Source organism: Amblyomma maculatum, chromosome 10 (genome assembly GCF_055883805.1).
Source record: "Amblyomma maculatum isolate TAMU_Amacu chromosome 10, ASM5588380v1, whole genome shotgun sequence".
Classification (NCBI taxonomy): Eukaryota; Metazoa; Arthropoda; class Arachnida; order Ixodida; family Ixodidae; genus Amblyomma; species Amblyomma maculatum.
Genome location: NC_139353.1, coordinates 176354247 through 176498425, shown reverse-complemented (window position 1 = coordinate 176498425; position 144179 = coordinate 176354247). Strand labels below are relative to the sequence as shown.

The window sequence follows — 144179 nt, the reverse complement described above, 5'->3', positions numbered from 1 at the left end:
TATGCTATCCCAAATATGATTTGGAGCACTGATCTTCGAAAGCAGCTTGAAGTGCTTAAAATGTATTTTCAAAGTCTATCCATTTTGATAATTCATGTATATTTAGGCATACTGCTTTCATATTTACAAAAGTACATTTTAAATTTATTTTCTAGATGCTGCCCGAAAAACGATTTTAAGCATAACTATTCTGAGACAGCTTGAAGACTACTGGAAATATATATTCAAGGGCTACCCTTTTGCTATACCTGAAGTGTACTTTCGACAAATTTATTTCATATTTGTAAAAGTACATATTTTATTCATTGTAAGTATGGTAAAAATGCATACGTATGTTTTCATCTATTGGAACTATACTCAAAGTATACTTTCAATATGGTCCTTTTGACACACTTTAAAAATACATTTTGAATATTCACTAAGGAATTTGATCAATAAATTTCCAACATATTTTGAGCGCATTCGTGAATATGAATTACATATAAAATGCATTAAAAATGCGCCATTGTGTATACCAAACGTATTTCTTTTTGCTAAGAGTAGATTCTTATCTCTGTTCCTTACAGCTAAAGCGCACAAACCAGACATACCTTTCAGAACAACTGTCAGTGAATCTGGGTGCTGGCAGCATTGTGTAAGCCAATTCTTGCAGGAGAAACTGAAAATGCATGTGGTGAATGACCCATCAAGGCCAAAGGAAGAGGTCTGGTATGTTTTGCCATTGACATCGAAGATTTATTCAACTCAGTGCCGCAGAGTGAACTTTTGAATTCTGTCAAAATATGCAATAAAGGAAATGGTGCAATGCAATTCCAGAATCCTGGAGGTCTTTCTGTGAGGATCCTTTTAAATCTTTCAGAATACTGCCTCAAGTCACTTTTATTGTTTTAATGACCACTCGTTTTTACAATGGAATGGCACTTGCATTTGGTCTTGTGTTACTCCTGTACTCTTTGATATAGTTTAGCTTTTGTTGACCGGACCTTAGACAACGTTTTTAAAGCAAGAAGAGTCGAAAACGTGTTTAGCTACGTTGACGACTTTTTAGTGGTTTTAAAATCCTACTCTTCCTATCAGGATACGATTAATGGGGTTTTAAATGATTTAAGGCAACACGGATAATGTCTGCAATTTACCCACGAGTTACCCCACACTAATGTTTTAAAGTTCGTAGACCTTAAGCCTCAAGTCTTTGAACCCCATGTTTGTTGGGAATACCAACCACGCGCACAGAAACAACTTCCGTTCAAGTGTGCTCATTCGAAAATAGTAAAAAAGGGGAATAGCGACTTCCTGCATGGAATCGGCTCTCAGAAAATTGTGTATGCATAAAATGTGGACATGTTTTGACAATCAGGTGCGCTGGCGTTTGGCAGCAGGCTTCCTTTTGTCGCTCATAACAGCTGTTGCCGAGGCCTTGATTAAAAGGCGAAAGACCGGAACGCCAATTCAGAGGTCGCAGGCCGAACGTGAATCGTTCAGGCCGGTGGTGGTGCCTTATATCCTTAAGGTGTCACACCATCTGAAGAAGATACCAAAGAGGCATTCGATGCCTCTGGCGGTTTCTGCACCGCACAAGCTATCTAAGCTCTGCTCCCGCGCGTGCGGTGATGGACGGCTTGGCTGCCAAATCAGGCACGGAACTACTCACGTTGCATGAACTATTGGAGTGTTGTATTCCATCCCATTTTCCTGCGGGAAGAAAGAAAGATGACAAAGGCGCTTATCTGGTGTCCCGTATTCTTGCTTGCAAATGTCCATCGCGAATTGTAAGATGTAGATTCTTCCCCGAAGCAAAAAGGAAAAGGTGAGGTTGGCACTTGAAGTCTTTCATATAAAGAAAAAAAAAAGGTGAAAACTGCATTAGCGACCTGTTTGTACAAAGCTGAGTATAAGTTCCTCTGCTAGCGACGTTATTAACTTTGACCAAATTACATGTCGGATTCTTGTATTCTTGTAAAGGGTGACTGTATACGCGTTGTTGCCATGAAGAATAAAGTACTAGTTGTTAGCGCCTCTTTGTCTTCTCTGTGGAGTGTCTACTATTTGCGCTCTTCAGTGCCGTAGAAAATCTCTTTTTCGTCTTATGCATCATCGCCTCCTGCTCCATCACGTGTGGAAAGGTCTTCAACCACTCCAAAGAGCACGAACCTTTTTAAGAAAATTGCTACGCCTGATGAGCGCAATGTGAAAGTATGGCTCACTTTTTACAGACAGGTTAGTCTACACAGCAAAGGACGCGAGACACACGGAAAAATGTCACAAGTCCTGTTTTAAGGCGAAAGCCTCGAAGTCTCATTATTGTCAGCCAGGAGCTGTCGGCAGAGGCTGCCACAGTTGCGAGGGAGAGTTAAAGTTATTAAATAATCCTTGTCTTCACGTGAATGGAAACTCCATTCCCTGGATCCCCATCTTAGGGCTTTACCAACTGCGCCACGCCTCGGATCGTGAAACGTTCATCATAATTTCCTTGTCTACCTTTAGGATAGCGGGATCCCGCGAGTGACAGATACTGCACCTTTAATTTCCTGTAAACGAATTATAGAACGCCGGTGGACTTTCATGCATTCAATAGAACGCTGGTTGTGTTCGACAAGGGGCGCGCCATGTACCGTCACAACTGGCCATGACATCACCAGGTGATCCATGCATAGACGAAGCTGACCCCACCGGCACGGCCGCTCGATGGAAGCGCACTAGGTGCGGCCTGCTACGTCGCCCGAAACCGGCGGGAGGCGCCTACTTCCAGTCGCCACCGCCGCGGCGCCACCGTTCAGGGACAGCCGCGTGCGGAGAGCTGCGCCTGGCTGCGCTTTGAGGGAGGCGTCGGCGTGGTAGAAGCGCTTTATTTTAAGGATATAAGAGCTCCGCTTCATACAATTTGGCAACAAGAATTAGTATATACTGTCATGTCTAGTACGACCATGTCAGCACTTAGCGCTTGCTCGGCAAGGATGTATACTGGAGTGTACCCCGAAAAACTTATAGTCACGGTGGTTCAAGGTCACTCGAATGGAGAGCTCGCATTACCGTGATGTTGCATCGGATCCAGTTGTTCGTCGCATTAAAAAGTGACCCGGCTGTGAACAATTCGAAGCTATTCAGCTGTCATGGTAGCCTAATGCATAACCACTTAACTATGTCGCGAATTCCGTGTGTCATTTTCATACCATTTACTCATTCCTGCATACAGCTTTTATACACAAATACAGCTTTTATACACAAGCTGACAGCGCTATCCAATAAAAAAATGTCCTACTATGAGCAACCTATGTGAAAATGCGACATGTAACCAACCTTTCTATCTCATTGTGATAAGTTTTACGGTGGAAATATTAAGATGTCTATTAGGTTATATCTAGATGATAACCTGGGATCTTTTACTCAGTTGGAGACCTTAAACTTTGTACGCCAGAACGCTATCCGTCATGGCTTCCCGCATTTTGCATGACCGGACAAAGTAAGCGCGCTTGATAGAGCTGTCTGCCTCAAGGTGCTACGTATATGCGACGAAAGTTTTTATTACAATTTTTATTGGCTGCTCGCAAATCCATACAATTTTGCTGGTTCGTAATTTTCAATGGAAGAACGCGCATCGAGTGTTGCTGTTGTGAAACTCTTAGCTGTGACCACAAGATCGTTCACGCGTCAGAGCGCAACTGCAGCCGAGTACGCTTATTTAATGGCCACACAAAAAAAGGGAGAAAATTACCAGTCGCAGACGGAAAACTTTTCTTGAGAGAGGTGTATGCCATAGCCATACAGATCGCTCCACTGTTGAGTGATTTCCAGCCCAGCTCGCTATCAGTGGGTGCAGCAACTTAACGATATCTTGCATAGCGCCTTAGCATGGGCACGATCATTGTTCTTATAGATTAGCTGCAGGTACTGTGTACAGTGAGAAAACAATGATTAAACCAAAAGTTTACACAGCTTGCTACTTCACCGGACCTCTTCAGACTTCATCATCCTGTTAATGAAGGTGCTCGTAAGCTGACAAAGCTTGATTACTTCCTTTGCGGGGTACATCAAGCCTCCACTGTCCTTGGTTTTCAGTAACCTGTAACTGGTCCAGTTGACTATATTTCCTGCAACAGGCTCTTGCTCGACTGACCTGTCGCCTCAAAACCATTACCAAATATTGCATAAATTAAGCAACAACCTGGTAGCGATAAACAAAACTTGGGGTTCTTAAGTCTCTTTGTGGAGCCTCGTTAGAGTGCCCGCACTTTGCTACGTGCTTATTCACCGTATCCCGTAATTGCTGCCTCTGTCGCATATCATTAGAATGCAGCCTTAAGCCACCGCATTATATGAAATAGCACCCTACACATAGCTATATAAAGCCCCTCTTTACCGAAGCCTTACAAACGTGTGTGCCTGACTTGGGATCTAAGGGTCCCGCTTTCAATAATTCCCATTTCACCCTTACATCTTATTGACTCTCTCTGGTTTGGCAGCTCCTGCTACATTTAACATGTCATGTGTTCTCATTGCGACAAAGGCGTCTGGCCATATCACCAACTAAAGTGCCTTTTACCAGAGAGGTTTTTTTTTCCGACTGTCCGCCGACAGAGCGGGCGCCGGATTTTCTGTGGAACGTGGCTTTTCTTTTTATCGCATCGGCTCAAACAGTCTCAACAGTATAAACAAATGTTGTATGCACAGGCTCCTTTACTTGCAAGGCCACTCAGACTAGCGTGGCAAAATGTAGAACAAATTGCATGCTTATATATAAAAAACCCTTCGTAGCTTTTTCTGATATGTCATCGCAACATAACCGGCGAGAAACGCTTCTGGTGCTACCTCATCGTGTTCATTTGCGTCACAACACATCGTTGAAAATCCTAGTTCGCTGGCCAGCTCCCTGGTAACTAAATAGGTTAAACAACGTGGCGGGAACACAGGAAAAGAGGACGACACAACTAGCGCGGTTGGGCCGTCTTCTTCTCCTTTGTTCCCGTCCCGTTGTTTGCACAGTTAACCTATAATTCATCACCAACAAGTTCAACCTGCTGTCCCTTGTAGCAAATTCAATGGCAGCTCATAGGGCATTATGCTTGAAGCATCTGCACTTTTTAACCTCAGCGCCGCTTTCATTTCAGAGGAAGCGAGTGCATTTCTACTACTCGCTGCTGTCTTTGCCTGGAGCGAGCTCAGCAGATAAAATTAGAGGGTCTTTTAGATATATCTTAAGCGCACGACTGCGAAAGCCTACCCTTCTATCATTTGCCTCTCATCGTTTGCCACAGTTCTTCATTTCAAGTCGTAGTTTGATATATTGGTCGTTTTTCAGTCATGATGAGTCTGTCTGCGTAGTCATCGTAGCCCCTATCACTCATAACTAAGCAGGTTACTCATTTAGAATCAGCAGTGGCCATTACATGTCCTTTCACATATTGGTCATTTCGTAGTCATTAACAGTAATGATGAGTCATGCCTAGCTATTATAGTCATTACCACATATCGCTAAGCACTTTTACTAATTTCTAATTATATGCGGTCATTACATGTCGTAATTTGATATACTGGTCCTTACAAATAATTTTAGACATTATTAACCATTATTAGTCATTAGCATTAGTCATTACCTCTATCAATGTCTATAACTTTTATTGATTAGCTATCACCATCAATCATTTTCATTCTTAATCTCCCTCCTTGCACGTCCGCTTTTGCGACTGGCACACCAGTGCACAGATGCGACGCACAGATAACAGGCACAGCTTCTGCACATAGATTTTCGCTCCATGAACCTAGAACGGCTTTCGCCTTAAAAAACAAACGCATCCAGTCTCAACGTTAACGGGCTTGCACACGCGCACACAAAAAAGTTTGCGTTTACCACGCAGACGCGAGGCGAACGCGCTCAGAACGGAAGAAAACCGCGCGCTCAGAGCCGGCGACCTCGGCGGCGACGTGTCCCCGAACAGTGGCGCCCTCAGCAGAAATAGCGGGCGCAACTGTAAACTCCCCAAGGACGCGCTTGCCCATTGACGGCGGCGCGACGCAGCAGGCCGCACCCAGTGCGCTTCCATCGAGCGGCTGTGCCACCGGCGTCTGATCCAGGCGTCCGTGCGGCGCCTTTCATTTGGCTCTTCCTCGAACGCCGCACCACGCTGAAAACAGAAGCAGACCCAGATGTCTAGGAGGCGTTAGTACAGCAGACATCAGCGGCCTTTCAAATTGATTTGCAGGATAGAAAGGGGGCGGAATCTGTAACAATTCTACTGCGGACACATCTATCACGCCATAAAGGCAGGGAGGATGATAGGAGGATGTCCTAGTTTCCATTGGACTTCGTCAAAACATTTTTAATCTCTTGCCGTCGCGTCTAAACTGTGTTATCAAACCACGTTACGTCCGAACTTAGTCCGCCTTCATGGTGAATGCAACAAGCCATTCACCGTACAAAGCACATTCCGCGTTTCTGTTGACCCTGCAGTGGGTGGCTTTTTTAGGGATTTCTATTTTCAAGACATTGGGTGACAACCTCGTGTATTTTCTGCTCGTGGTACTGAAGTGCGCGATGAATGAATGAACTTATGGAATACTTTACACACAAAGACAGGTGCTGCAATAAGGCGGATAACATGTAATCTGTAGACTTTATGAATGCAGAGTTAATAATATGGTAATAATCAACTTTTTTTTCACTTAGAGGACCTATGTCGCGAAGTTGAAGGCCGTGAGCATCAAAAATGGATCCTCTCATAAAATGTGTTTAGCGGTAGCGTGACATAAAATGTCCGAAACCAAATTTAAACATTTGAAAGCTCGCTGAGCTGACTTTCACGCATTACTTATTTTTAATATGCCGTCGCTGCGGGCTCTACCAGGTATATTTTTTAATCTGCACTGTTACACCAGTATAGTAAAACTCAATTTTTTTCACTTGTGGTTTGCTACACCGCTGTAGCTGGTGTAGCTTAAGAAATCACCCTACTGCCACCAAATGATGTTATACACTTCTAGATCATCAAGTATGCGTTTGCATTTAATATGTATATATTGCGAGTGATGCCATTTTATAAATTTGCACACCATGCAAGCTAACATAATAAGCTTGAAATGCATGTTTTTTACTGTCGAATATTTAAAGCCTCATTATGTGTTGGTTTAGAAAAGATTAAATGTTGGTCCCCTTTAGTTTTGGTGGCCTTCATTTGCATTATGTCTTCATTTACAAACCAACTGAACATACCACATCTGTGTATATTTATCAGATTTTAAAGTAAAATTTTGTAAACTGTACAACCAGCTCTGTCCCTCTTGAATTTTGAACTTACCAATGCCCAAATGTCCACTTATGTCCCCGCTTATCGTTCTTGGTATCGAAGAGCGCTGCGATATGGTCCAATATAATTTGGTAGGACCACTTCCACCTTGATAGGACAACATGTTCTTATCAAAGCGCATGGACAGATAGAGCCCGTAGGACGAAAACAACAGGCTTGCTGACAATCCTGCTTTTATCTTTGTCTACACAGAGCTGCACTCACTACTGCCTCAAACATCTGTTAGAGGCATCTGTTTTTTTTTATTATTCCTTGTCTTTTCTTTCTTTTATATCTTTGCCAGACAGGCTAATTTACTACTATTACACATATTTCTTTCCTTTCCCTACATGCGCTCCGCTTTCCTTAGGTTAGACAAGAAGAATTAAGGACAAGTTCGCAATAAGGCGTCGTAGAGTACTTGCTATTGTGCTGTACTGGGACACGGAAGGGTGGTGGTTCAAGGTTGGGAATGGGCACGATTTTTTATTAATAATGATTAATGGGATAATGTAGGCCTACCCTGTAACACATTCATTCATAGCTCGTTGTGATAAGACCTGTTGACGAGACTCGTGAGGAAAGAAACACTTGCGTAATAACATACCATATACCTTTATTCGCAAATAACAAACTGCTATGGCCTAATCCAGCCTAGTCAGGTCATATGGAGCGAACCCTCGGTTAAGCAGGATCTAGCTTCTGAAGCGCACGGGTGACGCCAGTATGCTGAACAGATACACTCGGTTGGTAGAGGACACCCAACGCAAAGTGTGCGGCCCCTTTGGGTTGTCAGCCCCGTACGAGCAACCACCCTCCCCTTCTGTCCGTTTCCGGTTGTCTAGGAGGTGAGAGCTGCCCTTTAAACGAACAAGAGCAAATCATTTGTCGAAGCTCGGGCCACAACAAGCAAGAGCGAGTAGTTGGAGAGGTTGCGGACTCGAATGCGCGCACACACCTGTGGCGTAGGCTAGTCTAGTTATATGACACGGGTCACATGTGGGTAGAGGGAACGGTCGTTGCAACGGTCGGTGCAGTGCGCAGGTGACTGCCAAGCGAAGGATCACTAATGGACCTGTGGTTGGGTAAAAAAATGAACGTGACATGAACTTTGTTTAAGGGGGATTTTAGATGTTCCGTGAGAGTTGTGATTTCTCTTTTAGGTTGACAGTCTCTCTTGATAACAGGTTGATGGAATGACTGCTGACACACGTGTCCATCTAAAAACCTAATATAAAAAAACTGCATATCTGAAAACACGTAATACCGTCCCTACTTCAACACTTTCTAACAATTTTAGATAAAGTAATAGCCATGATTTTTTTACCTCACCACGTGATCATTATACCTGCATCTTGCTTTAATTTTCTCATGCCCCTACGACGCGCACAGCTACCGTGGCGGAGTGTCTTCTGTTCGAGGTCATTTCCAAACATGACTGGACCTTCAGCTCTGCGTGCTATAAGTGGAGCTTCGCTCCTAACGATTTAGTGGTACCTTCTCAGAAGGCACACAGGTTGCAGTTAATTATTTTCGTCTGCCTCTGCTCCATTGACATGCTATGTTCGTTTGACGCATCTTCTTACGTGTACCACACAGTGCCGGAGAGTAATCTTAGAAACCGCCACTTCAGGATCAGCCGACATGACGCCAGTACTGCTGTTGCTTTTGCGTCGCTAAGTATTTTCGTGTTTTCTCCCACGATATTAAGGCGAAAGCTTTATAGTCTTATGAGTGTACGTCCGTCTGCACAAAGTGTCACACTCAACTTTCCAATAAAATGATGGTGAGGTTCTGTTTAGCCTTTAAGAAAAACTCCTCCTCCATCGGGAATCAAACTTCAATCAAACTCCGACTCTTTCGAGCACCAGACGAGCGCGTTAACCTACTAAGACATTGCCAGCCACGTGTGACACATATTTCATCCCTAGTCCAGCGTTTCTGCAGTCTCCAGCTGCTCCCCTCGAATCCAGCACGGGAGAAGCACTGTGTGATCGTGGGGTTATGACAAATAAACACTACAGTAGAATCTGTCCCAAAGGCGTTCACCTTATTGCTCTTAAGCAATCTGAAGGGCCTTAATAATTTTTGTCAATTGCTGCTAAATTGTGAATGGCAGATAGTGGAGGGGAATAATTGTAGGTGAACACAGTTGTGTTCATTTCCGAATTTGGAAAAATTGCACCGAAGTTTACTCTTGCGTAAGGGGCGTGAAAATGCAATCTTTTAATAGTGTTGTTTATTGCCTCAGGGCATAATGGAATGTGCAAACAAATTTTTAAAGGGGTCATAAATGAAAGAAACAAGGTTGACTGTTCTAATAAAGTTCAAGAGAGAGAGCGATGATAAGGCCCTCGCGTCTATGCAATGTACGAAGATGTGTTTTTCGGCATAAGGCCCACAGCCATTAGGTGCGGAATTCTCGTCGGCTTCGGTGCCGGGCAAACCCACAACAAGTGGTGAATATCTGCCTTGTGATTTTGTGACTTGCAGACAAGACATCATGAACTTTGATATGAATATTGATATTGAGGTCATGTTCGTGTTACAGCAGGTGTGAGGGCAACGCCGATCGAGATCCTCCGTAGTGTAACCTCCTCTACGCGGGTAAGACCACTGGGAGGGTTACAGCGCATGGTGAGACAAGTGCACGTTTACGGCACCGGAGGTACTCCTTTCTTGTGAGAAGCAGAGTGGCATCATTCATAGTGAGGAGCGTGTCATTACTGAAGGTAGAGTCGCCTGGCGGGTAGTAGAATAAGGCTTTCGAACTGAGTAGGTCACGTGGGATCCACTCATTTCGAAAGGTTTGCGAGATGAGAGCCACCACACGATGCATATTCTGGCAGATTTCTGGGCTGCGACTGACGCGTCGGAGCAGACGAATTGCTTCTAGGGCGTTGGTGTGACTTTATTCCTTCCTGCCCATTCGCAGGTGTGTCAGCTGGGGTTGGAAGAAGTGAGACAAAGACAGCATGGGAGGTGACGGGGGAAATAACAGCGAGAAAGAAGTCTTTCTTTTTTCACTGAGAGGGAACGACAGAAACAGGCAGGAGCGAGTTGACACGGAAGAAACTATGACGCGCAGAATAAAAAAACAAAAAAAAAAAACATGAAGGACAAGCCTAAAAAATGCAGGGAGGCATTTTCCTAACTTTTAGGAACCCGTTTATGTCTTTGTCGCAAAATAACTTCTATATGATATGAACGAGCAGGCATTACAATTGCGAGATTTTGTTTCGCACGCAATTTGATTGCCTCTATGTTTTGTTATTTTTTAGACAATTGGGAACTACAGAAGCAGCAATTGATTGTTCACATGCGTGAGGAACAATATATTCACTCCAAAAATGGAACGTGTATTTAAACTCGTGCTTTGTTTTCCATTGTAATTTTGCTTTATTTAGAAGACTGGTACCCCTTAAGGTTACACACAAACAGGCTGAACCTACTCAACCATTTTCCAAATGTCGCACAAATAGCAACGTGTTCTCCCTAACACAACATCAAAGCCCTGAAATTATTTTCTTGTTTTGACATAGCAGCTTTGAAACTTATTTATATTTGACGAGGCTTCAAGAAACTGGCACAAAGTGAAAACAATAGCCAGCTCATATAAGCATACTTGTGGCACCAGCTGTTGCCTCAACTTTCTGCCTCTCTCTCGCAGGTAGCCATCGTTGCGCGTTGCTTTTTTCATGAGGTGGGTTTCCTCTCCTGCCACCATGTAGAGCTTTTATTTTCCTTCTTTTCTTGAATTCCTCCTGCTTTTGCGCATGAAGGTTCCGAAGCAAGTTAATGCTTCAGGGCCACAGGAACAATGCAAAGCAAACTGCCAGAACCGAGGTCGTTAGGCCGTCCGCTGGTACTGTGCGTTGGAACTTTACGTTTGGATGGCGTTGGACCACATTTTGAGCGAAACGCAGCGTTACAGCGTTGCTCTAAGATGGGTCTAGGTACGTGCATATTGATGAGTCAGCCAGAGTTCGGACCAGATGCACCTTTGTGTTTCATAATTGTAGTTCGCTGTCACCACCCTCTGGCATCAATCTCAGCTGAGGGTGCCAATTAGTCGGTGGTGCGTAGCAAGCTGCTTCTGATAAGTCAGCTTCGGCCGAGTGGCAACAGAAAGTGTTTCAAATGCGTCGAGATCTGTAGTCCGTGGTCATTGTACTGTTTCCGTTCTTCGGGCACTTGTTATTTGCTTTGTCACTACTGCCGGAGCCGTCGTAACAAGTGAGCTGAGAGAACCATCAAACATTGCTCAGAAGTTACTATGCGAGAGATTTTGCCGTTTTTAAAGGTATTGTAGCGGATACGCTTATAGGTCTTCAATGATCCGCATTTATTGTCATGGTAATGCAATTGTTACGGTTGTTTTATGAAGTGACAGATATAACTCTTTGCAAGCGAAAAATATTTTTTTTCTCGCCGCCCCACTTGGCAGATTAAGAGGCGCAAACAAGAAAAAGGGAGAGAAAAGGAAGACAGCATACATTGATGGAATGCTTAAAAAGTCCGTGAAAAAGTGTTTGTGTAGTGATTTCTGCTGAAGTTCTCTCATATCGGCCTATGGCTGAGGAAAACTGTTTATCAGTTTGTCTGACATAAATGGGAACAAATTTGTTGCATTCAAAAATAGAGTTGTCTGGACGAACCAACTTGTTTTGTGTGACTTGGCATTGAAAATTTTAGGAAAATGCGAACCTTTATGATATGTGCAGTAGCAGAGATTACTGAATCTTAAAAATCTTACAGGAATGCTTTTTGTGACTTATGCCGCTAGAATAGAAAAAACTAACACTTGAAGGATTCTAAACTCTAAGAATAATTTCCTTCATAGAAAATATTATATAACCATAAGAAACTCGTGCTATCTATGCGCGCTGTGTTCCAATGTTGCGAACTGAGCTCCAGGTATCCTTAATAAAATGGACGAGCTTACTTAGGCTCATGAAACAAATAAAGTGAAAATGCCGAAGTGCTCAGCTACAGAGAGGCATTTTCAGGAGCCAGTCGGGTGTTAGATCAACATTAGTGAATTCTGTGCACCGAAATGCTAGATTCGGAGTTCAAGATCAACACTAACATTGCCACACACACACAAAAAAAAACATATATCTTTACCCGCTTCACAAATGTAGATGCCCTGCACAATATCTGACAGAGCCGAAGGTGGAGGTAGACCGGAATGTTGACACAGTCACCACAGCCACAATATTAATTATGTAAAACTTGAAAATTTTGTCAAGTTTTGTTATTTAAAGAGCGCCAGAGGACTATATCGTTGTCATCATTTGCTCGCAAACAAGCTGTGGCATCTACCCCGAGGAAGCGTCTCGTATATCGCGCATAACACCCAAAATAGGACTAAAATTTTCCAGAAAAGTGACCTCCCCTTAAAAACTAGGTCTGTGCCTTACCCAGACAGTTGCCACTTTGATGCAACAACCTTCAGCCTGAATATTCAGGCGCCAGTGGAAGGCCATCCGTTCAGAAAGAATGTGAAAGCCAACCAACTCACCTACTATCCTGTACTCCGACACTGCCGAAGAAGCAGGAGGATCTAAGCACCACTTCACAAATATCGTAAGAAATCAATGCCTGTGGCGCCAAATACTGTCTTATAACTTATGACAAAATTCATCTATATTCTGCGCTAGCGAAAATAATTATCTTTATGAAAAGCAGTTCACCCCTACTCACAATTGACGCATTTAATCCTTCGTTATTTTACAGCAGAAAATAAGAAGGGGCCACTTAGAACACTTAAATCCTCAACAGTACACAATTGAAATAATGCAGTGTATCCCACTCACAAATTACAACAGTCGTTTACATGCTGCCATTATTAAATTAGACTCCAACCTAGTTGCAGTCTGTTCTACTGCACCTGGCTCCGTTGTTTCCGACATTGTATCCGCCACAATCCACCGTTGTTGAACGAACCGAGATTATGCCAACGTAATCGGCTCTTAGTCCTGCGGAGTGCATCAGCAGCAGCTAATTGCTACCCCTATGCTAACACCATACCCGCCGCGCACATGTCCGTTGACTAATCCTTGGTAATTTCGCTATGAGTACCGATGCTGAGTATAAAAGGCCTATTTAGTGTGACTAGGCGAAAGTACCAGCGTGCCAAATTAGGCGAGCTGGCACTTTGGTTCTGAATATGGCGGCACTTTCTGGTCGTACATACCAATGAGCGCACCGCTGTAATCTAATAATACGTGAACGTCTGCGAACCAAGCCGAACGAGTGAGCGTGCATGGCCCAGAAGTAATGTGCCTGGCCAAAGATCTCAATTTGGGTTCAAAGCAGGAAGTGCTGACCAAGTTTCCAGCTCCTGCCAACGTCACGGCTTTGGACAAACAGAAAGGCATTGTCAAAATTGGTAAAATGGGACAGTTCCTCCATGTTCGAGCACGCTCTGAAAGGTGCTGCTAAAGTTAGCAACGATTTCAGAGAGACGAAAATATTTATCTCACAGTCAAAAATTTGGAATAGGGGCCCTAGTACACCCGCCAAAGTGGTTTCGGGGTTAAGACACTGGGTACTGACCGGGGAACACGGGTAAGGGCCCTAACCATGACAACCGCGTTTATATGAAGGTGAAACTCAGAAGGCGTCAGTGTCAGTGCACTTTCAAAATCCCCACATTGTGGAAATCATACTGGTATCCTCCACTACTGCGCAAATATTTTTTGTCACTCCAAGCTTTGTATAACTCGCTGTTCAGGTGTCCAAGATGAAGTGTGCGCCTTTATATTTGGTTTTCTGAAAACAAATTTCACATTGCGATCGTAATAAAATGTTACCCTATAAGCAGCCTACACCCGTAACTCGAGAGACGAAATATGCGCGCTTGCAGAGTAGCGGGCATCCTGTACTCGCCTCCAGCGGCCAGATTCACTTCTCCTCCTCGGCTTCCGGTGTTTAGGTGACACGTTTTCTCGCGTGCTTCGATCGCTATTGGGCTGTGTCGAATTAACAAAACCAGGTGTGTGTGTGCGCGTGCGAGCGACATGAACAATTGAATATAGGAAATCTCTAGGCACGAAGTTTTCACATTCTATTTTATCGAGTCCTTTGTCAGCGCACAGGTATTGTGTGCACTTGAAGGATTATGCAGCAAATTCCTAGCGCAATTACACTTTAGGAGTATGTTTGCCAGTGTATGATTTAGATCTGCCGAAACTGTGTGCAAAATGCCCATCAATTACTTTTCACATTGAAAAAAAAGCTTTACTCAATAACTGATTGAGCTCGCATAATCTGGACGACTACAACGAAATAAGTATTACAGAAACCTTTCATAAAAGTTGCATCGTGCGAATACCGTCCACTACCGTTATCTTGAACATGGCGACTAAATATTTTCTTTCTTACTTTGCCCTTGGAAAAGAGCTTTAATCTGTTAATTGACAAGAATCGATAGCAGAAAGCCTTTATTTGTTCAGCAAAGAGTTTGCGAACCAGCACGTATAAGGTTTTATTCAAGAATTCGCCCGCATTCGCCCCCCGCATTTTTCAAAGGCGTTATAGCAGTGAGGTAGCAGTTTGGCGAAAACCTCATCTTCACATGTACAGCACACTTAATTTTCAAAGCCTGTTCCACCGTAGCGTAGATTTTAAAGAAAACCTCCATTCGCAAATAAATTTGTCTTAAAACAGCAAATTCGAATTTTGCCAGAAAGGTATTTCGATTTAAAAACGTGGGAAGGATGTTTAAAATAATTGCCACAAATGATTCCGGTTTTTATGCGAAATAATTGCTGTAATAAATTCAGGCTGAACGTCCTTTGCGTTAAGCAAAATGTCCTCATTGAAACATATTTTACATGTTGGTGCAATTCTCGCTCCACCCGTACCTGCCTAACAGGAACCTTGGTCCTATATATCAAATTTTCTCCAATTTGCCAATGAGTAATTGCTTTACAGGGTTCCAATATAAGATATTACGTGATTGGTTAAACACGGGAGAGAAACAAATTTCCTTAAAGCTTGGTTGCTAGAATGGTATTTTTACTGATTGAAATTCAGCGCCCTGCAGCATTGGCAACCATGCAATCCACATGTGTGCTGCATGAGCCGTCAATTATTCGAGTGTCTATCCCTGGGTGCGCAAAGTACTTCTAAATGCGGTACGGATCTTGTATTTTATCTGTTTATGTGGAAAACGAAGTGAGCACGCTTTTCAGGAGTTAGACAAGACAGGACAAGACAGGAGTTTGATAAGTTTGAAGTTGAACATCAGCAAGGGATATGGAAGGACATTTCCGGCAGGACAATTGCAGTAAAATAACGTTACCGGGGAACGTGTGGACGACGAAGTGGTGTGGTCGCAGGCGACGACAGCGACCACCGAGCAACGCGTGAAAGATGAAAGGCTGTTCGAGAAGACACCGACGCAGACAATGGGAAGGCTCAACGGCTCTTGAAATCTATGCCCCGAGTTCTGCCCCTCGCAGCGCAATTTCTACCTAATACATCCCCGTAACAATATGAGCACACGCAAATATAAATGTCTTTCACACGCACTGGAAAGGAACAGACGGCGGAAATGGTAGTGAACTACCACGGGTGAATTTCTTTCTGAGCTGATGGGGCCTCAGTTATATAAGACAACATGAATGGTTAAAGCAGTTTTATTGTTTCCCACATAAAGATACGGCAGTTTTGGATTCACTTTGCGCCAAGAGAGAAGGCTGCGTACATTATTTTTATCACCCCTGCACATCAGAAACATCAGGTAGCTTTAAACGTAGAGGGCAACACAGTCTGGTTGGTTCTTCCAGTGATACCAATGGGGCGCTCACAGCTTCAGCAGCATTAATCCATTGGTTATCGCGAATCTAAAACGGAGCAATAATAATAAAGGTATCAATAAGATCTAAAGAGCCTACTACTAAAAGATGACTTTGTCGAGCAGCGTTGCCGCATAAATACGAGTAAATCTAGGGTGACACGCTTTCATGTCAGATTTATATTTTTTACTTGATTACATGCAACTCGTCTGCATAAGCATGACAGTACGGCGGTGAACAAAACAGAAATTCAAGGGCACTGCAAACAAACTGTGAACACAATCGAGTAGGAAAATTAGTACTTCGGAATGGGGCACAGTACGTTTGAAAAGGAGGCAATATGCGCATTTTTCTTCTGTTGGTAAAAAAGGCAACGAAAGCAAACAAACACAAGAAAAATGGTACATGGTTTAATAGGCTTCAGCTTGTCCTCGGTAATGCGTTTTAAAAATAGATGAGAAGCCACTGTTATCTAGTGCAGCTATTTTGTTTGGGAGGGTGTTCTATTTGGATATCGTGCGAGAAAAAAAAAAGCTGATTTCAATACAGTTGTCCCACAGAGAATCTTTCTTATTTTACAGCTGGCTATAGTCTCTTCTTTTGGAAACATATGTGGGATTGGGTAAATAATTTTCATGGTTGATGCAGATATTTTAGATTTTTTTTAATAATGAAATCACTCCGCAGAATGGTTGACGCAGCTGTAGAGAATCCCAGCCTAGATGCTTTTTTATCAAGCTAGCACTGCTGCGATGATCATATGAGTTTAAAATATAACGTGCTGCTTTATTCTGTATAGCTTCAAGCTTCTCGATAAGGATTTGTGCAGACAGATCACACACTGACGTTCCATATCTTAGAAAAAAAATTTATAGAGATATAGGGTACTTCTTTGACTTCACTAGGTACTTTGTGGAAATTTATTTTAATAATGTTTGATAGACGACCAGAATTCAAGGCTACATAATACACATATTCGTTCCAGGTTAAACTTTCAGAAAAATAAACAAGAATCATTTACATACATGTAGGTGCCAATTTGGTGACTATTTATATGTAACTATTGAAAACCGCCACCATTCTTTTAGTAAAACGAATGTAGGAAATATTGGGGGGATTTATAGTCATGTTCCAATTACTGCACCAATTTATCATCTGGATGAGGTTTGTTTGCAGAGAAGGTGCATCATCCGCACTTTCTTAATCTCGCTTAAGTAGGCAATCGCCTGCATACCCTAGTGAAAAAAGCCGTATGAGTCACAATAACCTCATACAGATTTGTCACACTAAACTCATACAAATGTCATACAATCTCATATATTTCTCCTAGGTTGAATGAGATTTGTATGAGATGATATGAGATTTGTATGAGTTTAGTATGAGAATTTGTATGAGGTTATTGTGACTCCTAGGGTTTTTTCACTAGGGATAAAGTCGAATTTTTGATATTACAGCCAAACCAATATCGTTTATGAATATAAAAAAGGCCCCAGCAAGCTTCATGTAGAGAATAACACGTAGCATGATTTTTCTACATTGATGACGACTGTTTAAATACGGCCATGACGGTAGTCTAATCCTGTTTAGGACGTTATTCGAAAAACTGAGGCTGGAAAGCTTAAGCAACAGCAATGAATGGGAATCTGTATCGAATGCGTCCTGGAAGTCTAGAATGATGTAATCAGTTTTCTTACAACAGTCGTAAAATATGGAATTATCTTGTGAAAATTCAACGAGTAGGGTTGCACTGGACAAGCCAGCTCTGCAACCTCTAACAAAAATTTGATCATTCTGCAAATGACGAAATATCCATTATTAAAGAATATGTTTTAGTGATTTGCCCACGCAGTTGCTAGTGATGTCGGCCTCTAACGTTCAACAAGATAACTAACACCATTTTTATGCACTGGTAAAGCTTTCGCTAATTTCTATTCGTATAAAGGGTACTAACGAGCTAAACAAAAGACCTTAAATTTTTCAATAACTGGGCACGACGTTTAAGTACATGGCATGCAATGTTGCAAGGTCTGGTGTCTGGGTTAGTGATTAATTTTTCATGCAGTGTCAAAATAATTTCGTAAGAAATATTTATGTTTGACATAGTGTACAGGCGAGGTAAGATCGGCCCAACTTCCCTGCTTTCGGCAGGTACAGAAAACATGGTTTAAAATATTTGGCTAAAATGGTCAGCTTTTTTCTGTGTGTTCAGTAATTTGCCCACCAGCAGTTGGTACCTGAGGAATAAAGCTGCCTTCTTTGTGAGTGTATTTTACATATTTCCATATACTATTCGGACTATGTTTCAGTTTGGTATAAAAAGAGGGGTAGAAATCATCTTTTGCCTGTTTTATTATTAACTTGATCATTTTTTCTAACTGATCGAATTTTCTAAATGCCTCGTTATTCTTTGAGACGATGGATTGTTGGAATAGTTTGGTTGTGGAGTTTAACGTTCTAAAGCGATTCAGGCTATGAGAGACGCAATTGTCGGAAAAGATGCCCACTTTGAAACAGTAGGCGCTTTATATCTATTGTGAAGCATAGCTTGTTATGCCTTTGTTTACTGGACGATTCTTTAGATGGTATATGTTGTTCAATGAGATCAATTATTATGCTCCTAAATAACAACCACTGCTCATTCATATCTCATTATGAAGCGTATTCTAGAAACGTTTCCTAAGATTCGCCAGTGTGTAATTTCACCATAAATACCTTTTCCATAAACGTAAACCTTTGTGGAAAAGTTTTATACGGGGATAAACACTGCAGGAAATGCGTGCAAGGTAGTTCCATCGTCACTGACACCGGAAGTAGGTAAGGCAAACTTTAGCAAGCTATCAGATTTTGAGCTCAGGTCCAGAACAGAAATGCAATCGCCACTTCATCTCTTAGGGAAGGTTACAAACTGATAACGGCCATTAACACTGATAATCTCGCTAAATTCAAGCGACAGGGCATAGTAGAATGACACTGCGGGAAACTATATATCCAGTGGACAGGTAACGTATTAAAATCGCCACGAAGTAAATAATTTGTTGTCTTACTTTGAAGGACTCGAGACCGGGATATGAAACTGTCTGGACTGCAACAGCTAGGCCTACGGTAAAACGTTCCAAATCCAAGGCAGGCTGTCGTCTTTTGAAATGACTGCGCCACCACCGGGCCTGTAACGATTTCTCTTTTAAAGGATAAAAGCAGAAGCGATAATTTTAGTCTATAAAAGTTTCGTCAAACATAGATTCTTTGCCGTCTACACTGTGAGGCTTTGCAGAAATGATAAGACTGGCGAATACGTCGTTTTTGTTTTTAACACTGCGACAGTGAACCACCAGAACGCTTAGCTTTCTGTACAAAGGCGTAGCGCGATAAGGGCTGTAACGTGCGGTTATAATTTTGCGGACTTCCTCATTGCGACCGTATATCTAACTTTTATCTCCAGTGATTGTATCAGTGCAACAGTTATATATATAGCATTGCTCATCTGTAAGTTAATTAAGCGTACTTTAATTGGAAGTTTTTGATGTCTTGCAGAATTATCAAGTTTCCGACGAGCCTGAGGTACCGAGGCCGAAACATCTTCCCGGAAAACATACACATCAAATTTCAGATTAGAACGTGTGCCAATAGTAGCTTTCTTGTCCTTAAATCATCGGAACTTAACTATGATAGGGAGCGTCTTGCCAGCCTCAAATAAACTAAATTCTCTGCGCTCCTTATATAATAGCGCGATCAATTGTTAGACCCTAAGGTTCAGTGCATAACAAAATTGTAACTTTTCTGATTACGGTCAAGTTTCAAACAAGGATTCGGGCAATCCAAAGAACGAAATAATATTTATTCGTCTATTTTCCGCTTCATCAAAAGCAGCTCGAAGAGCTGAGATATCTTAATAAATACTGGTCATGCTAATGCTCTGTCATTGCGCTTGCGCAGTAGGTACATCTGGCAAGAGACTGGGTTAACTCTGCAAAGCATGCAAGTTTTTCTTCAACACCTTTTACTCCTGAATCAATGCTCACTGCCCATTTATAAATCTCCGCTAGTGCCTTTAGTAATAGAGTTAGTTACAGCTCGAGGCTCTTGATCGTTTCAAGCAGAGAATACCATTCGCAAGAATAACTATTTCGTCCTGGATTCATTTCTATACCGCAGTACAATAGAAAAGGAGGCGCACGAAAGGAAGGAAGCACGACAAATTAGAAGCAGGAATTTTACAAATATTTTCCGCACAAAATTTTGTCAAGGTGGGCGACACCGCCAACAAGTATCGTTTGAAATATTACAACGCGCGGAATTGTTTCAGTAACCCACCTGAGTTAAATACTACGGTGAGTGCATTGTCGGTACTTTGGTGCGCCCAAATCTGGTGACTGTAGGTAGGATATTAAGTAGGTTCTATGTTGGCAATCGTATATCGGTCTGGGCTTCAGATGTAGGGCTGAGTAGAGGAAAAAGATGGTTTCTTCGGGTGGATTGGTCTCGTTGCCTCGTAATCTCAATTTCGTGGTCATAGGCACTGTGACAGCAGCGGGGCATTTCGTCATGCCGTGTGACGGAGAAAGCGTGCATGTCGCAAATATTAACGGCGCTAAAAATAACGATGAGTACGTTGTCGGCACACTTTAACGTTTCCTTTTTTTTTTTTTGCCGAATGAATTTTCTGCTAATAGCCTACTCTGTCACAAAAGATGGCTGCACTAGCAGTGACCTTTTAAAGTTTGTCAACACGCTAAGAAGGTTTGGTTAGGTATGTGGGTGTAACGTCCAAGCAATCTAGGCTAAGGGAGATACCGAAAGAGGGGAGGGGGCCTGTCGAAAGTTCGACTACCCGGGGTTCTTGAATGTGCGCTGACATCGCACATCACACGTCCAGCATTTTCGCCTCCACCGTTGGATGCAGCACTCGAGCGCACTAACCACTGTACCACCTGGGTGGGGCGGCAGCAAAGAAGTATATCAACGCTCTGTAGCCTGGGTAGGGCCCTCAAAACTGCACCTGGCCCGCCAATTCTGCACTCCGCTGCGTAGTGTGCAATGCGTCGACTGCTAGTGCTACTACTTTGCGAAGTCAAAGAGGCTAGGTGGTAGCGTTGCAGGTTAGCCGATCGCGATGGCGCCAGGCGTAGAGAGTTACTTGATATTTAAAGTGTCCCCGTTGCTCGGAAAATTCGTCATCGGCTTTTCTAGCGGCGCCGTTGTGAGCTAAATATTCACAATTGAAAAGTTTTGTCCATCCGTGCAAGAAGAAATGGCTCAAGATACACAAGTGATAATTTTTGCATTAACCTTCCATGAGAAACTCCATCAAACGATTTTCAGTCAAGAGAGATTATGTCGTTGCTAAGTGTTTACCTAATTTAACGTGCAGATCATAAAGAAATCTACATAAACTCCACACGTTTTATATAAAGGCCTTTACGGGGTGCATGTTTTGCTGGCTGAATGAAACTTGGTGAATGTTTAATTAGGTTGTTTAAGATAGTGCAGTGAAGGGTAAATGAGGGGCTGGGAATTAATTGGTGTCTCGTAAATAAATAGGTTACTTTGTGATATAAAAATTGATAGCATCTCCAATCTGCCATTCACTAGATACAATGCTTGAATTATTGCCAGCATTAGAACTAATATTTCTTTTTTACCTCTGTAGTTTTTAATATCTTACCACTTATATCGATACCGAAAGGTGATGTCAGCCTTAAAATATTATTTATATAATTATACCAGTAGACGCCACTATTATTGGTATTATAGCTTTAGTGTTTTGCGGTTTAATTTAATCTGTGTTCGTGTATGAAGTTCGTGCAAAAAAATCGATTGAAATTTTGTGGAAATCCGGATTCTTTAACAGTTTGTCACAGCTATCAACTATGGTAACCGCATTGTTCTACGACCGATTTGTTGTCCAAAATTGTCAGGAATTTGTTGTGAGCATATGTGGTAATGTTTTGTAAAAAAGCAAATATTTGCTTTGCCTTGAATGCACACTTCGTGGATCCTTTAATAGCTCTCTTCTCTGCCTCCGGCCCGGTTTGGATTATTTTACAATTCCACCGCTCAGTAGAGATCTTTCTGTAAGCTTTTTTAATAAAGCAGCGTGAGTGGGGCTTTATGTTTAATAGTTGTTATAAGTACTAAATTCTTGGCGAGATCATTGGGTAAGTTTGATGATGGCAGCAGTTTTCAAATGCGATTTTTTAAGGCAAGTAAAACTCTCTAGCTCTCTGACTATCGCTTTGTGATCATCGCGGTGATCCACATTTATCTGTTTGTGTTGTTTCCCTAATTGCATATGAATGTAAGAGGAGTCAGGGTAACTTTATGGTAGCTTATAATTTGAGGCAATGAAGGGTTAGTTCGTTAGGAGGGGCTGACCTTAGTAGATGAGCCAGTATATTTGCGGTACCAGACGTTTCACTAGTGGGCTCAATAATCATCGGAATTAGCTAGGAGTATAATAGGCAGGAAACAAAATCAATTCATTCCTTAGAAATTGGGCATGAACTTTGTAAGCAATCTGTGTTACGGTAGCTAAATGTCAGAACAGACCGAATGTTGCAGTCAGATACTTGGTATATACGCAGTGCAGGCGTAGTTCAAGTGCTTATTTGCAATCTCAGTTGTTTCCTAGACGGCGGCACACTGATAGCAACGTAAGCCCGCAAAAGGTACTGAAGTTTACAGCAAACACGTCCAGGGTAGTATCAACGCGTACTTTATATTGGAAGATGTGTCAGAACTTTAGCAGCATTTCGCCAATTTGCGATGTTCGCATTATGTTAGCTTTTCCTGGACCTAGCTCTTTATACGTTCTACGGATGGCACCACGTAATAATGCTCCGCGTATTCTTTCATTCCGCGCTTTGCAGCAAACCTCATCTACTTCATCGCCGTGACCAGGCACTACAGCACTATGCTTTAGGCGCTGCCGATCACGCCTCGCGTAAAACTGCAAGTCTCAGTAGAGTTTAGCACGCTCTACTTTCACGCTCTGCAGTAAACATCGTCGTATTCATGAAGTTTCATCTGCGCCGCTCCTTCCTTATACCTTAATAAAAACGTAATTCGCATCCGCAATGTCGCTTAATAAAGAGACCTTAGACGTGCCAGGCAGTCTGCAGACACCATCGAACGACGAGACGCCCGACTAGGCCGTATCTGAGCTTACAAAGACTGAGAGCGATGCATGATCGAAGCGCCAGCAGCGCCTGCGACTACGGTTCAAGTCCAGCGCTCGTGAATCTTCGTTCAAGGACAGTTGAACCTCTACGTTTTTTTGTTGCGATCGAAACGTCACTGTCTCTGTTATGTAAAGCGTATAAGTGCTTGATAGTGAGGTTACCTAATGTTGAATAACGATGCCGCATTCAGGAGACGGGAGAATTTGGCTAACATATATATAGGTTAGCTTCGACAAAACGCTTCTAATGTTACTGCGAAAAAGCTTTGAATGTGAAATTAAGTGTCACCTCAGTGTTCGGCAGGGTGCCTTTTATTATGTTATTACTGACAGCGACATCGTAAAATACTATGACTTAATGATACGTGGTTGTATATGTCAATGATCGGAGACCACTTCAAAAAAGAAGTTGATGCCATTTCAGCCAAGTTGGGGAAATCCGAACTGTATGCTCAAGCAAGTTGTAGTTCAATCCGCTTGTGGCTTGAGGCTAGGCTTTCCAATACAGCCTACAGCAGATATACATGGAATTGGTAAACAGGCACCTTTGTGATACCATAGCCTAAACTTTTCAGACCGGTTAAAGCAATTTTATAAGGTAAATGCAATAGCACTATGCGGGATTTCGTTGGGCATGTATTCAGTTCATAAGGACGATCATACGCAGTGCAGAGCCTGCCACAGTAGCAACTAAACAGCTGCATCGGTATCATTGTGATCTCTCGTAGTTGCCTGGAAACCGAATCTGTTGGCACCTCCGCCGTACAGAAACCCACTATCGGCGCAACGCAGCCAAATTTATTCACTTCAGTCCTAGGTCAAAGTCCTTTCCTAACGTGCCGGCTGTTCTCTGCCTGAACGGCGCAGCTGGTTGGCAACTACACATGCACCCCGGCTTAGTGGTTCACTGCGGCCTCTAACGCTAAAGAGTGAAAGCAACTATTCCGCCGGCTGTTGAAATTCATCGAGTAGGGGGGGGGGGGTGGCATCGCGCCAATACAGGAGAAAGCAGTCGATGTGGTGCCTACGATAATATGATCGATACCGTGCAAGCAGGAACATTCGAAATAGTTCAAGGATGCAGGTTTGCCTGTTTAGGAGGTTTACTTTACAAAGAGACTCAGGCTATGGATACGTGATAGTGGCATCTCTCACAATCTGAGATACGCCAAGACACAGACTCGCGACATTTATTTGAAAAAAGACATTTAGAAAAAAGACACTTAGACACTTAGACACATAGCTAAAAGGCTTTATATTACATACTATGCGTAGTCCGAAACCTGCTTTCATGCTTACATACTGTGATGGATTGGGCACTTGAAAAAACTTACCTTCGTTCCTTATACAGAACGCTTCGCCTAACTCAGATGTTTCCTAGGTAAGGATCCTCCGCAAAAGTTTAGTATCTGCCAGAAAAAGCAGGCACGGCTTATTGCGTGTAGCATCCGGCAATGTGGGAGTGTGCAACAATGCTGAGGTACATTCCATCCGGCTCCTAATATGCAGCTGTGTTGTTTATTGGGTCCGCTTGAAATGCCTGTCCCTTTTCAGGGCAGAAGAGGAACAGATAGTTCCAAAGTATAAAAGAACACTGATCAATGGTTTAGGGGGGCTTCAGTTTGCATGCCGAGCCTACTTTAAGAGACGAGACTTGTCTTCGTCTGGCCAGTGGGATCACTGGCGGGGTATACCTATGCTTTTTCGGCCGAGGAAAAGCCAAGGACGGGTGGGGGGAGGGAGACGTGGAGTAAGAAATGAAATAATGTTTCCCTGGGTTTGAAACTACATTACCCTAAAAGGAGAGGGGGGTGGGGTCCCGTGACAAAAAATAAAATTAAAGAGGCAGCAGTCGAAAAGTGTAGAATATATTTGCAGGAAATGTAGAATAATGTAAAATGGTTTCCTTGACAGGGAACATACATTCGAAAGAGCCCTGATAAAGAATACAGGTACAAGTAAAGCAGTAATAAAAAAACATGTTTCAAAAAAATTAATACGCTAAGCTTACTATTGGGCCGGGTGGGGGGGGGGGGGGGGGGGCGTGGAATCTTCACGGGTTGCACTAAGTTCAGAATGGCTTGTTACGGGCTGGTTGGTTAAATTCGTTCATCTTAAAAATAGAGCGAATAAAGCAAGGACAGAGCAGCGACACTTAGCGTTGTGTATGGCGTGTCTCTGCTCTGTTTTTGCTAATCCGCAGTTTTGGAGATGAACAAATTTCACCAAATAGTGTCTCACGTGTCCCTGCTTTGTCCTTGTTTTATGCACAATTTTGTGAAGAGGAGATGTTGTGAATAAATTGTGCATGTAAAGCATCACGGGATTGTTTTTGTGACTAGTTGTTTCACAGAGGCAATATATTTGAGGAATTTTAACTTTTCTTTCTAGATGTTTTTCCTGTTGGCTGAAATCATATAAGTTAATGGATTAGATATGCCTCCTGAAAAAGGGTTTAATGGGTTGTTTGGAGGCATCTTCCTTGTACACGTACTCTTTATTTTCGGTCACTTTTAATCACCAACTGTCTTCTACACCTCATGTCACATCGGGGGTGCCGTAAGGCTAAGTACTAATGCCGCTATTATTCGTTAGATGCATGAATGACGTCACTCAAGTAACCAGAGTACACCAGTGAAAATACGCCTATATGCAGATGTCCCGGGAAAAGGCAAAGTAATCGGGAAGGGAAAGACCGGACAGGAAAGGGAGCCTGTGGAGGCCTATCATATTAGAATGCAAGGCAGTGCAATGTGAAATAGAGCACCTTCCCTATTACTCACCAATAATGAAGTTAGATCGTTAAGCAACACTGTGCGCATGTAGTGGTAAGTGCAATAAGTTAAGGTCTGCGTGCCTGTGTTGTCATCGTCCTTGAAATACTGTATTGAATCGAGACTTGATTTTCCTCTTGCGAGCGTTCGATACGGATATGTACTTTGGTTTATTTACCGATCTGTTCTTCCAGTAAACCTCAGTTGTTAGTCAGTCACTGTCCTATGTACTTCTCTTCAGTTAATGCGTATTTTGCTGGTTCAATATTTTATATCTTATTTGTGAGCATGTACACTACTGCCTGTTGGGTTTCGCGAAAAGATAAGGTAGGGCGTTCGTCCTCGTGATCGGAACAGCGCAGCAGACGTCGCCCAAACTTAGTGCGCGTGAGCAAACTCTGGCCGTGTTGCACGCTTATCGCCTTTTTAAGGCGCTGATCAGCAGTTTGGTCAACGCTCGCGCTATTATGTAAAAAATCAGGAAGGCTGTACACTCTATGAATTGTATGGCTTCCGCCGGAATGGAGATTCAAGGCTTTGAGGAACCACAGTAGTGGCGTAAGCCACCGAACGTATATTTGGTAGATGCTCTGATGTGAGACAGCACTCTGTGCAGGCCTGTTGAAGGTTCGCGAACGGAAGAACCCCGCTTTTGACGTGTAAGGTACTGGGGCGAACGCTGGAAGAGTGCCATGAGATTAAATTGATCGTTAGAGATTCGGCACTAGAGGAAAACGAGACTGTAAACACATTGGCCCATGCCCTAACCCTCGGGGCGGAGCAGCCATATCCTTCCAGTATCCTACCCCTGTCGTTTGCCTATAGCGAACGCCGACGCGCAGTGCGGCTGGACCGCAGTACCTCTGAGCACCGAATGGGAAGTTAACCGCAGAAGATGCAGCAGCATTTGAAGTAATGCCTTAGCTTTCCCAAATTTGTAGAAATGTAGTATAATTCACTCAGCAACATCTCGCAAACCTGTCACTGGTGCGGCGCCTGCTCAATACTCTTACAATTCGAAGGGAGGGGTGGCACGAAAACGTAGATATAAATAGCATACATCAGGTAAGTGTAGAGATGCCTACAGCTGACCGTCGATAGCGTAGGCAGTCAACATGCGCTCAAAATAACGGCTTGAGGGGCAAGTTGGTGCATCATCGTATTCAGATATGTGGCGCAAATAAACACAAACACAGGAAACACAGATCTTCTCCTGTGTTTGTGTTTATTTGCGCCACATATCTGAATACGAACATGCGCTCCTTCAGAAAGATGGGCAAGGTGCCATGGCAGCTTGCCCAGGCAGCCTGGAACTCGGAAGCCATCTGCCAGGCTGAAGACAGAAGATTTGCTATGGTGTGAAAAAAAACAAACTTCTTTTTTATTGCTAACACCCAAGCACCTCGTGGCTTTTCCAGCAATTGCTGAACTAAAGCATTAACGCTCCGGCGTTCAAAAATTACACACGTGTCTTAGAACACTGCAACACAGTGGTTCGCCAGAAACTGGGCCATCCGACTACAGATCTAAAACGTTTATGTTCGAGCCCAGCATTGGATTGTTGGTTTCAACGCGTTGAAATGGCGCATAAACATAAAGAGGCAATACAGAATGCGATGAATCTGCGGTTGAAAGAATCTCAGATTGCTGATGCTATTCGTAACCTTCGATTGTGTCATCCCTAGTTGCCTGCTTGATTTTCGAATGGCAAGCCTTATAAACCAACCTAGAATAATGTTTACTCAAGGTATAGAAAGTGCCCATTGAAATCAGTACTACCTACAATGAAATAATACCTGTGTAATGCTAGTCTCTGTAATTAATAAAGGTTGTGAACTCAGAGGCCCTGTACAAAACAGCGCCGCATACATGGCATTACATTCATTGAATTGGAGAAACTTGACTGCGCAGAGGAGGCACATTTTTTATTTGTACAATGCGGTGAAATGTACAGTGGTGACAGTGGGTAGAAGAGCAGAAATCTGGACACGGTAGGCTAGAAACGCAAAGTTGCTGTGCAAATAGCTTTCAGTTTGCCATATCTGAAATTCTCAAACAGGATAATTTTTATTTATTGTGATGTGGTCACGATTTTGTCGGATAAAATGATTTATTCGTTATATGCGTTCAGACGGAGAACGTGCAGTTGTTTTACGAGACTTTTTGTGTCTATCCGCATGGTATGCTTTTCCCCTGCCATTCCTGTGAGGGGAGTCGAGATGTTGATAGTATGACTGTTAAAGAGAAGATAAGTGTCCGCCTAATGAGCAGTTTTTCAACCGTGCATCGTCTGGGGAAATATAAGAGCAGGTATTCCAGCGTAAATGGGATGGATTTTTTCGGGAAAGTGCGTCATCATTTCTACTTTGTTCTGTTTTGAATCCACGCTGCGACGACAATTTAGGTGCTCTTTGCGCCACACCGCAGCCTGCAGGTGTTTTACAACAGCCTGTGTGTGTACATGCAAGTGTACCATTTTGCTTTGTGCATAATAGTGAGGCCTCGATGGTACAAATCTTGTAGAGAACATATGTGTCTGCCTGATGTAAAATGTAGGCTCTGCAGTGTTTAGCGGAATGTAAAAGAGTAACTTTTCCAACACAGGTGGGATGTTTTTTAATGGCTCCAGTGTAACACGGTTTTCTGTGTTGCTTCTTTGCTTTAACGCGGCGGATCGTCACTGTAGTTTATTCGCGGTGCCTTGTGTGGGTACTCACAGATTGATCTTTTAAGGCAAGTTCCTTTCTAGGCTTATGAGTGTGCACAAAAAGTGTGCGTTCGCTCGAAGTTTTAACGCATGCTAGCGCTTGAACGAATAAAGGTAGGCGAAAAGAATCGATTCTGCGAGATAGAGGAGAAAACAAATGAAACCCGAAGGCAGGTTTGACAACTGTAGAGTAATTAATTACAGCCACAAATGTCAAATCCCCGTCGAAATAGCGCCGGACGTCGATATAGTTAAAATACGTGAAAGCAACTCTTACATCAAAATAGTAAAAAAAAACGTCTTAATAGGGTTACAAACACCAAATTTGTGTGGAATGAGATTAAAAATATGTAATTAAGAGTAAATACACATCATTTCACCCAACGACCTACAATTATGAGCCATGATTGAACTATAATTATCAGCAGCAGCCTGAAATACCCACTGCAGTGCCAAGGCTTCTCTCACTTTCTTCCAAATAACCCGGTCCTGTGCTAGATGCACCCACATGATCCCTGCTAATTTTTAAATCTAATCCACACACCTAATATTCTGCTGTCCCATGATACGCTTACATTCCCTTGGAATATAATTGTTTACTCTTAAAGACCATCTGGAACGACGTATAATTTGGGTCAACAAACGAAGGAACTTGGATGATGATGTCATAATTGTCGGAAAGACGTCTACCCATTGCGCGGTCTCACAAATTGAATAAAAAACGCCGGATTTGTGTCGCAATACATAAAACCGTATAATTAATCGTAATATTAAGATCACCGGAAGGTGTATAATTGGGGTAAGTGGTAGTCACAAACTAAGAAACTTGGATGGCGACGTCACATCCTCCAAGCCACCCGCTTGGCCGAAGAAACCATAAAGAGTGAAGACCCCTTTGCCGGCTTCTGATCGCCGAGCGCTGGCCCCGTCCATTAGGCTTGCATACAGGAGATGGGAAATAAGTGGCCTCGTTATTTTTTTAATAATGTTTTTTGCCTCAGGGCATAATGGAATATGCAAAAATTAAAGGGGGTATTAAATGAGAAAAAAATGTTAGCTGTTCTAATAAAGTTTGAGAAAGCGATGATAAAGCCATTGAGTCCATGCAATGTATGAAGATAAGTTGTTCGGCCAAAGGCCCACTGCCGTCAGGTGCCAAATTCTCGTCGGCTTCAGTGCCGGACAAACCCACAAATGGTGAATATCTGCCTCGTGATCTAGTGACTTGCAGACAGGACACCCTGGACGTTGATATAAATATCGATATTGCGGCCATGTTCGTGTCACCGCAGGCGTGAGGGCAACCCCGACCCGGATCCTCAGTAGCGCAACCTCCTCAGCGCGTGAAAGACCGCTGGGGAGGGTTACCGCACACGGTGGGACAAGAGCACGTGTGCGGCGCCGAGAGGTTTTCCTTTCTTGTGAGAAACAGAATGGCATTATCCATAGTGAGGACGCGTGTCATTGATAAAGTTGGAGTCGCACTGGGGGGTTGCAGAATCTGCAGAGGTTTGCGACTGAGTAGGTCACGTGGGACCCACTCAATATGAATGGTTTGCGAAAGGCATGCCGCCAGACGATGTATATTCTGGCAGACTGCTGGGCTGCGACCGACGCGCCGGAGCAGACGTATTGCTTGTAGGGCGTCGGTGCGGATGACAATTTTGGCTGTAGGTAGGTCGTGACAGAGAGAGAGCGACGAGCCTCTTGGAGAGCAACCAGCTCAGCACAGAAAGAAGAAGGAAGTTCTGCAAATTGATATCTGGATGCGCTATTAAGCGCCGGCTTACAAGGAAAATGAATTGCAGTTGCCGGTTCACATTCGTCAATGTTGGCATCTACATACGCACTTATTGAGCCTTGGGGCAGTTTTGTGTCTTGCTCTGCGATCCTTTCACGAAGGGATGATGCCGCAAAAGATGTTGTTGGTCTATGAAGATCATTAGGTTTGGTTTCGCCCAGCTGAACAAAATTCCATGGGGGAAGAACTGGCGATGTCGGCGGCAATATGGTGTGCGATGTAGCATAGGCCCGGAGTGCTCGCGGTGAGTACAAAAGGGTCGCCTTAAGGCTACAAGCTTCACGGCGTTGCTGTACTAATTCATCTAATGTGTTGAGCTGAGCGTTCTCTTGTAGTGCCATGACCGGTGTGATGCGGGCGAGACAACTAATGGTTCTCATAGCCTCTCTATTTACTGCTTCTAGACGATCCGATTGAGCTCTTGTCAAGCGCTGAAACTGCGCTTGATAGATGAGGCGTGGCTGCAGAACCGCTGTCACCAAATGCCGCGCGACGTGGGAGCGAGCACCACCAGATCTAGGAGCAATGCGTCTTACAAGGCTCAAGGTCTGCATCACCTGTTTTGTAGCCTGAGAAAACCAGGCAGTTCTCTTTCCCGCCTGATGAATCGATAATCCCAAAATTGTCAATGTCTCACTTTCGTGAAGGGGGATTCCAGATAGTTGGAGACGGATCGGCATCGCTGCGAGTTTACGGCGACCCCAGCTGTTGGCGACCGACGTGAACATATATATAGTTTTGCTCGTTGAAAGCTTTAGGCCGACAGATTTAATAGAGTTGGCAGTAATATTTAAGGCTGACTGCAACGCTGCCACTTGAGTAAACATGTCATGGTGTGTACTCCACACTGTACCATCATCAGCATAGATCAAAACGCTGACCTCAGGGACATTATGTAAGCGCCAAGCAAGGGGAATGAAGGCAATAATAAACAGCGTTGGTGACAGTACTGAGCCCTGGGGCACACCGAGAACAGAGACAAATGATCCGATGGAATCGCCATTAAGCCATATTGCAAATGTTCTGTTTACAAGGAAGGATATTACGAAACTACGTACCCTAAGAGGGAAATGCAGCGTGTCAATACAATTCAAAATTGTGTCGTGGCTAAGATTATCATACGCCTTTTCGACATCCATCGCGAGAATAGTGCGCACATTGCGGCTGCGGGTTGACGACAGAACCTGCGAGGCCAAAACAGCCAGCCCATCTTCAGTGCCTATGGATGGACGGAAGCCAATTTGTGCGGGGTGGTAAAAACCGTGCTGCTCCAGCTACCAGGACAGTTGTGTAGCTAACATTTTTTCTGTCAGCTTGCACAGTGTTGATGTTAGAGAAATCGGCTGAACGTTGCCGAGATCCGTCGGTGGCTTTCCTTGTTTTGGAATTGGGATAACAATGGCTGATTTGGCGGTCTCGGGTACAGAGCCGTCTAGCCATACCTTGTTAATGGTGTCCAGAAGTTGAGGAAGTACAGCGTTACTCAGGTTCTTGTACACTTCATATGGAATGGCATTCGGCGCGGCTGATGTCTTCCGTTTGGCCTCGTCTATTGCCCCAAGCAATTCAGGCATGGAAAAGATCTGGCAGTACCATCGGTGTCGTCTTTTGTTGGAAGTCTCCCTATGTGTGCTGGAATTCCTACACTGTAAGAAATGGTAGTTCAGGGAGGCAACACATCATATTTTGGGGAAAACTTCCGTGCCGCTTCTCTGGAAAACTCGTCCGGATACAAGGTAGCTGCGAAGCATGCGGTAGTCGCTACGTCAGGACGACGGCGACCTTGTTCCATTGCCTGGAACGTTCGCCAGAGAGATGCGTTTGATGAATTGGTATTAAACTGCTCACACCAAGTACGCCACTGCCGTCGTGCTAGATCCCGCTCATACTTGCGAGCTTAGCTGCAATATGGTTCACCCTTGTTCGTGTCTGAGCTGATGTAGAGTTTCGTAAAGCTGCCAGCTTGGCTTGTCGGCGAGCAGCCCACAAGTTGAGCTGACTGATGTCCGGAACCAGTCGATCGAAATCTGTCCGTGTACTTGTTGTAGCCTTGTCTAACGCGCATTTTATGCGGTCAACAAGCAGTGGCGACGACTCCACAGGTAGATCTTGCCGATTAGTGCCGAAACTATCCCAGTTGAGCACGGTGCATTTACTGCGTAACTGGCGGGCCCGTGATGGATGAATACCAATGATGATTGGGTGATGGTCACTCCCCCAGCAATCAGGTTCAAAGCGCTATGAGGGAGTGTCAGGGCCAGACCACCACGTCAGATCAGGCGCATATGTGGCAGTGCTGCTGTTGCAAACAGTCCTCGTTGCTATGCCGGGATTTTTGAAAAGAGTAAATAACGCATCAGTGAAGGCATCCCGCACACTCCTACCACGAGGACTAGAAGTAGGATACCCCCAATCTTGGTGTGGAGCATTGAAATCGCCTTCCACCAGAATTGGGCAACTGGGATATTTCCTACGCACAGCCAACAACAAGCCCAGATTATTACGTGAGGGAAAGCCACCTGCTGTCCTGGCGTAAAAATACACTACCACAACAGTTGCCTTTGGCAATTTAACAGCAACTGCAACAACCTCCTGGTATGAGCTGCAAAAGTTTTCCAGAAAGAGGCACACGTGAGGGAAACGTGTCTCAACATACACCGCCGCCTTTCCTGGAGGGGAAGCAGTGTGCACACGACGGTCAATCATCGATGGGGACGCGTAACCGCAAAAGCCTGGAACTATTGGCAAGGAGTTGGTCTCCTGAAGTAACAGGACCCACATCGTAAGCTTGTGCAAACGATGACAGGTTGTGAGCTCCCTCACTTTAGTGGAGATGCCTCTGCAGTTCCCCTGGAGCACACCAGAAAAGCTTTTAGAAGCCATCCTTCGTTAGCAGTCCAAGCGTTGCAACAGGACAGATGTCATATTGGACAGCTGTGTCACCATGAAACGGAGCAAGGATGCTGTAAAATTATCTGAGATTGCAGAAGACACTCTGGGGGTAGCATTGAGTGATGCAGCTGGGCACGACATAGTCGGTAGTGATCCAGCATTTCCATTTGCGGTGCTAGATCCCTCAGCAAGCCTTCGGCGTGCAAGCAGTTCACGATGCTGTCGAAGCTTAGCAACCTCTTCCAAGAGGCGTGCAATCTGGTTATCCACTTCTGTCATGTCGTCGTTGGGAGGCTCCTACATGCTACGCTGTTTTTTAGGCTGCTGCGGCAGCTGGCGTCGGCGGTCCTTACGCACTTATATGTCTGCTGCTCAGCGATTTCATGCGGCTCTCCAAGTTCTGGCCACTCTTCATCATCCCATTGGAGAGCATCAAACCGGTTGTAAGTGTGCACAAGTGCCGTATTTACATTCTGAGACCATCGCTTAGAACTGGCACGCCGAATATCTTGTGTTGCATTCTGTTTTGTTGGGCAGGTTGGAGAAATTATATCATGGTCGTCAGCTTTGCATAAGCCCCATCGGAAGGCTGGTGCACCCCCGGGCGCTGCTTCTTGTTGAGATGGGAAAGGGAAGGATCTACGCATGTGGCCAGGGCGGAGGCAACTGTAGCAGTAGACTACACTGGGCTTGTATGGGCGAGGCCGTAAAATACAGCTGTATTAGTACAAGCAGGCGGGTAGCATTGGTGGGCCTTGCAGGGTGACAATGCAAGAGCGCCCCTTTCCGATGTAACGTGCTTGAATCACTCGGTGTGTGGAACTGCATACTTCACTGTGAAGGGCGGCCTGGTCTTTGTTAATGTCAACATTATAGATAACGCAACGTTGAAAGTCTGACCCCTTAACGAAGTACACCTGTACTGGCACCGATATCTCACTGGTATCTGTAATACATGGTAGCGTTTGCAGGCGTTCTACTGCAGCCAAAGTCGGGAGCAACACAGCAAGGGTGTTGGATTTCTTTCTGGCCGTAAAGCCGCAAAAGCCTTTCGTTCCAAAACATGCATCCAGATTCACTCGTACAAATCTGTTTGGTAAATCTGTGAGGCTCTAGGTTGCCAGAGATTTGATTGTTACTTTGTAGCTCGCTGAGTTTGAGGTAGCCAGATCAGCATGGTCTATCGTTAAGCAGGAACGCTTGCCTTGAGAGCCGCCGCTGGCAGAGCAGGAACCCGGTGCAGTGTCAGCCGAAGGGCACTTTTGAGATGCACAAACGCCCGGCGGCACGGATAGCGGAGCCGATGACAAGTCCATAGGAGTACCCGGCTCTTCCTGCAGTGCGGCTGGAGGTCGATCCAGGATTATAGACTGAGCAGGCATAGCCGCGTTCCGCCCAGAGGGCAAATCGCTCACTGCCTGGCGTACATGTGCGGAAGGCGGGACAGGCTCTTTAGGTGGTGAAGAGGTAGCACGAATCTGCACGTCTGGCTCATGCTCAGGAACTGCAGGTAGTGCCGTGTGAGGCCTGTGCCGTCGACGAATCTAGGTCCGCCAGCGTGTCACCGAAGGTGCTCCCAGTCGGAAAAAACTACAGAACGTTTGTCAAAAATACGAGAAAATATCCTGTAGTTCTGTCGTAACCGTCAGATTTTTCTGCTGTTCTGTAGTACTTTTCCGTAGTTTTTCTGTAGTACATTTCTGTTGTCTGTAGTTCTTCAGCACTTTTCTGTTGTAACTACAGAAATTTCTGATGTTACTACAGAATGTTCTGTTGTCACAACAGGTTTCCCGTCAAAAACCGCGCAGAAATTCTGTCGTAACATCAGCAGATTTTCTGTAGTTTTTTCCGACTGGGCTAGGCCTAGCCTCGGTGCACAGTTCAGCTGCAGGAATTACTGTGTGGCATTTGGTGTATGCCACGCGCCCAGATGGGGACTGGACGTCTGGAGCCTCCTCGGATGGCGTGAGTGAAGATCTGCTGCTTAAGCGAACGAATTTACGCGGCTGGCGAGATGTTTCACAAGAGCGATGAGAAGCCACCTTATCAAGGACACTTCGTCGTCTTTTTCCGTGGCCAGTAGAGTTGCAATAAGGTTGGTGGACAATACAGTTGGTATCAATCAGTAGAGACTGAGAAGCAACGTGAGTTCGCATTAGGAGGAATAAAATATTTTGGTAAACCTAATTACAACATAATTAGTAATGTCTGACTAACTATATATCGCACCTAAATGATCAGCAAGCTCATATATGCATTCCTAGCAAAAGATACCCGCGTATCAGTCCTCGTATAGCTCCGCCTAGCAACAGCTGCTGGTGCGTACCGCATGTGCACACCGTTACATGCGGCGCCGCTGTCTCCCGCCGAGCTCGAGTCAGCTGCTCATTATGGAAATGCTGCAAATGAGTACAAAGAGTAGCATGAGCGCTTTAGCCTTGCCGTTCTTGATAGTTATCTAAAAGCCCGCAAATAACGTTTTATTGCGGCAGAGGTAAAAGCATCTTTCTCCAAAACGCCAGGCTTCACCGTTGCCAGGAAGTTCACCGGAAAATAGGGGCCTCCTTTCGACATGTGTCGGCAGCTGAGACAGTTGGGCGATGATTTATCTTCTAGTGGTGGGATTCTACACCGCCCAATGGCATGAAATAGTTAGATGGGGCACCAGCACGGCCAAATTCCTGCAGACGGTAGGGCGAGGTCTCACCAATTCTGAGACACTTAGCTTCATTTTGGTTGATTCAGGAATCAGATCTTGCATTTCTACAAGGCGATGGAAGTTACAATAATGACAGTGGATAGAGGTGCAGAAATGTGAACGTAGTAAAATAGAAACACGAAGGTTTGTACAAAGCGTTATAAGTATCCGCTATCTCAGACACTCACAAAGGATATATGATTGTATTGTGGGGCGTTGTTAATCGTTTTTAATGTCTCGCAGACAGCGATTTCTCCGTTATTTGTGTTACTGCGGGCAAACTGCAGATGATTTATGAGACATTTGTGTCATACTTATGCAGGTAAGGAATAACTTTAAAGCATCACTGCAGTAGATGCGAAATGTGTTGGTCTAACGGACATTTTCGCAGCTCTGCACTGTTCTGCGGAATATAAAAGAGCAGTTATTGTAGGTAAATCAGATGCTGTTTATCGAGGAATGTTCACCGTCAGCTTCTATTTTTTTTTCTACAATGTTTTCAGAGTTATTTGGGCTACGGTGGAGGGTGTAGATATTGTACGAGAAGCTGTGTCCGCACACCTAGGTGTACTCTTTGTTCTGTGCTTACTGAAGAGGCAGGCTTTCGATACCATAACTATCGCGCAGGACAACTATTTTTGGTGTAATGTAAAATGTGTGCTGAAGAGTTTTTAGTGGATTATAAACGAGTAGGTATTACAAAGCCTGCCGGATATTTATTTCCTTGGTGCTATGCACCTAAAGTTTCTACTTTCCTTGTTGTACGCGCTTCGCGGATAATCATTTACCTCTAATGTTATAGTTGATTCAGGGTACCTCGTGTGCGTGCCTAAGGGTAAACGAGCTGTATCTTTGCCCCAAGTAAACGAAAACGCTCGGACGTTAGCTTTGTGTGGATTCCTTCGGTCACAGATCCGTGTCAGAAAGGGCCCGTGTGCGTGCTTACAGGCAGGTGGGTTTTATTGCGATAGTGTTAAAAGCACATTTCTCCAACAAAGTCACGCTTCGCAATAGTCAGCATGCTCAGAGGGAAATGCGGGTATGCTTTCAGCAGATGCCAGTTTGGCATGCAGGTGACATAGTCAGGCACTCAATGGCCGTTTGGATGTTATATTTTATAAAACATCACAACATGGTCTAGTTGGCAGGATCGCCATCTGCTGGATGGTCTAGGGTGAGATGAGAAACAATTCCTCAGATGCCTTTGGGTCCTTAGTCAGACGGTACCTTTATTCTACTAGCGGCACCAGGGTGATGGAGAACGGCGCGCGCGGGAAGCTGGAGGTGGTGTGTCATGCTTCTGTCCGATGCAGTGCAGGTGAAATATCCCACAAAGGTGCGTGCCATGGGTCGCCGGAATCAGGCAGGTAACGCGAACGACGAGAGAGCCAGGATTGTAACCCTGTTGCTCAGGGTAGTGCATGGAGTCGTAGCCGTAAAGGGATGCTTGACGGCGAGAACATGATCTTGAGAGGTGGCCAGGTTGGCCGACGCGATAGCAAACATAACAGGAGGTCACCGAAATGGTGGCGCAGGCAAGTAGTCGCCACTGTGAGCGTCACGTCGACTGTTTTCATACCGGTTATGTGTTGGCTGGTAGTAGCGGGACCGTTGCCTTGGTGGTGGTATCGGTATGTTGCTCTGCCGACGCTGCTGCGGTCCCCGGTATTCATCGAAGTCCGATGAATTAACGAAGTCCGCTGCATTAAAGGCGGTTGTAGGAGGCGGACACGGCGGATGCGACGGGGGCCGCGCTGAGGAACCCAAGCTAGTTCTAGGGACCGGCTCACTTCTTCGCGAACAATCTGTTGGATTGTGGAGGCCAGATCGCCAGACGATGTTACGCTAGCAGCGTCAACAGCGGCCACCGACGTAACGCCAGCCAAACGTCCAAAATTGGGTGTTATCCGACGCATTTTCAGTGTCTCGAACGTACGGCAATGCTGGATCATGTCAGCCATTGACTCAAGGCTTGATTCGCCGATAAGTAAATTATAAATATATATGGGAAACCCTTTAAGCAGATGACCAAATTTGTCCTCTTCAGTCATGCGAGCATCGACAGGCTTACATAGCTTCAAGACTTCCTCGATGTACTTGATGCACGTTTCTCCAGGAAGCTGAGCTCTTTGAGAGAGCACTTTGTCAGCTCGCTTCTTCGCGTCAGAACCTCCAAAGCACTTTTTTATTTCTTCCACAAAGCAGTCCCAGGGGATGAAAGTGTCCTCGTGGTTGTCGTACCACGTTACGGCTGTGCCGTTAAGCGCGAGGACTACGTTAGCTAGCTGGGCGGAAGATTTCCCCATATTTTAACGGCTCCCCCGCTGGTAGTAAGTGAGCCACTCATCCACGTCTTCGCTGGATGAGCCCGTGAACGAACTCGGCTCCCGGTGATGCTGCCATGAGCTCCTGGGCACGAACCTCGGAGCTTTGGTGTTAACAGGCATTGTTGGCTGAGATGGTGGCTGGCCAGCAAGGCGGCGACTTTGGCGCGGTTTAAGCTGGGAATCCGTCTTTGGGGTTTCTGGTGACCATGTACCCAGCACCTCTCACCAAGATGTCATATATATATATATATATATATTGTAAAACAGGCATTGTGCTCTGATATGTTCAGCGCCTATTCCTGAAGAGAAAGACGACAAGCCTGTTCAACGCGCGTGACGGGAAGGAAGAAAAACGACAACGAAGCTCGCTTCGACGCTCGTACGTGTGCTGACACGTCTCACGACTGATCGCAGAACGTTCTATTGACTGTTGACGACGTATCGCCCAGGTCAAGGTCTTCTACAACAAGTGGTGGAGGTGCCAGCAATCCCCTCAACCTGGAGCTTCGCAGCCGAGCTTTGCCTACCACTTCCGCGATGCCTGAGACCGCCAGCCAACTGCCAACCCCATCGCCTGTCATCTGTCCCGGTACAGCGCGTCAGCGCGACCCAGCCATCTTCAGCGGCACCGATGACACGGATGTAGAAGACTGGTAGGCGTCGTATGAACGCGTAAGTGCGTACAACAAGTGCGACGACACCGTGCAGCCCACAAACGTCATTTTCTATTTGAGCGAAGTTGCCAATCTATGGTTTCGCAACCATGAGAGTGACATTTCTACCTGGACGGCTCTCAAGACCAGCCTGACCGAAGTTTTTGGCCGTCCCGCTATACGTAAGCTTCGCGCCGAGCAACGCTTGCGAAGTCGGGCACAACAAACCGGCGAAAACTTCACCAGTTTCATAGAAGATGTCGTAGACCTCTGTAAGCGCGTAAACCCTACCATGAGCGACGCCGAGAAGATCGTACACATTATGGAAGGCATTGACGATGACGCCTTCCAGATGCCCGTCGCAAGTCTCACCATTTCGCCATCAGAGACGAGCTCCTCTACCGTAGGAATTACCTTCCAGATGATAGAAAGTGGCTGCTTGTAATTCCGACCCATCTACGCTCCGTGATTTGCTCCCATTGCCACGACGATCCCCAATGTGCCCACGCCGGCTTATTGAAAACCTTCACTCGCCTGCGACAGCGGTACTACTGGTGTGGGATGTACCGTTATGTTCGTCGGTTCGTCCAGTCCTGCCAAGAGTGTCAGCGCCGAAAACACCCACCTCGCCAACCCACCGCTCCTCTGCAGCCGCTGACCTGCCCAGCTCAGCCCTTTGAGCGTGTTGGAATAGACCTATACGGCCCGCTTCCTAGCACACCAACAGGCAATCGCTGTGTCATCGTTGCAGTCGATCATCTCACACTCTACGCCGAAACGGCGCCTTTGACATCTGCTACAGCCCAAGACATTGCCTCCTTCGTCCTCCATCACATAATTCTTCGCCACGGGGCTCCCAAAGAATTGCTGAGTGACAGAGGTCCCGCTTTCCTTTCTGAAGTTGTCGGAGCTGTTCTAAGAGAATGCAGAATCGTTCACCGCGCCACCTCCGCGCACCATCCGCAAACAAATGGAATGGTTGAGCGTTTTAACCGCACCATGGGCGACATGCTAGCAATGTATGTCGCTTCCGACCACTCCAACTGGGACCGCGTTCTTCCATTCGTCACATTCGCTAATATTTCTGCCACACAAGCAACCACCGGTTTCTCACCATACTTCCTCCTGTACGGTCGTGAGCCCTCTTGTACTATGGACACCATTCTCCCTTACCGACCGGATTCTTCCGAATTCACGACTGTTTCACAAGCTGCAACTTATGCCGAAGAATGCCGCCAGCTTGCCCGGTCCTTCACTTCTCACGCCCAGCAACAGCAGAAAACCACCCGAGATCAATCTGCACTTCTTCCTACTTACCGTAGACTCTTTGGTCTGGCTATGGGTGCCTTGCTCCAGTCCCGGCCTTTCATCCAAACTTTTGAGCAAGTATCAGGGCCCCTACCGTATTGTCAAGCAAAGATCCCCAGTCAACTACCTCATCGAACCCCTTACGCCATCCACTGACCACCGTCGCCGAAATCGTGAAATAGTACACAGCAACCGCCTGAAACCTTACTACGATCCGGCCATCGTCACGTCGCCATGAGCCGCCAGGATGGCGTCTTTTCGCCCGGGGGAAGTTGTAAAACAGGTATTGGGCTCTGATATGTTCAGCGCCTATTGCTGAAGAGAACGACGACAAGCATGTTCAACGCGCGTGACGGGAAGGAGGAAAAACGACAACGAAGCTCGCTTCGACGCTCGTACGTGTGCTGACACGTCTCACGACTGATCGCAGAACGTTCTATTGACTGTTGACGACGTATCGCCCAGGTCAAGGTCTTCTACAACAATATATATATATATATATATATATATATATATATATATATATATATATATATATATATATATATTTATATATATATATATATATATATGGCCCAAGATGGCGCCCGATGCGGACGCATGTGCGCGCTGCTCCCAGCCCATTCGTGGTAGCCAACAATTTTTGCCGTGCGCGTCTTGCAAGCAGCGTTTTCACTGCAAATGCATCAACATATAGGCCGAGGAATACAACATCCTAATGGAATCCGGGGCCAGCAAGTACAGATGTGTTCATTGCGTGAAGCGGCGTGATCCTTCGGCAGAGGGGCTTATCTGCGGAACTAGCAACACGGAAACGCCCCCTGAAGCGCAAAGCTCTTCCCTGGATTTTCAAGATTCAGATTCCGTCAGTGCTTCCTCGAGTGTTATTTTAATGCTACGGGAAATGGCTAGTCGAATGGATGCGTTGACGGATGAGGTGCGACGGCTTCGTGCTGAAAATGCCCTCCTGCGTGAATCTTTGAGTGGCCTGAGTGCATCTGTTCGTACCGCCAGCCAGTGTGAGTGTTCGAATTTTGACTGCTCGGAATCTCGCAACTACGCTTCAGCTGTGGCGGTAAATCTTCCCGCTGGAATGTCGGCCCCTCCTGCGAAGCCTCCTGCTCAGGACCGGAGTACTCATCTGCCACGCCCGTTGAAAGCGGTGAGCCAACCCTCTCGGCCTCGAGCAACATTTGGCACATCTAAGCAATCCATGCTTAAAGTAGCACCCAAACTACCGGCGAAGAAAAGCTTATTTGTTTCTCGCCTGGACCCGACAACAACGGCGTCGGACATACAGGAACTTTTGGCGAATACAATAGGTGACAAAGTTGTTACTTGCACGAAACTCAAAACGAAGTACGATACATATTGCTCATTTCGCGTTTCTCTGGATGAGCATTTATTTGAGCTTGTGAACAATCCGGAAGTGTGGCCTGATGGTTGTGTATTTCGCCCTATCTATGGAAAGCTGTGGTCCTCACGGCGCTTCGATGACCCTAACGGTGCTCTAACTACATCCGAAAATGGCACAGGAAATTAAGCTGTATTACCAGAACACGAGAGGGCTGCGAACTAAAACGGAAGCTCTCTTCGCGAATGCATACGAATGTGAGTATGACATTATATGCATGACAGAAACGTGGCTAAACTCATCATGTTCAAGTGCGTCTTATTTCACAGATGAGTATGCTGTCTTCAGGGCCGACAAGGTCTATTCAGACAAGATTAAATACGGGGGCGGAGTTCTGATAGCCTGCCGTTCTTTGCTAAATGCATTTAGGAGACCAGACCTGGAGACATACGAAGAATGTGTGTGGTTGGAAATTCCAAAGTGTGACAAATCGCACTATCTAGTTGGCTGTTACTACTTTCCACCAAATACTGTTCCTAACGTTTTTACCGATCATTTCTTAGATATTGGGGAAAAAATCTATTTTTCAAAATACAAGGTTCACATTTACGGAGACTTTAATCTTCCTAAGGTCGATTGGTCCACTGGTTTGGTCACTAGTGACTGCACAGCAACTCGAGAAAAGGCCGAATGTTTAATTGATTTTAGTAATTTCTATGGTTTACATCAATGCAATGCAATGAAGAACTGTGCTGGAAACATTTTAGACCTAATTCTATCTAATGTGCCTCTTTTCGGCGTGCAAGCGGTGCGCGATCCTCTTGTTCTGATAGACAAATATCATTGCCCGTTTACCTTGTTGTTCTTTTTGTCTTTTTGTCCAGTGCGTGAGATGGTGCCAGAAAAATTTAGATACGCCTATGGCAATTACCTGAAGCTGTACAATGATCTTCAGGCCTACGACTGGTCTGAATTGCTTGAGATTGATGATGTAAACACAGGCGTCGAGCTACTTACATCAGTTGTACAGGGTATAATGAAAACATGTATACCACGCCGTAATTCGAAGAAGTGTAGATTTCCTTGCTGGTTCTCGCGCGATTTGAGACATTACTTGAAGAAAAAACAGAAGTATCATAAACTCTACGTGAAATCAGAAAGTGAGTATTGGTACCAAAGATATTCATTGTGCAGAAAAATTGTGAAAAAACTGATTGCACGTGATGAAGCCGAGTACCACAAACTTCTTGAACAGAACTTCAAAAAGGAACCAAACAGTTTTTGGGATTTTGTGCGCAAGCAACGAAATGATAAGGTTAGTGCTGCTGTGATAAAGACGCGCGATGGTATCTGTTTTAAACCTCAAGGTGTGTGCCAAGCTTTTGCTGATCACTTCAGCTCTTGTTTTGTGCGCCATGATAACGCACCAGCTCTTATCACTTCTGAAGACAGCGCTGACTGTTTGGCTTATGATAATGTTACCGAGCATGAGGTTCTTTTGGCGACTCAGAAACTCAAGCCAAAACTTTCAACAGGAGTTGATGAAATTCCCAGCTTCGTAATCAAAGGATGCGCTGACATTTTTGGCCCTGTTTTAGCACATTTGTTCAACTTATCATTGCGAACTGGTGTTTTTTCGTGTCATTGGAAATTGTCAGTAGTTGTTCCTGTATTCAAGTCTGGCGATGCTTGTGATGTGAACAACTTTCGACCTGTGTCACTGATTTGTTCTTTTGCGAAAGTTTTCGAAATGGTTATGTACGAACACATGGGCTCATACTTCAAGCAGAAGATCTGAATTCTGCAGCGCGGGTTTTTAAAAGGTCGATCTGTGGAAACGAATTTATGCAGCATTCTTGATTATACTGGCCCACATGTATTTAATCGCGGTCAGGTAGACGCAGTCTACTTTGACATGACTAAAGCTTTCGATACGGTTTCCCATGAGGTATTTCTGATGAAGATGGAAAGATACGGACTTTGCCCCATGTACTGTAGGTGGCTCAAAAGCTACCTTGGCAGCCGCCGTAACATGGTCCGATTTTCCGGCTGTGTGTCCAACGAATTATTATCTTCGGGAGTGCCTCAAGGCTCCAACTTAGGACCTTTGTTGTTTTTAGTGTTTGTTAATGATTTGCCGTTACATGTCAAGGACTCGAGAATTTTGCTCTTCACTGATGATTTCAAATTATTCCGTAATATTGAAGATATTGAGGACTGCCGCCAATTGCAAGCTGACAATAACAACGTCGAGAAATGGTGTTTGTTGAATCGCTTAAAGTTGAGTATTAAGAAGACTTCCGTCTTGTCTCTAACTAGGAAACGCGACGCAGTTGTGTTTGATTATACACTTTTGGCGGATCATATTTCTCGTGTGGCCCATGTACGAGACATTGGTGTTGTTGTTGATTCAAGGCTTGATTTTAGATTGCATGTAAATTCAATTGTGTTACGTGCATTGAGACATATCGGTCTTATCTCTAGACTAACAAAAAAATTTCAACGGCACGAATGTCTACGCACTCTATACTGTGCCCTTGTGAGACCGCGTCTTGAGTTCGCGTCAGTGGCCTGGAATAACTTATCTGCCACCTATTGCGCAAAAATTGAAAATGTCCAGCGTAAGTTCATACGCATCTTTTATGACAGATATATTGGACGCCGCCGTTTCTACGACTACGATTCTCTCTTGGCAGACCTCAAAATGTGTACTCTTGGCGACAGGCGACTCATACGTGACATGCAGTTTTTGCAAAAAATTGTGCGTGGTTTCATTAACTGTGAGACCTTACTGATGTCACTGAATTTTCGTGTGCCGCATGCAAAGGCTGCAAAATGTTCTGACACATTTTATCCAGATTTGCACGCCAACTGTCCAATGACTCGTATACAAAGCCTGTATAACAAAACGTTTATTGACACGGACATATTTGCCTAATTGTTGTTTTCATGCCTGGTTTTAAATGTTAAGTGTTGTGATGTATCTGACCTATTGTGCGCTCCTTTAGGCCACTTGGCTGCTGAGGCACACTCAAATAAACATTATCTATCTATCTATCTATCTATCTATCTATCTATCTATCTATCTATCTATCTATCTATCTATCTATCTATCTATCTATCTATCTATCTATCTATCTATCTATCTATCTATCTATCTATCTATCTATCTATCTATCTATCTATCTATCTATCTATCTATCTATCTATCTATCTATCTATCTATCTATCTATCTATCTATCTATCTATCTATCTATCTATCTATCTATCTATCTATCTATCTATCTATCTATCTATCTATCTATCTATCTATCTATCTATCTATCTATCTATCTATCTATCTATCTATCTATCTATCTATCTATCTATCTATCTATCTATCTATCTATCTATCTATCTATCTATCTATCTATCTATCTATCTATCTATCTATCTATCTATCTATCTATCTATCTATCTATCTATCTATCTATCTATCTATCTATCTATCTATCTATCTGTCTGTCTGTCTGTCTGTCTATCTATCTGTCTGTCTGTCTGTCTGTCTGTCTGTCTGTCTGTCTGTCTGTCTGTCTGTCTGTCTGTCTGTCTGTCTGTCTGTCTGTCTGTCTGTCTGTCTGTCTGTCTGTCTGTCTGTCTGTCTGTCTGTCTGTCTGTCTGTCTGTCTGTCTGTCTGTCTGTCTGTCTGTCTGTCTGTCTGTCTGTCTGTCTGTCTGTCTGTCTGTCTGTCTGTCTGTCTGTCTGTCTGTCTGTCTGTCTGTCTGTCTGTCTGTCTGTCTGTCTGTCTGTCTGTCTGTCTGTCTGTCTGTCTGTCTGTCTGTCTGTCTGTCTGTCTGTCTGTCTGTCTGTCTGTCTGTCTGTCTGTCTGTCTGTCTGTCTGTCTGTCTGTCTGTCTGTCTGTCTGTCTGTCTGTCTGTCTGTCTGTCTGTCTGTCTGTCTGTCTGTCTGTCTGTCTGTCTGTCTGTCTGTCTGTCTGTCTGTCTGTCTGTCTGTCTGTCTGTCTGTCTGTCTGTCTGTCTGTCTGTCTGTCTGTCTGTCTGTCTGTCTGTCTGTCTGTCTGTCTGTCTGTCTGTCTGTCTGTCTGTCTGTCTGTCTGTCTGTCTGTCTGTCTGTCTGTCTGTCTGTCTGTCTGTCTGTCTGTCTGTCTGTCTGTCTGTCTGTCTGTCTGTCTGTCTGTCTGTCTGTCTGTCTGTCTGTCTGTCTGTCTGTCTGTCTGTCTGTCTGTCTGTCTGTCTGTCTGTCTGTCTGTCTGTCTGTCTGTCTGTCTGTCTGTCTGTCTGTCTGTCTGTCTGTCTGTCTGTCTGTCTGTCTGTCTGTCTGTCTGTCTGTCTGTCTGTCTGTCTGTCTGTCTGTCTGTCTGTCTGTCTGTCTGTCTGTCTGTCTGTCTGTCTGTCTGTCTGTCTGTCTGTCTGTCTGTCTGTCTGTCTGTCTGTCTGTCTGTCTGTCTGTCTGTCTGTCTGTCTGTCTGTCTGTCTGTCTGTCTGTCTGTCTGTCTGTCTGTCTGTCTGTCTGTCTGTCTGTCTGTCTGTCTGTCTGTCTGTCTGTCTGTCTGTCTGTCTGTCTGTCTGTCTGTCTGTCTGTCTGTCTGTCTGTCTGTCTGTCTGTCTGTCTGTCTGTCTGTCTGTCTGTCTGTCTGTCTGTCTGTCTGTCTGTCTGTCTGTCTGTCTGTCTGTCTGTCTGTCTGTCTGTCTGTCTGTCTGTCTGTCTGTCTGTCTATCTATCTATCTATCTATCTATCTATCTATCTATCTATCTATCTATCTATCTATCTATCTATCTATCTATCTATCTATCTATCTATCTATCTATCTATCTATCTATCTATCTATCTATCTATCTATCTATCTATCTATCTATCTATCTATCTATCTATCTATCTATCTATCTATCTATCTATATGTGGGTCTGTTATCTGTGGGTCTGAAGGACAGATCCTGGTCGAAGCATTACAATAAAGACAACAGGGTTTCTAACGTGCTAACTCGTTTATTTTAATATATGCAGATATAAAGTTTGCCCAATTCACGAAGCACCCAGTTAGGTAAATAGTAAATAAATGAAGTAAAAAAAATGCTGGAATAGTTTCTGTGCTATTAAAAATGGATCGGCTCAGCAATACATACCATCAGGAAGAAGTAACAAACGGTGAGCTCAACATAAAATCTTACTCAGGAGTGTAACAGAATGAACAGAAACACAGCCACAAAGGACACACAAGCGGTTGGAGATACGCACCCACCGCACCCACCACAATCAGTAAACAAATGCTATCTTCGCACATCAAAGAATGGCAACTCATTTTTGGCAGAATAATAGACGAGAAGCTACGCAGAGACGCCCTCTATGAGCCAACGCCTTTGCTTTGTCTCCTATTTGTTTTGCTTTAATTACTGCCAGCAATTTGGAACTGGTAAAGTAGAGTTTGCGAAAAGATTTGTGCTTGTATGGGCCGCCATAATGCGGCTAAAAGCTTGACTTGTTGGGTCTTACATTGTGTGGTGTTCGCACTGCCTATCATTAATGTATCGGCCTAACTAGCCGATGTACGTGTTTCATAAGGCAATGTTTTCTCATGCACAACACAGTGGTCAGGCGATAGAGTTTCTGATGCTTTATTGTACATCTAGGACTCGGAGTTTTCTTCAGGTCTGCAATATTACATAACAAGATATTTTTTTCTGATGCTGTAAAACCCACCTTTGTGTTAATATTCAGGGCGAGTCTCTAAATTTTATGTTACATGCGAATAAAAGGAAAACAAGTACTAAATCAACCGCGAAACCTGATATTGACTGAATGTTTACGACAGACTTCTACCTGTGTGTAAGACTATTATGCTTACTATTACTCGCAACTTGCTCTTCGACTAGAAAGAATTCATTCACCTTTGCACCGCCTATTGCACTTCCCTCTGCAAACAAAAGGGGAACAGAGTCAGTTAAAGCGGTTCGGCTGCGGCAAGGTGACGCACGTTTCGAGCCCACATCTGTTCTTGCGGTAGCTGAACCATTGAGCCGGCCTAGCTCGGCCTTGGGCAGTGCTTGCGTGTGACGTGCTACATAGAGCAAAAAAATAAAACACTTACGCAGGGTACGGCCGCTGCATTTTCAAGCGCTTTAGCGCGTTAGGACGGCATGTAAGAACACGGTAAGCGTACGCGTCCTCGACAGTTCTGGAACTGTTTGGTTGCACCACCATTTTTGTTCGCGCCCTTCGTGCGTTCTACACGCTGTGTTAAGGAAGTGAGTTGTTCAATTCTGCTACAACACTCTCGGCGCGGAGAAGGTTTGTAGTATTTAGCCATAGTGCCCTTTCTCGTTGCCTTTTACTCCTACGCGTATATATTGCGCAGTAAATGTATGAGTGAGGTTTATGAAACAAAGATCGATTACGCTATCTTTTAATACTATTATGAACTGGTTTACTTATTGCCACTTCTATATTGTCTTTTCAACTAAACCGCAAGGTCTTCACTGTACCACCTCCTATTTCAGAGCCACTACATATGGGTAATTGAAGATACGTTCGTAACCACGAAGCTCTGGAAATAATACTACGCAGATATGACACATTCTTTCTTCGTCGGTGTTTACGTTGCAGCATTGAGCACATTTGTAGTTGGCCCCACATCTGTTTCGGCCACAGGGGTTTGCAACTGACAGAATTCTTAGTTGTATTCGCTTTCACTCGTTTAAAAAACCTACACGGTTTTATTCGCAGCTTTACTGTTCCTCAAATAAAAGCTGATATGGAGTCCAGGTAAGCTTTTACGTCCTGAAATATTACTTTTCGCTTTTGCAACTGTTTGAAATGGCCCGAAGAAATTGCTCGTTCAGCTTCTCTGAATGCTTATAGAAAATCTGTCTCGCATATTTGACGCAGGTGTGGTTTCCCGACATTTAGGCAGCTTAACTGAGCATTTCATTTGGCGCATGTTTGCTCTGACTAATATTTGAACGCCGTGTAAATAATGAGACGTTCGAAGCGCCGTGCCATGCCGCCAATTAGAGAATGCTCGAAGGCAATCCGTCTGTCATTATCTTTATATTGTGCATTTTGTTCTGAAGGGCTAATGCGGGAGATCGCTGATTAGGGTGATCTGGATTATCAGTAGCACTTTGAAACAAGAATACAGAGCTGAAATATTCAGGCTTTCTGCCATTGCTGGTGTTCTCTGCAAAGACTGAGACAAACTGTGCCATGTAAGAAAACAATCTGTTTACACAGACTGGTGTTCAACATGCTCAAGTAGAGCGGAAAAGATGCTCATCAGGGCCTTGTTCTTTGACGCCCTTCGAAAATTTGCAGCCAACAATGGGTTCAAGAATTTTACCTGCGACTAAGCAACAAGTCTCTATGGAAATGAAATTAAAACTTCCTGTGCGCTGTTAGATGTAAGAGCATGTAAAAGAGCTTCAGATACCTAAATGTTACCAACATTTATTTAAACATACATAAACTTAGGCTAGGGTTTTCCTTCAGGATATACATAGAAAGCAATGAAAACCTTCCGCTGTGGCCAGCAGTTTTGGGCACTCGACTGCTGCTTGAAAGGACTTGGAGGTGGATCTTACCACTGGCTGCTGCTTTTTTATGGAAGGTAAAATTAAGGCTTCCACGTACTGTGTGATGTAACCAGACATCTTCCACTACATCATCTCCCACAGCCGGAGCTGCTTTTGCACGTTAGTCCAAGCTAAATGAATCTGAGCTGAACGTAGCGTTGACTGAAATCAAACAAAAAGAATAGATCAAGATAAAAATGGCGTTAAAAGCCTCTAAACCAAAGAAAACTACCCAAGAATATGCAAGCATGATTCTAGTAACTTTTTGCTTTTTCTCAACATGAACATTGTTTACTTATCTCCAGTCACTCGAGAGTGTCATGTAAATGGGGTTTGGTGAAGCAAAGAAATCTGAACGGCGGAAAAATTTGGGAGGCTCATAAACTGCAGGGAGCATACGGCTGTAGTATTTTCTATCATAGTTATCGGCATCGCAAAGCTGGGTAAATTACAATTGTCAGAGAGAACAGAGCATGAGCTCTTAACCATTTTTGGCGATTGCCTTGCTTTTATTATTTTTGAAGAAATATTTAAAACTGCCTTACCAAGGTTTCTTGCTGCTACAGACAAGTAAGTCTAGACAAACATGACCAAACTATTATCTGTTATATTCAAACCACCTGAATTGTGCTTACCTGGAGCGCCAATCCTCTTGAGAATAGACAGTAAGCATTTGCTTTGACTGGAGTAATTAATATTACCTAACAAGTGCTGATACCTAAAAATAAGTCCAGTGGTGTTAAAGTGCTTTCACAATTTTAGGCCTTGAGTAGCGCACAACTATTTTTCATCCCTGGAGGTGTCGTGTTCTTTATTTAAAAAAATTATTTGAATTGACAGAGCTAAAACATGGCAACCCTACACTTCATCTACCAACAACAAGGACAGCGCTGATTTAAAGGGTGGAACCCTGTCGGGCCGATAAACAGAGCACCGAACAAAATACAAAACATTAGGCTTGGCACATTACCAATAACATGGCAAGCCACAAATGGCAGAGCACGTACACTGTGCCCTACACAAAACAATTCCCATCGTTTTCGCGACGACACTTTCGAAAAAAGTCCGAGAGCACTGCTGAATCCGCACTGGATAAATGCGAAGGCCGGAGCGTTGTTGCTGAACACGGTGCATCAAGTTTGCTTTAATTCTTATTATCAAGTAAATGCACCCGTCATTGTTATCGAAACTGTCATTGTCGATATCACTAATTGCAGCGTCATTTTAACCCCTGCTATCATCCTTACGGTATACAAGGACAATTACTATGTGCGCTTCACAGTGCCTGGCGTGGAGCTCTTATTTCAAGTGCAAGGTTGAGGATCCTAGGGATGAAGTTTCGACCACCGGTGCGAGCAGGATTTTTATTTCAGGATTTTTTACGGTACATTAAGTTCGCTGTCATTATTATTAACTAAATGCACCGTCATTATCATTGTTGATGTCAACGTCGCCATCATTAGTATTCGCGGTGTCATTCTCGTCGCTATCATCCTAACGGTAAACAAGGAGAATTACGATGTGTGCGTCACAATCCTAGGCGGAGCGCCATCGGCTAAAGCACTCGTCTGGGGATCCGAGGGATTGAGGTTTGATTCCGGGTGTACACAGGATTTATATTGTGGGATTGTTTACTGTGTTGCGTTTGCTGTCATTATCACTGCCAACTAAACGCAAAGTCATTATTATTTCTACTGTCGTCGCTGCCATTATCACAAATTACAGCATCATTGTCACCGCTACTATCATCCTCATGGTAGACAAGGAGAAATACGATGTGAGTTTTATGATACCGGGCGTGGTGCAGTTGCCTAAAGCTCTCGGCTGGGGATCCGCGGGATGGAGGAGGTGCCATTCTCAGTGAAAACATGATTTTTATTTTTCTAATGACGTCATCATGATGATTGACGAGTGAATGCCGCTGAATCCCGCGGAATCTTGCACTTTGGGGTAAACGTTCGAAATTTCTACCTAACCCAATGTGGTGTCACATTAGCTATAGTGTGACGGAAGTGTGTGACAGAATAATGCCCGGCAGTATGAACAGTTAGACTTTCATCTTAAAACACGTGTGAGTGACTTTCAGAGCAGCAAGAGTTAGCGCACTGATCGTTGAGTACGGTCGCCGATCTGGCAAGGCGTTGTCGCATGGGAAAGGGGGCCACAGCCCCTGAGCCAATCGAAGCCTTCCACTCACGCCATTCCGAGGAACGGACTCACGCTATTCGTCAGCCGAAATCCTGCAACAGGCGACTAGCTCACTGATACAAGCGGCTGGTAGGCCGGATACATCGACATGTGAAAGGACGACGTCGAGCTCTGATGGGATCGCAGCTGCCACACGGTAAAAATGTAGAGCCTGTCCGCCAGCAGACCGAGGTTACACCCAGGTGCAAACACGTGCCTAGCAGCACTCAACCAATGAATGATGATGGCGCCACCAGGGTAGCACTCGTCTGTAAACAGCCTCTCTAACAGCCTCAAATCAAGCACTCTAGTCACTGTCAGCATGCAGGGCAGAGGCCCTCCCTGCATGTTGGAAGGTGTAGGGCTGGCGGTAAACAAACGCTGTCTCGCTGACCCAGAAAGAAGTTTGAACTTTTACTCGCAACACGTCGTGGGATTTTTGCGACATGTGCCAGGCAAAGCGCGTAACCAGAAAAGAGCTTGCAAGAATTCAGCAAAAGCTCGCTGCTGAGGCTGCGCAGGAGATGAAGAAATCATCTGGGAAGCCAAAAGGCTGAAGCACAGCAAATAAGTAACCGTGTTCGACGCAGTCGAGGGCCTCAGCCCGGCCTAAGGAAATGAAAGCTTCAGTAAACTGTTTCCGCCTGTGTACTCAAACACATCCCTGGTTAGCGTTAGTGAACCAATAGACGGTCCGGGCTCAAGACTGGTAGAGCTATCCCAATGCCTAGAGGTAGACTCGCCACCTCCGGATGAAAAACGTTGCAGCGCGTCGATAACCGGTGTGGAGAAGGGTGATCGGTCACCAAGACGACGAACTCGACAGCGAAGTTCTCTCCTTCGGAACTAAAACGATGCAGCCGACATTAAACGAGGCGGCGTGGCGCCGCTTACGAGGAAACAATTCGCGAGACCAAGCAACAAATGCCCAATGACACCGAAAAATCGGGTTAAGAGCTAGTCACTAGTACCGCCGGATCGGACGCGGTGGAATGGTTCATGGCGACCAAGACAACTTGCCTCTTCTCTAGTTACTGGCTCCATAAGCGAGGAGCATGCGTCCTAGGAGAACCGAGGAAGGGGCCCGCAGAACGAGCCAACAGCTTCCTGAAAGCCGTCCTCCTTATTGAGGCTCTGTTGCACAGAGCGACGAAATGCTCGCTGAACAAAGGCTAAATATCCCCGGAATCTGAAGACGTGATGCAGTCCGACAGCATAACTGTTTCTCGCATGTCACTTCGCTAGCTCATGACCATGCATGCCCAAGATCTGCGGCATCTTCAAGGGGAAAACTGAAGGCTCCCACGTACACTGACGCATGCGAGCTTCATTACAGGAAGCAGTGATAACATGCGCAAGCGTTTGGAGGTACTCGCGCATCGCGAATGTAAGCACGCCGTCATCTCGCACGGCACTCATTGGAGGCAAAGTCTCGCTCAGCGCGATCGTAGCGCGGCCACGACCGCCTTCCCCACATGCACGAAAATTTCGATCCGCAATGTTTTAAGAGCATCTCAGTAGCAGGAGTTATGTCACTAATATGTGCTACAGATGAGCACAAATCTCCGCACATCCGCGTATGTCAGCTAGGCATTGGTCATTATGTAGCACGGCTGCCTCCATGCGAAAACCAAGGGCCTGTTCGAATGGCCATAGGCTGCCTGTGAGGTAATCACCGCTGGCAAATTATCCCTAGCTTAAGGACTCGATGGAAACTACCATGCCCCACGCGGCAGCAATCGCGGTGTGAAGCGCAGGGTGAACCCGGACTAAACGGCTTGCGCTTTGGTCCGAGACTCACATTGCTTCGAAGATGTCTGCGTGAGGGCGAAACACGCGTTTCCTAACCTAATGGTCGAAGTAGCGTATAGAGAACTTTAGTGTAGTAGTTGGAAACGCCCTCTCCAGGCTCCCTATATCGCGCGGCGTGTCTAAAAGAGAATTAATATCCCCAGTAGGACGTGGGATGTGGCCAAGGAATTTCAGCCAACTGAACGAAGGAACTCGTTCCTCAAACAGCAGCTACATACGCTGACGAAGGCATTCCTGCGGCCATCTAGAAAGATGTCTAGAACAATTACGCGCCCATCAACGCCAAAAATTCAATGAGCATATGGATTATAAGATTACGAGAGAAATATCACGAATACACCACAAAACCGCGAGTCCGTTAACAAAAAAGGCATGCATATGAAAACGTGAATGAAAAAAGTACATCGATAGGGTTTCGGAAGTTACACTCCTGTAAAAACAAAACGTCTACTCGAAGCAAATGTGCGAGATGAAGTACTTCCATTCGCTTATCGGCATAATACATTAAATATGCTGTCACAATAAATGAAGTAAACTGCATACATGCCATCATAACAACGAAAAGGAAAAAAACAGAACAAGCAAAAAACAGAAACGATGAACAAAAGAGAAGCTAGCGATCTCACAGGAAATTTCGCCGTGCAAAGCCTATAGGCGTGACCATACACTATTTTACCATTTTATTCGTCCCCTCGAACTGAGAAAAAAAAAACATAAAAAATTGAGGGGGAGCCTGGACCAGCAAAAGCTTTGCCGGGCTTAAACCAATTAAAAATAAATAAAAACGTGACCATACACCACCGTTGAGAGGACGCGGCGGGACGGGTGCTCAGCGTTGAAACCCCAGCTAATGGCTGCAGCAATGGCAGAGAGGCGACAGTTCGCCGATCGCTGCTGGCCGCGAAAACTTTCAGAAAAATATAGAGGGGTTGATTAAAAACTTTACGAAGTAAAGTTGTTTTCGTCATTGTGTCGACAGCACAGCTCTTTTGTAGCGAAAGCTACATTGGTCATAGTCTCACCATTTCGCCGTGCCGCTCCGTGCCTGTTGGTGTGAAGAAAAAGAAAGAAAAGAAGAAAAAGAAGAGGAAGAAAAAGAAGAAAAAAAAATGTGAAGAAGAAGACATAAATTGGTAGTTGGCAGAAGCGAATGACAATCGCGAGTTGCTAGGACAGAAGGTTTATCCTAACGTTGTGATGGCGGTGTGTTCTGGAGTTCGACGTATAGAGGATGTCATACCACTAGAAGGCTTTACACCCGACTAAGAAAGGTCAACCAGGAGAGCCAAGAGGGTGCCCATACGTAACGTGATTCCCCTATGGCCTAAATAAAGCTCAAACAATAGAGTAAACAACTATGTGCAAAATACATGTTTTTACCTTCAAGCCGGACCTAAGCGTAGCAATGCAGATTGCTCTCGACTAACTCGAGGTTTAACCACAAGCTAAACCAAAGCTAATTTTTTCTTGCACAGCATTATGAACCAACAAGCCCGGCGAGGTCTACTGCACTTGAGATACATGTTAAGTGGAAAACAGCAAAAGCCTACATTAGTCTTCTTATCAATCACCTCTTCACTTTACCTGTTCTTGTTCCTTCTTATGTTCTCTCTTTATGGTCCTCTCACTTTTCATTTTAGTGATTACTATTCCTTAGTAAGCATATTATAATTTCTAATTATGAGTAGCCGTTTCAGGTTATCGTTAGATATATTGCTCATAACGAGTCATAACTAGCTACTGCAAGTTATAAGTTATTGTAGACATTAATTTTTAGTCATTTCTAATAATTGTAGTCGTTACAAGGCATCGCTAAATGTATTAATCCTTAGACGTCATTATTATCATGCACGTCATTAGTAAACATTACTAGTCATACGTTTTGTCATTATTACTTATTACAAATCATTTTTATTCATTTCTAATTGGGTTCTGTTGAAAGCATAAAAGTTCACCGGCATTCTATAATTGGTTTGAAGGAAAGGTAGGTCGCGATAATTGTCACTCATGGAACCTTGCTGACACATCTCGCACACAAATCTCACTAACGCGAGATGTTCACGATCAGCCTAGAAAGTATTTCGCCTTAAAACATACACAAATGAGGCCCACGTTCATTATGAAGCCCGCACACGGTTCACCATTCATGAGCCGCGACTCCGAAGCTGAGGTGGCTATTAAGTGGGAGCGATAAACTATGGCTCCACTTTGATGCCTGCTGGGAAGAGCCAAAGCCACCGCTAAACAGGCGAGGAGGACGAGGGTGCGGCTGTTGCGGCCGGTGATCCATAAAGGCAGCGCCGTGGCGGCTTACGCTAGGCATCCGAGAAATCGACCTGGGGTGCCGTTTGGAGCGTTACGCACCTTTTTGTGAGGCCCTGACGTGCTCCAAGATGCTCGCTGTATAGCGGGAAGTTGACGCTTGACAATCAACTGCGGTTTAGTAACGCGGCCTGCGTTCCTGTGTTTCGGTTTTGCGACGCCAGGATGTTTCGCAGCCGCGGCAACACACAGGAGTCCGTCCTCGCTTGGGAGGACAAAATGGGGACCGGCAGGTACAGGAGCAGGGCGTTTACATTAGCAGACTTTATGCTTAGGGCTTGCACCTTATGCTGCTTGTCAGCTTGCGGGGGCTTAGCCGCAACTGGTGGCGACGCGAAGACATGCGCCGCCTATGGCGTCTGCTAAAGCCTCAGAGTACGTATGAAATGCGGACACCTTCGTAAAGCCTCGTCATCAGAGGCGAGCTCCGAGATACTAAGTCGTAGGGGTCCCAATCGTCGGCGGCGAGACATCGTCGATGTCCCTCTTCGTCTTCTTGCTGGGCTCCTGGGGACAAACATAGAGCTCCGGGCTTCATGCTAGTTCGGGTCGCACATCAGGCTCCGAGGACGCCTTAGTAGCTTTGGCAGCGCCAGCCGCATACGAGCGCGGCAGACGGAGTGCGCCATCGGGTGCTCGCCCCAACTGCGCTTTAACGCATAACAGCAGCCCACGGCGTCTTGTTCTTAAACGCTGCAACGCCCCACTTGCACGCACCGCCGACGTGGCCCTCCGCACCGCACCTGGAGCACAGACGTTTTCTTCCCCCGGACATCATTATCATCGACTGGACCATACCCACTGCTGAGTGAAGGCCTCTCTCGTTTTCCGCCAATTTACCTAGTTCTATGCTCGGTGCATACGCTTGATCCCTGTGAACGTCTTAAGTTTATCCACCCACCTCATTTTCTACCACCCTCTACTACGCTTTCCTTCCCTCACAATCTCCTTAGTTACTCTTAGAGACCATCGCTTATCCTCTCTCCGCACTACACGTCCTGCTCATGCCCACTTCTTGATTTCGACTAAACTGTCAGTTGGTTTGGTAAAACTTTATTTCCCACAGTAGGGGTCCTGAAGGACACTCGGCTAGGCGCCAGGTGTAGAGGGCAGCTCCCACGAGTTATTTCTGTCAACCCCTTTGCAAGATTTTTATTTCTTAACATTACATCTGCCATTTTTCGTTGCATAACCCTTTGCGTTGTGGTCAACTTAGGTAGAACCCGTTACGTTAGCCTCCTTTCTTCAGCTCCATGGGTGAATATCGGTAAGATAAAACTGATGCATAGTTTCCTTCTGAGGGATATTGAGAAGCTGCTAGTCATAATGTGTGAGAACTTTCCAAATGCATTCCATCCTAATCTTAACCGCCCAGTTATTTCCCTTTCGTGGTCCTGATCTGCAGTTACTACCTGTCCTAAGTAGACATATTTGCCTTCCACTTCCAGGTATTCACTACCTATTTTAAATGATGTTCTTTCTCAATCTGTTCAACACTACTTTAGTCTTCTGAATATAATTTTTTAACCTTACCTTCTGCTTATCCTGTCTAGGGCATTAATCATTTGTTGCAGCCCATTCCCTGAGTTAGGTAACATGCAATAACATCAGCGAATCGCAGAGTACTGAGATTTTCTGCATCAAATGTAATACCAAACTGCTTCCATTCAATATCTGAATATATCTTCAAAGCAAGCTGTAAATGACACTGGGGAGATTTTTTCTCTTGCCTAAATTCTTGCTTAACTGGAATTTTACTACTTTGCTTATTCAGAACTATAGTTGCTGTGCAGGCAATATAGGTAGCTCCCAGTACTTTCTCGTGTCGCTCAATCTTGCACCCCGAACTCACAATGCCTGCATGACTGCTGAGATTTTGACTGAATCATATGCTTTCTCGTACACAGATGGACAGTTTATATTCTGAGCATATGTTTATCACCTGCTTGTTTATCACCTGCTTGTTTATCACCTGCTTTCAGGACACATGCTTGATCTTGTGGTTAATTGAAGCATAAGGTTCTTGTGGTCGTAAAGCGATTACCTTATTATATACCTTGTATTTAATTGATAGTAAGCGATTTCGTCTGTAAGTTTTAAAGTCCCTATCGTCCCCTTTTTTATGAATTAAGATAATTTTATCTTTCTCCGTGATTCCGGTACCGATGTCATCACGCATTGCGCAGACAGGGTGGCCCGTTTCTCTTGCCAGATATCCCCTCCATCCGTCAACAAATCTGGTAGTGGTGACTATAGTTTATTTTTTTGGGGGGGGATACTGGTCACGTGTTATGTTAGCCATCTTTTTGGCATCACTCTTGGTGACCAGGGGGAAGGAGAAGTTGGAATTAGGGGGAGGTAGGGGAGCAGGTTGCTGACGCCACAGATGACGCCGCCATTTCCGCACGAAGCACTATAGACCCATGCAGGCCTACAGAACAGAGCTGAGGCCAGTCTCATCTAGATAAATCACGAGGAGCCGGTGAGCAGAAAGTTGGTTCCGAGCTGGGAAGAGCAATTGCCCTTCCGTATCAGCAGGGAGACCAAGATTCGGTAGCCAGTCAGAAGTTTCTGGCGATGGCCAGCGGAGGCTGGACAGACAAGGAGCAAGTGTCCCAGTGTGCCAGTGTTGCCGCAAGAGGGACAGGCTGGGCTGGGAGCTCGGCCACAGGCATACATACGGGATGGAGTCCACGTGCAGCCTATTCGAAGTCGTAGGAGGAGGGATTTGTCCTTCCGTGAAAGTTTGTCAGGCAGCCGTTGGAGATGTTCACCAGCGGCAATACGACGGTCAGGATGGAACGACCTTATCGACCTTCTCAAGAGGGGCCTTGAAAAGTCGAAAGGTGTGACATCCTCAGTGACTGGGGCGCCGTTGTCGTGCGCCGCTGTGGCAAGGGCATCCTCCTCCTCATTGCCCTGGACTCCAGTATGTCCTGGCACCCAATGTAGGGCCAGTTGATACCCCGAGTCCTGAAGGGCTAGGAGATGGGCTCGGAGAATGTTCACCGAGAGGTTGGTGCCGTGATGGATAGCAGCTGCAGAGCGGATCTGGAGTCACACAGAACATTCACAGGTCCAGGAGGGACACTGGAAGCGATGAACTGTGCGGCTAGGTGAAGACCGACTAGCTCAGCAGCTGTTGAACTGGCAGGGAATGACAGGCGGCAGGACCTAGACTGGTCTAGCTGCGGTGCTGTCATGGCAGCAGCTGCTTGCAAGGTAGTGGGACGAACCGAGCCATCGGTAAAGAGGAGTGTAGATCCTCTATACTCCTCTAGGAGGGCTGCAGTTGTCTGCTGGAAGGCAGCTGCAGGGTTGTGACATTTGGTGTGGCCGTCCGTATCCAAAAGACAGGAATTGGGGGTCGATTGGGTGGAGGGGGTAGGACTGAGAAACCTGGGAAGGGGGCCAATAATTTTTCTGTACACTGTACACGGCGGCAGCTTTTCGATGGAGGCGAAAAGCAAGGCGCCCGTGTGCTGTGCGATGTCAGTGCACGTTAAAGAACCCCAGGTGGTCGAAATTTCCGGAGTCCTCCACTACGGCATCTCTCATAGCCTGAATTGCTTTGGGACGTTAAACCCCACAAACCAACCAACCAACCATACGAGAATGGGATTTGCTGTGAAGCCGGGCTAGGAGTGAGGCACCATCTGGAGCATGGCTGGGACGATCAATGTGGGTACGTCCCCTCTGGGCGAGGAGAAGATCTAGAAGGTAGATACCAGCTTCCGCGAGGGTAGCAGGAATCTGTGAGGACTGAGGGACTCCGAGGAATCTTCTAATCCAGCGCCTTCGAATCGTGTCGAGACAGATGACTCGAGTCGACAGAAGGGAGACGAAGGGAAGGGCACACAGCATGACCAATGTCGCCGCTGCTTCAAAGAGCTTGATTGCCCAAGTGGATGAGGAACCATTGCCATTTGCAAGGAGACGCTGGACTGTTCTTTCCACACAGTCAAGATGGGGAATGAGGGCTTTGTCCGCAAGGATCCAGGTGAGATGGTCGTCAATTATGAGACCTAGGTATCTCACCTGGCGTTTCTATGGAAGGGGGGTTCCTTCGACATGCAAAGTTGCAAGACGGCGGGAACTCCTTGCTCCTCTGGGATGGTAGACAAGGGCCTCAGACTTGGTAGCCGAGAGGGTCAATCCATTGGATTCTAGGACGTACTGTACGCCGTCCAGTGCCTATTGCATGGCTTTCCTAGCGGATACAATACGTCTCTTTGGAGCTCGGATCCAAAGGGCTATGTCATCTGCATAGATGGAGCAGGAAACCTTGCAGATTCTAGTTTTCTCGGCCTCTCCAGCTGCTTTCCTCCTTTCCATAGCTTCTGATGCCTTCGTAACCTCGTCCTTCATTACTGGCGGAACGTCGGATTCCTCCGGTACCAGAGCATTACTCGAGTCCCGATCCGCATGAAAAAAGCCTGGTGATTGCGAAAGCAATGCCGTAACTACGCTTAGTTCATATGGCAGTGTTGCTGGTGGTGGTGCTTGTGATTGGAGTTGTGGTTATGCAGTGATATTACCTGGATATTATCGGCGGCTGCAGGAGTTAGGCAGCAGCCACATCGCGCGGCCTCGCCTCGCGACGGCACAAGTTGGGCCCCTGGTTTTTGCGGCAGATGGTATGATGTCATAGCAGAGGTCAAGCTAAAGGTCAATGGTAGCTACCGCGGCCTCGCCACGCGAGGAGCTGAAAGTGAAAGTAGTATTGCTTTCGCAATAAAATGCACCATAAACGTGTCGTCTCCAACTTGACCAGCCGCGTCCGTTGCGTACTTGCCACCTAGGCTGAAAGGCAGCCTATGAGACGGAGCGGAGCTTCAAGTACGGGGAAAGCGCCGCAGTCAGGGACTCATCACTGGCACAGGGGGAAGAATGTAAACCGTTAATTAGATCACAGAAGCTCCTATCTGCTCCACCAGCGCCTCCTTTCAGGCGACAAAAAGGACGCCCTTTAACACTACTTTGGTCGCCTGGGCCACGGAAGATGAAGGAGGCAGAAACCGAAGACCACAATCTCCTCGGTGGTATCGATGATGATTTCCGCTAGAACAGGCTCCGGCATGGCGAACATGAAGAACTGCGTCTTGGAAGGGCGCATGCAGGGGATGGGTGCTCTATGCAGCGCTGAGGAGCACGGGCAGCCACGGCATGGAGGTGATTTCAAACAGAAGGCGGCAACCTCCTAGGTTGCAGCAGGAATTCGGGGGTCCGCCGGGCAGAGTGCTGGCCATGGAGCTCGATTAGTCGACGAGCTGCATTTTAATGCAGCAATAAATTTAACGGCTACATTTAACCTCCTGTTATCCATCACTAGGCCGTCCACCAAAGCCGATGTATCTCAAGTGCATGCTTACTATCGTAGGTATTGGGAAAATTGCCTTGTGTTCTCGTAAAAAGTACGTCAAGCTAATGAGAGGTGCAGAAGTGCTTAACTCTGAATAGTCTTTAATTTGCTAAGTCTAATAACAATATTTCAAGGTAGAGCATTGTTTATCTGATAGACCTTCGAGCACGGCGCCATAAAATATCACTAGCGGCTACCTATTAAACCAGCAGCACACTCTGGCGCAGCCTAAGCACACCGCAATATTTTTGAATTGCATTTATGGCAAAACATGCGTCACATATTCAAAAAGCCGTATGCTCCGCTTATCAGCTTCTCGTGCTTTAATGAATATTTCTTTTGGCGAAGGTCATTCAAGGCTTATGCTGAAAGTTTCGCGTCAAGGAAGTTTGTCTGCGAGATGTGTCAGCGAATTTCTGCGAGTGGCAGGTACAGCGCCTTTTCTTTTCTATAAACCCCTTATAAATGGCCGGTGAAATATGAGGCATTCAACGGAACGCTGGTTGTGTTCTATAAGAGGCGCGTGATCTACTGTGTGCAGAAACAACACTGACGTTCGCGCATCTTTACTGCAGGTTTTTCAGTGCTCTCAGAATGTTGTTTTTGTTACTAAGTGCTATGTTTATAATTATTAACTAACATCAAGCCCCTTCCGGAAGCACGAGACGTCGGTGCAGCCAGCAATAACTACTTCTTTTGCTTTGTTATCACATTTCGCTACCTCAGCGAAAGCACAGGAGCACACGCGCTGTTAAAACTAATTTTCCTCACAATCGGTAATTTGTTTATGCCAACAGAACATCGACCAGACTACATGCATTCTTCAGTCGAATAATCTTGGCGTAGCACGGAAGAGACCGCCAAATGTAATGCAGAAGTTGTACATTCCTGGGTAATGATGTGAGTAAGCTACAGTCTATCATCTGAGAGGTTCCTTTTATGTGAATAGAATCTGTGTCCACTTAAACGACTATTGGATGCCAGTCGGTAGGATGTCTGAGAAATTTCGCATATTGTCTGCTTTTGGGAATTTTGAGCACACTTCATTTCATTTCTCACTTCGGTGAGTACAAAAAGGATGCCAAAACTGTCTGGTACCTTTGAGAACAGCTCCAATTTATAAAGAGTTGCGAAAAATTGTATGGGGCTCATGTAAAAAAATGGCGTTTCTTATTGATCCAAATTTGGGAATATAATGAAACCTGCGGCGACCACGTTCAATGCTGTCTCAAAGTTTTAGGCTTTCATATTGTGGAAAAATGTACGATCACCTTGCACAAAAATAAACTTCCAGTGGCTTAACTCAGCCATACCAGGATATACGTAGCGAAATACACGGTTTGGCTTGGTTGAGCTTGGTTATCTGATAAGTTAGATTGCACCAGTTAAGCAATTGATTTTGTCGCGGTTTCCAGTATGTGTTCAGTAAATGTCAATGTTATGCTCATGGACGCAAAGACCGATCGGTGTTCTATTGTTTGCCATATAGCCTCAATTTTGGATAGATAGCTAGACGTAAGTATGGTCTAAGTGAGATATATATGAAATGTCGGTTTGAATAAAAACATCGCTCCTGAGACCGTCTCTTGAACCACATACAATGTATGTCTGGAAGCATTGACGCGAGATGCAATGGAGATATTAAGGTTTAATCACTGAGATGCGATATGCACAACATGTGAAACGAACCTCCTGCCGCACGCTTTCGGTGACTGACTGAGCTCAACCGTCTATATTTTTTCTAAATGTGTGGAGTGGTCATAATGTTTGGGACTAATAAATCTGGTATATATCTGATCATGGATACATAGTAATGATTGTTATTAAGGCTTTTAATTAGGAGGTCGCCTTTAGGGCGCCGACTGTGGCACCTCTTTTAATTATCAAGTTTGTAAAACGGTTAAAAAATGGCTAATAAAATGTTCACTCTAATGTCCGTACAAATTAATCATTTGCTGCCTTGCAGCGTGCCATAGCTGGCCGTGCCTATCGATGGCTCTTAATCTGCCCTAGAGATGTGGCGAATCTCCACGAGCAGTGTTTTGTTTGTGCAGTTATAAGGACCGGATTTGTGGTGACAGCTTACGGCAAAGTGTCATGTTCTTGCATTTGCATTATGCACATAGGGGGACGACGGTCATACACAGGTCACGTTAGTGAGCTAGGTGAAAAGAAAGTGTGGAAATAACTTGCAGTACAGAAAAAATTAAGAAGTTACGAGGTTCGCAGGTGTCAAGTGGATGAATCTAGCACAAAACCGGGTTAATTGGAGAAATATGGGAGTGGCCTTCGCCCTGCAGTGGGTATACTCAGGCTGATGATGATAATGAGGATAGAGAAAATAGTTATTTTTGCAAGTTTATAGTTTTTTGTCTTCGGGGGATTTATTCAATCAATCTGCTTACTTCAGCAAACCGGTTCGCGCATATTACTGTCTCAAAGGTGCGCTTGAACTTCGAGAGACTGTGTAGTAGATGACTGTAACCTAATTATGGTTACCAAGGACAAAATAACAGAGACGTGATACCGCTCCAAAATTGCATGATATCCTGACATCGCACAAAACACAGGTGCTTGTCCCTTTAGCCTCCATCGAAATGAGGCTGCCACAGATGCAATTTTGTTGCGACCATGAGCTTTATAACTGCTTTATTCTCATATAATTTCTGCAATGAATGCTTTTTTCTTCAATACTGCGCTCACAAAGCTGTTTAAGGTGAGCATGTGTGCGGCTTGCAAAATCACTTGCGTTATCGAGAGGAATTATTGGTCCAGCTTTTATGTCTTGCGCAAGAGGAACGCAGAGTTTCATTTCATTTCTTTATTCTAGTTTTTCGCGCAATACAAAACATTGTAGATGTCGAGATAAAGCAGCGTTCCGTCATTGTTTGACATCCTTTTCGGATGGCACAGCATCTCAGTAACAGTTTTACTACAATATGCAGTTGGCGTATATTGAAAAAGACGTATTTTGGCACCTTCGGCTACTGCATATTTCTCTATTGATGAAGAAACGACAGACATGTCCGAACCCTAGGCATACACGGCCACCGAAATATGGAACAGTGATGGCACAGTTTCAGATAACCGCCCAAGTATGTTAGCTATAGTGAACTCGCAGAGATTCGGCGAACATAACGATGAAAGGTCACTTCCCCGTTTGGGCGCAGTATCGGTTTCTTTCCTATACTGCGATGTCATCATCTGTTTGCTAGTGACCCTCAATAACAACACCGAGAAAAGCTGCTCCCTATGTAGAGCCAGTCCAATGAACAAAATGTTTGAATGATCGACCTTACTACGAAATCTTTCATAGAAAGACTTAATAGACTGACGTGTGGTCAAATCCCTGTAGCAAGCAGCTGAAGCACACACCGGCCTTTATATTAGCGAATCACGTTTTATAGTTTCATTGAATGACAAGGCCTATCAGCTGCTTGACGTATTCAAATAACGTAAATATAAAAAAGCTTTTTACATACCCTGAAAATACCAGTGGCTTACCGTGGAGAAGCAAGTATAGCACACGCGGGCTTTACAAATTCGTATTAATTCAACACATAGCATCCTACATCGAAATGGCACGTACCAGGGGCTCCATTTAAGCCTCTGTAAAAGGGAAGGTTAAACTGTGCTTATGCATTCGATATGACATTGAAATGGGTAATAGTTTGCACACAATACTAAGTATGCACGGCTAATCTTATTTGCTGCAAGGTGTGGGAAAACACAGCCAATAATACAGGAAAAAACGTTATTACTCTGTGTTTAGAATCTTGAAAGTCTTAAATAAACAGCTACCCAATCGATCAATAATTACCAACGCTAACTGAGTAAATATGCGCATGGAGCTTTTATGCAGTGGTAGACAGCCGCGCCAGAAAGTGGTTGCGCTAAGGAATGAGAGTTCTGCGATGGGATATGGTATGATAGCGTGCTCTCCTAGTTATTGTAAGCGATATACCACCGTAGGCTCATCATCGTTTTTTAATTCAATCAAATGTTTAATGCGAGATCATGATTCATATCTTTGACGTTCTGTTCTCCCGGTGAAAAGAAACTATGAGTCACAGTAAACTCATACATATTTTTTCCTGCCAAACTCCCTCTCTCTCTCTCTCTCTCTCTCTCTCTATATATATATATATATATATATATATATATATATATATATATATATATATATATATATATATTGATACGTGGCAGAAGGCTAGCACGGGAAACCACAGCAGGTGATGAGCACGTGTTCACAGCACAGCAGAGTAGAACACAGCAGATCTTCAGGCAAGCTCCAACGGTTTCTTCAGCTTCGTCGTCTCTCACTCTATTTTCTATCGTCGTCCTCTTCGGTGGCATATACGTAACAATGTATATGTATATATATATATATATATATATATATATATATATATATATATATATATATATATATATATATATATATATATATATATATATATATATATATCATAAAACGTCATTTATGTCTGTTATTGTGAATTATAATTGTACGATATGATAAAACATTAGTACGAGTTTAGTATGAGAACCTATGCATGAGGTTATTGATACCTTATAGCTTTTTCGGTAGGGGTCGCACCGTTGCCGATGGCCAGTGATAAAAAAATTAGAAATGACCTCTTGTAATACCTTTATGGACAGTGCAGCTGGCTATACCCACTAGATTACATTACATTTGGGAATATCTGCTGGCTGCACTGAAAACGAGGGCTCGAGGCAGTAGAGAAGACAAATCAAAACATTCCAGAAAAATGCTTCCAAAGACCACGTGCTTTTGTATGCCGTACTATTTTCGAACCAAATACCGTGCCTGAAATGTACGCCACGGGTCTTTTTTGTGTTTATCCATAAAGATACAGCTTGAACATAATGAACCAAAACTAAGTCTTACACAAAATGATAGGCTTCATTATGTTGCTATTTTGTACTGGTTGCGCCTGTTAATGTATGATGTGATCTGTTCAAATATAAAAGCACGTACGCAAGAGAAAAGCTAGTGCTTTGTGACAGCAAGAATGAAAGGAGGACAAAACGTCCTTGCCAACAACCGTGCACATTTTGTATGTGCTAGAATGACCACTGCATATAACTGCACATGAAATTCTTTGCTGTTTAGGCCGTAAAGTCTTGGTTTATCTTTTCAACAGCGCAACTGGTGGTTGTCTGTGAACTGAACTAGGTACATGTTCAGAGTTGAAACAAAATGTTTATTAGATGCATTATATCCGAGCAGTGTTCACGAGCTTGAATTGGGTTTTCACACGCAACGAAGGCCGTTAGATCGCCCGTGCGCGTGAATTATTTGGCTAGAACCACGGCTCCACAGCGGCAGCGTCTAAGAGGCCTTCTCGAAAAAAGCGAAATCTGAGCTTTCTTTGAATATCGATCGTCTGCAACAATGTGTGTCGACTCAAGGAACTACAACTTTATTTAATGCATGAATAAATGAATAACCTGTTGAAGCATGTGCAATACCAGGATAACAGCTTGTGGGGCTAGTTGTGGGCCGCTTTGGATTTCATGGCTGCTGATTTGTATTTTTAGTTTTGGAAAAGGAACCTTCATTGATGGGCAGACGTAACTGCATGGGATAGGAGTGCGAATTTGATGTGCTTGGGAGTAGAGGAGGAAGTTGCGCTTGTTTGGGAAACAGGAAGTTTGAGTTCCTTTGGTTGCGTTACAGTTGGTAGTGCGTGCCTGTGTTTAGAGCCTTCTCTCGTGTTGTCCTTGTTGCTCCACTGTTCCTGCTGGCATGTGCAATACATTGTTCTCGATTATCCTTATGCACTTTGCGTACTGATACCCTCTTTTTTCCCGATAGAAATGTGAAATATTGCATTATGCTCTACTTTTAAACGACCATCTTAGCATCATCAGCGTTCTTTGCATCTTTTGTACCCCTTCTCACTTTCGTAGCGGCTGCAATCGTGCAGCGCCATCAGGACTTGCCACTCATATAATCTGAAATAAATGTCCGGCATATGAAGCGGCCTGTCATTGTAGTTTTATCTGTGTCCCAGCAGAGATTAGCCTTAAAGCGCTGAGAAGGCCAAGCACCTAAAGAGGCGCCACAAGACTGTGAAAACTCTCTTGGGCGGCTCGTGGCAGTTCACTGCGCACACTGAATGTGTTGTTTGTGCATACTCAAACGGCAAACGAGCGCTCTCAAATGGTTTTGTTCTCAATACAGGGAATCTTTTCTAGCGACAGTGATCCTGCTAATGGTCGTGCCATGGAGTCAGTCTTTCTCCAGTTATCAAAGTGATGACCTGCTAGCGCGTAGCCCAGCTGAACCCAGCAAGCAAGAAGGTGAGCAAGCAAACCATTTTCCGCTCTATTGTGCTGTAAAACGATTACAACTAGCCTTCAAGCCGTGACAAAAAATTCGACCTATTCCACCTTAGCTCAAATTCGAAAATGCGGCATGGTATTCTAGTTTTTTGCCGCACATTAGTAACCAGTATTTTAAAGCCGTTTTTTAAGCCGGGGAGAAGCTCGTGTGCCAATGTGGATTGGAAAGTAACTCTACATGACTCGAGCATTTGGTGTCATCACCTCAGCGATAGTCTAAGCTGCGAAGGTGGAGTGGCCGAGAAAACTGAAGGTGATAACGCCATTTCTAGCACCCACCTTTTATTTTTAGTAGTTATTAGGGCTCGTGCCGCCAATCGACAGCGCTGTCGTTTATACGTCATTTTAAGGGCACGGTAGTCAGCAATTGCCTTGCAATCTTCGCTCAGTGGCAATGTACAGCGATCAGCGTAAGGTATCGCGTAAGCTATAAGACAAGTAAGCTATAAAAAACGTTGTTGGGCTAGTCGGTGCTTTGCATGAGGAAAGCTATCTGCGAGGTAAAGGTGCAATATTTTGCATTCTGAATGGTCGAAACAGGCATTTCGTTGTAATGATCGCTGAAAACTTTGCAGGTAGCAATCCTTTAATTTTGTGCTCCGATAGTTCACAGAATATCAATTGGCTGAAATAAATGAGGTTCGTTCGCTCGTGTCAAAAGAAGGCTGAAGCTGCGGTTTCTCTATATTTGTACACGCATTTTTAATCGGCACGTCGCCATTATGTGAATACAATGCTTTGTAATCAATGCTCTTAATACGTATTTTCAAAACCTTTACTGGTAACTACCGGCTCACTGGCCTTGGACTAAAGGTAAGGAAGGTTATAAAAAAATAATACAAACCACCTTGTCACCATGCCCATTTTTCGGGCCTTCGTAGATGCGTTATCACAGAAGCTTGATGGTTGAGTGCGGACGTCTTATTGATCACTGAAAGGATGCTTAATGAAAGGTGAACGCAGAACTTCAGCTTTTCATAAAGCCGGATCCATGAACAGGACTCTTATTAATGAGTGCCACCTCAGGAACGAAAGAGGCGTCAAACACCCTTCCTACACGTACAAGGCGTCCTACACCTACAGGCTCCTTCATGTTCGATAAATGCTTTTGTTTAAGAATAAATTAACAATTTCGATCATGAACACTCTTCAGTAGCAATCCCAGAATCTTCTTTTCTAGAGTGGCTTCTAGTTCTACAAGACTGAAAGACTACTAATTTGATATAATAGCTTTAATAACTGCCGAAAACCTAAGCATGAAATGCATGAAGTAGCTTTCTACAGGAAAGGGTTTTTTAGCATAATGTTCAGCTTTAATACATGAAAGGCATAAAATGGGAATACTGAACAGAAAATCATCACATTGAAATATATGTTCATCGAACGTTTGAAAACTAGATGAAAACCCTGTGCATGGAACTAATTATTGAGTTCGTGCTTTATAAGATGTATTAATATACAGGAATAATGAAAAAAGCCTGCTACTCGCCAGGGACGTAATGTGCCGCCGGAGAATATACGTTATAGTTACAATGGCTGTACGCATGCTGTAATCTTCTTTAATTGCTGATAAATATTTCCGCTTTTATTTGACACTTATCTGAGCAGCACGGATTTGATAATTCACTAGAATATGCGGTTATGCTTAAAACATGCGCTCTGTATTACAATGACAAGTATACACCCTTACTCGAATGGATGGCTCCTAATTGGGTGCAGTGCCACGTTGTTTTTGGTCAGATCTCCCGTAAAAGTCAAAAGGCAATGCAAATTCCAAAAATGAGTAGCCGGGAGGATAAGCCTAATACTTTTTCATGATACTATACAACTAATACATAGCCCAGGCCACAAAAACCACTGACCCAATCCTGGCATTAATTAGATAATGTCCGGCTAAACATATGACCCTTGCATTGGCAATACAGTAACAATATTGGGCCCATGGTTTGCGCCACTTGGCCACTTGTCTCTATTTTGTGTATCCCCGCTTTGAAAGAAGTTTATATTTATCGAAGGGTGGTTTGCTTTGTGCTAAAATGTTCACTGCATTATGATTCACTATTCTATCGGTTAAGAGCATAAGCCACTGCCAAGGCTCTGAAAAAAATTCCAGAACTTCTGGATACCAGGTTTCATTCTTGTGCAGGGGATGAAGGCTCTAAACTACTGACGCTGTCAAAGTGCCCGTATGCCTCACGGCAACCTGGAATTTTGGGAAATGATAAGGAAGTACAGAGAGTGAGGAAGGAGGTTCAGGACTGCCTAAAAAAGTAAGAATTATATTTTATTTTGTGCGCCATTTCAATATTCTGCAACCTCTAATTCCTGAACTCACAATTTCACAATTAGCGAGGAGAAGCGGTAATAGCACCGGTTAGCTCTTTAATGCGGTTCTTAAGAGCTGCAACTTTTTTGAGGGGACAAATCGACCAGAGGAAAGTGATCACGGAGTTTCAAGAAAAAGTGCTATTTCTAGAGATGATATGCTAACATTATTTGCTCTCTCTAAAGTTGTGAAAAAAGCTGAGCGCTGAACGGCATACTGCTGAGATATTTCCTAATTTTTGCTTTGCTACCAGCATTGATGGTTGTTCGTAAATAAGTTATTGAAGTGGCGAGTACTTGTTTCTGCCCCTAATACTATTTTAGTGTCTGGAAAACGAATTCGTGGTGTTAATTGGGATGGTATGTCGTCATATACGGCAAGAAATGCAATTGACTGTGCGCGATTGTGTGCCCGTTTTTAATGATTATAAAGAGCGGCCTCAATGGCCAGACTACGCGTGTTCAGCGACAGTAGGATAATACTATGGCATTCAGTTTCCTTGTTCAGCAACAATGGCAGACTTCTTATCTTTGCACATATCCTGATTTCATCTACGCTGCTGTTTCGATGACATTCAAGAATGCATTCGCTTTTCGCAACGCAGCAAGTTACTCCTAAAGGACGTATCTGTATTGTGTAGTTCAAGAAATTTACTATTTTCATAGCTGTGTCACGAAAACATATTAGTTAGAGCTTAAATGAGTCATATTTGCCGGCCTCAGTATCTCAGTATTATGCTTAAATTGTTTCCCTAGAGCAACAAACTTGAACAATGTGTGATGGAATAGCATCCACCCCGTGCCTCTGATGTATTCATAAAAATAATAATAATAATTGGTTCGCAGAGAGGGAAAGGTGCAGTATGTCACACTTGTTTCTGCGGAGACCTGAACCGCGCCGTAAGGGAAGGGAGGAAGGTGGGAGTGAAAGTAGATAGTGAGAAAGAGGAGCCATAGTGGAGGGCTACGGAGTAATTTCGACCACCTGGTGGTGGCGGTAAAACATTTATTGTGGGAAGCAGGGTACATTATAAAGATTAAGGTGGTTCCTGATCCCGGCTGGTGTCTGTCAGGCCGTGCCTGGCAGCGACCGCTTCAGCCCAGTCAACCAGCATCTTTTGCGCTGCTTGGTCCGAGCTGCAGACCGCGATCTCCAACCCTCTTTGTTTGTGAGGCCCCATTGGAACAATGGCTTGAAATCTTTGCATAGAAACGTTGTGTGATTGATGGTGGCTCTAGGTATAGTGTACTAGAACTATAGCTCTAGGTGCGCCACATAGAGAGCATGTGGGGTCGTACCGGCCCAGGTGTGCCAAGGCCAACCAAGTTGGAGAGGAATACGTTTTGGCTTGTAGCTGTCGCCAGAATATTTGATGCGGTATTGAGAGAGAGGTATGAAGTGGAGGATATAACTTTTATTGGTCTGAGTATTGAAGCGTTATGTCATGATAGGTTGGAAGTCTGTCCCGCGTGCTTCTCCAGTCTTCGGTATGTCCCGCTCGGTGGACGTGCGCTCGAGCAGTTGAGTGGGCTGCCTCGTTACCGGGACTGCCTACATGGCCTGGTACCCAGACGATGAGAATGGGTCGAGGAGCTGTGGAACCAGAGGTTAAGATTTGATGGACGACTGGGTGTATTTTTGCTCCTGCGAAATTTTAAATGGCTGTTTTAGAATCGCTGAAAATGAGTGTGGCAGTGGAAGAGGAGATGGCTAGCTCTATGGCTGCCTCTTCGGCTTCTGTCGACGGTTTTGCTTTGACAGAGGCAGAAACTACGTGATTGAAGTTATAAGAAGTCACACTGATGACATATGCCATGGGGTGACTGTATCCTGCCGCGTCTACGTAGGCCGCTTCGGTGTCACTCGCGTGTGCTGTGTGTAGCGCCTTGGCTCGAGCATCTCGTCGTGCATTGTGGTGAGCAAGGTGCATATTTTTAGGCAGGTGTTGTAAGGTAAGGTTGTCCCGGATGTGTTGGGGAGCATGGTGGCAGTTTTCAATGGGTGGACCAATTGGTTGGAGTTTTAGCGCGGCGAGAATGAACCTGCCCGCCTCTGTGAGGATCTTTAACTTTCGCTGACGATGCACAGCACACGGACGCCTCTTCGTTTCGCCTCCACAGAAACGCAGCAGCTGCGGTCGGGATCAAACCCGGGTACTCCAGCATAGTAGTCGGGCGTCTTACCACTGCACCACCACCGCAGAAATCAAATAATAATTTGAATTCCAGCTTGCGAACAAAAGGTTAATATTCATGTAATTTTAACCAGAGGTATGTTCTGGTCGACTGCCCTATGTGAAGTGGTGCTTCTGTTGGTGCACTTTGATATTCGTATCAGCGGTGCGACATGGTTCCTTCGACACGATGCGGCTCGTTTCACAAAGTTCAGACATCGAGGAGGTCCTGTTCATGAAAATTTCAGTAAACCCAGCACCTCCTCACTGATGAGTGCGGAAATGTGCAATGGCCGCCACAGCAGGTACGGCGGCGTAATTGTGCACGATGGCTTTTGCATTGTGACATACATCGAAGAGAGTCGATTTATTCCATGCGCTCGTTTGTGAGAACAGTACCTGTGTTCTCCATAGAAATAGCGACACGTACTTCACACCACTTGCATATACTGAAGACAGACTACGCATGCACACATGCTGCTAAGTCCACTCGTGGTCAGTAAAAATGCATGTGTGCCAGTGCGCCTTTTCAAGAGGGTCCAATATATCAGTGGACACCAGGCCGTAGTGGAATTGTTGTGGACGATGCTGCTCGATCGGCTCATGATACAATCAAGCGATGATTCCCAGCTATGCAGGGGGGCTGGGGCAGGTAGGTCACCGCCGCTTTCGGCGGGGGCTGGCCTGCCACCGAATATTTCTGTTGTAGGCCGTCATTGCACCCGCCACGGCTTCGGTGGTGGACAACGGCTGTTGTGGCACGCGTCTTTCCCTCTTCCTTTTCTTTCATCTCTATTTTCTCTCTTTCCACTTTCACTCCCATCTTCCTCCCTTTCCTTACGGCGCGGTTGCGGTGTCCACAGAAAGCAAGTGAGACACCGCGCCTTTCCCTTCCTATAAATAAATCAGTTTTAAATCTCTTCTGTCTGCACGAGGCAGCGGAGGTGGCTCAGCTACAGAGCCAGTAGCAGGCCCGTGCATTTTCTTTTCCTTCTTCCTACAGCCACAACAACAACATGATACAACCAGCATTGTCGAGATACCATTGACAAGAGCCGACTCAGCAAGGCACCGTCGACTGATCTCCCCTGATGGGGTTGGTACAGGTGGGTCACCGCTGCTTACGGCGGGGGCTAGCCTGGCGCCGAATTTTTATCGGTTCTAGGCCGTCATTGCACACGCCACCGCTGGTGGTGGACGACGGCTGTTGTTGCGGCGCGCGTCTTTCTTTCTTTCCCTCTTCCTTTTCTTCTCTATATTTTCTTCTATCTGCACGAGGCAGCGGAGGTGGCTCAGCTACAGAGCCAGTAGCAGGTCCGTGCATTTTCTTTTCCTTCTTCCTACAGCCACAACAACAACAACAACAACAAAAATGATTTATTTATATGAAGGGAAAGGCGCGGTAACGGTCTCACTTGTTTTCTGTGGACACCGCAACCGCGCCTTAAGGGAAGGTAGGAAGGTGGGAGTGAAAGTAGAAAGAGGAGCCGTAGTGGAGGGCTCCGGAGTAATTTCGACCACCTGGGGATCTTTAACATGCGCTTTAACCAATTTAACGTGCGCTTTAACCAATCTTTAACCAGTTAACATAACAATATTATTCGACAACCATGGTCTACGAAGCTGGACGTCCCGCTCGCACCGCACTGAACAGTTACTTCATTTGCAGGTACCAAGCTGCCTCCCCCGCTGTGATGGTACAATGTTGTGTCGCTTGTGGCTAGGAGTGGCGTTTACAAACACCTATTCCAATCTCATCGGAATAGCATGCTTTGTAGCTTGTGAGCAGTGCGGGTGTGTTGAAACGTTAGCGCACATACTTTGGGACTGCCCTCAGTTTTAGCGTCAGCGTCCCTTCCTCGCTGGTACACTCTGCTGCTTGGATTCTCGCACTCTTAATGAAACTAAGATTCTGGGCCCTTGAATGACACCTTCATCGCAAAAAAAGCAGTGAACGCGCTCTTTAGGTTTTAAAATACTCGGGGTTGAGCCCAAGAATCTAAATGTACGCTCTCCACCCCATTTAAGTATAGATCTCTGGACATGTGACGGACTGTTTTTATGGCACTCATTTTTTTACATTTTTCCCCCTTTCCTTCCCTTCGCACGTGTAGGGTAGCCTATTGGGCATCATCTGGTTAACCGGCCCGCCGGGGTGGTGCAGTGGTAAGACGCCCGACTACTGTGGTGTGGTGGTGGTGACAAACATTTATTGATCCAAAAGGGGTGGATGTATGCATCGGCCGGATATATGAACATCCAGCCCTTCCAGATACTGGGTGGGGTGGCTTCGGCCGCTGACCGGGCGCGCTCGACCAAGGCCTTTTGGGCCTGCAGGTCATAGCAGCCGAGCAGGGTAGCCTCCCAGTCCTCCCGAGTGGGGTTGGGTTGAGGAGGAACAGCTGGGTTGGATGAGCAAGCCCACACCATGTGGTAGATGTCCGAACACGTCTCCGCACAGTGCGGACACTGCCCGTGAAGGAGGGATTAAAAATTGGAGGCTTATCAAGGTTAAGCCCAGTGGATGCGAAGCATGTTAAGCAGCTGCCTCGCAAAGACGTTGGCGCGGTTGCGGGCACAGAGACTGACGCGACGGCGTGCGCGTGCCGCTTCATCACGGGCGTGACGTCACATATCACGTGATGCAGCGATGGTGGCGCCGCCGCCGCGTCGCGCGCGACGGCGCGAACCGAAGCGAGGAGGCCTCCGCCGGGCGACGTCCGACGGCGCGATATGAGGCCCCATCTGCAGCCGGTGTGACATCATTACATAACGTCATGTCACGTGACCCCACTTCAGGGTCAATGGTGGCCACCGCCGGGCGTCGCGCGATGCCTGAAGCCTACGTTAATATACTTCGCATAAAATATTTTAGTGCTGCCGGGCACAGCAGAGTGTTGGTATAAAGACGGAGTAGAAGCCGCTCCTCCGTCTTAGATAGACCTTTACTCGGGCGAGGGTAAAGGCTATGGAGTACCCGGGTTCGAACCCGACCTCCGCGGCTGGGTTTTGATGGAGGCGAAGTGAAGAGGCGTCCGTATGGCGTGCGATCTCAGCGCGCGTTTAAGATCCCCTGGTGGTCCAAATTAGTCTGTAGCCCTCCACTACGGCTCCTCTTTCGCTCTTTCCACCTTCACTCTCACCTTCCTTCCTTTCCTTACGGCGCGGTTGAGGTGTCCACCGAAAACAAGTGAGACAGTTGCCTCGCCTTTCCCTTCCTATAAACCAATCAATCACCTGGTTAACCTTCCTGCTTTCTATATTTTCTCTCTCTCTTCGCGCCAAATTCCGCAAGGGCCACATGCATCGAGGCTGCCCCGCCGGGGTGGTGCAGTGGTAAGACGCCCGACTACTGTGCCGGAGTTCCCGGGATCGAATCCCGGCCACGGCGGCTGCGTTTCGATGGAGGCGAAACGAAGAGGCGTCGTGTGCTGTGCGATGTCAGCGCACGTTAAAGATCCCCAGGTGGTCGAAATTACTCCGTAGCCCTCCACTACGGCCCCCCCTTCTCTCTATCCACTTTCACTCCCACCCTCATCCCTTCCCTTACGGCGCGGTTCAGGTGTCCACAGAGCAAGTGTGACAGATACTGCGCCTTTCCCTTCCTATGAACCAACCAATGCATCGAGGCTGGTTCAATTCAAAGCTTCGTTTCCGTGTGCTGTTTGAGACTTCGTCACGTCATTCGGATGCTGGCGCCATTTTATGTGATCGAGCGGTCTACAAACATCTGCAGCTTGTTGGCGAAGGCTAGAATGCAGCGAGGCCTGCACTTGACGATAGGTTTACGAAGCACCCGGTGCCCTTGTTGCACTTGAATTGTTTGAACTGCGGCTGCACGCTTGCCCACCAGGCATACATTTACAAAACTGCTGCAGCAATCGGAAGAACCTAAGTCCCCCAGCGCCGCCAAACGTATTCAAGAACACGGAGAACCAGAGCAATTTCTCTTGGCTGAGACTAGCTGAATGATAGAAGTTAGACGAAATACAACGCAATGCGCTTTTCTGCAGATTCCAAGTTCTTTGATAGTGAGACATGCTCAGGATCTCACAAAGATGGCTCCTATCAAATTTTTGTCGAAATAGCTGGACTACAATAATAATAATAATAATAATAATAATAATAATAATAATAATAATAATAATAATAATAATAATAATAATAATAATAATAATAATAATAATAATAATAATAATAATAATAATAATAATAATGATAATAATAATAATATTATCATTAATAATAATTTAGTTCTGTACTAAAGCGAGCTATTTGCATACTCTCATATAGTTGCATTTCTTAATGCTTATTTTCATTGTCCAAATCGACACCAATTAGGTATGTTGTTTTAGACTGGTGGAGATATAGTGATTACCGGAATCGTTTAATTACGGTAAATTATAAGATCAGCAAACCCTGCCGAAACATGAACGAGAAAGCAATGAAAATATCAATCGCCCCGCCGGGGTGGTGCAGTGGTAAGACGCCTGACTACTGTGCCGGAGTACCCGGTTTCGAACCCGACCGCGGCGGCTGCGTTTCAATGTAGGCGAAACAAAGAGGCGTCCGTGTGCTGAGCGATGTCAGTGCACGTTTAAAGAACCCCAGGTGGTCGAAATTTCCGGAGTCCTCCACTACGGCGTCTCTCATAGCCTGAGTCGCTTTGGGACGTTAAATCCCACAAAACCAAGGCAAACCAAACCGAAATATCAATCAACCCATACACGATTTCTCATGCATATCTGGTACAAATGCCATATAATATCCTGCAAATCATTCAATTCGTGATAAATATTGATATTGTAGGACGTTTTACGAGCACGGTATGAGAAAATTTGTATGAGAGTATTGTGGACTCAGAAGTTTCGCACTGGGGAACACATTTATAGAGGTAGCAATAAGTAGGTAAGTCATTTACATCAATTCGGAATAGTGCGGTGACAAACACTGATGCTTGAGGTGCCCGATAACTAACTGGTACACTATCCGAATCAGCATCCTTAGTGCTGACAAACTCCATGCGTGAGGAAAGAAATCAAGATGTTCGGAGCAGCAGGGCCAATATTCAGCACGTTGAATTTCTTTAAAGGCAGGGATTGGGTAACGTCTAGAACGTTTTAGCAACGTCAACAAATAGAAAATTATTTGAAGAAAACAGAGTCGTAGTAGAAGTGTAATTTGTTATAAAGATTTGTGGCTGAGTGTCGGTAGAGGAAAACTATTGGAAATCATGCTGTGTTATACATAAGGTGTTATGCTCAAGAAAATTAATATGATGAGAGAATGCTTTTTGTGTTTCATTATTTTTCATGAATTTATGCGTGTGTTTTTGGTCAATAGTCAGATATATTCTGTTTTCCTCGCGCTTTGTGTACTGGTATATTCACAGCAGTCTTCCAGTCTACAGGTAATACACCACATTGACACGAATTTGTGAATATGCATTTCAGTATGATGGTATGTAGGATGGTAAGTATGACAGTAGGTTTGATATTCCCTAAAAGAGTTGCATTTATTTCATCAGTTCCACTAGGAGATGTGTTTCAATTTACCGATAACCGGTATGACGCCTTGCGAGTCGAAAAAGATTAGATCTATCGCTAAGTGATTGCATGGTTGGGGAACGGGGCGTTGGAAATTATTGGGAGAAGAAAACTAAATCTTTGCCATTTTTATTGTAAAAAGTAACGGCGGCTGTAGGAAATATTCGCAAGAGTTGACCCATGTGGCGCGGTTAACTTGGGGATGTGCTGGTAGCGAATGTTGCGTTAATTCCAGTCAGCCGTAGAAACTGACGTTAATTACCAAAATTCGTTAAAACCTATTTATATAAGCATGAACGCAATTTTTAGTATTATATCGAGAACTTGCTTGTTCTTTGAAAACTAAAACATCCAAACACAAAAGCAGCATTAGAATAGGCACAAAAATGCTAAGCATCCGAAAGGCGGCAATTTTTCACAGCATCAATGCTCTCATTTGTTCCTGCGCGATGTATGAAATCAACCAGAGAACGGTACAAAAGGGTGGCCCACATGTCACATCCACCATACTTGGTTGGTGATCATGTACTTGTGCATTAGTTTCCATGGACCACGGAAGGCTCATCACGACACGTTTAACCACAGATACTCGGTTATCATCACCGTGAATGAGAATTTATACTTTAAAACATACCTATTAGCCTGAAAACTTCAATGACAACGGCTTTTGATGGTAAAGAGCATTTATGTATACACTATGGGCAAGCTTCACATAGTATTCGCTGCTTGCCCAGAGGGGGGTAACAGTCTTCAGAAATGCGTCTTTCGAAGCGCTTGGCTGAGTCGCCTTCTAAGACTCTATCGAAGGTGAAGCCCTTCAGTTGTTAAAAAGGAGGACAAATCTGAAATCGTCTATTCTTGCCTGCATTCAGGTAGTGTAATTACTTTAGTAAAATTACTTTTCCTCCTACCATACAGGGTAAAGAGGCCCACCGAAGTAAATCTCTTTGATTATCTACCACAGAAAAATAGAGTTTCTCAAAGAATAAAGTTAACAGTAGAGCGGCGCGTAACAGATAGCTTCGATTCCACCTCAAAGTAGGAGCTAGCTAGGGAAACAGATTTTTATAACTCTTCACAGCAGCAAGCACAAGCGCCTTTTGGCGACCGTTGTTTTAATTCGCAGCATGCGTTAGCGCGATTTCATAAATAGTGGCCAGGTTTGTGGCGCGCTTTGGGAAATCTGAATGCTGGAACAGCGTAGTTTCAGGAGACCGAAAACTGCTATATTCAGAGCACGCGCGTATAATTAGCTGGCAGAACTTGTGTGAGCCAATCTGCCGAGTAATGCCGATAGCTACTGCAAAGAACCAATGGCGCAGTTACGGGCAAACTACTAGGGTATTTGAAATCTAGTGGCGTAGGCGTAATAATCACGTACAAAATCAATTTTAGTAATTTATTGATCGCAATGTAGAAAGGAGATACAACTTGCACAAAGCACCGCTGATGCGGAGTGTGGTAACCGGTATTTCTCAGACGGGCATTAGCCTCCATCGGCGGGGTTTGCAGATTTGCAATACTTATGAAGTCATGGTGTTACATATGGCACATATACTTTAGTGCAAAGAATAGCAACTAAAGTGCCATATTTTGCCGCGTAAACGGCTTTATCAGTTTGCACACGACAGTAAATAAGAGTAACGTTTGCCTTTGTAGCTGCATTTGCGATACAATATCACGCACACTAGGTAAATGTGGTCTCCAGTGCAATTCACGACATGTATTTAGCTAAAAGAATTGATATTGCATAAAAATTATGTTTGGTCACGAGATAAAAACTGCACTAGGAGTCGAGGAAAAAGGCTACTGATAACTTGATGTCGGTCAAGCAGCACTGTGACGTCATCACCTCTTATTAATTTTTCGGTGACCTACTGCAGCACTGTGTAGTTTTGGACACTGCATGCTCTGCCTTGGAAATATCGGCTTGATCTGCCACAACCACCGAAAATTTGCGGGTTTGTCCCAAAACTTTTGAAATCGAACTTTGGTCACGGCCAAAAGTTGGGCGCCCACCCAAACATTCTTGTTCATCCGGTCCATGCAGTCCAAGTATTGGAGGCTAGTTTGAATGTTCGAAGGGAAACTTCTCTAGGCTTTCAAATTGTGGATTGGAATGAAACATTTCATAGAAGGCACTTGAATACCTCTCAAATGCGACTCTATAAATTATGTAAAATTTAGGTCTCTTTAATGTATTTTACTCATTGTTGTGAGATTCACACTGATTCAACGTCTTTTTTGTAGGATGTGTCGTCACCATTCAAGTGTATTTGTTTCTGGCCCAAATCGACACTATGTATAGGCCCTCGGTGACATTAGGTATTATTTACCCTTAATTCAAAGTTTTTACCTAATCTGGCACAAATCCGCCATTTATTACTATTTTTTGAGATCCACACTTCCTCGATGTCTTACCGTCGTATGTTACGTCATCATCCAAGTTCCTTCCTTTTTTGACCAACATTATGGGTTCTTCGGGAATCTTGAGTATTGATTACTCTTAATTACGCGTTATTATTATTACTTGATCCAAATCCGGCCTCTGTAACCCAATTTTGGCGTTTTTGTAACATTCGATGCACTAGCTGTTTTCACGTCTCCTAACTTAATTCTACGTATGCAGCTATTTTGGCACAAATTTGATATTTGTGGCTCTAATTACTTAACTAAATCTACAAACATCAAACTTACCTTGTAGGTTGATTCATTCTAACTTCATCTCAAGAAAATATTCTTTGTTTTGTCTTTATTCGCAGACACCTCGCGCGGACGCACATTTTCGTCGCACATATGAACTTAGAAGGCTTTGGCCATAATATGTCATCAGGGTGTTTGTATTGCGAATAGGTTAGCATCTCAAGTGCCCGTTTATTATATACTAAGCAAGTAAAGAAAATGAGCATGCCGATTTATATTATATTACAATCCGGCGTGCCACACGATGGCAACCTGACTTCTCTGATTATGGCGACGTGGTAGCAACGACGTAAGCTGTCTATGAGCGCTGCCAAAAACGGCCCAATTTGAAAAACATGAAAAGAGGGCCTAAAATGCATTTCCGGTTGACCTTCCTACAGGAGTGGACTATAGTGTGTCAGTACAAAAGAATTGAGCGTATACACAACTGATAATAAAGGAGTGCCCACTGCGAGTGTAACGCGGGTTGTGCTCACTGTTCGTCGTGCTTGCCCCTTGGTTCACTCTTGGGCAAGTGGAATTTTTTCGAATGATTTGTCGCCATCTGGCCTAACATTGATCACAACTTCAGGCCTAGTTGGACGATCCATACAGAGCAGGAATGTTGTGCCAAGCGTTGAATATGAGCCACTTGATTTTTGCGTGGCCTACACCAATTTTAGCACACATAGAGAAGAGTTTAGGAAGCAGACAAGCGAATTAGATTGCAGCTGGTAGAATCGTAATTGAACGTTTACATGCTAGGGTGCACATATAGTTTTACGTATAGCACCAACTCATCGTTAGTTTTCCCCTAATTTTATTTCTAACTCTATATATATCTATATAAAATATATTGATTTATATATATTAGGAGACGCCTGCTTCTGGGAAAGAGAGCAATGGTTAGCCTTGACCGCCTAGTAAAGAGCAGAGACATTAGTCTGCCAACCAAGATCCGTATAACTCGTGCTATGGTCTTTCCAGTTGTGATGTATGGATGCGAGAGTTGGACTGTGAAAAAGGCTGACCGCCGAAGAATTGACGTGTTTGAATTGTGGTGCTGGCGAAGACTCTTGAGAGTTCCTTGGACTGCCAGAAGATCAAATCAGTCGATATTGTCGACCACAAACCCTGACTGCTCATTGGAGGGTCAAATTCTAAAGTTAAAGCTCAGCTACTTTGGTCATCTGATGAGAAGAGAGTAGTCGCTGGAGAAAGATTTGATGTTGGGAAAGGTTGAGGGTCGCAGGAGAAGGGGTAGCCAGCGAACACGATGGTTAGATGGCATCCTCGAGGCACTGCAGATGAAGTTTTGTGATATTAGGAAGATAGTGAGAGACCGGAAAGCGTGGCGTGACATGGTCCATAGGGTCACGAAGAGTCCGACACGACTGAACGACTGAACTGAACTAAACTATATAAATCCAGAAATCCTTCATGAAAACTTATCTTTACAGCACATTCTAGAGTTAAGCAATAAGGTTATCATGAAGCATTTGAAACATTTGGAGCCTTTAGATGCACATACTGAATATGACAGCGGCTGGCGTCGGGCTGCGGCCTCTCGATCTACTCTAGTATCGGGTGCTATCGCTTACGGCTGACTCTGGCATTCTGGGAAACTTCAGCGGGAGTTCAGAAAACTGTCCAAGCCCTGAGACTCTTACTAGCTCTGAGAGTTGCTTTTGGATGTCAGTATTTGTAGAAAGCCATTCCACAAAATATATCCGGGCATACGTTATTACATTGTTGGCGAGTGCATACGATAGGATATCTTTTAGAGGCCTAGACTCGGAAATGCCTCGGGATGAAGTCACCGCGTCTTTCACTTTTATTCATTTCTTCTGCTTCCTTTGGAACTGTTAGGACGCAGGCCGCTGATCTTGGTCAGGAAATTCTGCACGGGGCACTCGGTTCGTCGGAGACCTGTAAACAGTCCTTAACTTGTGATCCGAAGCAGCAGTTCAGGAACCCCGATGGCACCTGCAATAACCTGGCCCACCCTTACTGGGGTAGCGCCGGTTCCTGTTTGCGAAGAGAACTGCTACCGGCTTATGCAGATTGTGAGTATGACCGCAGTGCAAAACATGCTTTAAAAATGTGGACAAACGCCTCTACTTGTTGCGCAGGCGGCAAGGACCTATATGCTAAGAGGTCGCTTATTGCTTGTTACACTCCATTTTTGATTTCTTGAAGCAGCCAGACGTAGGGGGCGGGAAGCACTCGGAGAATTTTATAAAACAGACTGTGAAGCATGCCGAAAGGTCCGGCCTTGAGCATGACAACTTTATCGCCTCATTTTAACATAACAGTGAGTTTTTCTCACTGTTACGACCGAAAATATTTCCTTTGTGTTTCAACTTCATTGTTAGAGACGCAATTTACAATGAGCTAATCCGTGATGCGCAGAGAAGCTGACCATGTGGGCACTGAACTCGGAGCGCAAAGCTTATTCGCAGGTAACTCAACTAAGACAAGTGAGGGTTTGTAATTGTTCACAGAGTTTAAGTGCTCTGCTTGGGCAACGCATGAAAAAAAGGACTGATGGTCATCTGTAACAGAGCAAAGTTTGTGGCGGGCTTCCAATCGCAGAAGGCAGCGAGGATGTGCGTAGGCTAGCAAACGATGGAAAACAAATGAATAAAAATGGAAGAAATATAAAAAAAACTGGTGCAAGACGAATTAACGTATAAACAACTGCAGTCAAGGCCTGTTTAATCATACCTTTAAAGTGAAAATTGGCGTTCAGATCCCAGCAATCATAACAAAAAAGCGCCCATGCACCTGTCGGAATAAACTGCAATCTATATCTAGTCATCTGTACTGCGTGTTTCTAGGAAACTATTTTTACATCACCCAACGGCTCACAGCTAGATCTATTTCTCATTTTAAATTGAGGCTAGCTGTCAGTCCCAGAATAGCGGCCTTCACCTGGTCTTGTGATCACTGAGAAAGGAAGAAATATTTTAAAGCCGGCTGAATATCTTTGCAAATATGCGGTTTTACACAAAACCTTTAAATCTTGCAAAGTAAAAAGTAAAAAGTATGTTGCTTTGCAACTTGTTAATTGCTTGTGTTGGCTTTAGGAAATAAATTCATCTGATAGCCACTAGCGATCAAATGAAACGCTCATTTTTCACTTGTATAGAAGAGAAATGATTTCTCTGCAGCATGTGAACGCATTATTAGAACAATTTTGAGAAAACATAGCCCTTGTTAGCGCATCCTACCAACACACTACTAGATTGCCATGGTCATGCGTTCCGCTGACAATACAGTTTTGCCCTTTGAATCAAACGAAATCATTTGAAATAAGTACTTTGAACTCATCCTTACAAATGTAGCAGGCGTGCCATTCTTTTATAGGTTCGCATAAAAAGCGTATCTATTAAGGCCATTATTCAGTGGTCTGCGTCTTCTTAGTTAGTTAAAAAATACGGCTTAGTGGTTTTTTTTTGGGGGGGGGGGGGAAGTTTTTCTAGGACTTTTGTACCAAGCGCACCGAGGTGCTTTCTATCATGGCACGACCGCTCTTGCAGGCGTGTCTTCAGCACGAGTTTCTGTCAGTGGCCTCCCGCTGCCCAGCGCCCGCCTCGTGTCTATGATTGTTCACCCGCAGAGGCGCACTGATGATAGGAACCTCACCAACCTGGCGGTCATGTTCGGACAGCTCCTTACGCACGACATATCGCTGGCAGCGCCAGCGCAGTTGGCGGCACTGGAGACTAATTTTGGTAAGTTCGTTGAAAATTATTTCGAGGATAATGTTTAAGAAGTGACAACTCCATATCCCATGGTGGACAGGAACTGGATGACCACCTTTAAGAAAATATTAGAGCAGGAAAATAGCGCGCTACATTATGAACCAGTTTGTTTTTGTCCTTCACAAGAAAATGCTTGGCTTCAATTACGCAGAGAAGATAGCTACTGTACTGGCTCAAGTATTTCGTTTTCTTTAATGTTTATTCAATCTACCCCCAGGTTTTTATCATGTCGTCATAGAATGTTTTGACTACGTAGTCATATGGACGGCGCATACGTGCATCAGAATGAACAAAGTTCATTGCGCCCCGCTTCAGGAAATTTACTGCTGGCGCACTCTCATTAATGGTGCACCCGACAGTCGCTGAAAGCATACTATCGGCCCATGCAAACAATTGCCTGTAAACTCCCCAAGTCTCTAGATTTTTATCGCATGAGCGCTTGCGAATAATCGTTTTATACGCATATGAGGACGTACAATCCTGCTCAAAAGTTTCTGAGGTATTTGCTACGAATTGTTTACACTCTCAGCTTGATCCGCGTGTCACCAGTATGCGTAAGTTTCTCCTGATATTGCTGGCTTCAGAGTTGACTTGAATCATTTTGTTGACAGTCAGCGAAATCCCTGCCTCTTAATTTTCCGCCTCGTCTTACAGCGCTGTTTAGAATCTGTCATTATTATTATACGAGCCCAATTCAGCCCTCTGATTCAATTTTATTCCTAAGCGCATTAGAAAAATCTCTTTCGGCTCTTTCAAGTTCGCCCACTAACAGTGTAACGGAGCCTATGACCGATCAGTGGATTGACCACGACATCTATTGCTTTTACACTTAGCTAAACAATCGCAGCGGGTTCGAGCCCGGGTACTCAAGTTCAGTAGCTGGGCATCCTAGAGAAGCAGCCAGCACAGTATTTGAACAAGGTAGAAGGGGTGTGCCAAATTGCCGGTGCGTCAATGACCGGTTACGGCAGCATGCTCGAAATGATAAAATGAAGGACCAGAACGCCAACTCGTGCGGCCCCTTGCATCTTGCAAGCGTAGGGCAGGATTTGAGAAAACGAAGATTCTGGAAGAAAATGGCAATTATAAAGCAAAGATTCTATGAGAGGTATACCATATAGATAAGCTATCCGACCGTTGCGTTGCGATACTTCTGTCCACATGTACTGAGCAGAATGTGCCTTTCTGGACATGTTTGTTGCCTTTAGCCGCTGCTGCGGCTTTATCTGTCCCCTTCTTTGCATGCTCGGTTTTTCTTTATATATGTTCTGTACATTGGGATAAATAAACAGCTGGTAGTAGGATCCAGGTAGAACAAAAGGAAGAAGATGGTTTGCACGGTATGAAAAAGAACGGAACTAGGGTAAATGGGGCACCCCTCAGCTCACCGATGAGCCTGGGGTGTACCCCATTTACCCTTGTTCAGTGCTTTTTCATACAGTTGGTAGTAGCGCTCGTCAATCGCCTTGTCGTCTTTTTCGTCGATTTCGTCATTTTTGAGCTACCTTTTCAAAATAATGGATCAACAACTAGACCAGCAGCATTCTCTCCTCACCACAGTAGGGTTTCCCTCGTTATAACCAGATTGAAGTAAAATTATACATCCGCCAGTTTACGCGGCGACTACCACATGCTTCAAATGTAAAGCTGAAATCTTACGAACAAGTTGTATAAACACAGAAAGTGCGTAGGAGATAACTGATGCAAATATTGTGTGAATTACAGGAATTGAGCGTAATTTAAACTAATGAAACGAAAAAACGTTCGTGCTCTTACACTAGCATCGGTTTATCAGAGAAAGTACCAAGTTTTTTTCTTGGCTGCCTCTCAAATTTGACTGCCACTGATTCCGCAGTAAGCTTCAACAGATGGAATCAATCTATATATGAGCCCCTTAACGTCACCATCGGTATAGTTCTGCAGCACTTATGCTCACATCAGAGAAAAAAAACACTTTCAAAATCATAAAATAAGCATTTCATGTGTGCGACTGAGTAATATCATATTTGGTCACTGTTATCCATAGGCCCAGGCCCCAACCCAACTTGCCTGCAGGGGCCTGACTGCATGCCCATCCATGTACCAGAAAATGACGACTTCTACGCACAGTACAACGTGACGCGGATCGGCATGATGCGGACCGAGACGTGCCATAAGTGCGGAAGAGGTAAAGCTTGCTCACTTTATCATTTTCTCGTTGACGCGTTAAATAAGTTGCCATACTTCCCGCAGACCTCAGAGACGGTCACCAATCCTGTAACATACCTAAGCTACTTGAAACGAAAAAGCATTCAATGATAAATATTGAGAAGCCTGAAAAACGGGAAGCATGCCAAAAACTGAAGACTAGCGGTGTCTTATCTTGACTTGTTTGTCTGACACAATTAGGCAATTCTCCATATATAGGCTTCAATTCTCTCATGAGGCAATTTATCACTCAATCAAGGAAAACAAAGGTTCCCTACCTTAGAATGATGACAATGTCTTAGAACTTCGCCGCTGCTTTTCTTACTCATCACTGTCTTCCTCTCTCACTACTCCGGAAGCGAAACAAGCGGCCTCTCACCTGACGCGATTTATCTTACAGGCGCAGGAAGGCAGCCAAACCTTTAACCGCAGCTTGGCAAGCAGATGTAAACTTGTTTTATTTTATTTTTACTGCTCTCTTGCTATTTTCCCGTCTCATGCACTTGGCAGGAAGAGCTCCCGCGTTGTTGCACGTAGTTGTGGGTATAAAAGGAAACAAACTGTAAAGGCTCAAATAGCCTTGAACGAAGTTTCCATTGGGCGCAGCCGCAGTGCTCATGTTTGGATCTTGGGTCCCTTGAGCACATAGTAAGCTGATAGCCAACAGCTTGTTGTTCGATGATCTCAGAAGGTTACTTGGCAAGGCTGCGGCCTCTGTCTTGAGCGGGATGGCTTATGTGTATGGCGTATATGACCACGTTAAGTTAGCCAGCCTAGTTCAATGAAAGAGCACCGCAGATGGAACTTGATGAAGAGTACGATGTTCAATGCATGGCGCGAGCGTGTTTTTTGTTGGAACTTCATGCAGAAGACAATATTTATAGCACAGCGCGAGAAGACAACGACGATGTTTGCCGCGCTACGTGAACTGGAATGAGAGGCGGCGCACGGGTATGTGGCTCGATCTGGGGAACGCGTGAGGTAATCGCTGATGAATAACGCGGAAATAACAAATGAACGCAGCTAAAGAGGTTCTTTACAAAACTCTGCTGAAGAGCTAACTATCTGGGACAAGAAGAAAATAAAACCAGAACAGACCGGCCAATCTAAGAATACACATTTTTATCCACAGATATATGACGAGACGAGAAAAGTTATGTATAATACAAAGAAAAACACTGATTACCGGAAGCAACCGTGCGTAAGATGAGTCGAATATGGTGTCCCCGTCGGGCTGTGTCTTCCAGGATAATGAATACCTTATTGGTATGCGGCGCTACCCCCTCCTGCCATGTTCTTTATTTTTTCAAAAAATTGCGGCACAGAAAAATCCTCAAACAAAGGAGCGCGGAACACGGTGACTCGATGATGAGATCACAAAACAGTTGCAGTGCATTGCTGACATCACACACCCCATGATTGTTACCGGTGTTTAAGTATCCCCTAGGAGTCGGCACACAAAACACACAGTATGCACAATGTGCATATAAAGTCCATGAGTCTGTACACGAAGTGTCCTGGAAACGCATCGAGTACGCAACATGGAAAAACAAGAAAAAATACTGCCGCGAAACCTTCAAAACTGTATTTGTTGTTTTTTTTATCAGCCGCCGGCATGCGGCCTTGTCGCTGTGATTCTGGCACGCGTATCAATTCTTTATCCCGTGTTTCTTCATGCTCGTTGTCGCGATACGACGCGTTATCATTTTCTTTGTCGCGAAAGATGCGCCGAGATCTGTCTCGAAGATTCCGATCACTTGCGTATGTTTCCCCAATGTTCCAGGGTGCACTATTAGCAGTTTGCGACGTCATCTAGATTGTTCTGAGCAGCCTTTAAATTCAGCGTTGACGAGTGTGACGGGCATTATTTGTTCGACGATCGACGAGCACGTTTGCTGCTATCGCCGCCGCCGAGTTGCTTAGTTCTTTTGCGGGTGCAAGTCAGCCCGATAAAGAGTTAATTTTCGTACCATCAAGCCTGTCTTCATTTGTGTCATCGACCTTGTCACCACCACGTGACATCTGGTGGAGGTGCTGCTCTTGATCCTTCAAGTGAAGACCTCAGCCTTGTTTCTGTCACCCTGGGGGACCAGCCTACGGGTCACCGAGCCAGCCGCCGACTCCAAGGCCTACAACCGGAACACGGTCTGCTGCCTGACCCCGTTCGACTACAGAAGGTATCAACCTCCGAAATGGCCCAGCTAACAGAACCAGTCGTCTTTGTGCAGCCCCGGGAGCACCCCATCTTCCAAGGGCTGCCCAGTGAAGATGCAGAAGACTGGATGGACCTTTTAGACCGTGTGGCAGAATTCAACGGCTGGAACGACGCCGCGAAACTCCGGCAAGTCTACTTTGTTCTTCAAGGACATGCCCGAGTTTGGTTCAAAATCATGAGGAAGCTATGAAGGATTGGGAGATGTTCAAAGAAGCGTTTTTGACTGCCTTTGGAAGTTCAGGCCGAAAAGAAAGAGCTAAAGCCCTCCTCCAATCAAGAGTTCAACTCTCTAACGAGCCAGTCCTAGCGTACGTGGAGGAGATGAAGCGCCTCTTTCACAGCGCCGACCCTAACATGACCGAAGGTGAGAGAGTCAAACTTTTAATGCGAGGCGTTGAAGAATCTCTTTTTGCAGGTCTTGTCCGAAATCCGCCAAAAACCGTGGCGGAATTTGAAACGGAAGCATCTACTATCGAGAAGACGTTGGACACCCGGATGCGCCACTACGAGCGACCACTTCAGCCGGAATACACACGTCAATACCCCAGCGCATCTGCAAGCGGAGAGAACCTTCGGGACCTCATTCGGGAGATCGTGCGAGAGGAGCTCCGCCGATTGATGCCATCATCGCAACAACCACAGGTGGCGACGCTTGCGGACGTCGTTCGTGAAGAAGTCTAGCAGGCGCTGGGCGTACCTCAAGCGGCGGCTGCGACTGTTCCAGCAGAAGAGGCAACAGCGATGAAATACGCTGCTGTATTACCTCACCCTGCGCCCCGAAGTGATGACTTCCCAAGCCCTCGCCGTTAACGCCCTGTTCCTGAAAGCCGCCACTTGGCCCCCGCCCGCCAAACCTATCAACGACACCCAAGCCCCAGGTAATGCGACACCTGGAGGACTGCGAACAACAGGCCATTATGCTTTCACTGCGGTGAGGCCGGTCACATTCTACGTCACTGCCCGTACCGAAGAATCGTCCTCCGCGCATTTTCAGTCGACGCCTCACGACCCCGCCCTGGTGAGCGACTTCAAGAAATCGAGAACTACCTACGTAGCGGTGAGTTGGCGCCACGAACCCGTCGATTTAGGTCCCCATCGACGTACAGGGGCCGCTTTTCATCGCCAGGCCATCGCTACGATGACAGTGTGCAAGGAAGGTCCCCCAGCCCTCGTAGGAGAAACTAAAGGTAGCAACCTTTGGAGGTGGGTTTGTTCAACGGCGAAAAGACGAAGATCCTCCGCCGCCGACGACCACTAACGACGACACAGCTATTTCATTGCCGCTCCACACGATGACATCGACGACAACACGACCGGAGTGTAAGCCGATACCGCCGCCCAGCGAAATAATAAAGGTATGCCCCGGCTATGACCTGAAGAAACGAGGGAGCCGAGATCGGACACCAAGGTCCACGTGCAATGCGAGCATGCGAATAAGCGACCTTGAAGTTTATGTCGACGGTCGCAGAGTCACTGCCCTAGTGGGCACCGGAACCGACTATTCAGTCATCAGTGGACCGTTAGCCTCCCATTTCAGGAAAGTTACAACCGTTGGGATGGCCCGCTGATTCGCACCGCAGGTGGCAACCTGATTACTCCATCGGGACGATGTACTGCCAGAATAACCGTAAATGGGCGTACTTACACCAGCAACTTTGTGGCAGCTGTGCTCCCGCGACGTGATTTTAGGCATGGACTTGCTAAATGAACATAGGGCTATCATCGTCCTGCGATCCAAGCTCATCAAGCTCTCTGCAGACAATGCCATACCTGCTACAACGACTTCGACGCAACACGTCGCTCTAAACGTCCTCGACGAAGAATGGACCGTGCCGCCCCGATCAAGCGTCGCAGTCAGCGTAGGTAGCGCAGACATCGAAACCGCTGAAGGAATCATCGAAGAAAATGTCCAATTGCTCTTGGAACGAGGTGTCGGCATCGCAAGAGGCATCGCGAAATTCCGGAGAGGACAAGCTCAGGTGCTGGTAACAAATATCACCGAAGAATACCGGCATCTCAACAAGGGCACGACGATCGCTTTTCTCGACGAATCAGCGCATCTCAAAGACGTATTCGCCCTCCACGACCAACCACTGGAAGACGCACGGGACCAATTCCGTCAGCCCACATTTGACATCAACCCGGCAATAACCCACAGCAGAAAAGACCAGATTCGCAGTCTTCTTCGAAGCTACAGGGAGTGCTTCGCGTCAGCATCGAAGGTACCACAAACACCACTGGCAAAGCACCGCATTATGACGGACGAACACGCCCGACCTCTGCGCCAAAGCCCTTATCGTGTATCGCCGCGAGAACGCCAGGCCATTCGCGATCAAGTTGCGGAAATGCTGCGTGATGACGTAATTCAGCCATCGAACAGCCCCTGGGCGGCACCAGTCGTTTTGGTGAAGAAGAAAGAAGGCACACTTCGCTTCTGCGTTGATTACCGCCGCTTGAATAGGATTACTAAGAAGGATGTCTACCCGCTTTCCCGCATCGACGACACTCTCGACCGGCTCTGCAATGCAAGGTACTTCTCATCTATGGACCTGAAGAGCGGATATTGGCAAATTAAGGTCGACGAAAGAGATCGCGAGAAGACCGCATTCATCACATCAGATGGTCTTTTTGAGTTCAAGGTGATGATATTAGGCCTCTGCTCCGCACCAGCCATATTTCAACGAGTAATGGACACAGTCCTGGCAGGTTTGAAGTGGCACATTTGTTTGGCATATTTGGACGACGTTGTTGTCTTCTCGTCAAACTTTGAAGACCACCTAAAACGACTGCAGACAGTGCTGGAAGCTATCAAGTTTTCTGGGCTAACGCTAAAAGCAGAGAAGTGTCACTTCGCCTACGAAGAACTGCGGTTCCTAGGTCACATCGTTAGCAAGGATGGTATTCGCTGTCACGAAATCGGCGCACATTTTCATCAAGCCGGTACGGCGCGAGGCCCGCACAGCGTCGCGTGGAAGGCATGGAGAGAAAAGCCCACTTCCCCGCGCGGGAGAGCGCGTAGCTTTGTACGCGTTGCCGTCACCCTCTTTCCCATTGCCCGGGTAGGACGGTGGTTCATCGGTGTGGAATCCGCCAGAAAATTCCAGAATCTTTTATGGGACCTAGCCAATGACGACGCGCGGCTCGACGGGAGGAAGAGAGAGCGCTCTAACCAGCGAAGCTTAGTGTGTGTGCGCGCTAGCTTTGGCGCGTGATAACAGACAGACGCGGCGCGCCCTATTTAAAGAGACCGCGCCGCTTGTTGAGTCAGTCAGTCAGTTCGTCAGTCTTTTGCGACGTGCTCGCCTGTGCTTCGGCTGGACTCCCGGGGATGACCCGCTGCTGGCAAGCCTACGGACTTTCAAGGGAGCGGCGCTCGTCTCGTATGGCGGCCACATCGTGACTCTTGAGGCGTCGGACTGCAACAGTGCCCGGTGAACAATTTGGTGCTTGTTTATGTAACTTTCTCGTGTTTGATCTGTTGTAAAGCCTGTGTTATTGAATCATTCTGTAGTTGCATGCTTAGTGTTTGTATTCTGTGAACCTCTCGTCTGTGCATTTCAAGTGATCTTGTGTATTCCTTTGTATCGTCTCTTGCTGTGCATAAATTGTGTTTTGTTTGTTACTTCTGACTCCGATCCTTACTCTGGTTTGAACCGGCGACCGCTGGGCACCAAACGACCACCCCCTTCTGTCACTACAAGGTAGTTGAATTCCGGCTGAGCTTGCCACGCAAGTCGAGGGCATCTCCTTTGCGACCGGAACAGCTACCCCCACTCACTCTAAGGGTGTCTGGGAGTGTGCGCACCGTTAAGGGCGCATCGTTAATAATACCTCCTTATAATTATTAACGGGTGGCATTCGCCCAGACCCGGAGAAAACAGCTGCAATCGCAAATTCCCACCGCCTGCCGACAAGAAAGCTTTGTGACGACTCCTTGGGCTGTGCGCTTATTATCGACGATTTGTCAGAACCTTTTCGCGCATCATCGAACCGTTGACGCAGCTTACAAAGGCTGACGTACCTTTCAAATGGGAAGTGCCGCAAGGAGAAGCCTTTGACGAACTCAAGCACCACCTACAGTGCCCTCCTGTACATGGCCACTTTGATGAAAATGCCGAGACCGAAATTCACAATGACGCGAGCAGTGTGGGCCTCGGAGCCATTCTCGTCCACGAGAGTGCCTGACTGGAGAAAGTAATCGCCTTTGCTAACAGGTCCCTCACAAAATCCGAAGTCAATTACTCGACGACCGAGAAGGAGTGCCTCGCGATCATCTGGGCCACTTCCAAGTTTCGTCCGTACCTATACGGCCGACCATTCAAGGTGGTAAGCGACCATAACGCGCTCTGCTGGCTGGCTAATTTGAAAGATCCCTCCGGCCGCCTTGCCAGATGCAGCCTACGACTTCAAGAATTTGACTTAGCTGTAGTCTATAAGTCGCGCCGCAAGCATTCCGACGCAGACTGCTTGTCACGCGCTCCAGTCGACACTTCCCCGAAGGATGATGACGACGATGCCTTTTTGGGTCCGGTAAGCTCCGGCGGTTTCGTAGAACAACAGCGATCATACCGTGAACTGAAAGCGCTAGCCGATTATTTAAAAGGAAAGACCGCTTCCCGTTCTGGTGTGTTCAGGCGACAATTATCTTCGTTCGCGTTAAGCAATGGCCTCCTCGTGAAGAAGAACTTCGCACCCAACAGGACTGCGCAACTCCTTGTAGCACCTAAAAACCTCCGGCAGAAAATTCTGCAGGCGTTGCATGATGAGCTCACGGCAGGCAATCTCGGATTTGCACGCACGTAGCGTCGAATCCAGAAGAAGTACTACTGGCCGCGACTGCCTGCAGAAGTTGCCCACTACGTGAAAAATGTCGTGAGTGCCAACGACGCAAGAAGCCACCAATCAGACCAGCAGGACTACTAAACCCGATTCCGCCCCCAGACCTGCCCTTTCAACAAATTGAGATGGATCCCCTCGGCCCCTTTCCAGCTTCGTCTATGGGTAACAAGTGGATCTTCGTGGCCATGACTACCTTACCCGTTACGCCAAAGCAAACGCACAACCAAATGGAACCGCGGCAGAAGTCACCAAATTTTTGTCGAACAATTTTTTTTTTACGACACGGCGCCGCAGAAGTGCTCATCACTGACAGGGAAACGGCGCTTACGGCAGAGTTGACGCAAGCCATCCTGGAATACAGTCATAGAAGCTATCGATGAACAACTGCGTACCATCCCCAGACCAATGGCCTTACGGAGCGCCTGAACAAAACGATAGCAGACATGATCTCCATGTACGTCGACGCTGAACACAAGACCTGGGACGCCATCTTGCCGTACGCGATCTTCGCGTATAACACGGCAGTCCAGAGACAACCAGAGTGACCCCGTTCAAGCTTGTGTACGGCAGGGAGGCCACCACGACGCTCGACGCAATGCTGCCGCACGTAACCCACGAGGACAACCTTGACGTCGCCGCCTACCTGCAGCGTGCAGAGGAAGCCCGACGACTCGCACGGCTGCGTATCAAAGACCAACAGCGCACCCACAGCTGACGATGCAACTTACGACGACGCCACGCAGAATACAATCCAGGAGACCAAGTCTGGGTTTGGACACCAATTAGCCGTCGCGGACTATGTAAAAAGTTGTTGCGTCGATACTTTGGGCCGTACAAAATCATTCGCCGCGTCGCACCACTGGACAATGAAGTCAATCCCGACGGAACGTCAGCATTAGAACGGCGACGCGCACGCCCAAAAATTGTACATATTGTACGACGGAAGCCATATAACGCGCGTTAAAGAATCTGTGGTGTTTAAACTTTGCATTGCTTATGTTTAAGTCGCTCTTGTTTTGGAACATCGAGGCGATATTTTTTTAAAGGGGGGAGTAATGCCGCGAAACATTCAAAACTGCATTTGTTTGTTTTTAATCAGCCGCCGGCATGCGGCCTTATCACTGTGATTCTGGCACACGTATCAATTCTGTATCCCGTGTTTGTTCATGCTCATTGTCGCGATACGGCGCTTTATCATTTCCTTTGTCGCGAAAGGTGCACCGAGATCTGCCTCGAAGATTCCGATCACTTGCGTATGTTTGCACAATGTTCCAGGGTGCACTAGTAGCAGTTTGCGAGGTCATCTAGATTGTTCTGAGCAGCCTTTAAATTGAGCGTTGACGAGTGTGACGGGCATTATTTGTTCGACGATCGACGAGCACGTTTGTTGCTATCGCCGCCGCCAAATTGCTTAGATCTTTTGCGGGCGCAAGTCAGCCCGATAAAGTTTCTTCAGTGCAATCATCGACTCTTCATTTGTGCCATCGACCTTGTCACCACCACGTGACAATACAATGAACAGACAAAGATCACATGAAAGATCGCTATCGGCATATATAGTCGGTGCCATATGCTTTCCGTTCACGCATTTACTCAGAGCATAATCAGCGGCTGCAAGACCGTAAACATTCCTTATTTTCCTTCAGAAAATTGCCAGATACAGAGCCACTCGATCTTAAGAGCACTTGCCCGTACCATCTCTCCTACAGAGAGAGCAAATATTCAAATACAGAAAGTGAAACATGCACAATGTATAAAGATAATATCCCACAGGTCATTGACTGCTACCATTCCTCGTTTATAGCAGCTAATTTCAGCAATTAAATTAGTGAACTTAAGCAACCTCAGATCATGAACACACGCCACGCAGCACACTACACTCTTTTTCGACGGATAAAAAGATGATTGCAAGTGCTGTCTATGTAGTGCTTTCTCAGCCGGTACTAAGCGAACAGCATGACTCTGGAATCTACAGGAAATTGCTCACGTATGTTGTTTTCCTGTGTAGTGGAGTCAGTGTGTAAGCGGTACACAGTGGTTCAGCAACACCGAGTTCTTTCCCGCGCTGGTGCGTTTTGGGGCTGGCAAAATCTGCAGTTTCACTAACCCAACAATATCGTCTCTATACCGATTTTGTGGCTGGCTGCTGGCCTTGGACCTGATAAGTTTACCATATATATATATATATATATATATATATATATATATATATATATATTCAAACAGGATGTCACACAACTTTCCCGATTATCTATTTTATTCCAACAGTTTCGGACGGTGGACCGTCCTGCTTCAAGGTAGAATTTCTCAATTCTACCTTGAAGAAGGACGATATATATATATATATATATATATATATATATATATATATATATATATATATATATATATATATATATATATATATATATATATACGAACAAACGCCTAGTGTCTCAACACACACGCATGGTCGCATGCAATTGCCAGCCATGTTGCGCACAATGAACTTTTGTTTCGAAAAACGTTTAGGGTAATTTGCTTAATTTACGTAATATTGAGTTTAGGCTTTAAACGTGATTTACAAATTTAGAGAGTGTCCCACACTCCATTCATTTGCCGATTTTTTTCTTCGAGCTCCCAAAAAAACTAATGCAATACGAAAACAATCACTTGAGAAACGCATTCACGCCACTATTGGCCTGCTCTAAACGGTGGAATAATCAAGACAAAATCCCTTGCGGCCACGACTCGATGGCCCAGTTCTAGAAACAAGCTGCAAGTTTGCGATGGCTGCAGCCCGCTCAGCTAGCTTGCCGCGCTCGCTGCAACGTGTGCCGTCGCACGCGCCATCCCGCTTGCGCAGCCGAAGAGACCACTGCAGATTTATCGGCCTGCCGCAGAAAACAGGAGCTATGCAGCCATGACCACAGCTGACTTCGTTAACTTAAGCCGCCGTAGAGAGCAACGGAAACATGGCGTACGAATGTGCTAGTAACATTTTTTTTTTGTTTTTGTAATTCGCCAGATTTTTTAGAGCTCGGAAAAGAGATACTTGCGACTTTGTTTATCGGAAATAAATGAAATGTGAATTCTTTACTTACTCTTTAAAGTTGCACATCAATTTTATTGTCTAAAGGCAATGTTAAGTACAAGTTTTAGACCGCCTAGAAAAACGGCCAGCTACTTTGTTTCCTTCACGCTCTGACTTACGCATCTCTTTTTGTAAATGCTGTCACGTGACAGGATGTTATTTTAAATATTTCGCTTAGTGCATGCACCTAGCTTCATCACAGAGAGCACTGCAGAGAAGTGTATTTTGTTATCGGGGATGCTATCGAGCTTTAAAGTGGCAGCGATCTCAGGAAGGTTTTTGCTGCGTCAGGTATCATTTTCGGCTTGTAAAAAGAACTTTACTTAAATCTTATCTTGATGCAAAGAATGCAGCTAGACGCTTTTCGATTCGATCTACTACTTTTCCTTTGACACTTTTTTTCCATGCAGTCAATAAAATGAGCTATTAGTCCTCGTTATTATTGAACACTGATGAATCAAAAAATACTGCAGATCAGCATAGGCGGATATGAACAGCTCTTAATTGGTTTGACTGAGCTAGGGCTTCTGATATTTTTAAAACCCTAATTACATATAACTGGGACACTAATATATATATATATATATATATATATATATATATATATATATATATATATATATATATATATATATATATATATATATATATATATATGGGTGTATAATATATGTTGGCCAGATGTCTCTACCCAAAGGCATGAACCATAGTTCAGCTAGATGTGCCGTAGTTTTCTCAGAAAATATCGTATATCTCTGAGGTGGAAAATGTCGTTTGTAGATTTCAAAAAGTTGCCAGTTTAGAGACCTGCTGTAATCGGAATAATAAAGCGTACTGAAAATTTGTTTTCTTTTCTGCATATGCAGGGCCCATATTTCAGATGAACCAGCAGACATCATACGCGGACCTGTCTCAGATCTATGGCTACAATGATCAGGTCGCAAAAGTTGTGCGCAGATTCCGTGATGGTGAGTACCCTAATGATTTTGGCAATCATTATATAGGCAACTGAGGTCAGCAGTGGTTGTTTCTCATGACGGAAATTGTAACTTACAAGGTGATAATTTATGTCAATAGTTCTCAGCCACGGGACAGAAGCAGAGCCACGAAAAAATATTTGTGAGATTTGGATCCTTGATGTGTACAGGTCTACTGCTGAGCCAGGAGCTGGATGGCGCCGAATACCTTCCAGCCAGTATCTTTCCTTACATCGACAATTGCAGTTTACCTGAAGAGAATGCCTTCTGTGTTCAATCTGGTACGTCCATCATCTGAATTCCCCGTTCATTCTTTCTAGCGCCGTATATTCCTATCACTGGCAAACAAGGCTAAATGGCGTCAAGAAGATATCAACGTATCCGCGAATCCTTGTATGGTGGGTGTGAGAAGGCATTTTTTAATTTAAAATCTTATCTTGTCATGGAATATCTTCCAACGGATGATAATACCTCTTCAGTAGGCAGTGCTATCCCCCACATATGAAATCAGTAAGGGCATAAAAGTGATCTTTATTAGCACGATAGCATTAAGACCCCGCGTCGCAGTAAAGCCGGTGAGGGTGTTCCAGTTGTAACTCGAAAATCAGGAGAAACTAAATGAACTATTAAAATCACGCGGAAATTCGTGAAGTCGAACGCGGTCCCTTCGCAATGCCATGCAAGCATGCAACCACTCTGCCACAGAAACATTGCTTCGCAGCAAATAAAAGTGAATCTAATGTGTGCATTGGCTTGTGAATGTCGGCTAATGTCAAGTGCGTCTAGAAGAACACTTCCGCTTTGCTTATTTGCGATGCGGCACTTACTAGAAACGTCCTTCGATTATACGGCGCTGCTGCAACTGATGGCGGGATCCGCATCCTGATTCAAAGTCATACACATCCATCCATCATCATCAAAGCAGTGGGGTTTAAACGCTAGCGCGTTGAACTCCTAAATGCGAAGCTTAAGCGCTCTCCAATTCTTTTCGCTTTATTCGTCACGAAATGTACTGAAAAAGATTCTCTGTGCGTCATTCCCGCCGAAACATAATGTTAAAGCATGTTTGTGTACTGTGGGGCATGACGGATTCCGAGCATCCACGCTTCGCCGTACGCAGCATAGCCATGTCTGATGAATAATGGGAGCTTGGTGGTCGAGCCGCTGCGGAGTGTTAGTGCTAATAAAGCGCCTCTGATGAGGCAACACATGATCTTTTCCTGTGCTTCATGTAGAGTATACCTCCACGCTGATTTTAAAGGTGGAAATGTGCAGTCACCCTTTCCAGCCATCCTCTACATTTATTGCCCTCCTACATTCGTTCTCATACTTTTCCTGTCTTTTCCTCTCCTGCTTTTTTTCATCGTCCTTGCGGCTAATATATATATATTGCGGCTAAACATCCCGTGTGTTACCAAATTTTTTTATAGCTGGTGTGTACGGCTGGGTGGGTAGCCATGCTTCAAAATTTCTGCCGGCTCTCTTTTTCGGGCTCAATTGTGGGCAGTCGGTACGGGATCTGAATATGGCTTCCTATTGCTAAAGAATAAACAGTTATTGGAAAATAGGCGCGGTCACAATGCGTGATAGATCTCCTGTACACGCTCAACAAAAACCTAAATAAATAGCTTACAGTACATTCTGAAATGGAAGGCAAACCAGCCTCATTCTTCTCCTTATTCGTAGTAACCAGATGCTTGATTCAAATTTCAAAGGCCTAATTCTTGTGTTTAAAATATATGGTCAACAAATAGCAAAAGAGATCCAGCTGCTCGAGCGGCACGATGAAGCACAGTTTGAGAAGTTCGGCAGTCATGCAGGCATAGCGAAATCTTGGTGTAGATCAGCTGTACATGATACTACTGGACGGTAACCTATAGGTTACCGTCCAGTACTATCATGTACAGCTGATCATGTACAGCTGATTATGGTGGCTGTACAGCCACCATAATCCTGCATAAACAATAACAAAATTGCTGTAAGGAATGTTGTTGAGCAAAGAGACGCGGTCGGCCCAGTACTATTCAAAGCTTCTTCAGAGGAAGTATTCCGAGACTGGGAATTAGAAAAGTTAGGGATAAGAGCGGATAGAGAATGCCTCAGTAATCGGCGATTCGCTGATGACATTGCCTTCCTAAGTAACTCAGCAACCTGGCACCTAGGTGCCAGGTTGCGATGTGGCAGTCTAAACCTGGGCGCCAGATCGGCGTAATTTGCATTGTCAGTGAATATGGCTGAAGTTTTATGTCAACAATTTTCTGGCTTCTCTGAAAGAAATGTTTGGTTTGGTTTGGTTGATTTGCGTAGTGTAACGTCTCAAAGCGACTTAGGCTATGTGAGAAGCCGTAGTGGAGGACGCCGCAAATTTCGACCACCTGGGGATCTTTAGGTGCTCTGACATCGCACAGTACAGGGGCGCATAGGTTTCGCGACGAGTGAAAAGTTGCCGCTGAGGCCAGGATTCGATCCCTCATCTTCAGAAACAGTAGTCGAGCGCCGCAACCATTGCAACACCCTAACGGCGCTCGAAATGTGTTCCTTTGTCTTGATCTTCATGATCCCTTATTTATTCATCCAGTCGAGATGAGATTATGAATGTGTAGGATGGCAGAGGTTGCGTAATGTGGCACTGCTTCGTCACAGTTGTCAGCAAGGTGTTCTTTAAAAACACAATCTGTGTAGGTTTTGCGGCAATGACAACTCTATAACACATTTTCGCATTGCTGGCAGTTGAAGCATTCACGGGGTCAGGCATGTATGAGACATCTGTATTTAGGTAACCAATTTCTGTTTCTTCTGGTAGTGCGGTTGAATGTAAAGTGTGTCAGGTGTTTCGTAAGAATCTATTTCCACCATTGCGAATGGTGCTGCTCTGTACTTGTATTATGATTTGTTTAACAAGACCATTCAGCATATATTTTTATGATTTGTAAGAAGGTTGAGGAATAAACCACTCATAGACATCCATGCATAAGTGTACAGTGATAGTCGCAGCAACATTCCTAGTGGTTTCAAGATTTATGAACTTCACATCATTATTATCGGCCGGACTCTACCCAAAGCAGGGCGAAGGCCTGTCCCAAAATCCTCCAGTTAATTCATGTTACCTGCATCCAAGTGACTCAAGTGAAACAATTAACCTATAATCATGCCACCTTACATTTGCGCCCACTGCTACACTTTCCTTTCAGTGGAGTTCAGTGTGCTACCCTAAGCGACCATTTTTTATTCTCTTCAACCAGCATGCTTTGTCCTTGGCCATTTATTCTTCTCGACTTCTACTAGAATGACATCAATACTAATTATTTTTCTAACTAAAGGTACACGCTTACTATCTCTTAACGTTACACTTACCATTTCCTCCTCATGTCCCTCTGCGTTGTCCATAACCTAAGTAGAACCTTTTTCGGTAGCCTGCAATTTACAGCCCCATAGGTGTGTATAGGTAAGATTCAAGTATTATGTATTTACCTCTTGAGCGATACTGATAAGCAGGATACGTTTTTGGGCGAGTTAGTTTACGACGATGGCAAGGTATATGGGCAAAAAAGACGATTACGACAAAAGAAAAGACAGGTCGGAACGAGCGCCAAAAATGGGCAAGCTGCTAGTCATAATCTTCGAATGATTGCCAAATACCCACTATCCCCATCTTATCCTCCTTGTTATTTCCCTTTCATGGTTCGGACATGCGGTTACTACTTGCCCTATGTAGAAATATTTGCCTACTACTTCCAGTGCTTCTCTACCTAACGCAAACTGCTGTTCCTACCCAAGGCTGTTAACCTTGTCGGGGACAAAAACGGACAAAAACCAGATCAGAAGGACGTGTCAGGAGACGGCTGTTTTGTTCCCCTGATCGCCGGCCAAGCGGCCACTCGCGGGTGTGTGTGTTTGTGCGCGCTTGTGTGTGTGTGTATGTTTACGCGCCGCAGTGCCCTTTTCGGAAATGGCACGGCTGCTTCTTGTCTCTGCCGGCCAGTCGACCAACGGCTCGTCGCCCCTCAAAGCGTCCCGATCCACTGGCGCCGTTGAGGGCACAGCGATGGGCCTAGCAAGACTCGGACGCCCGCCTGCCCTGAAATCCGAGCTTACTAGGGGGCTGCGGACCAGCACCGGGGACGCGAGGAGTGAGTGAGGAGGATTCCTCTGTTACCGACACCGCCGAACGAGCGCCGCGACTGCCAGGCTCCAAGGGCCCATGCAAGCGTGGGGCCCCCCCCCCAAAAAAAAAAGGGAAAGAAGGGAAGGCCTGGAGAGAGGAACACGGCCAACCGTCGTCGAAAGACAGTGGCTTGCAGGACGCCGAACGAAACGGTCGTCAGTTTGAATTTGTGTACAGTTTCTTTCATATGTAGCCATTAAATCAGTTTGTTAAGTTTCACCGGAGTTTTATTCTGTGACCAAATTATCTCAACGCAGACACGACGACCACAACGATTAATATTACGACTGACAAACCTTACCTTATTCTTCTGCGTGTTGATTTTCAGGCCTACTCCTGTTTTCCTGTCTAGTTCATAGATAATTCCTTGTAGGTCATCCTCTGAGTTACTTAGGCAGGCAATGCCATCATAAAGTTTGATTTGATTTTTGGGTTTATCGTCCAAAAGCGACTAAGGTTACGAGACACACCATAGTTGAGGCCTGCGAAATTTTAACCACCTGGGTTCATTAATGTGCGCTGACCTTGCAAAGTACGCGGGCGCCTTTTTTTGGCCTGAAAGTAAACGTGGCCGCCGCGGCCGGAATTCAATTGCGCATGACTGGGGACAGCATTCGAACACCCTAATCACTGAACCAGAACGGCGAGGCAGTTTTAGAAGTGTCGCGAGCCTAAATGTCAAGGGACTGTATAGATAATCACATCTTGGCCCGGAAAAGTAGAATGGCAGAAGCCTTGGTCTGCAAAGCTGCTGCTTTGAATTCGTAGCAGTGTTGTTCTGTAGAGAAGCTTATGCTTTATCATGGAATCTGAGGCGTTCAATTAGAAGGAAAAATCATTTATATTGACATTCGTGAATATTTCGAGCCTTAACTAGAATTCCGTTCGCCTTAAGCATTCAGGCTCCTAGGAGAGAAAATCTTGGAATTGCAAAGATTGTGCGAAAATTAAATTGATTGAGGTCATTCCGCGGCGGAAACAGCACACCTTCGCTGCGGGGCTATGTGAGTCTATTGAATGAAATATAAAAGCCGTACTCTGCCGTGACTTATAGCTTCTTCGAACGCTGGGACGAGGTCTAGGATTTTCACACTGGCCGCATATGGTGAGGCGTGGAGCAAAACGGTTAGTATTTTTCTTGCTACTTCATCTTAAGAGCGCGGAAATTGTTTGTGTGCTTTTTCAGAGGCTAGGATCATAGCGAAGTTAGCAGCGTCTGCAGAAGGTTAGGTAGGGGAATGGGAATTAATTTCCGGTGACGAATTGGAATTATCTGGCAAAGTATAGGTTTATTTTAAAGGTGTTTGAGAAGTCTTTGTCTTAAATGGTGCAGGAATTCTGACAGTGATAGGCCAGGAAGAAATGAGGTTCGAGGCATCATTCAAGGGTATTAAGTTTCTACATGTTGCCTACTCGCACGAAGCAGCTTGTATACTGAGCACTAGAAAGGGAAACTGGGTAATTATATCCACTTTATCATCAGCGTGCATACAATCAGGAAAAAAGATGGAGATGGACAAAACACTCTGTTCTATCTGTATCGTTTTTCCTGTTTGTGTGCGCGCTGCTGATACAAATAGAGTGCTACCTCATACATCACCGTAAACAAGTGCTGCTCTACTTCCGTAAGGGTATTGAGCCATTCAGTGTTCTTTAATACTCGCAACAAGCAGTACATTCATTCCAGGCAGTGCTAATATGAAGAATGTAAGACTGCTCAAGTCTCTATAACACGTATCCATGCTGAAATATAACCATATTATCTTGTCAGAAAACTACGTCACGCATAATGTCTGAAATGAATATAATTGTAATATTCTGTAACCTTTAGTAAAGGTGAGCCAAAGACACAAATGACTCACTATAATAAAGCGAAGAATTTTCTTTAAAGACTATTTTTGGCAGGATCAAAAACCACCATTGATGGTCAGTAGGCACATGACCATCAATGGTGGGTCATGTAGGCACATTGGCTTTACTGAAATACTAGGGGGAGTGATGTGTATGTGTGCAGCGGCTTAACTCGTGCTTAATATTCTGGTAAGGCTGGCAAAAGCAGTGAGTGTTGTTGAGAAACAAACATTGAAACAACCATTACCACTATCGCATCGTACTCTAGAGGCAGAAATTGTGTTCTCATAGATTGGTTTGATTTACTTAATATTAACACCAAAATGCAACACTCTACCTGCTTTTAGCAAATTACGTTCTCTCACATGTTCAGTACTCCTCGGAATCAATGAAACTTCACATTCGTTGTATTAGGGATGGCTGCGTCAGTGGCATAAATATATTTGTTTGGCGTAATACACAGTGTTCAGCACCAGTTCAGCTTCTTCAATATGTCGGACACGAGCACTGGCAATGGGATCTCCACATTACCAATTATTTGTTGTAACATGCAAGGTATCATTTTGCTCAGGCCACCTTCTGAAGATATCCGATGGAGTTTTATTGTAGATTCGCCACTTGCTTTCGGCGTTGGAAGGTGCTTCCAATCTGATTTCGTAAGTGGCCATTCGCAGAGGCTTCGGCATATAAGTATGGCTTCGCTCCTAGTGATATTATCTCGGTCGGTTATATGATCATGATGTCTTCTGCAAATTGTATCTTGGCATTTCTCAGGGACAAACCCAGTTTCTGCCGATCCTTGAATAGGATGAACTATCATCCTCTTTGGAATCTCTGTTTGTACCTTTAGCTTCGGATGCTTCTTATCTGTTAGTGCTTTTTGGTGTTTAACTCAAAGACATCAAACTAACGCCGCCTCTACCACATTGCATGTATATTTATTTGCTTGCGCACGCACGCTCACAAGCTATGGCTTCTCGTATTTGCCACTGCAGCAAAGGCAGCCAAGCTAACGCAGATTCTGTTTCGTAAGGCACGGTTCTACCTGCGAGAGTAAAAGTGTTGACTTAAACGGTAGTTCAACAACCGGCAATTTGGAGACATGGTGGGTTTGTGTGAAGCACATTGTGGGTGATAACACCACAATAGGTTGAACAGAAGCGTGTCATCTATTTGACCGGCCACATAAATGGTCACACGACAAGCTTTGTTAATTACCTGACTAAAAAAAAAGAGAGAACCAGTCATTTTGCAAGACCGACACGGACAGACGCTGCTGAGGGGTTCTTTGGGCGGCTAGAGTACACATACTAGCATAGTGTATGTCCCTATTTGCAATAAGGCAGACTTCATAGAGTGAGATCTAAGACAGTTGTCTAGCATAAACTATGAGCATCTGCTTGTTTGCCGGGTTTACATTTTTTTATCAAGTCCAGAGGGATGTTAGAAAAGGTGTAAATTAGAGTCGGTACAGCTGCGATAGGCTAATTAGGTCACCTCACAATAAGAAAGGGTGGTTAAGTTGCTTAGTTCAGATTAATCTCTGATGTTTTTTTAAAGTTTTGAATAGCGTCTTTAAAAGGCATAGCATCACGAGATCGGTGAAGGCACACTCTTATTTCGTATCGTCCAATCAGAGAACCTAGGTGATCCTGTGTGCATTAATTGACTGATTAAAAAACGTTTATTGACAGCCCTGTAGAGCACGTTTGCTGCTGGTATCTGTGCGGGCATCTGGCCCCACCACATCACGGCAGCCGAGGAGCGCGGTGAATAGATTCTCCGTGACATCTGCCGTAAAGCTAGGCTCTGAGGCCTAACCCAGCAAACTCTCCAAGCTTTACACAGAGTATAGAGACGGTCGCATTGTCGAGAGACAGCGGAAAGTTCCAGTCGATGTAGTTGGTCGGACGGATGACAGTTGGAATATCGGATGCATTGAAGACATCTAAATATGAGCCTAGTTGACTTCTTGGGGACACACTGCATCCACTTTAGGTAACAAAGGTGAAAGCATCCGTCAAAATCTTGAATGACAATACCATCACAAAGGCAACTGTCATTGATATAATAAGTGGAAACTGCAGATGCACAAGAGGAGCCTTTGGTTTGGTATCGTTTAAGGGGTTTAATGACCCACTGCGAAGTATCCACGATAGACGCCGTAGTGCATTTCTCCGGTTATTTCGACCACCTGGGGTTCTTTAACATGCACTGATATCGCTCACGGGCGCCTTGTTTTTCGATTGCAACGAAAAGCGGACGCTGCGGCCGGGATTCAATCCCGGAGCCGGGGGCCAATATTAGTTTTTATTGGCAGCGTGCGCTTATTAGAAGACTAATAGCGTTAACATAACATACTCACATAATGCATGCTTTTCAATCGAGCTGCACACGTACCAGCGATATCAAGTACCTGCTGCTCGTCTTCATAGGAGATGTTCGCGTCAACCAGCAGCCTGGACTGCTGTCAGTGCAGACACTCTGGATGAGAGACCATAACCGAATCGCTCGCCGACTTGCATGCATCAATCCGCACTGGGACGACGAGCGCCTTTTCCAAGTTACCAGGTGAGACGGAGAATTTCGAGCCAAAAATTAATTGGGAATGATTAAGCGAGTACCTGTGTGGGACAACGGGCAAGGAGCATTGCTCTGAATAACGTAATTTATTTCCATAAGTCCAAAATAGTCATTTACAATAGTAATGAAGATCGTGACCATTTGTGGACAGAAACAGCTCTACATTGGCGTGCTCCTTACATTCCATGAACGATAGACAGGCTCCTAATATCATCCTGACCGCTGCCTGATGAAGGGTGGCAGCTACTGTATACATATACTACGTTATTATTATTATTATATTTATTATTAATACTAATAATATTATTATTAGCCTATTATTAGTATAAAGTATATGAAGTTTATCATTGAAAATCGATGAATTGGCGAGAAGGACCATTTATATATTAACACTTACAGGATAGAAAAACATCCAGGGCACGAGAAAAGCAATTCTGGCGCACAAGACTTACGTTATTTGTCCATTACTAGGCTTGATTCGAAGTCGAAGCAACTCTGACTTTCACTTTGGCATCTGGTCTCAGACACCGATTAGTAAATGAGCTGTTAGCTTTGATTTCTGATAACAGGACACGGCGTCAATGCTGCAAGCAATTCATATAAAAAAACCACAAGTACTTGGCAGCTTACAGATCTTGTCAATAAAGATTCACATAAGTTGCTCAGCATCGTTCCCTACAAATCCGAACTTCCAAATCATCCAGCGATGAACTCAACATACAGTTTTAACACAGGAAGCGCACCTGAAGCCGTCCGTAACTTTGATGATTCTTTACTAGAATAGGGTAACGTTCACAGCCGCAGGAATGACACTACGTGTGTCACGTATGAAATGTTCTTTGAAACTGCCGGAAGCAGTAGGCAAAGATTGTACATTGCGTTAAATCTATGCCTAGTTACGTACAGTGAGGGTGTTGCAGAAACACTCGTACTTTGCTTATGTAGATCCAAGCTTTAGTAGACAAAAGGTTCCTCCTGCACTGCATTACCTGTCGCGAGGCATCTCCAGTGAACACATCTGCTCTTTCACACTGTGCTGCAAAAAATGCGGGACCGGTCTGCGAAGCTTTTAATGTCCTACCTAGGCGCAGGTGCGTGAAATAAAAGATGAAACATTAGGAATTTGCACGGAATTAATATAAACGACGTCGTTTCCGTCCGTTAGCACTGGCCTGTCCGTTAACCACAGGATGTGCAAGGTTAGAAACGTCTGTCATATATGGCTCTTGACGTTTGTCTTCTGTTGCTCATTTCTCCTTTATTCTACAATAAAGGAAAATATGAGTCAAGATATTTGCGTTTCAATACTGAAATAGATATACTATATATTTTGAGTTTAAAAAAATCCTTGTTATCGCAAACTGAAGCATTCATTTGCATCTGACCACATAGTTATATGCAGAGGTCTTAAGAGTTCCAGTTATTTTAACGCAATTTGTTGCGAACGCCTCCAAACAAAGTAAATATCAGTGCAATGTGTGCAGGCGTACCTGGCTAGCCTTAAGCCAATTCTTTGAGTAAATGTTATCCCTTCATTACATAGGTTGGTAGGTATGAGGAGTTCCCGATTTAAAAAGAAAATAGCTCTGGTACCACAAGCTCGCTTCCATTCTTATGTAATAAAAATGTGCAGCATAGTTTGCGAAGTTTTGCTTTGAACATCTTAATATATATCGGAAGCGCCAAATGTGTACTGTGATCTTGCATTCAATGTCTCTTGAAAAGAGCAGGTTTGTAAGATCACCTGTGTTTCAGCGTTGAGTCTGAAAAAGACGTTGCTGTGCGGTTGCACAATGCAAAGGTAGCCAGACTGTCTCTGATAGTTAAAGTCGGGTAGATAGCACAGCACCTAGGTTGTTTCAATATGAACAACTGAGACATAATTAGGCTTATTGAATGCGAACACATCATACAGCACTTTTGAGTCCGTATTCACTGCGCAGTCGTTTCGGTTTTCTTTTCATATATCGCGGCCTATTATATTCAGCATCTTATTAGAGACTTTTCATTAGGCACTAACACCAAACGACGGGATACTAACGCCGCAAGTGCGCCACTTATGAATGTTTACTTGTGAAGCTCGAGAACAACACTGTGTGCGGAAGTTTCTTTGCAAATGTTTCCAAATTCATAAAGTTCGTTCTTTTAAAGTGATTACGTGTTTGTTCCAAACCTGACCGGCGATATTCGGAGCTTGTCGCTACGAAGAGAAAAAGTGGCAAGTCAGCATGACTAGGTAGCGGTCGTAGCGTAATTGTATTGGAGGTTTCTTTTGTGTTTCACGCAATTATTCGGGTGTCGATAATTGCCAGCTTCAATCGCTGCGTAGGCGCTGCCACAGCGTTTCCCTGTTGCATTTGACCCTTAATATTCCTGCACCAACAGTATGGAGCCCAATGGCGCGTTTGGCAGGTTATACGCACAATATCGCGTTCACTAGGTGCTCATTTATTAGGCGTAAATCAATTATCTCTTATGGCCTATGCGCTGTTTGCCCGCCCGGTGTGCGGAAATCTTAGGCATAAGCTGCCCTTGCGATATATATGTGTTACAAAATTCTATTTCCCGGCCATATTTTCGCCCACTAGTTTCTATATTTGTGGCTACTAATAATGAGCGATGACAAAGGCAAGTGCAACAATAGCAACGCTAGGCGAACTCCCGTACAATGAGACTGGGGCTGCTTGTGGATAAAAAAGAATTGTTTTGAGGCGATATTGAGAAATGAACAACTCCATTGATACATCAATGCATAAGAGGCAGAGATAATACTAAGGAGCAAAGTTGCTGGAGGAATGTATAACGTTTATCTCAGCGAAACCGAAATTTTGACCTCCGGTGAGTGCGTGGCTACAAACCAGAAATTACAGATCACACTGCCGCGTTCGTGCAGCAGTTAGGACACTCGGCTCTTATGCTTAATGATGCGGGATGTAATACCGGCAGCGGCAGCCGCTTTTCGATGGAGGCGAAAAGCCAGGCGGCTGTGTGCTGTGCGATGTCAGTGCACGGTAAAGAACCGTAGGCGGTTGGCATTTCCGGAGCCCTCTATTTTGGCGTTCTGGAACTTCTGTAAACGTGTGCTGTACGATATACTATGGAAGGAGAGGGAAATGTTTGCTTTGTATGATTTAACGTCCCAAAGCAACGTAGGATATGAGGCATGCTATATTGAAGGGCTACGGAGTAATTTAAATCGTCCGCGGATCTTCTATGTGCACCAACGCCGTACAGCACACGGACGCCACATCGGTTCATCTTCATCAAAACGCAGCCCCAGGCAGCTGGACTCGAACCTCGGTACTACAGTATACTAGTCTGGCGTTGTTCATTATTGGGCTGCCATAAATGTTCACTGGTGAAGTTTCGCGGACGTGCGCGGAGCCTATCTGGAACGTTCCTAATTTACAGTTGTCAAGAGCAAGTCTGGATCCTCAGTGGTGGCAGCGTTGCTTTGGTTTCCAGTTGTAGGTTCCAGCATTGGAATAATACAAAGCCTAGCAAAACGAAAACTGATGTTGAAGGCGTCATTCCTCCAGAGCCATGGGGCGCGAAGGCGCACAACCAGGCCGTGTCCGGTGCCAAGTCCATGTCCTAATAAAACTTCTTCTTTATTCACCTATTTAGTACCGCTCTGCTCCGGTGGCTCACTGATTATGCACTAACCTAGTGAATATATAAAAGCGCGCGGGATCGAATTACGGCGGCTGCGGCCGCTTTTTGGTGGAGGGGGAAAACAAGGCGACGGTGAACTGCGCACGTTAAAGATCCTCAAGTTGTCGACACTTCTGGAGGCGGGAAACTACAGCGTCCGTCATAATGTGGATTGTTATGATACGCTTAACCTCATAAAATAAAACCAGACTATTTCACCTTATGATAGGAGGGTTTGCTCGCTTAACGTGCTTCTAATGGCTCTAGCATCAATAAACGTAATCCAGAGTAATCGTCTACTTCAGTTTATTCGTATACGCCGGAAAACAAGTATTTTTCGTTTTCAGTGCTTATGTGAGACTTCAAGAAGCGCAATTTATTTCAAAAGAAGGTATGGCAGAGACAATATATTTACATTATTTTTCGTATTGTTGCGTGCTAGAGCTTTCAGAAGCAGAACACATTTCGTTTCATTCGTAAGTAAAACAAAATGACCTTCAGTTGTGTGTAATCCCTACGTAAGAAATCGTACATTAGCGGTGAGACACATAAACTACTGTATGAAATATCCCTGAGCAATATCAGAGGAGAAGCCTCATTTTGCATGAGGAGCAAACTTTCAACACGCAAATTGGGTGTGTCTCGGTAGCTCTGCCAAGATGAAGACAAGGCCACTTGTCGAAACGTTGTCTCGGATTGCGAACTGAGGCTCCTGCTCCATCCTTCTTTAGTACTATTTCGTACTGTGTAGCCATCTTCGTTCTCTCGTCATGATTTGCTGCATAATATCTGGGTTTCAGCTCCAATTTCACAACGTTTTCTCACCGAACCCTTCTACCCTGCAAACTTTGTGGCCATCATGGGTGGCATTCGTCTGCTGGCTACATGCACAACAGTATTAATCTGTTAAATGTGAAGCTCTCCACATCGCTTAATGCACTGAGCCAAAAGATGCCAATTCAAGCCATTGACTAGGGTGAGCATGTTTAGGGAGAATATTGCACAAAAATTAGCTACATATTTCTACTAAGTGTTTGTCCAAATTAATGCAAGCGCATACCTGGAACTACTCAAAAAGCTCTATTTGAGGCTTAATAATAGCTGCCAGCGCAAACGCAATGCATTCCCTGGTTTGTTCTCCCAGGCGGATCCAGGAGGCCCGCTACCAGCACATTGTGTTCTCCGAGTGGCTCCCGTGGCAACTGGGAACTAAGGCGATGGATGAGTACGGCCTCTGGCCAAAGAATACTGGTTGGACATCGTACAAGGAAGGACTAGACGCCACGCTCAGCAATGAGTTTGCGGCCGCACACTTCCGCTATGCACACTCCAACATACCCGAAGGGTACTGGAGGTGTGTGCCTCACGTGTGACTTCTCCAAGAAATATTTTTAATGGTCGATAATAATGTGTTACTAGCAGCCCCTTGGTACAATTCTCGAAAGTAATCAAGCTGGATGAAACAGCATGTATTCAATATGTAATCTATTTCCGGATTTAGTTTGTTTTCTAGATGATATAACAAATGCAGCTAGAAAAAAGTTGAAGTTCACTTATTAGCAATTGAATTCTCTTTTCTGTTGTCTCACAGTGATGACAGGTCCGAGCTGTGCGAAAATATGCAACTTTACATTGCACATAGCAAGTGAACCACGTAAATATAGAGAACGAAATAATACGAAAGACGTTTTCAGAAAACGCCTGAAGGATTCATGCAATTCTTCAACAAATACTATGAAAATCAGTGTAAGGTGTACAGTAAAAGCCGAAAAGGAATTAAAACAGCGGTATAAAGTAGTTAAAGTAATTCTCCTAACAATATAAATTTATACGTATCCATAAGGGCTCATTTCAAAAACGCAATATGAATATCAGGCGATTACTAAATAGACTTAGAGGTGTGATGTTTTCTCAATAAGAAAACAATTCACTCACTATGTTTAGTTTATATTGTCAATTGATAATTTTCCGGCTGTTTTCAAGCTGTGTGAGAAAATCTGAGGAAATGACATTCAGATGTAGGTATTTCCTATAAGAACTATACTTTAAAAGTTAATGTTCCAATAGTGTCAATACTGCATATATCGCATAAAAGCTATTCTAGTCGCAATTCTAATCAAGAGCTGGCCAGTCCTGAAAGAGGGGGCGTCAGTAAATAATACAGAAAAATCAACGAAATAAATAGAGGCTAATGTTATGTGCGAAAATCAGCTTTTTAAAATCGCGGTCAAGGATAGAAATGAAACGCTAAAGAAAAGCGATCACGCACTAAACATGCAGGTATAGGGCAAGAGCTGGTATATACGTTTAGGAACCACGTTGAGTAACGTGCAGCCCATGTTCTCGCGGCCACTTTATTTCTCACAGAGTGATGTTATAAAAAAAAATGTCCCGAAGAGCCATTTTGACGAAAGGTGTGAAATTTTCGGAAATGTTGAATGGCTTTAAGAAGTGTTTCACAAAGTGATTTTTTTTTGTGTGAAACATTTAAACTTTGGGCGAGCAGGATTCATCATCGGCCGCGGCCGCCGTATTTGAATGGAAGCGAAACCCAAGGCCCCCCTGTTCTCTTGTATATCGGCGGCCCGTAATGCATCTCGTTCTCGTGTGCACGAAATTGTTCCGAGCCCTCTACTACAACAACGCAAATAGCCTGAGCTGTTTTGGGATGCCATAGCCCATAAAAAAGTTGAAGTTGTGAACATTAACGTTCTCTTTGTACAGGCACGCTGTAGCAATTTGCAAAGCAAAAATAAACGTGAACGGAAAGTAACCGCTCACAAAACATTGAAACAGCAAAAGCAAATTTTCAATTTTTCGCGTCAATTTTGCTCCACGGAAGAAGAGTTTCGTTCATTTCCTTTCAATTTGCAGGCTTTATTTAAGCATTAAAACTTCTAAGCTTACAAGAGCGAAACTTGCTCGGTCACAAAATTGAGGAGATTTTTTCATTCTGTGTGCCGTGTGGCACCTTTCTTCAGAATAAAAGACCTCCTTAATCCGCAACGTATCAAGCCGTCAGCATGCTTCTTAACGTTGTTGCACAGATACAATGAAGTAGGCACTGCGGTTCACTTATTTTGGACATTACCCGAAAGAATAACGAATCCTATATTGTTGGTTGGTTTGTGGTGTTTAACCTCCCGAAGCGACTCAGGCTATGAGAGACGCCGTAGTGGAGGACTCCGGAAGTTTCGATCACCTGGGGTTCTTTAACGTGCACTGACAACGCACAGCACACGGGCGCCTTGATTTCCTCCTCCATCGAAAAGCGGCCGCCGAGGCCAGGATTTGATCCTGCGTCCTTGGGAAGAGTAGGGAAACACTCGCCACCCCGGCGGGTTAATAAATCCTATATTTATCAAGGCCTTTAAGAAACAGCCCGGAAAATTCAATATCTTCTTGTTTTGGGCGGCCATAAAGTCACGTTATTTGTTATATTTTTAAGCCAAAAATGAAACTGGTGAAAGTCTAAAAAACGTGTGTATGTGTCCGCTATCGAGCCTACTCTCCATCATAAAAGAAAAATGGTTAAAAATATGAGCTAGGAAATAAAAATGGCGCCGAAAGGTTTCAAAGAGTCTCACAAATCATGGAACGCGTTATGGGATCTCACTTAAATAGAAACTTGCTTTGAGTTTGAAAATACTGCATTGAAATCGTTGGTAAATGCTTCCCTAGTATTTCATATATTGTGTGTATTATGTGTCTAGGGTAAGAAAAGTATGTTCAAATCCGAAAGGCAGGCGGTGCTTCCCAATTGTGAGTACTAAAACTGTCTGTGTGGAAAGCATTCTTTCTTTCCCTCCGCAAAGGAAACGTTTACGAGGGATGCTTCTTAAATGTTTTTAGTTCACTCTCTATATACCTAAGAGAGAAACGAGAGCTTTAGGGTCTGAACTCAAGTTTGTTCTAAGTTACCATTAGTGCTCAGCAGAACGTTTATATTAATTTAGTTTACAGAGCTTAAGGTTGCAATGCAACTCAGCCTATTGGACACGACGTAGTGGATACCTCCGAAAACTTCGACCATCTGAGGTTATTTGCACCGATGTCGCCCTGTACAAGGGTGCCTTGATTTTCGCCCGGATCGGAAAACGGCCGGCGGACCGGTATAGGCTGGCTGGTATCGGCAGGCTGGTATCTACACACTACCTTGGTCTCACCGGACGAGTTTCCTCTCCACTGAGGCACCGGAGCGGGCCGTCACTGCCTGTTGACGCTAGTAACTGTTACTGTATATGCTTTCTAGCACTTTATATTTGAAGACAGCACAGGTGTCTCAAGGTCAACCAAAGTGAAATTCCTAAAAATATGTAGTACAAGAATATCGCATACTAAAGGAGAAGTACAGCATATGCACAGAAGTTTACCCAGACGGTTAAAAAACTGCATTTTATGTTGAATATGCTGTGGTGTATGGCAGATCTGACAAAACAGACTCCATCAATGTGCTTCAAATTTTACAGCCGAACGTTAGGCTGTCCGCGTAGTTGTAGAAAAAATTAAGCACATGTGCATTGAACAGTGTTATGTACAAAGATTCGTGGCTTGTATTCACAGCTCTAAACTTCTTTCTTCTCTGTGGCTCAACGTGAAATTGAAGGGGGAGTGCACTTGCCGGTTTACTGCCAACGGAGTCGATACCGCCTCTGCCGACGTGCGGATAATTGGAGAAGGGGGAGGGAAGGAAATATGAGGGAGAAAGGGGTTGCTAGCGCTACGTAATCGCAGTCATGGTGTCATGCCTCCAGGGCGTCTACGCCGGGAGAGGCCGGTTGCCGCCAGGAAGGCGAGGAGCAGGTGGAAGGGCTTGTGTGAGACGGGCCCACGAGGAAAGAGAACCTCTTTTGAGGTGGAAGAGGGAAGGAAGGGGGAGCGATAGCCTGAGGAAAGGCAAAAAATGCTGTCATGGAATTACTTGGTAACATAATAAACAACTTAAAAGGTTTTCAGCGTAAGGACATAACAAAGTCCTGTAGGCATATATGGCAATGAGAGAGCGGATATGTGCGCTGTGCTAGGTTTGAGGAAAAAAAAAATGAGAAAACAGAATTACCGTAAAAAAGATAACACAAAAGTTATTTCAACATAAACAAAATGAAAATGGCAGTCTGGAGTAACCAAGGAACTAATAAATTGCACCTCGTAAAGCTCATAATAGGAGAATGAAACACAAGCACTAACCAGGATCGCTAAATGAAAATTACATTATGCCATCTCCGAATTGGGAACACACATCTCACAAAGGATGTTTGATAACTAAGATGATAAGCTTATGTGTGAAGAATGATAAGAGGTAATTACAGTCACTGACAAGTTAATTACATGCCCAAAGCTAGACACAAAACGAAACAAAAGCATTTCACTGTTTTCTACAATAATGCGATTCCATACCATCCGATATTAATGTGACGAAAAATAGCAATGGTAAACTTATCATGTATTTTTAGTGTTTTAAAAAAGGAAACTTTCTAAAGAACTATAAAATTTTTATTGCATCTGTTTTCGTTTTCCGGCAAGAACACATTTTAACCTTGCTCTTGGTGGATTATAGGCTTAGTCGCTTAGCGCCATAAAACACAACATAACAACAACAAAATGACGCGGAAACGTAATTTCTACTGATTTCTTAGCAGCCATTCATAGCGGTCTTTTTGAATACATTTCTAGTGCTGATGTGATGCTCAAATGATTTGACATATCAGATGTCCCGATATATAGGTACGACGTGTTTTATAAGGAATTTTTCTATACCTGAAGTGTCATTAAAGTGCAGCTGATTTTGTGCCTTAAACTGTGAAGATTCAGTTGTATTCGCATGTCTTTCAGAATAGATGAGGAAGGAGTGAATCAAACAATGCTCAAGCTCAAGGACGCCTATTTTCGGCCAATTAACGGCAGTTACAGGCCAGTAGACAACGTTCTACGTGGATCCACTGTGCAGCCACAGAAACCTTTCAACAGGTGAGACGCCACCATGAGGGATTTGCACGCTTCTGAAATATACCGCACCGCCTTTTTTGATCTAGCATCCTTTTATAATCGCCTCTTGTAGGTATCCGGTGAGGATCGCTATGCTCGTGCCCTATTGTGAAGAAGTAAGCGCCTCGCAGTATTCTAGCGCATATTTGCTTCATCTATCCAAGTGTCTTTAACACTCACCCGGGTTGGAAGAAATTGCAGCTATCGCAGAACAGCAAATATGTGAAAAGAAAACGGGACTGCATATTCATTGCCCAAATAGATATATGTATAAAACTTAAATTTGCGCCTTAAGGAGGAGCCATACCAGAAAGAGTGATCATTATAATTAATTATTAATTTTCATAAAATTTGCGGAACTAGGGTATATCGTTTTAGTGATTGTCCCTTCCAAATTGGGTTTACAACCCCACATTCCTACCACAGTGAAATCTACTCTACGGAAGCGTATGACGTGATTGTTTCCATATAGTGGTGTATCTCAAGCACACATAAAATTCCTTTCAGTGCGGAAACGTCTTCAAACAACTTTGCGACGAACCTGAGTGCACAATGGTCTTACAAAATCAGCATATATTTAAAAGCAACTGTACCTTTGACATATACGCATGTGTTCAGTGAGCGCTCTTTAACTGTTTGAGCATAAAGGGGTAGCTATTCCAGTCTAGGTAGAGGCTCTCGGCCTAGCAGGAAAATATCACTGGTAATCCAGCTACTAAAGAGGGTGGCGGTATTTTATACTTAGCTTTTCCTGTCGGAAACCAAGAAATCGGGGACCTCTAAGCTACGCCTTTAAAGCTAAGATGCGACGGCATTGAAGGCTCCCTTTCGTAAGATCCCTTTTATCCTTTCGTGTTTATGCGCTTTGCTGCTCGTAGTTTTAGTAGACTTTTAACTAGTGCTTCTATTATTCCTCACATGGTCATTAACATGCAGCCGTAAGGTGGCACCTTATGTGAAATACTACCTAACACAGATACAAAGCAGCTACTCAATCGAAGCACACAAACGTACCGCTGTGACTAAGAGGCTGCTTGTCAAACTGGGGATACTCAGATTGTAGAGAAATTGATTTAGATCACACTTTCTCATCTCGAATTTAATGCTGATCATGTTATGTGATCTCATGTCATCACAAAAACCAACGACTACATAGTCACCTGCAGCTGCCACCTGCACGGTGTCACCTACACATCACCTGAGCGCGAGGCCATGCCACATGCTAGAGCCCTTTCCAGAATTGTCAGCTCATGAAGCCCAGGCTATGACGGGTTTTCTTCATAACGTGGTCTTTCACGCTATCGCGCAAAAATGATTGCGAATCAAACATTAATGCACAAAATAATGTTAAGCACAACACAAACAAGACACAGCTAATGATATATCTTTCAAAAGAAGAACTAAAAAAATTCAAAGTATGAATATAACATCCCGCGCGGTGAATGCGTAGATAATCGAAATTTTGAGGCGTTGTACCTAAATTTGGAAATCATCACAGATTTGAAGCATTGTATTGTAAGGTGTGTATTTGTTGGTCAAGTTTTTGGCGTCCGGTAGGTCAATTCTTGAGAGTGGTGTGCAAAATTTGTTAAGCGCCAGTTTGTTAGTGATAGCCAAATCAGGTTCAACACCAACATTGGTTAACTTGGACCAAGCCAAATTTCGTGACCCCTGAGAGCTCACTTCTAGGCGGTCCTCCAAATTTGGAATGTTACCATAAATTGGGTCATATTCAAATTAAGTTCGACATCCATTGTGGTAAAATTTTTAGCATGTCTTATTTTGAATGTACAGTGGGATAAAGCTTAAAATTTGATGCCACTTACGAATTGGACATACTACTATCAGGGCCGATATAATTTTGGTCAAGTTATGTCGAAGGCAGGTTTGCATGTTCTAGGATGACTACTTTCATGAACTTATGAGCCAAGTCTTGGGGCTTATCCAGCGAAACATTTTAAAGACACCGCTGAATTGACCATATCTGAATGAGGGTGAACGCCAAATGTGGTCATATGAAATTTATGGGGGTTCTCACAGATACTTTTGTACCCGTGGCCGTGTACAGGCTTTGTTCTCTGAGAGCGTATTCCTCGCACACCATATGCGCACGCACTTTACACCATGATCCGGTTATTGGTCACTCATTATTAACCTTCGCGCTCTTTACTGTACGTTGTAAGATACACTCGACGGACATGTCAGGTTGCGGCCGTCCCAAAGATATGTGTACATTCCGTTGCAGAACCTAGCTCAGTGTGATTGTTTACCTGGAGTTATGTTGGAGCGCTTATCACAAATCTGATGGGACACAAGGTCATCGTCACCGCCAAACGTCCGCTCATAGTGCGCGCTGTGTCTGCGTTTAGGTACAGTTGCAGGCAGGCATGCATAATTAACATCAAACCAATAGGTAGTGCTGCAGCGGGGCATATTAAACAAGCGTCTTAAGTCTTTCGTCTTTTCGTAGGCGACTTTACTGAGAGAAGTTGAAAGGGCAGCACTTAACCGCACGGGACTGCGTGCTGTAATATGATTATTAAGCAAAAAGCCCTTCATGGCTCATGCTGTCCTCGTGTGTTCGTCTGGTCACACTATAGCTGTCTATCAAATGAATTTGTCACCCCAACCCGAAACTAACGTAATCAGAAAAATAAAACTCCTATCTCCAACGTAATCGGTCCTCATCCATCGGATCCTTAGCCGAGCACTTTAACCAACTGCGCCACACCCGGGACCGTGAAACACACATCATAATTCTCCTTGGCTACAATGGATATGACAGTAGGGATGAAAATAACGCTGCAATTAGTGATAATGACAACGATGATAATGAAGGTGCATTTAGGTGACAATGATAATGAGAGCAAACATGATTGCACTGTGTGATTCAGCACCGCTCAGGTTTTCTCATTTCTGCACTGTAGATTCCACAGTGCACTCGGAATTGTTTTCTATAAGGTTCTCGAATCGTCTATGGCATACAGGGTAGATATTTGTTTGGGCGCCTCATCAGCTTCGAGGATCTGCACTGATGTTTTGGACAGCCGCTTACTATTTACTGCATAGAGTACCCGGAGTTGAGCCTCCTAGTACCTGCTTGCGGATTGTCATTTTTTTTAGTTAATAAAGGTTTGTTTTGATGAAACGCAATATATATAATGCTTTCATCGATATAAAAATAGATCATTATTTCCATTGGAAGCAGTAATGAAGGCAGTATACTTGACGTCGCTTTGACGAAGAAAGGTTATCGCTTATAGCAATGTAGTGAAGCGCACTGGATATATCGCATCGAGTATAAAGCTTATGAATGTTGCTTTTCCTGCATAAGGATTGTTCTGTTGTAGGTATATTAGCTAACCCTCGTCAGCGTGGTCCGCTGCACGAAGCCAACCGCGATACCTACTACCCTCTGTGCCTTAAGCCTAGATGGAACAGGTATTGCAGGTCTCGCTGCTTGTCTTCGATTCTACTGTGCTTCTTAGGCTGTTTGCGACATGGATGTACCGCGGAGCGCCTTACACTGTATTTGCTGCGCCATACGTTATCCCTGTGCCATTGATTTCACAGTGTCAGAATTCCTTAAAAACAGGAAAAAACGCACATCAATATGGTTAACATGAAAGTTATCGCAACAAGTGTAAGGATGCAGGATGTGCGAACAGCAATAAAAGACCCAAGGATATTTACACAACGTACAATATTCGTTAGCAAAGAAACAGTCACGCTATAGGCAGCGGTTTAAAAACCGAAAATGAAGCGTGTATTCCCTGTCTCGTAAACTTCTATCATGTAATTACAAACAGGCTTTTGATTGGCTTGCGCATGACATAATCATTCTTCTGTGGCTGTGCTGCACGAAGTAACTTGTTGTAGCATGCATGTGTATCATGCGAAAACAAAGTCGGAAAATCTAGACTGAACCACCTCTTCACATAGGTCCTCTTCACATAGGCCCATTTTACCTTTAATGAGAAAGAACAAGACAATGTATTCCGAATAGGGCATAGTGCGTTTTGTACGAGATGTTTCCAAATTGTTTTCCTGGCTGCCACACAAACGAAAAAATGGCCATCGATATAACATCCTCAGAAATTGTGAATTTGGGTGTTTATCATATCGTTTGCCACTCAGATATCTTTATCAGCATACAGTCTTTATCGCGCGTAATCAACTTCATATGTAAAAGACTACCTTCTATATACATAAAACACATTACGAAGCCGTACAAATGTTCCTGCGGCCTTGGAGTGCGGTCTCTGACTCGGTATCTAAAAACAGCGTTTGATTCAGTTTCCTCCTCGGTAGTACTGATCCAGTTTGGCATGTTCCCTTAATTTTATCGTGGCATAGGGTTGCGTAACTTCACAAAACATACAAAAATACAAATATTCAGAAAGTTGCTGAGTATAGATATGGATGGATGTATATCAAATGATGCAACAGCTCTCGTAAATAAGTATACAGCAACCCCATCACTGCTTGAATAAAGCTACCAAGATAAAAAACAACTAGCATTGCCACCTCCTCAGGTACAGCTCAGTAGCATACTTCAAGCAGATTGTTTTTGGCAGGTCACACAGCCGGGCACAGATTGGTTTGTGCGGTTTAACATCCCAAAGTGACTCGGGCTATGAGAGACACAGTAGGGAACTTAAGATATGACGGTCACCTGGGGTTATTTAATGCGCACTGACATCGCACAGCCTACGGACGCCTTGAATTTTCGCCTCCATCGAAAAGCGCCCTCCGAGACCGGGTCACAATCCCGCATCCCAAGGCACAGTAGTCGAGGGCTCTAATTACTGCACTATCACGGCGGGGCAGGGTTCGAGGGAATATAACCTTTTGCAATCCTTCAATATTGAGCCATTCTTGCTATATATATACAGGCACCTTATGCACACTTATACAGTTCGGTTTAAAATTGGATTTTATACCTACGTCACGGGGTACTTCTCTTAACAAGGCTGGCCATTATTGATATATAGTACGCAGGTAAAATGACAGGTAGACAATTCCTCTGTGGCAGAAAGTAGCCGGTTGTTAGGGTTTTATGGTTGCCCAAATATGAAGCTAACCATCAGAGGGAATTAAAACCGCAAGAATATCAATGCCTCTACCATGATTGGTATTGTGAGGTCTTAAAAGCTTATTCATTTTGCTGTTTTGCGTAGTAATACACACGCCACGTACTACCTCCCATAGTTAACATCTGCTGTTATTTAATTTCTTCCTCACATAGTGAAGTAGCGAGTCTGAAACGCTAATGCGCGGAAAATAGAATCCGAAACAACAGCAGCAGGCAGAAGCCAGAAGCCATAATGCGTTTAAATGTGTATCCATACGACTAAACTCGGACTGAGCTACGGACAGGTCATATTGTGTCGACTGCCAATGGCCCGTCGCATGACAGCATTCCCCCCACGGCGGTCCTAAAAATAAGAACAGCCGATAGGCCCGACCAACCAGCGGACCAAAAGGATACACTAATGATTTCGCAGCGCAGTACGCTATCTGCCATTTTTAACATCATCTTACAATGCCGAGTTGTTTGGATAATTGGAAAATATCCAGGCGCAGCTCTGGCTTCGTGTAGCTATGGATGCACCTAATGAATGGCTGTGCTAACACCGTAGCTATTTTTACCACGCTTCACGCAACCCTTTTCATTTCAGACGTAAATGCGAAGACGATAATGGCATTAGCAATACACGCCACCGGCATAGCCGTGGATACGCGTATACCGGAGGCTCGAATGATTAAATGCAGTTAACGCGAATAGCAGTTCGTCGTTGTTGCAAATCTCGCAACCGTTGCTTTCGGGCGATCCGCATAACGAAGCTGCATTCGCAAAACGTTTGGTATTTGTGTCGCTGTGAGTGGACTGGCTTCATATTGAACGGCAATAGCGTGCTCAAGCATCGTCCGATGCGCTATCTCTACAGCCACGCCTCACCTCCTGCAAACTTTCTCCAGTGGAACGGGAGGGGCGGATAGCGCCTGCGGCTGCGTGTGCAAAGAAATAGTTTTCCGCTTGATTAATAAGCGTGGCTTGAAGGCGCATTCAAACTGACCATCTCCTTATAATCGCTGACTCATGCAGAGTGGCTGGTAAGTGTAAAAACAAGCGTTTCTTCTCGCAGCTGCAAAGCAGTTGTCGCCTTTGCAGCACGTTGGCTCATCTGCTATTGTAATCTAGCTCCGCTGTTAAGGCCTTACCGAAATTGCCATATTTTGCTTTTGTTACGGGACAAGGGGTAGACTTTTTTTTTGAAAGAGTACACTCTTTTATATAGCACTGATCATCTTTAAAACACAAATTCGCTGTGGCTACGACGCAAAACAATCTAGGCCTAGCGAGTACTTGGGAGTAGCGCGGGGGGGGGGGGGGGCGCCATCATCCGCCGCGCTCGCTGCGGCACCGTTCCGGCGAGCTCGCAATATTTTTTGCGGCACGTGTTCATATTCTAACTCTGATGCTTTCATGATGTAGCTAGAGCCAAATCTTTCCCTAAAGTTTTCCCTAAATATGTCGCTGCAAAGACTCGTCCGGGATGCAACGGTGCAGCTTTAGTGGTGCATGTACCATCGGGCGGTACTTGCATGTAGTGTAAAAACGCCGTCGGATGGCACGCCAGATGTTGCCTATATGCTATGCGGCTCTTCAAATCTTTTGCAGCCTGTTGGCACAAAGTGTGCGTTCTTGATGGGGCTATTTGATGCACATTAATCGGACGCCAAAGCGTGCCCTCCGTTTACAGATGGCGTCAAGTCCGCTGTCTAGAACGCGAAATATTTCCCAGCCGTTTTTATTGTCTTCTCCGTTCCGTGAACCGGTTGCGGACCTCATAAACCGATCCGCCATACAGACAGAGATTAAAGGTTAAGCTTATGTGGCCCCGTAGATTTTATGATGCCCAATCACTCAATTTCCTAAAGTTATGCTTGCTGTTCTGATACTTTTGAATTTTATCCCTCTGATATCATATTTGTGTGCTGCTATTTCTTGACTGTTTGAACAGCTGGTGGCTGGCCAGTTTTACCTTTGCCCGGCAGTTGAGAAAGCCAAGATAAGGCGCTAGCCATCATATTTGTAGCACCATGCAAGTTATAAGGATTGGTGCTCGTTTTTTTCTAAAACGTGATTTGGAAGCTTGCAAAACATCTCGAAGTAGGTGCTCATGCCGCGTTGACATTCTAGCTTGCGTTGAAAGATTTGCCTGTTTTTTATTGCTTCTCAGAACGGCGCGCGAATAAAATGTTAATGTGCTGCTGCTTTCGTTTTGTCCGCGTTCTCTATTTGCCTTCCGCCAGTTCATAAAGTAAAACTACTACAAAATCTCCGACGGGGCAAAACAGGCATATTGCCTTGGGTGTAGCGTATTTTTTTCTACAAATACTGCTTTGGGCATTTAAGAGAAATGTCTTATTCGATCACTACGCACATTCTGCAGGTTCGGCGACCATGCCGTGACGCACTTCCTGTTCCGACAGCCCTGGGCGCCATATGGTGACGATTTGTTCGCCGTGGACATACAGAGGGGCCGCGACCATGGCGTTCGTCCCTACGTTGACTGGGTTCGTCTGTGCCAGAACATCACCATTGCCGATTTCGACGACTTGACCAAGGTCATGCCCGAAAACACCGCAAAGCTGTACGCTGGAGTATACGAGTAAGATATTGACCTCACGGGAAATGTTTTTGTTTTCTGTTCGCGCCAGATATGAACTGCGGACAGCGACTACATCAAATGAATGCAATAATACGCAAAGCGAGGTGACTCAGCGCAAACCTATGCGCTTGGAAGCAATTTTACGTATACCTGACACCTGCAAATGCTAATAAGCTGCAGGAATCCAAGCACGTTAGAGGCAATGCGCTATATCGGCTTTGCAAAATAAGTCACTGAAATCTGTGCTTTATGTTGGTTGGTTGGTTTGTGGGGTTTAACGTCCCAAAGCAACTCAGGCTATGAGAGACGCCGTAGTGGAGGACTCCGGTAATTTCGACCACCTGGGGTTCTTTAACGTGCACTGACATCGCACAGCACACGGGCGCCTTGCTTTTCGCCTCCATAGAAAAGCTGCCGCCGAGGCCGGGATTCGATCCCGCGTCCTTGGGAACAGTAGTCGAGCGCCGTAACCACTGCGCCACCCCGGCGGGGTTGTGCTTTATGTGAAGCAGAGTGAAACTGGGAATCTTAAACGGAACGGCAGAAGCAAGTACTGATACATGGTAACATAAACGTATACAGGACGCAGCAGTGTATATGGGTCTCTTGCGGAGCGCTAAGGAAGAAGGATCCCAAACAACTTCAACTCTGAGTCCATCACCATTCGACCATTTTGCGTGCCAAACTGAATATTTATTATTTCGCAGACCGCCTCTCAGAAAACCGTTGCCTTTCACCATCGCTTTATGCAGTGCCTTTCTTTTATCATTCAAAGAAGGAGTGCATATCCGGATGTAATGCGGAGGGACTGTATTTTATCTTCTAGGAGGAAAGTATGAATTTACTTAGGAGGACATTGTGATGTGACTGAAAAAATGAGTAAAAAGGCATTGCGTTTTCTGAGCGCTTTATGAAATAAAATATATTTTACACAGTGTAAGAGAAGTTCTATGAAAAAATGCGCTATAGTTATCTGAAGTTCTCCATGCCACACTATCGTGTCTTAAAGCTTATTCATTTGCTGCTTTCTGACTAATCTGTAGTAAGATGGGCAAGAAATATAGTGCTTTTTTATCTCCAGCCGTCTGTTTTGAAATGCCGTACACACGATTGAGGGAAACACTGTGCATATGAAGCCGCCTTTCGACGAACGATGCAACTGCTGGTCACAAATATCACTCGTGGAGCTCGCGTTGCATGTATTGACGAATGAATTGGTTGTGCTGCTGAGAATGAAGCAAATAATCCACTTCGTTGTCATATGTATTTTTTTTTCAGAGCTGCTGCGTGTCTGTTTTTATTTTCCACAGCTTCGCTCACATGAGCGTATTTTAAATTGTGTTGAACGCACAAGCGTTGTGGACTCGCGCAGTCTTGATGAAAGGACACGTGCTCCAATATCTCAGATTTGGCGATACTGAGGCAGATCACAATACACATTTCAGAGGTTAATTATTCAGGTCAAACAAGTAAACAAATCAACAAAGGTGGTTAGCGAGTTTAAAAATTAAATTCACTTATACTAGCAAGCAAAATTTAAATAGTATGGGTCGCACTACTTAACAGTTTGTGTGCCGATTACAATGTAAACGGCGACGATCATTCAACAGCGACAAGAAAAATATCAAAATACTGCTACTGCATTATCGGAGGGCTTCATAGAGTGTCTCGCGGTGATTCGAATTAGCTTATATAGATAAAAATAATAATTTTGCTTAGTTGCCATGCGGCGGCAATGCAATATATATTGCACACACATCAATACAAAACTAAGCAATCATTGCACCCCATTTCATTTGATCTTCCCTGTATTTGTAACAGAAAAACAACGTCGCGAGAGATCAAATAACACCACCGCTGCTGGCAGCTTGTGTTCGCTCCTTGTTTGCATGAAGGCATAAACTTTGATTCCGAATAATGATAATAATTGGTTCACAGGAAGGGAAAGGTGCAGTATCTGTCACACTTGCTTTCTGGACACCTGAACCGTGCCGTAAGGGAAAGGAGGAAGGTGGGAGGGAAAGTGGAAAGAGAGAGAGGAGAGCCTCTAGTGGAAGGCTTCGGAGTAATTTCGACCACCTGGGGATATTTAACGTGCGCTGACATCGCACAGCACACGGACGCCACTTCATTTCGCCTCCATCGAAACGCAGCCGCCGTGGTCGGGTTCGAACCTGGGAACTCCGCCACAGTAGCCGGGCGTCTTACCAATGCACCACACCGGCAGAAATATTTTTTTCCCCAATTTTTTACGCGAATATTATGTTCACACTAACCGTCAACACCTTACGCACGAGGCGTACTGAATTCACCAATGCATTGTATTACTTTTTGTGCTCCAATATCTTACGGCTCAGTCATAATATTGCTTGATTTCCTGGGTCTGTTAGGTATATAATTCCGGTGTTGCAAGATACAAATAATAAAATACCCATGTAATTTCTGATGCAAGCTACTATTATATACCTATTTTGCAGGCATGTCCGGGACATCGATCTTTTTTCCGGAGCGCTCTCCGAGACGCGCATAGAAGGTGCGCAACTCGGTGAAACTTTTGCCTGCGGCGTTGCGAAGCAGTTTTACTTGCTGAAATATGCCGACAGGTTCTACTACGAGCATGCGAACCAGACGGGCTCGTTTTCCAAAGGTACGTTCAAATAAAACTTATCTTTTACGAAAACTATAAAGATCTCTCAAGAACGGGAAATGTGCACAAGTAATAGGTATTTTATCAGTCCTCTCCAAAACCCCACAATTGTAGCTTGGTTCTGCAACACGGAGAATATTGGAAATCGAAAATTATGTTTCGCCCCCCGACTCGCTTGCATAATCAATAAGCTTAGTTAACATCATCGGGAAGGGCGCGTGCGCTGAGATGCCGCGCCGTTCGGTTGCTAGTGGTAATCTGGAGCGCTGTTTAAAATTTGTTTATAAATTATAAGCTAAAGGCTGTATCTTACAGTTTACTCCAATATTCACAACGAGCACTACTATAACATTCTTTGAACTGCAACATTAGCGTAAGTGTCGTATCAAAGTATGCAAACATTTTAGGTGAATTCTACATAAACGAGTTGGTTTATTTACAGCTTCTATTATTAGTTCAGTGCCCAATTGTGTGTCTCATATGAAAAGGTAACGATCACGTACGCTATAGAAAACGTCAGCAGTCTGCAAGTAATTATTAGCTTGTGAATTAAGCAGAAAGACCTCAACATCAACAGTTTTGCGTTGCACAAGACGGGGCTCTGTAGAAAGAGAGAACGTGACGAGTTTACGCTTCATCGCCTGAATGTCAGGAGACCTGAATGCCAACGTCAGTTCTTCTTTGTTTCTTTCCATTACGAACAACATAGAATATCTTTCCATGTTACTCTTTGTTGCGGGTTTTACGCCGGTAGGTACACCACCAAGAATACGAAAGTAAAATATACGAATAAAATGTGGATATGCGCAAGATTATCTCATATATGCCTTACAGGCATCTGTGTTGATTTTCCTTTGTATAATATGGGCAAATACTGTGCCGGAGTCAATCTAAATCAGGACGGGCTGCTGAAAACGCACTATTTTAAGCCTTCCTTGCGTTGCGTCAAAAGTGTCTTGCTCCGTATGTATTTTAGAACAAAATTCTCATGTTCTAGCTTTGTTTCAGACATTCGCAATTCACATAAAAACCTGTTCGGCCCAAAACAGTTGCGATGAGAACATTTGTAAGAACCTTTTCTGGAATTGTTAGTATAGAGTATATATACTGAGTCCCACATTACAGCCATATAGAAACCTTAGGTTTGCGAAGTTATGGCGGCCGGAAGTTACTCCACCAAGAATACGAACCTGAAACATTCAATAAAATGTCGATATTTAATTATTTATTTACATATACTGCTGCCATGTCAGCGGCTATTGCGGGGAAAAGCACAGCATAACCAATTCGTGAAATTATCCTAGATACGCCGTAGTGGCTCAAATGATTATATGAAAAATGAGTACATTTGTATTTTACCTTATATATATATATATATATATATATATATATATATATATATATATATATTTATATATATATATATATATATATATATATGTGTGTGTGTGTGTGTGTGTGCGTGTGCGTGTGCGTGTGCGTGTGCGTGTGTGTGTGTGTGTGTGTGTGTGTGTGTGTGTGTGTGTGTGTGTGTGTGTGTGTGTGTGTGTGTGTGTGTGTGTGTTGATATAAATATCAAGAAAGAGCGCATTTGTAGAACCTGTTTATATAGTCTGTATAGACCATACATACTGAGCACCACATTACGGCCATGAAAAAAGCTGTAGGTTTTCAAAGTAACTTTGTAGTACTAAAGTAGATGAGCCGAACATTGAATTTACACAAAATATGCCGCGATCAACTTTAATCTTTAATTATTCTGCCATGAACAGCTGGCATGCGGCGTTACCACCTTTCTTGCATTGCGCCGACCTATATATTCTTCTCTGTGCTTTCAAAACACGGCTCCATTTAATTTTTTTTAACTAAAGGGGCGCCCAGACACATCTCGAAAAACTGCAGCCAGGCGGGACTGCTTTCACAGTGCTCCAGGTTGTTCTAAGGTATTTTGGTCAATCGATCTAAATGATTGTTTGCGATTTTAAATTGAGCACCGCGGCGTGCTGACGGCATACGTAGTTCGACGATGACTCAGCATACTAGTTGTTATTGTTCTGCCTACTTATTTGGTTAACCTAGATTTACTTATTTATGTAAGCGCAATAAAGAATTCATATAAGCGAATTTCAGGTTGTTCATTGGTTGCTGTCATCCTTTTCAGCAACAAATGACGATAAGTAGATTATTTTTAGCTCATAAAGGTTGCAGTGCCCCTAATGTTTATTTTGTGCCAATAAAACTTTCCCGTTAGCTAAAACCTTTTTGTGAGTCTCTCGAGAAGTGCTTTGTTCTGAGCGAGCAAATATTTTTCGCATAGCCGTAATGTAACTTCTCCATGCCGTACGGGACCGCGTCCCAAATAAATACCGGCCTATAGTTTCCCATAATAAATTCAAATGAACGGTAACTGCACATTAGTGTAGTAATTAACTCTTTTAAATGCAACGTGCTTAATATCCTTATGCTGGAGACTCTAAATTATCTCGTATACAATGCTAGCATCTTACCTCATGCAAGCACAAACGCTTTATGTCAGTTTGTTTCCAACACTGTACGCTTTCACGAGTAACCCTATTTCAATAGTTCCTGTGGAGTTCTTATATGGTCTCTCTCAGTTTAAACCCTACTGATTAGATGCCGCGCACAGGCCTCACTGCTACGACAAATACCTTCCAATGGTTTCGTGGCAGATCTGATGCAGTGTAGTTTTCACGTATACCATTTTCGCCTTTTCATTTCTGGTTGAACGCTCTTAACATCTGGGTCCATCAAGCGCACCGGTTCGGACAATAGAGCCTAGAAGGCAGGAACTTCAACTTCGGCTTAAAGTTAACTAGGCCACTTAACACTGTGTTGACCAGTTTCCCCCAACGACCTTCATCTTTGACCTTTGATATTTGACGTCAGAGCCTAACAAGCGCAACAAACTAAACCGAGCTCTCGCTCTGTACTTTGGTTTAGGTGATATAAACCGCCATACTAGCTTCGTCTTGTGTGCAGTCGTAACATTAGCCCAAATAATGTTGCTGCGGGGAGACAAGCCCATGCACACATAGAACTGAGAACAGGGGAGAGAGTCGATGAATGAGAGATGATCTAATGAAACGCGACGGGCCTGTCGTGAGCGCTTCGGTCCGTGCCGCTACCCGCTTCTTCCTCGACAGTATCATTACTAGTGGCCACGGAGAGATCGTCCCGTTGCTGGACGAGGAAGTTCGCCGATGTCAATGCGATCCATGGCATAACGACGGGTGTGAGTAGATGGCTGAAAAAGACGGGGAAGAAGGAAGAAGACAATGGCTTGCCGACAAGATTACCGATGAAGCCTGGCCCAGGACGCTATCGGACTACAGGTCGCCATACCCGATGGCGGAGGTCCAGACGCGCACCGCATGGCTGGGGCAGTGGTAATGTCTTCGAGTGTAGCGGCGTCTTGGGTCGTGGGTATTAGCCATTGGGGTCTTTTGCCGGCACATCGGGTCAGTGTTGTTCGGTTCTATATGATGTTCAGTTGTCTTGTCGTGTCTTGCGGTCGTGTGAGTCCCCCCCCCCCCACCCCATCTCGTGTCAGTCTCTTATTCTTCGAGTCTTGCGGTCGGGGCGGGGGAACGGGTGGTAGGACGGCGAACTCATATCGGGTTCGGTAGGCTAGAGACCTGCCACCGATGCCTCCTATACCTTCTGCCACACGACTCAAGAAGACGCATGGCGCCGGAGCTCCGAGTCAGGGCAAGGAGAGATGAATTTCTCAGCCCCTCCAACCAAATGTTACGGGGTGGCCAGCTGATGCACACAGAAAACAGAGAGAAAAGATGATCAGTGACTAAGAGATTATTTAATTAATCGTGGCGGGCCTAGTGCAAGCGCTCCTGTGCCCGCTTATTCCTTGTCCGTAACAATACCAAGCACAGAAATGCAGACGATGAGCAAACGTCTGGATTCGAATCGTCAATGAGAAACGAACAGTTAACTTGAGCTATAGATAACATGCGCTGGCTGCGAGTGCACAAGTGATAGCTGAGGCTAGCATTTCCTACTTGAGGCATTACAGTTTAATGACTATAATCTTTCAGAACAATTGGACACCATCAGGGAGACAAGAATTGCCGCCATTCTCTGCTACAACGTCGCGGGGCTTGACGGTGCCAGCTTTAATCGCAACGCTTTTCTACGTCCTACGAATGGGTAAGCAATGACAATAATAGCTGATTGGTTGCGAATGAATCGCAGCTAGGTTATAAATACCTTGCGGATATTAACTTTTACTTGCCACATTGGCTAAATACAAACACGCAATGCGTATTAAATGCAGGCAACGTCTATGCACGACAGATACAAACAAAATCTAAATATGGTCAGTGATAACGAATAAATGGGCGGTGAATATTGCACGTTACAGACAGCCAAGAAAAAAGACGCTACGGAGGGCTGAAGAGTTCACGTACGTACGGCAGGTGTACGTTCAGCGGTGCGTACGTGAATTGTTCCGCACTGTCTAGTATGTTTTTCTTGGCCGTATGTAACGTCCTTCATATGGACCATATAGGTCAGAAACAAATTCTTTTGCTGAGCATTGTGTGCCATTTGTACTTTTACTATCTGCTGGTTGTATTGGCTGAATTATATTTTCAACATTCGTTGCGACTACACAGCAAGTTATCTGAATAAATTTCATCTTCTGAACCTACTGAACCTAAGCACCCTGGTTCAAACGTTACTGCAGATGGCTGCTTTTCGCTGCGAAACGGTGGGTCGTCAGTGCGCTGAACGATGGCAGTGCACATTATAGATTCCCAGGTGGTCAAAATTAGCTTGCAGCCCTCCACAATGACTCATCTTTTTCGTACCTCTCACTTTCATTCCCACCTTCCTTCCTTTCCTTACGGCTCGGTTTAGGTATCCACATAGATATGTGGGTATTACTGCGCATTTCATTTGTTGTTGTTGCAATTGAAGGGAGAAGGAAAAGAAAATGCACGGGCTACTGGCTCTGTAGCTGAGTCACATTCGCTGCCTCGTGCAGACAGAAGAGAAAATAGGGAAACGCGCATTGCAACGGCCGCCCTCCACCCCCGAAACGGTGGCGGCTGCAATGACGGCCTACAATAAATAAAACTATGGTGGCAGGCTAGCCACCGCCGCAGACGGCAGTGACCTACTAGTCCCAGCCCCCTAGGGTCAGTATCAAACACCAATCCCTGTTTCCTTTATCATAAACCAGTTTGCATTACTCCCAGCGCATTGCTATTTAAAAAATTCTAGAGGGCACTTTGGACAACTGAAGTGCAGTTCTACGACCCCAAAATGTAAATACTGCGGGAAAAAAGCAGGCCTGCACCTCATGGTGTGAACCTAGCCACGCAGTCCACACGATGACCCAAATGCAGTGCCAATTATTGAGAGGTCGGAGGCTGCTCTATTCAGCTCTGGACTGAGGCCCACCGGGCCCTCGTGACACGTGCGCGGATAGTAGCGGCAGCCGCTGGAGTCCCGGACTAGTGACACCACCTACACATCCACCTCCCATTATCTCTGTTCAATAAAGTTTTTTAGTCAGTCAATGAGGCAGAAGTCATTACAGCGCGGTGGATCCTAGCCCTCCACAACGGCACACCTATATCCCTCTATTCGTTGACGCCCACCTTTCTCCCTTCCTTTAATGCCTGGTATCCGTGTCCGCATATAATTGTGACAGATAGCGTGCCTTATCTATCCTGCAAATCAATTTGAAATGCCGCAGCTACCTTTTGTACTAACGCCCCTAGACATCTGGATCTGCTTCTGTGTGCTCTATGATGCGGAATTCGAAGAAGCGCCAAATGAACAGCATCGCACAGACGCCTGGACCAGACCCCCGGCGGGGTCAGCTTCGAGCATTCATGAATCGCCTGGGTACGTCATGACCTGTCGTGACGGTAATAAGCACGCCCCTTGTCGAACGCAACTAGCATTCCATTGAACGCATCAAAGTTCACCGGCATTCTATAATTAGTTTGCAAAAAAAATTAAAGGCCCAGTATATGTCACTCGCTGAATCCCGCTATCCACACTGCAGACAAGGGGAATTATGATGAACGTTTGATGAGCCAGGACTTGCTCAACCTGTTTGAACCCGTAACCCTATGCCGATACATATATTGTGAAGGCCCAGGACAAGATGTCCTAAAGAGAGTTAAGAAGGTGCCGGTTAAACCGACCTATACCGGTACATATGCTGTGAAGGCCCAGGACAAGATGTCCTAAAGAGAGTTAAGAAGGTGCCGGCTAAACCTACCTATACCGATACATATATAGTGAAGGCCCAGGACAAGATGTCCTAAAGAGAGTTAAGAAGATGCCGGTTAAACCGACCTATACCGATACATATATTGTGAATGCCCAGGACAAGATGTCCTAAAGAGAGTTACGAAGGTGTCGGTTAAACTGACCATCAAATAGTTTTTCTTCAAACTTCAGTCTGGTACCCATCCCGTAAAAACGAGGCTCAATGATAAAAGTATATTTGTTCCTGGACCATCAAATGCACAATGTGTAAAAAACCACAGATCATCGATCATGTTTTTATAGACTGCTGGGATCCCGTTTCTTAGTGCGATATATTAAAAAGAACTTCAAAGAAGGACTATCCATTAATACTTACGGTATGAGGCTTCTATCTGTACAAAGTGACGAGGTCCCATACGACGTGATTATGGTGCTAGGCCTCCACATCATTTGGAAAACGTGGATGGCATTTAGCCCCGCTGCAGAAAATGTAGGATCGGTCAGGGATCACTTCATTGAAAGTGTAACATTTTTCGTAGGTGTTCTCCGTAGTTAGCCTGAGCAGCCTTAGTGGATGGTAGGGATCAACGGACTGACTAAGATGCAAATAATTGAATACATCGCTTAAGTCTCTACTTATTATATTTTGTCTTATCCCTGGGGATTGTGGGCATTCGCAAATTGTTAACGAGTGCCCCACTCCCCCCCCCCCCCCCCCCGTTTTTGCAATGATTAGTGTCGCTAAGGTCTAGTAGCGCGTGAAACGCCCAGACCGGGTTGATAAAGATATTAATTTGTAGCCACCTCCAATTGACAGCTTCTCTATTATTTATGCCAACATCTGCAGGGAGTACCAATCTACGTCCAAATTTATAATGGTCAATGCGTTCCTTGTATTTCTGCAGGCTCTTGTCGTATGCCCAGTGTTCGGGGGGGGGGGGGGGGGTTGACGGTTACCTGGAAGTAGAGAGCTTGGGCTATCTCGTGAACCGCCTCGTTACAAAAGACATCAGCTTGAGCGGGTGTCCAAATTAACTGAAGTTTCCTATTCATCGTTCTTTGGATGAGGATTTTGGCTGCCTCGGGCATATCTGTGCCCTCTCCAAAATTATAGTTTAGATGGCAGTTTCCTATCGCTAATTATGAACTTGGTTTCCGTTCCAGCGCAAACTGGCGCTATCGCAATTTCCTCCGCAGTTTCTATGTTGCTGCCTTTGATGGCTGCCGTGGATACCAGCGTCCCTCGGCAATCGACTATCCAGGCTACCTGCGTACGTGTTCTGCCCCTCGCCGCATCGACATAGGCTACTTTCTTCCCTTTTATGTTTTCGGACCGTCACTCTAGAGCTTCAGCTCGTTGGGCCCATCTTTCGATTTTTTGCATTCTTCTGTCTGTGTTGAGTCTTACTTTTGAAAGGATCACCCTTCCCGCCTCGTTCGTGCTTAGTCCCTCTAACTGAGAGACTCGCACTGCCTCCGCCAATTCTGCCCACGCGCTGTGCACCCAAAGTTCAAGCAGTCATTCACGGAGCTGACCTCGCAGGTAAAACTTAGAAACATCCATTTCTTAAGGCTAAAACCTTTAATGGCTCATACTCATGGAGACCGGTGTCCTGTATCCTGACAGCTACGCCAGGTAGTTCTTCCTTTCTAGCGTCATGTCAGCATGGTTGCCATGAAGAGTAATTAGTTATTAGGTTAACTACCTAATTATTAATTAGTAATATGTAAATGGTTAATTGGTAATTGAACGATCAGTTGATAGTTACAGTGATTATAACAGAGATGAACGATTATTACGTCACGACAAATCGTGAAGTCATGATCGGATATGACATCACCAGACGTTTCCCGCATGTGCGAAGCTGACCCTGCCGGGCGTCTTATCCAAGTGTTCGTGTGTCGCCCTTCATTTGGCGCTTCCTCGAACACCACACTACAAAGCATACAGCTGCAGACGAAGTACAGCAGGCATCAGCGCTGCTTCAAATTGGTTTACAGGAAAGGAAATGGGAATTTTCTGTTACATTTCTCCGCGGACACCTTAACCGAGCTGTAGGAAAAGGAGAAATGTGGTAGTGAAAAAAGAAAGAGGTGCCGTAGTGGAAAGCTCCGGACCACCGTGCTGTAAAGGCTTTCGCCTGATCAGGATCACCTAGTGTTTTTAATGCGATGCTGTTTAAGTAAGTCGAAGATTGTTTCTTCTATCTAACACAGCTGACCTGTTCGCTATGTGTAATAACCGCAATCGACATCATCAGGATGCCACACTGGTCATGACGTCACGTCATGTTCTACACTACTTTACCTATGGCATCATCATGACTGGACGTGGCCTCAAGGCGGGATGTGGCGTCAACTTAATGTGAAATTCGGACATGTCTCAAAACCAGAACTGGTGTCATGATCGCGTCACGTCCGCTCATTACCGATGTCTTCACTAGGTGATTAAGGCATATACGGAGCTGACCTCGCAGGGCGTTCGATCCAGGCATCCATGCTGCAGCCTCCATTTGGCACTTGTTTTTGCGACTGCAGGAATAATTAAAAGAAAATGCATGGGCCTGCTAATGACTCTGTAGCTCTGCTGCCTCGCACGGACAGGAGAGAAAATAGAGAAGAAAAAGAAGAGGGAGAGAAAAACGCGCGTCGCAACAGCCGCCGTCCACCGCCGATGTGGTGGCAGATGCAATCACGGCATACAACAGGTACAAATCCAGTGGCAGGCTAGCCCCCACTGCAATTAAGCAGCGATGACCTGCTAGTCCCAGCCTCATAAAACCAGGAGCAGCCATCTTAACCCGTGCTTCCTTGAACACGCGCCAAACAGCATACAGAACCAAGCGCACAGAAGCAGGCATCAGCGGCATTGCAAATTGATTTACGGGAAATAAAAGGCACAGAGTCTTTCACACTTCTTCGCCGACAGCAAAAGAAACAAGCGAGGAGTCTCAAATTATAATCGGGAATACATAGTCGAGCTAAACACAAACAGCATCGCTGTATCACCAGTCTTGCAGGATAGTGTAATCTGCCCTAATGTTTTTAGGAAATCAGTAGAAATGAAGACTTAATGCCTTAACCGCCGGTGGCTCAGGTTTCAGTCTAAAGCATCTGCGAGGCAGATATTGTCGACGAAAGCGGCTTTTATACAGTACTAATCTCACAGTATGGCTGCATAAATAAATAAATATATATATAGATAGATCAATTAAGGGGAAAACGAGGGTGTTCGTTATAATACATGAAGGAAAGAAGCCAACAGTCGGCGAGGCCAAGGAAACCGTAGGGGATGTTACTTTATGTTCTTTTTTTAAATGTTTACTTGGATATTCAAAGAGATTAGTAATGTAATCTTGTTTAGGGGAAGATAATTAAACACAAAGTAGCAGAAAAAACAACGTGCCGATGGTGGGAACCGAACCCACGACCTCCGAATATCGCTTCCGGTGCTCTTCCAACTGAGCTACATCGGCCGCTGTCCCCCCTGCTACTTGCTTGGGTATTTATGTTGTCTGTATACGAACCTTGAGAGTGTTCACCAGCGCCACCGTCAACCATAGCGGCGGACGTAGAACGTCCTTTGTTACCGCCAGCGTCACGTAGAACTTGATCAAGAGCTAGGGCGAAAGCTGTGCTAGAACCCTCTTACGCTACATCCCCCTACGCTTTCCTTGGCCTCGCCGTCTGGTGGCTTCTTTCCTTCACATATATATATATATATATATATATATATATATATATATATATATATATTGGCGTGTGTGTGTGTGGTTAGGGGGTGCACGTGCGTGTGTACCACAAAAAGGTGATAGCAGCTGATTATTTAATATAGAAATGAATCACTAGGAAATTGAAAACATAACAGTGGCACGCTTCCATCGGCGACCGAACTTTCTCGGTATATATATTCAGTTTTGTCAACTCATAATTTCTTTCAGAAAGGATGGAGCAACCTGCGATGACCTTCCGGATATCGACCTAAGGAAGTGGAAAGAAGGTAGCGGTGAGGGGTCTGACGCCGATGCAAAATGCACACCGCAGGATTCTAAAGGCATTATTGGACCTTCTTAACAGTGTGTGATCACGTTTGATGCTGCGGCCCTAGGAGAGCTTTTAATGCAATGTACCTGAAACAAGCAAAAAAATGAAAGTGAACGTGGCATTTTGCTACTGATATTTAGTTGAGATCTTTTTTTATCTTTTTGTAAAAAAATTACTCTCCGGCAGGTTTTGTACCATGAAAACGTTAGTTTGGCGTGTTATGTTTTAAAAACAGATCAGACGCTTTTGCTTCTTTGTGCAGGGGAGAATTTTGGTTCAGGATGTATGTTGATTGCAGTATCAGCCGCTCTCCGACCACTTTAGAGCGGCTATGTTAGCCTCGCTAAGATAGAAGAAAATGAGAGAAAGGGGTAAGCAGTAGCCTGTGAGCAGGAGAGTTCTGAGACAGCGTGCCTTTTTTGAGCATTCTTTAATAACCTAGCCTCGCGCGTATCCCGCCGAGTTGCTCGAGGAATGTTGACAAGGGGCGCTGCTCTGTGGCCATGTCGAGCGGGCTTGATGTTGCACTACGTCTGATCACTGAAGCCAATAAAGACGCGCAAAGCCACTAGGATGACCTCATTTTCTCATGAGACCTGCTGTGTTGCAATAAACGTTTTGCTTGCAAAAGTTGCTGCTTACTGACTTGCATAGCGGAATTCTGACAATCATGAAACTGACACACACACACACACACGCACGCCCCCCCCCCCCCCCCCACACATACACACACACAACTGCTGAGAATTCAAAGCCAATGTTTGCTGATGTTTTGTCAGTGCTATAAAATTTAAAAAGAGAAAACAGCAAATTCCTCAATTTCAAAATAATAAATTATGCCCGTATGCGTAATACGCTATCGCTTCATATCCTTGACAGAAAACCTTAGGTTGCCCCAATTTGTAAACATTTAGTTGAAAAAATGGTGCCTCTGATTAGAGTCTTTTCGCCGTTCATGTTCCGGTATAGTTGCGTTCGCTAATATCACTTTGGGGGTTTTAAAAAGTTTGAAAATAATGGACCCTTTCTCCAATTATTGTTTTCAGTATTTTAGATAATTATGTGATTAGGTACGTACTCTACGTTTTTCTAATGGACATGTAGGACGGGCAGAGGACCTAAAGTCCTCTGCCCGTGTATGGCCTGTCACCGGCAAGAGACGACTGGCAGAAAATGCAGAGTGATAATCTATCGCCTTAATCAATGGTACCAAATTGCACGCACTTAAGCACAAAACACGCCAAGCAACACGCTTGCGGCGGCACACAAAATATAAATTCGGCACAACGATTTTCGTCCAGCATCGATGCTAACGTGATGGCAGGCTAGAAAAAGCACTTTCCACAAAGTCCACGACACCAGGCTAAATTACGCCGCGATACACTTTTCCGCCGCGCTCGGCTTATCACCGACGGTAGTCTGTATATCATCGCGTCGTCGCTACGCCATGGACCCAAATCTTTTTTTTTTTTTGGAAGGGCATTCATTCTTCACATAAGAGGTATTTCCCGCGCTGTTAAACCGGCACCTGTTCCGCGTCGCTGCAGCTTTCGACGTCGCCGTGGTTATATTCACGACCGTTTTGCGCGAGCCCAAAAATATGAAACCAAAGAAAATGTGAGGGGAGATGAGGGGCTCAATGGAACACGAAGGGCATAAGCCTACAGTCGGCGAGGCCAAGAAAAGCGCAGGGAATTTTTAAATTTTACTTTTTGGTATTGACCTGATTAGTAATATAAATACATTAGCGTTAAATATATCCGATTACAAGGTAGAAAGAAAAACAGGAAGCCGATGTTGGGAACCGACCCCCAAATATCGCACCCGATGCTCGTATCAACGGAGCTACACCGACAGCTGTTGAACCTTACACTTTTCGGTTATTGAGCTTGTATGCAGCCGAACCTTGAGAGTGTTCACCAGCGCCAGCCTCATCCAAAGTGGTGCACGTAGAACGTCGTCAGTTGCCGTGAGCATGACGTGTTACGTGATCAACAGAGAGGCTGAAGCGGCGCGGGAACCCTCCTACACTACCCTGAGACTTAAGTCAAGAAATAGTATGGTGTTATATTGCAGGAATTCAGACGTGAATACCAGAGGATGCAGACACAGGCGAAACATGAAAATGAAGCAACAGCCTGAAGTTTTCATCGCTAAACTTTAAAAGGGCGAGGTATTCGTCTATAAAGCGGAAAAGTTTTACAACGCAAGTGTCACTGCTAGTTTTCTGAAGCGATCTCTCATAGTAGAAAAGAAAACATTTTGCTAAGGCGGGGGGCGGCATATGAGCCTATGCACACAACTTTCTCCTGGTGGTACGTCGTCGTGGTACACGTGATAAAGGATGATTTCAGGTAAAATTCTAGAAGTCGCATAAATTCACTGCTTGACAGCTTGGTTTATTTTTGAATTTAACTACACCATAGATGCCAATGGCTTCTTCAGAGCAGCGCAAGTTCCAGAAGCGGCAAATAATAAAAGCATTTCACGTCAGTGCAAAGTCCTTTATTGCTTATAAGAGGATGCATGCTTCCGAAATAACAATGTGCTCAGGACCGTCAATCACAAAAGTATTATCCGCGACTAGATGTTTTGCCTTTAATGAAGGTGACGACTAATTACCGCCAGAATTCATGGTTGCAAATGATGACCTTAAACAGACGTTCTAGGCTAACACATTTCGTGTTAATTGACTAATCAATAATAAGGTGCGTACCAGCGTATTATGTTTGGCCGTCTTGCAGAAGCACGCTGTTTGGAATTTTAAGGACCGACTGGCGAAACTCATCCATCGAGAAGTCACTAAACACGGCGCTGATAAGGTGACGAAACGCATCAGCGACAGATACCTGCCGACTACGCCCACGGAGTGCCACGGGCCGAACGGGAGGCTGCCCGACGCCCGTCTCGACAGAGATATAGACGTAGAAGAAGTTCGTACTGCACTGCAGGATCTCAACAGCAGGTCGGCGGCCGGGCTTGACCGCATCACCAACAAGGCGCTTAAGAACCTCGACGACAAATCCATAGAAAGCCTCACGAGCTGGAACACAAACACAAACACAAATGGAACACAAATACAACAAATGCTGGAAAACGGGAATGCTGCCGACGCAGTGGAAGAAGGCCAAGATCATCCTGATCCCCAAGCCGGGCAAGCTATCCGACACGGATAACCTCCGACCCATATCGCTCACATCTTGCGTGGGCAAGGTGTTGGAGCACGCCCTGCTCAACAGGTGGTAAGAATACCACGAGAAAGAAGATCTCTACCCGGAAACGATCATTGGCTTCAGGCAGTATCTAAGTACCCAAGACGCCATGATACAACTCAAGCACCAGATCATCGACGGCAACCCTGGCGACAACAAAGCAGTACTGGAACTCGACCTGCAGAGCGCCTTCGACAAGGTGAAGCACTCGGCGATCGTATCCCAAGTCTCGAAACTCAACATGGGAGAGAGGTCATACAATTAAATCAAATACTTCCTCACGGACAGAACGGCCGGGCTCAGAGCGGGGGACCTCCAAGCACAGGAGAAGAAGCTGGGAAGCACAGGCACACCTCAGGGATCGGTCATCTCGCCGGTGCTTTTCAATCTCGTGATGACAAGGAGGGGTCGAAAGGCTCAGGAACATCAAGGAAGTCCGACATACGATATACGCGGACGACATAACGCTGTGGGTGGAAGGGGACAGAGTGACCACATCGAATCCACCCTACAGGCGGCCGTTGATGCGATTGAAGACCAACTCGACGGAACGGGGCTCAGATGCTCGCCGAGCAAGTCGGAGCTCCTCATCTACCCGCCCGTCATGCACCGCAAATCCAAGAGCAGCCCGAGAGAGTACGAGGCAATCAAAGTCAAGACCAGAGAGGGAAACGCGATCCCAAGAGTCAACAAGATCAGAGTGTTGGGAATGGCCATCGAGACGCACGGCAGAAATGGCGAGACCGTCACCCGGCTCATTGCTAAAGCGGCGAATGCCTCGAGACTACTCAAACCAGTCACGAACAAGAAAAGGGGAATGAGAGAAGAGAGCCTGATCAGACTGATCCACTCGTTCGTCATATCTCCCGTAGCGTACGTGGCGGCCTACAACAAGTGAAAAAAAAAGCCAGATAAACAAGATAGATATACTCATTCGCAGAGCCTACAAGACGGCAGTGGGACTGTTCAAAACAACGAGCACCAAACGCCTCCTGCAGCTGGAGGTGCACAACACGCTGGAGGAGATAGCGGAGACCCAACGCGCCGCACAACTCAAAAGACTATCTACGACCAAGGCCGGCCGGAAAATCCTGGACAACCTGGGAATTGGATATCAAGGCAGGGAGCAGACGCAGCTTCTCGTCCCCGATGAGATCAGGCGCCACATCAGAGTGGACGCTGTACCGAAGAACAAGCACCCGGAGTATAACAAAGGGAGGAGAGCAGCGAGAGCCAAGTCACTGATAGACCCGCACGCGGCCAACACACACGCACGCTACGTTGACGCGGCTGAGTATGCCAAGATACACGGCTTCAAGACGGTCGTCGCCGACGCGACCGGCACCGTTCGCACTACCGCCAGCACGAGATGCACCAAGGCAGTGCAAACGGAGGAGGTGGCCATTGCCCTCGCCATCGCCATCAGAACATCCCATATTAACATTTGAACCGGCTCTACCATGTGGACATCACAGCTGTAAAATTTACCCAAACCGTACCAAGAGCATTGAAAGTAGTATTTGAATTCTGGTCAGGAGAGCTTTTAGTGTAATATGCCTTCACAAAAACTGCAAAATAATTACACTCAGAATAATTAAACAGGTAAACTCTGAAAAAGGATTTTGGGCAGGGAAACACTCATTTGCGCCCCATTTTAAGCGGTGCATCTTTAATATAAGGTGCAATCATTCATAGCACAGGAATATATTATTGCGAATGAACTGAGGGAAAGACAGACTGAAAGCACGCACAAGCATTAAATGTGTGGCGCCAGATTAAGGCACGAAGCTTGCGCACTGTAAACTACATAGGTTAACATGACTTCTGTATTCTGTCCAGAAATCTTCAGTGAGGAGCGGAACGCTGCTTAGGTATTAGGTACATTAAGGAGGTCAATATCTTTAATCAGCAAAACGACAAAGTTGTGTGCAGACGTATCGTTCGAGTGAATTAGAAATTTTTTGCCCTCCCAATGTTCAGGATCTGACATGGTAATAAAAACAATAATAATATTAATTCTTCCGTATCATTTGCAAACTGATACGGGCATATCGAAGCCATAAATGGCCATATAGGGTGTCGCCCAAGGGCAGTGATAATTGATGGGCACAGTAGGCTCGTTACCAAACGAGACAAAACAAAAAAGAGAAGAAACAAAAAGCTATGTAGAGGTGCGCTAATGCGTGTACACTAAAATAAGTAATGCATAACCAATACATTGAAATGCAATCAACCGCAGCAACCGTCGCTTAAATGCGGAGCCCATCCAAGTTTGAACATTAAGTTCGGGTTCGCTTCACAACTGAAATCGGCCTGTCATAGCATACGAATAGCGTCCGCAATGTGTTAAGCAGCGCGTCGCGACTCTAGATTCAACCAAAGAGAATACGAACATGTTTTGCCAAATCGGAGCACAAGTTGTGTTACGTCGAGTGACAATCTTGGCTATGTGTGGTGTGCACTATGTGCACATAGCAACAGCAACAGCAGGGACAATGGCTACTGCAATTATAGGTGATTCCGAAAAAGAAGTATGCAAATTTCTCAACGGAAGGGTCTCTCCACAGGCAAAAAGGGTACTGAGAACACGTCAGGATGATAGAATAATCCGGCTAATATGGGCACCAGCCCACTCCCAGCTTCAGGGAAATGAGAGAGCTCATAAGTTTGCCCGCGGTCTCACCTTGCGGGTAGGCTCTGATCTTCACTACACTCTGACACTACAGAGCACTATCGACTAAACAGGTTAGAATACCCACCGGCAGCGGGGACACTAAATAAGATCCAAGAAACATTTTGAGGCGCTTACAAACAAGGACTTTTTAGAACCCAGCTGCTTTAAGTCAGTGGTACCAGGAGCAATTCTCAGACAGGTGCAAACTATGTCAGGATAAGGCGGATCTGGTACATATGATATGGACGTGTCAAGAAATCAAAAAATATAAATGAACTGACAAAAACGGAGGAATTTTGGGAGACTCTACTGTTGAGCTCACAACCTGGGACTTGGCTAGGTGTAATCTGACTGGCCGAACACGCCGCCCGGGTCCAAGGGCTCCAGGCCGTCGTGTAGGCGGGTAGGTTGACGCCTACCCTGTATCTATTGGAAATTTTTTAAAACCACCACCACATAATACAGCGGAGGTATAAAAGCATAACTGCGAAATATACTCTGTTGATTGGGATTTGTCGAAACCATCAAAGAAAGTTGGTTCTTTGTACTAGCTTGCATTCAGTGGAATTAATCCTCAATGCTTTCTCTGCATTTGCAAGTGATGCATGCTGATGCAAATGAGGCGGTAAATTGCGACTGTGTTCAAGTTAAACAGAATGTATACCTATAAGCAACAAGGTTTTTTTTTAATTGTTACAATTGAAAGATTTACTTAACAGCCCTACTGCAAACCGCAGGCGTGAACAGCTGGTCATACGTCCTCATCTTGAGGTATTTAAGTTGTTCTACTTATTTTGTGACAGTAATATAAAAATGGAGGAATAAATTTTAGTGGAGCCTATACTCGCCGCCTTGCACGCTCCTGGAATTCTATAGAAGTTGCCGCATTTTCATGCAAAACTAATGCTTTTAAATACGTGTTATTTCCCTGTAATACCGCTGAATGTAAAGCTGTGCCCGCAGATGTTGTCAATTGCAAATCAGTGAATTTATTTTTACATGCTCTTCATAAAGCACAGGGCTCACATGCATTCCCGTTTTGTGCCAAGTTCGCTGCCTTCTTTCGTTGCTAAGTTCGATATTGCCAATGTTCAGCTTTTTATTTCATATTGTATTTTGTTTAGTGTTCTAGTTTTGTTTTGACTCTGTTCACTTGATACTGCTGCAATGTACTTCTTGTTTTTTTCATAATGTCTGTATCCACAAACCGGCAGTATTTGCTAAGTGAATAAAAAAATATAAACGGCAAACTATCACGCGACATATATCTTAGAAATTGCAAAACGCAGGAAACTGCTGTCATGTGGAGGACTGCTACTCTTCAAAATCATTTCTTCATAAGCAGAAATACTCCTCGAGTATACGCAGCAAAACTACGAAGTTTATTTATTCGGCGTTTATAGAACGTGGCTAGAATGAATATGCACTTGAATTCTTGGTGTCGCTTTCTTTCGGCATCTCATGCTTAGTAGGGTCTTCCCAGCAGGCCGGTGTGCTAGAAACACAAACGAAGGCAAGGTTATATTTATGCAGCGTTTTGTTCGTGGTGGGCTTGATGCTTGTGATGTTGGCATTTTAAGAATAAAGCATATATTTTAAAATAGAGAAAAACAGCGCTAGGGCGAACGGGATACGTGAACGACAGGCACATGTATGTGCTAATGTGTCCCGTTTCCCCTAGCGCTGTTTTACTCGATTCTTAGGCATGTACCAACCAGCCCGTATTTTCCCTCTTCTGGCATATATTTAGGGTGCAGTAAAATGCTCCAGCTACCTACGCTTTAGGCCTACATTGGCTTCGTGACCATGTAAATGCCCCCAACACTCCGACTCTCGATACATGAAGGAGGAAATGCGCCAATAATAAAAATACACCAAGGCTCCGTTGATCACCTGTCATCAACTTCATCAGACCGATAGGAGGTGGGGCACTCCGCGAATCATGTGTTCATTCCTCCTTGCAAATATAGATTTCTGTGATGAAAATATTTGTTCTTTGTCTAATACGCTCTTCTCTCCTTCTATTGAGGCCCCTGTCCACATTCCCGCATTTAGTTCCTTTCCTTGAGTCTAGGCTGTAATCTGTTTGGTTGGGGAAAAGAATAAGATGCAGATACGAAGACATATTTTCCCATATTGGCGGTTTATGTGCAATAGTATACAGTAAGTGATACAATTCTGACGGCGAGTTGAGAGAGATATACAAACCTCAACAAAAACACCTGAGACGCTATTTA

General features: G+C 44.9%; 1 protein-coding gene across 1 annotated transcript; it reads left to right on the top strand.

Annotated features, from left to right (window-relative positions):
- Positions 1-48500: 48500 nt before the first annotated feature.
- On the top strand, positions 48501-136676 carry LOC146177985 (salivary peroxidase/catechol oxidase-like). Its single transcript, XM_084580689.1, has 15 exons — positions 48501-48535; positions 67239-67357; positions 69546-69669; positions 81996-82192; positions 83669-83863; positions 85920-86060; positions 97074-97175; positions 97355-97465; positions 105636-105771; positions 110582-110791; positions 115270-115404; positions 122883-123101; positions 125579-125748; positions 129822-129933; positions 135954-136676. The coding sequence occupies exons 1-15, from the start codon at positions 48525-48527 to the stop codon at positions 136084-136086; spliced, it is 2115 nt and encodes a 704-aa protein (XP_084436815.1). The 5' UTR covers positions 48501-48524; the 3' UTR covers positions 136087-136676.
- The last annotated feature ends 7503 nt before the right edge of the window (positions 136677-144179 follow it).

Coding starts and splice junctions, on each gene's coding strand:
- LOC146177985 (XM_084580689.1), top strand. Junction 82,193..83,668: donor GCTACCGGCTTATGCAGATT/GTGAGTATGACC, acceptor CCGCTCTTGCAG/GCGTGTCTTCAGCACGAGTT. Junction 97,176..97,354: donor TGTGCGCAGATTCCGTGATG/GTGAGTACCCTA, acceptor TGATGTGTACAG/GTCTACTGCTGAGCCAGGAG.